Consider the following 144179-nt stretch of genomic DNA (forward strand, 5'->3'; position numbering starts at 1 on the left):
TCAGCCTGTCTTGGCATCATCTGATAACCAGATAGTCTTGCTACCACATGGTGGAGTCTAAATGGGAGGGTTTGTCCCTCTGCTGGCCCATAAGGCTAAACAGCACCTAAAGGTTTCAGAATTCCTCTTACTTGCCATGGTGAAGACTGCAGTCTTTGAGTCCCAAAGGTTCTGAATGAGTGTTTGGGCTCCAGGGATGGGGATTGTGGGCTGATGCAAGAAAATGTCAGCTGCACCCTTTTCCTTTAAAAACGAAAAAAAACCAAAATCTCTAAGTTCAATTTACACACTGTTTACACTGCAGAGCCTCCTGGATTCGGTGTGCCTGGGGTGCTGACTAGGATAGTGCTCCTAATTACAAAAACACTGTTGTCAATCTCTGACATTTGGGCTGCACTGAGTACAGCTCATTATCGAAAGGCATGTCTCTACAGTGAAACTGCTGCTGTCTTTCATTGCTAGCCGTCGTGGGCATTGGGCGTGTTTCCGGGAGGCTGGAGGGAGGGGCCGGCTTTGCAGCAGTAGGGGCCGTTTTTTTATTACTGGGAGCCGGTTGTGCATTGGTGCAGCGATAGCTCCCCCGGTACCAAAAGCACCAGTGCTTCACACTTGCACTCCACCCCATCCCCCAGGCTGGTCCTATCAAAGTTACCAGGGCTGCATTGGAGACCCACCCTGGCGTTGCACACCAAATTTTCCTTGAAGAGGTGGAAAACATCCCTCTGCAGGTGGGTCCAGTTTGTTACTGAACACACCTGCGGTGGACCCCTGAGGGTTCTCTGAGACCGCTGTGCCCCGTTCTTAAGGGACAGACATGGGGGCTGGCGGCTTTTTGTGAACAAACTTGATGCTCACACCCTCTGCACTCTTCAGGTTGTACAGAACACATGACCATGACATCCTCCACATTAAAGAGGTTAAAATATAACCATGGGTCCTATATGGAAACCTTATGCTTCGTGGACTAATGCATCCACTGTAGGGGCCTGTGTTTGACCTCATGGCCATGGGTTCAATCCCGACGGGTCCGCTCAATCTTTCATCTTTCTAAGGTCAATGAAATGAGTACCATTGAGTTGGGTAACAATAAACATCTGTTATTTAGTGCCAAGATGCCTAGGGGTGAACAAATGCATATGTTGTGTGTTGCAGTTTTCCATTAAATAAATACACTTCTAAATGTAATGTGAAACTGTCACACATTGGTTACCAGAGCAGACATTAGCACAGCACAGGCTGTCCTCTGTGTGCATGTTCCATTCAACTAAGATATTTGATAAGCAGACGTCACACCAAACGACCTGCTGTGTTGCTTTTCCCACCAGATTCTGGCACCTTGTGGGCTGATCAGTCCAGCCCTAACATGTGTACATGCATATGTGACTGTTGGTTTCCATTCTGAATTAGAAGCCTACAGAGTATTTGCCAAAGGCCGCTGTACCTTTTAATTTGTTCTGGCAAATTAATTTGTTCAAGACGCACCGATTAAAATCCAGCAGTGGCAAATGCAATAGGTCATACTTTTTGTCTTTGACAATACCTTTTGCAATGTAGATATTGCCCATAGTAGAGCTTTCGAGAATAGACAGAATGACCTATTAAATCAGGGGAAGAACAGTGCAGTACGCTAATGAATTTTGTAGGGCATGTGACATAAACAGAATCAAGTTTCAAGAAGAAAAACAGCTCAGGTATATCCTACAAAGTTTCCAGACTTCAGTTCAGAGAGTGTTTTGTGAGTTCTTTATGGGAGACTTTCACAGTACAGGTAAACAATTGCAGATTGAGACCAAATGTCAGCTTCCCTAATTAGTGGCTACAAAGCCTTTCTTATTCCCCTTTTATTTCTTTATAAGGCAATGAAACGTTTTTGGACTCCACAAGACACTATCCGACTTATAAACAAACTCCTGTAAAAAACTAAAACCTATGCTTGTTAAAGCAAACATGACAAATACATCATTTTGACTTTTTCTATCTACAAGTATTCTTACCAACCTTCAGTAATATACTTGAATGGTGTGATAAGCAACAATGCACGCTTCTCTAAGAACACAACAACTACAGCAAGTTAGCACTAGTACACACACACGCACGCACGCACACACGCACACAAACACACACCTTACATGTTTCCAGGGCTTTAAGTGGACCGGGTCTCACCAGGTCTGAGCACCAGCAGTTTTTTAAAGGGGGCCTCGAAACGGGTCTCTATCGGGCTCTGTTTTGTGCCCTGGCACAGGCGGCCCGTTTTTCTTTTCGGACTGCAGTGACAGCAGGCACATCGATGTGCGCGTGGTGAGCGTTGTAGGGGAAGGGAAATCCTTTAAAGAGAGTCATTTTCTCTCTGGATTTCCCTTCTCTTTTTGAATCTCAGGAGTAGCAACATTGTCGTGATGTCACCACCAGGGCATTAAGTGGAAGTTTTTTCAATGTTATATTATATACAAGCCATAGTTGCTGCCTATTTATCTTATGCAACTAGCAACCATTGACAAGGCCAAAAGTCCTGACTTGTTGTAGGTATGATGTTGCGTGTTGTATCATATATCTGGACGCAAACACAGGGGCATATTAACAAGGGCCAGCGATAACATAGCGGTAGAAATATTATCACCGGCTATCGCTGAAAATTATCGCCATGATAACGCTATATATTAACAATACATAGCGCTATGGCGATAATATTACAGCGATAGCGGTGTTTAGCATGGAACATCGCTGGTTTTCCAGCGATGTTCCATGGAAAACAACGATAACATTGCTGATATGACCCTGTGGTCGTATCAGCATAATCCACCTACCAATATTGGTATGCCTTAGTCTGGAATTTAACAGATGTAAATTCCAGCGTTAAGGCCGAGGTAGCGCGATTTTTTTCTATCGCTGCACCTCCTTGTTAATATCGCGAAGCTGCCTTCGCGATATTTTCATGTGTTGTTTTCACAGCCACGCCTTCTTTGCATCTCATTAGCGATGCGAGGCGAGGCTGTGAAAAAACGGGCACTACATTAAAGAAACACGCGCTAGCGTGTCCTTGATGATATTGCGATATAATTATCGCCGCTTATCGCCCGAAAACAGACGCTAAAGCGGCGAAAATTATATAGCCAGGCCTTGCTGATATGCCCCACAGATTTTTAGCTTACGTGTTTTTAAGCTACGTCCTTAAATACATTGGCCACGCTCCTTTGAGAGACCCCCCCCAGTTTTTTCATCCCACTTAAAGCCCTGCACATTTCCCTTACATACACAGAACAGACACGCCCCAAACACATGCAGCGCCAGTGCAAGCTTCTATTGTGCCTGAGCATATTTTAGTTCTGAAATGATATGACCTGCAAATGGATGAAATAAAGGAATAACACAGGGAATAGTTGCAAAATATGAAAGTCAGAGGAAATCAATTGCGATGCGAGCTATGTGAAGTTGATAAACACACAGGCTTGCAAAGGATTTTTTTAAATACCATCTTTACTAGATGTGAAACTGGCACAGCCAAAATAAAAGAGCCCTGCGCAACAGTTTGATTTTTTCTATTGCCGTGCAGTGGCAAGAGAAAAAGGCTTACCTTCTTTTAGCCGTATTAACACTATGCGCCTTTTGCATGTCTCCATCCCTTTGGACTTTGGAATCCCTCTGGGATGAGGGGATGAAGAAGTTGGCTCCTCTGTAATAACCCTTGCAGCTTCATGTCTAAGCTTGCTTGACAGAGAATTAGGCTGCAGAGAGCTGGCGATTTTTAACAACACATTCTGGAACTTTTGTGGGCATGATTAAAATTGTGTCCAGTTCTTGAGCCCTCCTTTGATGTATTGTGACAAGCGCTTGAATCGTGTCTGGATTATTAATGTGCTTTCTATGCCTCCCTTCGAGTATTGGTACTATTTAGAGGCAACCTCTGACTCCAGTTCTTGACACTTTCTCTCAAGCATGGTATGTACAAGGCCCAGGGTATCAGACCACTTTACATAGCAGGGATTCTAAATTGGAAGACGTCTCTGGCATATTACGTATAATACTGGCCTCGAGACACTTCTGGCATGGGGTGTCCACAGCTGTAAGTTACATTGAGAGTGTTGCCTAATTTTTTGTAGAAACCAGTTGCATGATTAGCTAGAGGTGTTTGGAGAAGGGGAGATGTTTTCAAACACATAAGATACTGGTGATACTAATATGATACCCCCTTTGATAGTGAACATACATTTAAGTATTTTTTACATTAATGTAAATGCTGAGCTTACTATTCTCCAATATACTAGTTGCCTTCCTCTTGAGACTCACGAGAAACAAGCATTGGCATAGCCAATATGTTGTATCTTACCACAAGTAGCTGAGATGAGTTTTGTAAGTTTCTTTATTGGCTTCTTGTTGCAGGATATTAGGTATGTACGAATGTCCATTAGTTTTAATTCACAGACACACTGGAGGAGCAGAAGCATATTCATAAAGATTGAAAAAACATTATGGAGTGAAACTAAGTGCTGTTTTCTTCGGTTTTGTTTCAGGATAATTTAATTTTGAAACGAGGAAAGAAAGAAAGATGGCTACATATAGGCTTCGTGCCTGATGTAAGTTGCTTTGTATTTGACAAGTTGCAGATAAAGAATGGTGACCTTTGTGGTTCTGCATTGTAACTAGATGGGTCTTTTTTTGCTGATTGCGTTCCTAGATTTCGGTAACGGAGAGTTACACAGAAAGGGAAGTATTGTGGGTGTGGTGTGATTTAGAGGAGGTTGAATTAATGTTGTAAATAGTATGTGTGCTAATAAGAGTGTGATTTTGTTATTTTTCAGCTCTTTTGTTCTAAGTCCCGAGAAGAACCCTTTAAGACACTTGGACGGATTCGAAATGCGTCAACAGTTTTTCCTTAGCCAAACAAGTGTTTTGTGCAAGCTATACCATTGTTGTTCATGTGTAATTAAATTCTAGAGACTCATAATTATTATTAAAACATCTTTTTTTAGCTCAGGAGGGACACTGTTTGGTGGTATGCCCTTGTAAGAAATATGTCAAATATTGTTTGGATGGTTTTCTACAAGGTTGATATAAATAACTTCTGTATCGAATAATCTTTATCTGTACAGAACAAAAGAGAAAAACAAAGATTTTATTTGTAATTTGTTGTCATTTTTGTAGTGTTCATTGGAAATGTGATTTGTTCAGTGTTGTATGTTTTGTAAGTGAGTTTGTCTCTGTGTATTGTAAGGTTATTGATTTTGATGAAATTTGCATAAATTGATGAGTATTGATGAAAATAATGTTTTACAAAATAATTTGAAAATTGAAAAATATTGCATGAATAAATTCAAAGGATCACAGTAATTTGAGTGTGTAATCTTTAAAATGAATGGTTGATCGAATGATTATCAGTATTGGCATTTGTTTTGTTGATTAATGTTTCCTTGGTTGGCGGGAGGTTAGTTGGGGTGCTCTACACACGGAGCAGGACAGGGACGGAGTGGTATACCCACTAAAGAACACACTTAAATCTTTGGGAGACCACTTTCAATATCTTGAGGTATATTTTTCTAGCCACCCAAGACAATGCCGGGAACTTAACAGCACCCCTTTGATGGCACGCACTCGGTGCAAAGTATCAAACTGGTATAAAAGTCCTTTGTCACTTATGGGCCATGGTGCACTTCCTAAAATAGTGGTCCTGCCTCACTTTTTATATATTACTCAAAACTTCCTCTACAAACTGCTCACCACTCTGCACGTATATGTCATAACTATCCTAATTATGGTCAGCAAACCAGCTTACATTCTTTTTTGCTAAATGTGTAGAGGCACCCTAAGACAGGAGTCTGGGGGTGACCAGAATCCATCAGTTTTACTGGGCATCACAGCTAGCAGTAATTCATGATTGGATATATAGAGAGCTTGGAATCAGCCTACAGGTGGGAGAGAGATCTTCTCCAAAAATGGAACCTAGAAGCAGTGCTATACGGTACTGCCATCCCAAAAGGCTGCCACAGCCAACCAGTGCCCTGAAGCATATCAAGTTGTATAAGACAATCAGTAGGGAGACACCTATATGGAAGGGCACATGAGGTGCACACTTTTTACCCCTCAATGGATTCAGAGTCTGGGAGTTGATAAGCACATCAAAGGTGGGGGATGTATTGGAGGAATCTTTTGAGCAAATGGCGAATGAATACAACTTGCACTGTACCCAGTTTTATACTATTTACAGGTCCAACCTTCTTTCTCCAGCCATGGTCACCAGTTGAGGGAATTTAATCCATTAAAGACTTGGGGGCAGATTTACAAGCCACTTGCGCCACTGGTGCGTCACTTTTTGTGACGTACCTGTTTCGCATATTACTGCTCCATATTTACAAGGACAGAAAAAGCCACCCTACGTGACTTTTTCTGTCCTTATAAATATGGCCCCTCTGCACGCAGCACTTTGCGTTAAAGGGGTGTTCTATGTGTATTTTTGTGGGTGTTCCCACACAACACCCATGGAACCATACACATTTCCAGATTTATCATGAATCGTAAATCTGGAAATGCGTGTGAATGCTACGCCTCCCCAAGGGAGGCTTAGGGAGGCGCAACAAGGAGAAATTTATTAATTTCTCCTCGTTTTTCTTTTCTCTTTCTATGCGTGCTGCATTCCGCAGCACACATAGAAAGAGGAAATCATTTCTAATGATTGTTTATGTACAGGAAGGGTTCTCTTCCTGCACATAAACAATCATTGGATCAATGAAGTTTTTCAACTTCTATGTGTGCAAATGCAGCACACATAGAGGTTGAAAAACGCAGTTTCAGATTGTTTTTGTGCAGGAAGGGAACCCTTCCTGAACAAAAACAATCTCCCCACAATGCAGGCATCCTTGCACCATGGTGCAGGGGTGCCTGCGCCGGGGCATGGCAGCAGTTTGCGCACCAGTGCAGGGGGAAGCACAGAGATGCGACATATTGTTGTAAATATGTCGCATCCCTGTGCTTTGAAAGTGACTCAGTGCGGATCAGCCAAAGTGCTTGCATTCTGCACTGAGTCACTTTCTTGTAAATCTGCCCCTAAGATTATCATGGAACCATTAATGAAGAAGAGCATCTCTTGCATTTGCAGTTTGCTGACTGTGAACTCCCCAGACCATTTTGTGCTCCTGGAGTCCAGATGGCAGAGAGACGTAGACATGTTGGAGAAGTGAAATGGCCGGAAGCCCAAATTGCAGCCAGAAGTTTCACTATATCAGTCAAACTCCGGATCATTGACTTCAAGATTTTTTATAGGGCCGACTGTGACCTGGTTAGGCTTTGGCACCTGGGTAGACTACAATCAAAAAGCGGACCTAAATATATAGCAGATTGTACGAACCTTTTTGATATGATCTGCTCCTAAATCAAGTACGACTGGGCTAAGGTACACCATAAACTGAGCTAGGTTGTTGGCTTTACTCTGACTACAGGTCCCAAAGGTTCAATCCTGGGTATTAAATGGGAGGGCCTGGACTCACTAGATGCCCAATGCCTAGTGACCACCAGCTTGATGGTGGCAAAGGAAGACATTGACAAACACTGGATTGCCACTTCCCCCCCATTCTGGCCGAGTGGACTCATGGCATGGACCTACGTGCAATAAAAGGTCAATAAAGAGCATGGCTGCCCACATAAACATCAAAACATTTGGGACAATTGGTGGGGTCAGATGAACTGATTGCACATTATGCTCTTGATTGTTAGGTGTTGGGATGTGTGAACAATGAACGTATTCTTGACATTTGTAACACCATGAAGAAGCAGTGTTTTCTTGCTATGTTTGAAAATGCAATAAAAAGATTGAACAAAAACAATTCAGATTTCAAAGAGGGGTCACCTGTGTAGATTACTCATTGTTTTCCAAAATAAACTAATCATGACTTTATAAAAGAATGAAAATAAGCACGAAAAAACATCACTTAGTGACACCATTTTCACCTGTAATTTGATGGCCCGACGGCTGATTTCCAAAAGTGCAACGCAAAAAAATGAAGGACGTAATGCTGAATAAATCATACAATCACCCCCAGTCAAGAGATCGGGGTTAAATCCATTGTTGTTTTGCTCACCATGCCACCCCAGTTTAGACCCAGCCATATGCAAATCAGTCTTGACCTTGTGCCCATGGAAACAGTCCAGACCGAACTGCCGAGCAGGGTCCTCCCTGGACGGGAAACAAGCATCCTGGGACTGGTTTCTGGGTACTACCCTTCATCAGCCAAACTAGCTTGAATCCAGTGGCACAGTGAGCAAGGGTCCCATGTCTGGGCATACCCATCCCACATAGGGTGAAAAGTGCTACACAAACAAATGATGGACGAATGCTGAATAAATCATACATTCAGCCCCAGTCAAGAGAGCTGGGTTAAATCCATCGTTCTTTTACTCACCATGCCATCCCAGTTTAGACCCAGCCATATGCAAATCAGTCTTGACCCTGTGCCTCATCAATTGTTTTTTTTGCATTTGATTTCCAAAAGAAACACACTAGTATGTCTGTCAGAGTCTTCTTGTCACTGGGATAGATAGTGTTTGTTGGTCCTCCCAAAAATCACACAATACCCAGCGCCAACAACTGAGCAGCAGCTTGTAATGATTTTTCATTGAGTAATGATCGTGCAGCAATTTATGTGGTAAAATCTAACAAATGTAAAATGGGTATGAAGGAAATCTATGTATTTTTTTAATGTATTTTTTTAATGAGCACAAGATAAAGAGTTTAGGAATAGTGAATATTTCTACACTTCTGAATTTTGGGTAACCCATACTAATATGTGATTCACAAGGCAATTTGTAAAATGGGGTCTTTCTTACACACAGGCTTACATTTCAAAGCTAATATTGGAGAGAAATTCAATTCATGATAACAAATGTTATACTATTTTGTGTGTCTACATTTCTCCTGATAAAAAAACGCTACCCCACTTGTGTGAAGGCCCCAAAACATAATGTGGAGACATCAGCACTTCCTGTTAAATAAATTACCTGTTTGGGCAATGGGCTGCAATATTTGGCCCCAGACTTGGAAGCAACCCAGGGAATCCTATCAAATTCAGACATTTTCAAACACTAGACATTGAGGTCAATACAGGGTGGTATGCGTTGCATGGATCCCACAGAGGGATACGAGGAAGGGGTGCCCTCGCTGGTCTCTCCCACAATGCTTTTCGAACTTCAAACTTTGGCAACACAAAAGCACATTTTCACCACATTTCTTACCGCCCTGCATTCCCCTACTTTGCCCAATACAAACAGTACCCACTGGTTTGTGTGGGTCTAGCACCTGCAACAGCAATGGCCCCAAAATGCAACATGAACAGGTCAATTGTATCCACTCCAACTCGCCCCTTTTTTGCAATGTGGATAGCTGTGGATTTTGGGCCTGGGCTTACCGAGAGAAACCTACTAAACCCAGACATTTCTGAAGACTAGATATCTAGGGAAGCTTAGAGTGATGTGTCTTGCAAGGATCGCATGACGTTTTCTTATCAACAATGCCCTGCAAATCTCAAACTTTGTAAACCTGTCCACCACACTGTATACCAAACCAATTTACCGTAACAGCTACCACGTGGGCAGTCTCAAATACCATATGAGCGGTTTCTCAGGATCCGTAGAAACTGTACTACTAAAAATGAACTCTTCACACAAGATAAGTTGAAAACTAAACTCATTGCACAAGGATAACCCAAGAAACTAGTGAGGAATGCCTGTAAATGAACATGTTTAACTTCATGTGAGACTCTACTTGAAAAGAGGGTGAAACCACATTACCAAAAACATGCCCTGTAACAAATTGGTTTGAGACAATCATCAATCAAAACTACCATGTTCCTGGTAATTACCACATTGATTACCTTGTCTGACTTTTGCAATTAAAAGGAGGAAGAACCAATGTCATAACAAAGGCCCCCGCAGCTCCCTCGGTGTGTGGAGGCCCCTGAGCTGCAGGGGCCCTCTCTGGCTCTGGCAGGCCTTTGCCTGAGAACTTCAGTCTGGGTCCGAGGCATGGGGAGCTCCTGCATGTACTTTGCAGGGGAGCCTCCTCAAGTTTCGTTACATCACTGGGAAGAACATCAGGGGGTCACCTAATCAGGTCTTACACAGAACCAATTCTTGGTGCCCAAAGACAAATTCAAGATGTTTAGAATGTTAGTCTTATTAAAGGTTATCATAAATATGGTGAATGCTCTGTTTGCTCCCAGACACTAGAAGACACAGAATGGAGCCATTATGGAAAGAAGATACTTCACTGAATCTTTTCTATTTGCAAAACATAAATTGTGCATACAGCTCTATCTGCCCATGTGATAAGATCTACATTGGCAAAACTCACCAAGAAATTTGCAAATAAATATGCCAACACAAATATCGTATCAGATGTGGAGTACTCAGCGCTCTTCTGATGCAACACTTCCAAGAATTTGCCCACAGCATGAATGAATTCAAGTTGACTTCCCAGGAATTTGTGAAACGAGACCAAAGAGAAGGAGATGTCAATTACTTTTTTATGAAAAAAGCTGTCCTTAAATTCAATACTATTGTTTCAGGCCTTAACAAAATGGATGATATGCAGAATTTGGAACAATCCTTCCCCGTGACTTCCCTATAGTAGCATCTGATCCAATGATTTTAATTTGAGTATTTTTTTTAAATAAAATCATTGTCTATAGAACTTTCTCCAACTGCATTATAACAGACAGTCCTCCCTACCTATATCATTTTCTACACACCATCAATAATCCAATATATTAATATGCACATTAAAACTTTACATGCATAAACTTCACTATGGGAAACTACAATACCCAGGCTCCTTACTCACAGAATTACAAAATGCATTAGAAGCGACTGGTCAAGCCCGCCCCTGTGGCAGTTCCAATGTCCAACACATTTTGCTTTGTTAAAAATCTGTTTTTAGAATCTATATATTAAGATTTGGGATGTTCCCCGCCTCTTTTAATTCAATTATATTTGCTCCCCTACCAGCCCTTATTACTTGCAGTTACTTATGATCTAACAGAAATACACTTCCCATCATCCCTTGTGAGAAGACTAGAATTTCCATGATGCTTTAGTCAGGGCTCACCTGTGATTGGTCAAGACTCTGCGACTCTGACAAGAATTAAAATCAGGACTAGAAGCACATGGTTTTCAGCACCCAACTTCTCTATATGACTCATCTGCCTACCACGGGGAAAAGAGAGCAAAGATAAACAGGCAGTCGGCAAACCTCAATTAAATATGGGACTCTTTGCCTCTTCTCAAACCCTCAAGGGTAAATCCTGACACACACACCTATTGGCTGCATAAGTGCTACTGTTTATCTCATGCAATTGGTATTGCATTAATCATATTATTTTTCTAAACACAGTGACCCTTTTTTGCAAGCTCATTCTCTCTAAATTTGATTTAGATACACAAGAGGTATGTCTCACAAGGTGCTCAACATGCTCTCACACTAGGCTAAGGGGCATATCAGCAAGGGCCTGCGATAATTATCCTCAGCACTCTTAGCGAGAGGATAATTATCGCAGGCTAACACTGGATTTTATCGCGGAGATAGCGTGCTATCAGCAACGCTTCTATCCAAAGCGATAGAAATCCATGCGTTAGCCACAAAACAGTGCGGTTATCGCTGGAAATCCAGCGGTAATCGCACTGCGACCGGAGATACCTTGCTGATAGGGCAGGGTGGATTTAGCCATGTAATCCACCTCCCATTGGATTACATGGCTAAATCAGAATAAAAGTAGGCGTAAGGAAAGTAGCGATAACCGCGGTTAGCGCTACTTTTCTTATCACTCTGCCTGTTAACGTACACCTTGATAATTGGAGAAATGTCAGTTAGCGACATTTCTCCAGTTATTTTGGGGAGGAACGCCCACTTTCCATCTCATTAGAGATGCAAAGCTGGGCGTTCAGGAAACAGGCGCTAAGGCATGGATTCATGCGTTAGCGTGTCCATGCTGATAGGGCGATAAAATTATTGCAGCTTTTCGTCCGAAAACGGACGCTAAAGCGGTGATAATTTTATCGCATCGCCTTGCTGATATGCCCCAAAGTTTGCCCAAGCTGGACCCTTTGTTTTTACTGATACAGGTCACAAGGAGGACTACCTATTCTCTGTAATACAGAACAATTAAATTAAGATAATTAGGTTATGTCACCCCGTGGAGCTCAGTGCCCATACTTTTGCCTCGACTAGAGCATTAAATATGGTTAATTTTATTTTGCATAAAGAATTACCATTCTTCATGGACCGAAGAACCAATTTGCACACGAAAACATGATGCCCAAAACCCTGTCTTGGGGAGACCCTGAACAACAGTGGAGTTGAAATGCGTTTTTATTTCCATACCAGTGTTCAAGCGATTTGATTTATCTCTAGACCTTGTTCGCATAATAGATCCTTTATTTCTGGACTCTAACTTAATACATTAATGAGATTGGGTTAAAAATGTGATGCAATCTGACTAATTATCCCCATCTGTGTACTTAAATTTTCGGCTTGCTTATTACAGCATTCATTTATGCTTCCTACTGACTATGAAATTGAAAAATCATTGTAATTATCTTATATGAACATGTTCTGTCCCAGGTTGATCAAAGGTTGATCAATGGGGATGGGTGCTTCTTTTTCTTCCTACTTTCTTTCTCAATCAGAGAATGCAAATGAATCAGTATAATGTGTATTTTATAATATTTTTGTGTTTGAGCACTGGCATTGATAAAGAATGTTATTTTTTAACATTATTGCTGTACTTTATTCACATTAAGTTCCATAGTTCATCATAGGTGATTATCTCAAACCCTTCACAGTACGTGTGTGTGTAAGACCTGTCAGCCTTAGGGATGGTCTTTCCCCAAACTTTTTACCTGTTTGCCTCACTGTTAGACTTGGCATCTTTTGGCGTGTTTCCCCTGAGTTATTGCTTTCTGACCTCCCAGTTTTGACTGTGTTTTTGCTGGCTTAGCTTTCTCACTGCTGATCAGTGTTAAGTGCATGTGCTCCTGTTGTAAACTGTGTTGGATTGGTGTTTCCGTGATTGGCATATTTGATTTACTTGTCAGTCCCAAGTAAAGTGCACTGAGTGTGCCAGGGCCTGTAAATCAAATGCTGTTAGTGGGCTAAGCACTGGATTGTGCCACCCACTCAAACAGCCTGTAAATTTAACTCTGGCCTGCCATTGCAGAGCCTGTGTGCAGTCTGAGACTGCCATGTCGACTTGGCAAGTGTACTCACTTGCCAGGCCCTAACCTTCCCTTTTCTTACATGTCAGTCACCCCTAAGGTTGGCCCAAGGTACCCCTGTGGGAAGGATGCAGTGTATGCGAAAGGTAGGACATGCCCTGATGTGTGTGGGATGTCCTGATAGCGAATTACTGCCAATTTCGTTTTTCACTATTGCAAGGCTACCTGTTCCCCATAGGACAGAATGGAGAGTTTGTTTATAACATCTTATAAACATAACTGGCCCTAGGAACTAGGTAGAAAATAAAGTTTAGTATGCCTGAACTCAGAATCTGAAGATGATTTTTACATTCTGTGTTTGAAAATACCACTTTTAGAAAGTTGGTATTTTCTTGTTCAGCCATCCAGTAGGCCTCTGCTGGGATTTTGGATTGACTGTCTGGGTTTCGGATGATAGGGGCTGGAGAGGAGCAGTGGCTCCAGATAGTCTATGTGGGTCACGAAAGGGCTCAATGTATCTGGGCTGCATTTAGAGTAGGGGAGGAGATTTCCTTTCACCTGAATGGTCTGCCTCTGACAATGCCGTTTCCACCTCCTGACAGGCAGCCACACCAGAGAAGGGCATAACTGGTTCTGGCTGGGCACAGACACTCTCTGCCTGAGAGATTTTGGGCTATAAAAAGTGGGGTCCAAACCCCTGAACTTTAGAACTGTTTTGTACCAAGAAGACTGCCAAGAAGAAGAGCTGGAGAAGCTGTGAGGAGGAACTACCACTTTTCTGAGTGCTTTTCTGTATTGGCCTGCAGTGGCTGCTTCTGTCTTGGGCAGTGAAAGGACTGGACGGAACTTTCTGCAATCTATTTTTGTGAGTTTCTCCAAGTGCTTGAGGTAGAGCTTGGCCCCTGTTCAAGAAGTCTCAGGAATAGCAAAGACTTCAAGTTCTTCTACCCTCAGCACTGGGGACTGTGTGTTTTGTGCTGCAACAGAAGAAAACGGAACCCAATGCCATCTATGACACCGCTGCCGACTCCGTGTCCTGAAGGCACAGCAGAGGGCAATGCTGCAATGCCACACCGCAACCCTGGTCTCACCGACGACGCCTGCTGATGCCACCACCAAGCCGCTGCTTGCACCGCGACCTGTGGGCATGGCACTCCGCATTTCCTCGCTTCACGATGTCGCCTTGGTATCCCAGACGCCGCCGCTCCATGCTGAAAATGACACTGCTGCTTGCACCGTGGTTCGAGGGCACTGCTCGTAAAGTTACACGACGCACCGTCCTCATCCCAACCGCAGCCTTGGCCTACCAACACTGGCGCCATCAACTCCAGTTTGTCAGCCGACGACAGCGCTTGAGCAAGGACAACGATGCTGCTTGCCCAGTGACCTGCCAGCACCGCGACGAGCACTGCATTACTTCGCACAGCATCCCTGGTCTCACCGACGACACCATCTGATGCCGCCACTGAGCCGCTGGACGCACTGCGACCTGAGGGCATTGCACGCCGCACCGCTGCACATCGCACCGCAGCACCCGATGCCAGCCCTCCTGACTTCAATCGTGAGGAGTTTGATCTTTAAAGCATGTGACTTCAAGAGCCCGATGACTCCAGCACCGTCCTCCGGAACCGATGCCTGCGGACGCCATGCTTCCGGGAGCTCAACGAGAGGTCGCCGACTCCCTGCATTTCTAAAGGTACTGTTTTGCGGGTCTTCCCTACACCGTAGCTGGCCCATGACGCCGCGGTCAGCTAGAACTGTTTGGATTTGTTTGTTCAGGACACCGTGATAGCCCCAGAGGCAGCTACCGACTTCAAGGAACTGTTTTTCAAGGTTATTGTGACAAACGAATATTTGTAAGTACTGTATTGTGGATTTTTATCATTTTTGGTCTTGTCTTAAGGAGATCAAAATATTGGATATTTTTCTAAACTGGTGTGGTGTCCTTTTGTAGTGCCTACACGGTGTTAATGTTGGTTATGTGCAAATGCTTTACACACTGCTTCTAAGACAAGCCTGACTGCTCATGCCAAGCTACCAAGGGGGTGAGCAGGGGTTATTTTAGGAGTGTAACTCGCTTATCCTGACTCGGAAGAAGGATCTCTACTTGCACAAAGGAGCAAACCCTTGCCAGCTAGAGACCCCCATTTCTAACACTCACTTTTTGCTGATCTGTTTTTTGTTGTCCCTAGGACTCTGGGTGCTTTACCACTGCTAGTCAGTCCTAAAGTGCATGTTCTCACTCCTCTAAAACATGGCAACATTGGCTTATTCAAATTGGCTTATTTATTTTACTTATAAGTCCCTAGAAACGTGCCCTATGTGTGACCAGGGCCTGTAATTTAAATGCTACTAGTGGGCCTAGGATGCTTGTTTCCTGTTCAGGGAGGACCTGGCCGTTCGGGCTGGACTGTTCCCATTGGGCGCAGGGTCAAGACTGATTTCCATATGGCTGGGTCCAAACTGGAATGGCATGGTGAGCAAAATAACGATGGATTTAGGCCCAGGTCTATGTACTGGGGTGAATGTATGACCTTGTTCTGCATTCTGCCCATCAATTGTTCTTTTTGCACTGGTGGGCTGCAGCACTGATTGTGCCCCCCACTCAAGTAGCCCTTTAACACATGTCCCAGGCCTGCCACTATAGAGCCTGTGTGTGCAGTTCACACAGCCACTGAGCCCGATTCACAGAACTAACTTAAGACAAAATCCTAAACTTACTACCATTTTGGTATTCACAGAAGGCACTTACTCATTTTGGTATTCACAGAAGGCACTTACTCATTTCGGTATTCACAGAAGTTAGGAGTCCTAACTTTAGGACTCCTAAATGCCTTCTGTGAATACCGAAAGTCTTAAAATTAGGATTTTTCTCAGTTTAGTAGTAGTATAGTTAGGACTCCTAACTTTAGGACTCCTAAATGCCTTCTGTGAATACCGAAAGTCTTAAAATTAGGATTTTTCTCAATTTAGTAGTCCTAAGTCTAAATTTAGGACTACTAACTTGAGAAAAATCCTAATTTTAAGACTTTCGGTATTCACAGAAGGCATTTAGGAGTCCTAAAGTTAGGAGTCCTAACTATACTACTACTAAACTGAGAAAAATCCTAATTTTAAGGCTTTCGGTATTCACAGAAGGCATTTAGGAGTCCTAAAGTTAGGAGTCCTAAACTTAGGACTACTAAATTGAGAAGAATCCTAATTTTAAGACTTTCGGTATTCACAGAAGGCATTTAGGAGTCCTAAAGTTAGGAGTCCTAACTATACTACTACTAAACTGAGAAAAATCCTAATTTTAAGACTTTCGGTATTCACAGAAGGCATTTAGGAGTCCTAAAGTTAGGACTCCTATCTTCTGTGAATACCGAAATGAGTAAGTGCCTTCTGTGAATACCAAAATGAGTAAGTGCCTTCTGTGAATACCAAAATGGTAGTAAGTTTAGGATTTTGTCTTAAGTTAGTTCTGTGAATCGGGCCCATGGCATTTAAAATCCTGTGCCAAGCCTTAAACTCCCCTTTGATTACATATGTCACCCCTAAGGTAGGTCCTAGGTAGCCACATGGCTGGGCGGTGTGTAATTAAAAGGCAGGACATACACTTTTAAGTTTTACATGTCCAAGGGGCATGGCCTGACAGACGACTAATGGCTGCGCGGAGCTGAAGGTCAATCAGAAACCCAGCACACCAGAGGAATGCTGTGCTTCATGGCTGTTCCCCAATAAGCGGAGTGAATTTCTGAATGTCCCAAGAACCCCTTCCCCCTGGCAATGGCAGAGATATGGGTGACAAAATAATATGAGAAAATCGACAGCAGGGAGCTGTACTGGGAACAGCATTGATTGGGAGAAGGGCGTGGCACAAAGCCTCAGCGCCGGCATGATAGATAAACAGAGCGCATCACAACCTGCAGGTATCGGAGGCTGCGCTCCTATAAAATTGGAGACATGGAGGCATGATGCACTGCTCTCCCTTCTCTCCCCCTCTCACTGATCCAACCACATCGTGCTATTATGAACTCTCCCACTCCTGAAAGGACATGCAAGACTCCACGAAGTGCCGAACACAACGGCCTACTGGAAGGCAAGACTGGACGCAGCAGGGGTGGCGAGAGTGACACCGGAGGAGACTGCAATTAGAACTGCTCTTTGCAGGGATGTAAGGATGCCCTGAGGAACTCCCTGGAGGCCCTGTGGTGACAGGGGCCACGGGTGAGCCTAGGGACTAGGCTAGCGGGCCGAGCCGGGCGGTCCCACTACCTGCTACGCCATGTGGTCCCACTGCCTGCTACACTTTGAGCTCTTCCCAACCACTCAGCGCTGCTGTGACTGTATTTCGCTAACTTCTGCACCTCCTCCCACCACACATTTAATAAAGACAGACGCCCAGGCCGACTGTACTACGGGCAAGAGACTGATGGAACTTGTCAATGGACAGTTGAGGGCCCAGCCACATTCTTTATGTCATCTTGTAAAAGGGTGAATTGGAGGAAGTGTGCTTTGTGCACACCCCCACCCCCTCTCACTGTAAGAGGACCGAGAGGTGACATTGGATGATGATTGGAAAAACGGGGGAGTACTGACACGCTTGGTGACCGATGGTAGCTGTGGCTGCTGGAAGCGTCTCCCCTAAAGGCCACTTGCCCAAAGTCTCCATCATCTAAATTTAGTTTTTACCGACTACTGAGCCCTAGTAACATGGCCTATGCCCGGTGGAGTTGCCTAGTCAGCTATAGAGGAGATTGGCTGTGGATCACCTCCTCGGCTGTCACCTACCAAGTCGGACATTGGGCATAGTTTCCTTGTCTCTCTGCTGTGTCTCCTTCCTCCCCCACCTTTACGACGAATTCTATGATGATCTGCTGATGGCAGAGCAAGATGATGACCTGGGTCCACCATCTTAGCGGCTTCGACCGATTCTCTTGCTGCTGGAGTGCTCCCTGCGTCGCCAGACTGTCTTTTACCTGTAGTCAACCCCCCTTTTGTCTCTTCCACCCCTCTCATATTTTACAGTCACTGTGACTCTGGATGTGGTGATTGTTGGTCCCCAGATGGTTTGTTTGACTCTCTTTGAATTTTTGGTTCCTCTAAAGTTCTTTCCCCCTTAACGGTCTGCCTGACCCGATCAGCATTTTAACCACTTTTTTACTTTTCCCCGTCTACCTTCTATTCCCCATAGGATGTGTATCTATTTTATGCTATGCTCTAGAAACTCATGATGTAATAATTGTAACTCGCTAATCCTCATGTAATGCGCTCTGGTACCTCCGGGTCTAGCCAGCACTATATAAAACTCTGCCAATAAAATTAATAAATAAATAAAATCTTAAGACCTATTTGTGAGACCTGCAAGAGCAGTAGAGACAAGCAAACACCGGGCCGAATTGGCCCGCAAAGACCCTAAGCAGTGCAAGTTACCATTCGACACAGTCAAGAATCCAGCACAACCTATAGATATGGCTGATGAAGCAATGCGGGGGGCAAAGGGAGGGAAACCACCATCAGACCCAGAAGTTCTGTTGACAGAATTACGCACAGGCTTTAAAGCACTAGACAGACGGTTCGATGCACTGGATAAAAGATTGGACATACTGGGGAGCGAATAGAATGGCATGATGCCTGATTGGACATGGTGGAGGGCTGTATATCAGATCTTAAGGATGGCGTAGTGCAAACAGTTAGGAAACTTGAACAAATGGAGAAAGTCATGAAAACAATGGCCATGAAAAACAAAGATTTTGAGGCGAGGAACAGGAGGAACTACGTGTGCATAGTGGAAGTGCCTGAATGCACAAATACTGGACGGATGGATCAGATTGTCGAATGGCTATTGACGGATATATTCGGAGGTGAACATTTCACATCCACGTTCAGTGTTGAACGAGCCAATAGGTCACTCAGACCACGCTCAAATGCAGGGTGCCCACCCAGGCCTATACTTGCTAGAATCTTGAATTTTTAGAGACCCCTATACTATTTTGAGACTGGCATGAGAAAATGGACCACTGTCTTGACAGGGCTCGTCACTATCTATTTTCCCAGATTTCAAGCTTCTGCTACAAAATACCAGGCATAAATTCACGGGGTAAAGGCTACACTTCAAAATCTGTGCCTCAGATACGGAATGCTATACCAGGCGCATCTTAAAGTCAATGTCAATGGCAAAACACGTGTTTTTGACAATCCTACAGATGTCCAGAACTTTTGCAGGCAGTACTCTGTGAAGCGAAACAACTCTGGGAGTGGATCTCCTGAAAGGTCACCACCTGACCTTCTCTCCAAGACAAGCATGGATCTTTTCCCATCCGGCTGAACTTGGGACTCCATTCGTACCACTCTCAGCCACTTTGCCAAATTTCACAACACAGACACTATACCTGTGTCCTGTTCGGTGTTGGAGAGTGGGGCATGTATATGTGAAGTAGCTAAGCGATAATTGCTTTTTATTTTCATAATCACAAAGTGCAGGGGACCGGCCTTGCATTGATATTTCCAACTGTACCTTGGTACAAGCCTCTGACTTAACGAAGTTTTGATGCTGGGAGATTGTTTATTGTGGGTGGTACCTGGCAGACAGCTGGCAAGCATGGGTGGGGGGGAGGGGTATGGCTAAGATAGGAAATGTTTTCAGGGTATTGTTCTTGGTGTCACTTATGCACGTTAACAAATTTGGGTGCTACTGGGCCAAACAATATATATGAAGGTACACCAAATTGAAACCTGCCACATATAGAATTCACATTTACGACTTGGATTGTGGGGGTACTAAACAACATGTGCAACTGTAGACAGGTTCTACCATACCACCAGTGACATAAAGTTGATTTTGTGTTCTTACAGGAAATGCACTTAGCGCCCACAAACCATTCCAAATTTACCTCTACTTGAGGACCACATCTTTTCTTCTCAAACCACAGCTCATATTCTCGTGGAGTATCAATATTAATTCACAAAAATCTGCCATTCAACCACACGTCCACACTTACTGACACCGAAGGTTTTTTTTTACTGGTCATGGGATGCCTAGTGGGCCACACTGTCCTTCTGGTTAATGTGTACTCCCCAAACATAGACAATCCCACCTTTTATCAGCGCCTACAGTCACAGATAAATCTCATAGACCCGGACCTCTGGGGGGGTGACCTTAACATTTTAATTGATTCCAACTTAGACAGTACCGCTAAAACCCCATTTAACAAACCCCAATCACATAAGCTTTAACGGACACTGTGCAAAACATATGCACTGTCGGACACTTGGAGACAATTACATGCCCAAGAAGCTGCATATACACACCACTCAACGCAAAACAAAATTTGGACACTGCTGGATTATTGGCTTTTGTCTAATCCCATGGGTTCAGACCACACAACACGTCCCCTGCATGCTTTCGGAACAGTCACCAATACTCATGATTTTACGTATGGCGGGAGAGGGAGGGCTTGAACGGCAATGGCACTTCCCCAGCATGGCACTGCAGGATGCCGTGTTCTGGGCAGAACTGGGTACGGCAATTATTGAGTATTTTGAACTAAACAAATGCTCAATATCATCACAGGCCACACTATGGGAGGCAGCTAAAGCATATATCAGAGGGATATATATCTCAAAACTAACAGGTATCCTAAAGACTTACAGCACACAATATCTCACTGAGAGCCTTTACTCCATTCAACCCGGAGGCAGCACCCCGGAATATTTACACAAGCGGGCTACACTATTCGCCGAATTTCAAGAAGTGGCAGAGAGAGTAGCCCATTTTGGGGGAAAATGCAAAAGCTAGAGGATATGGGGAGGGGGAGAGACCAGGACGCACACTAGTCTGACTGTTTAGACCAATGCTCTCTTATATTGTGGGGCTGCAAAACCCGACTAATGTACCGGTGACAGACACACCACGCATCACATGAGAACAATTGACATACTACACGGATCTATACACTTCAAAGTCGGTGGATGCCCAGGATGCCATATCCACCTACTTGGAGGACATAGCAATGGTATGGCTCACAAATGCACAACAACATTTTCTAAGCAAGCCCTTCACTACTGATGAAATAATAGAAGCTATTAATGCCATGGATGGATCGAAAGTAACTGGATTAGATGGTCTTATGGGTGCATTTTATAAGATGTACAAACATCTCCTAGAGCCACACCTCTTAGAGGTGTATGCTGAAGCATTGACAGTGGGAGTCCTCCCCTGCACATTCAGAGAAGCGGTCATAACCCTACTACTGAAGCCAGTTAAGGACCCACTACAATGTGGCTCTTAGAGATCATTGTCACTGTTGAATTTCGATACTAAAATATTAGCCAAAATGTGGGCCATATGACTGGCGCTACTTATGGAACAAATAATCTCACCTGCACAGGAAGGACTCTTAGGGCCCGATTCACAGAACTAACTTAAGACAAAATCCTAAACTTACTACCATTTTGGTATTCACAGAAGGCACTTACTCATTTTGGTACTCACAGAAGGCACTTACTCATTTCGGTATTCACAGAAGTTAGGAGTCCTAACTTTAGGACTCCTAAATGCCTTCTGTGAATACCGAAAGTCTTAAAATTAGGATTTTTCTCAATTTAGTAGTCCTAAGTTTAGGACTCCTAACTTTAGGACTCCTAAATGCCTTCTGTGAATACCGAAAGCCTTAAAATTAGGATTTTTCTCAGTTTAGCAGTAGTATAGTTCGGACTCCTAACTTTAGGACTCCTAAATGCCTTCTGTGAATACCGAAAGTCTTAAAATTAGGATTTTTCTCAATTTAGTAGTCCTAAGTTTAGATTTAGGACTACTAAATTGAGAAAAATCCTAATTTTAAGACTTTCGGTATTCACAGAAGGCATTTAGGAGTCCTAAAGTTAGGAGTCCTAACTATACTACTAAACTGAGAAAAATCCTAATTTTAAGACTTTCGGTATTCACAGAAGGCATTTAGGAGTCCTAAAGTTAGGACTCCTAACTTCTGTGAATACCGAAATGAGTAAGTGCCTTCTGTGAATACCAAAATGAGTAAGTGCCTTCTGTGAATACCAAAATGGTAGTAAGTTTAGGATTTTGTCTTAAGTTAGTTCTGTGAATCGCGCCCCATGTGCATAGATCCACAGCACTGAACCTATGAACTTTCTTTGCCACTCACCTCAGAATAGCTTGTACGGTCCCCGCAGTGGCGGTACTGTTGGATGCTGAAAAAGCATTAGATTATATAGAGTCCCATTTCTTCACACAGCAATGTGGAAACTGGGGATCCCAATTGGATTCTTGGCCCTAACGAAATTGCTGTACACACAACCTACTCTGGGGTTGCATGGTGAGCAAAAGAATGATGGATTTCTACCAGATCTATTGACTGGGGGTGAATGTTTTGATTTGTTCTGCATTCCGTCCACCAACTGTGTGTCTTTTGCTTTCTCACCCTAAGTGTGCCGGGTATGCCCAGACCTGGGTCCCGGGCTCACTGTGCCACTGGATTCATGCAATCCTGCCTGATGTGGGTAGAAACTCCCAAATCGGTCCTAGGATGCTTGTTTCTGGTCCAGGGAGGACCTGGCTTGGTAGTTCGGGCTGGACTGTTCCCATGAGGCACAGGGTCAAGACTGATTTGCATATGGCCAGGTCTAAACTGGGGTGGCATGGTGAGCAAAAGAATGATGGATTTATTCCAGATCTCTTGACTGAGGGTGAATGTTTTGATTTGCTCTGCATTCCGTCCATCAACCGTGTGTCTTTTGCTTTCTTGCCCTAAGTGTGCTGGGTATTCCCAGACGTGTGTCCCGGGCTTACTGTGCCACTGGATTCAAGCTATCCTGGCTGATGAGGGGTGAAACCCCGAAACCGGTCTTAGGATGCTTGTTTCCAGTCCAGGGAGGACCTGGCTTGGCAGTTCTGGCTGGACTGTTCTCATGAGGCACAGGGTCAAGACTGATTTGCATATGGCCAGATCTAAACTGTGGTGGCATGGTGAGCAAAAGAATGATGGATTTAACCCAGATCTCTTGACTGCGGGTGAATGTTTTGATTTTTTTGCATTCTTGTCTTTTGTACCCACAGCCTAACACGCGAATCCGCTTTAATGGTACAGTAACTGGGCCCTTTCCAATTTCTCGTGGCACCCGACAGGGATGCCCGCTTTCGCCGTTGCTGTTCATAATAGCAATGGACCCCTTAATGCAAATCTTTTAGAAAAACCACCTACATCGGAGTTTGCAGTTCAGCCCTGGTCCCTTGTTGATAACCCTCTATGCGGACGATATAGGGGCATAATCTCAAGGAACAATCGCTGAGTTATCAGCAGTTTAGCACAGCCAAAGCAGCGATAAATCTATCGTCCCATTCACAAGCCGGTGCAAACAGCCGATATCACCAGTTTTCCGCCGATAGCATCCTCAAAAACATTGCTACGGATGACCCCGGCAACTATCGCTAATGAGATGCAGAGTAGGCGTTCCTGAGCAAAAAGCCACGACAACACCACTCCGCAACATTCTCAACGACCAGCCAGATCAGCGATAAGATCCCAAAACAGGCAATAAGGCGCATTAGCAGCAGGAAACTAACACCTGCTCTGACTTGGTGTAACAACCGGCAGCAGCCAAGGGAGCACAGCCCATAGCCAAACATGAAGAACAACAGATGCCCCCGAGCAATGGAACATGCAGCCCGGAGCACCAATAGGGCAGCAACACTCAACACCACTAAGCCATGAACCAAACAAATCGCCAGAAGTCGCACAATCACAACACCTAACATACAGGTGTGGCCAGAAAAATAAAAATCATACATTCAAATCATATAATCCAAATAGAAACTTTATTACAGATTAACCAATAAACAACAATCGTGAAGAGGCATGGCGGATCTTCTCTGGGCATTCTGTAAGTCACAGCCTGCAAGACAGAAATACAGGTAAGAAGGTGTGTCATGCGCCCATCAAAGTACAGAGAGAGAGAGCGAAAGAGAGATAGAGGGAGAGAGAAAAAGAGGGAGAGAGAGAGGGAGAGAGAAAGAGAGGGAGAGAGAGAGAGAAAGAGAGAGAGAGAGAAAGAGAGAGAGAGAGAGTGGGAGAAACAGTGAAAAAGGGAGAGAAAGGGTGCGAAAGAGGGCTAGAGAAAGAGAGAGAAAGAGAGAATGAGAGGGAGAGAGAAAGAGAAAGAGAGGGAGAGAGAGAGAGAAAAAGAGAGAGAGAGGGAGAGAGAAAGAGAGGGAGAGAGAGAGAGAGAGAGAGAGAGAGAGAGAAAGAGAGAGAGAGAGGGAGAAAGAGAGAGAAAGAGAAGGAAAGAAAGGGAGAGAGAAAGAGAGTGAGAGAGAAAGAGAGGGATAGAGAGACCCAGGCCTCACTTCTCACCTGCAGCCACCGGTGTGTCTCCAACCACGTGCCGGTACACACTGCAGTCCCCCAGGTTCCTCATCTGAAACAGTTGCCAGAGACATGAATGGCAGAGTCCCTACAGTAGCACACGCCATCAGCGCTTGCCCGCCCCTGCGTACACAAGCTGCTGCACCCCAGCCCCTCCCGCCTCCCAGCCGAGATTGCCCGCCCCTGCGCAACCAGGCCTCCCTGCTCACCTTCTGCCACCGGCGTGTCTCTAAGAGGGCCCAGCACGTACCAGTGGGATCCCCAAGCCCGGGGCCCGCGACCATGGCACCCTCCACATCATGCAGCCCTGCACCACGGGCCACCAGGTCACACACTTGATTTCGCTATGGCAGAGAACATATCAGTGTACCCCGCCTCATCGCAGGCTGCACACCCACTCAGCCCTATAGGTGCCACTAATTCTGTGAACGGCGAGGCGATGCCATGTGGCGGTAGGCCCGCACTGCCTGCTGGCTCAGGCCTACTCTGCGGTCCAGCAGGGCTCACACTAATGCCACCATTCCGGACCACCTGGATGGCACATCATCGCAGGCTGCACACCCACACAGCACTTAAGGTGCCCCTACCTCAGTGCACCGAAAGACACCGTCCTGTGGCGGTGTGCCTGTGCCTGCCACAGTGTATCCGGTGCCACCAAGTCTGTGCACCACCATGGCCTCTTTATGATCGAGTCCCGTGGTGCGGACGCCATCATGTCACCCCCGGCGCTGGGCAATGTGCTGTGCCCGGGCCCTAGGCCCTAGGCAGAAATTATAACCACACGGAGACTCCCAGTTACAGAGTGGAAGTGGCGTCCAACACGTGCGCCAGGCCCTTTTAATCGGCAGGGTCACATGTCCTGTGACGCCTGTGCCGGATGGGTGTGGGTTGGGTGTATACCAGCCGTGAGGGAGTGGCAGTGGCATACTGACAACAAGACCTGTGAGCAGCAGATCCCTACAGGTAAGAGGACCTGGGACATGTAGTGTTGTCGTCCCCGCTGTGAGCGTAAGCAGAGTGGGCTGGCCTGGCGTATGCCAGACCAGCATAAGGGTGTGAACAATGACCCCGGGGTTATGGGCATGGTTCCATCCATGGCTGGACAAGGAAGTGACTAGTGCGTGTGTCTCCGTTCTAGTGTCGGCACCACCCGGCACGCAATCGGCAATATGTCACCCTTTGTCCCATGTCCCACAACATGAGCAACATGGACGTAAGGTGAAATCATTTGCCCTACATGCATCCACACTTGAAAGATCATAGACATGACACATCGGTGTGAAAATTAATGTTTAATGCACATTCTGTGGAGTGTTGCAGCTGGAGCACTACAGGGCCATGCAAACCCCACTTTATTGTTAGCCCATGGAGGGCCAGCCAGAGTCCTTCAGGGAATGACAAGTACATCAGTAGAGGAGGAGTTCAGTCCACAGTCTGATATCTGTGTCATTGGTGACCAAACAGAATATGGCAGTCCATGTCGAGGTCCAAGGTGAGTGTCGCTGAGTGCATCGGGGGACAGTGGAAGGTGATGATGCAGAGGGCAGAAGCAAGCAAAAACAGGTCATATGGAGATTCCTTCTGACCACAAGGGCAGATTCATCTGCATCTTCGACTTCTGCTGTTTCATGTGCCTCACATGTGGATGGTGGTGTTCTGTCTCCAGCACTGTGTGGCAGTGAAACCTCAGGGGCCAGAGGTGGAATGTCCATCGCACTGTGTGGCACTGACACATCAGGGGCTGGAGATGTGGATGGAGTGGTAGCAGCAGCATGCATCAGCGCCAGGACTTGTGGCAGCAATGCCATGAGGAGGGTCTTTATGGCATTGAGGGACCCAGCTACCTCTTGCTAGTGTGCAGCCATGGCAGCCGCTCTTTCCGCACTCGTCTGCTACATGTTCTCCATGAGCCTCCGCATGAGTTCCATCTCTGATTAGACAGTCGTTCTTGTCGCAGGGTCAGGACTCTGGCGATGTCAGCCATGGTTCATTTGAGGGCATGGAGCGGACTGTTGGTGTCTGTTAGGGACTGTGAGTGGTCCCTGATGGGACGTAGACACCCTCGTATGGCATCTAGTTTGTCTGCCATGCGGTCAAACCCCACCTACACCTGTTCAGCCAGCTTCTCCTGGCACCCCAACACACGGTATTGGAAGGCCATGTGTTCGTCCTGGGGGTCCTGGGAGACAGCCATGGTGGTGGGTGCTGCCTGCTGTGTGTTCTGTGCAGGGGGTGGGTTCTTCTCGTAGCAGCTGGGCTGCCCTGCTCCTGGAAGTGGGCTGTGGAGGCTGTCCACGAACTGTTGGAGGGCGTCGGAGTCGAACGTGTGGTGGTCCTCTTCTTCATCAGAGAAGAGAGGTTGGGACTGCTCTGCAGGAGCTGTTGAATTCTCCTCTGCAATGTGAAGGGGAGATGCAGTTTAACATTGTGTTCACATGTATGTCGACGCATTGTACATGTTTACATTCAGACTGAATGACAGTGTACATTGTGACTGTTTGTGGGGAGCTGCCTAAATGATGTGGGACAGTGGACATTTCGACAACATCACGGATGTGTGTTTGTACTTGAACATTGTCAACCATTTTCCATTTTTATTTCCTAATGACACAGTGGAGGTGACGAACAGTAGTTGATGGTGTTCTATCACCTCCGTTTTCAGGATCCTGTTTTCCTGCGGACTGAACTGCTTCTTCCTACTCTTCTTCTCCTTGCCCTTCCCTGACCCCGAGGTCCCAGGCTGGTCCTCCGGGGGGCTTGTGGGGTTCTGGTTGTCCTCTGTACTTGCTCCAGCTGACTCCATTGTGCTTCGCTGTTGTTTAGCTTTTGTATGTGATGTTTTCCCTACTTTTATCGTGCTTGTTCACGCATGTCGCATGTCGCATGGGGATTGCAGGCCTGTGGCTGGTTTTTGCTGATTTTCGCGTTTGTGTTTTGCATTTTTGCGGCATCTCGTTGTTTTTAACGCGTTGATTTGACACGTTGTGGTGGGTCTATCGCATGGTGCCGCTGTGTTGAGAATACCATGTTGACACTGTTATTTTCCCGCGATAGACTCCAATGTGAAAAGTTGCGTTAAGCAACTTTTGCAGTAGTTATCACATGTTATCGAGAATATCCCCCGTAGTATTATATGTGAGGCACCCAGCTGAAAATCTCTCTGTTATTGTCAGAGATCGAAAGATTTGGTGCACTTTCAGGATTGCATATCAACTGTAAGAAGTCGGAGATTTTCCAGTTGGCAGACATATTAGACTGGCGATGTGAGGGCTTTTCCGTGACTTGGTGCCAAGCGGAGGTGAAATACTTGGGTATATACCTACAGAGGGACAAAGACCAGATATTACGATTGAACTATGGCCTGATTGTTGAAAAGCTGGGAGCCAAAATAGACAGATAGATCTGACTCCCGCTATCCGTAGTAGGATGTATAGCCATCAATAAAATGGTGGTCCTGCCTCAACTGCTCTACCTCTTGCACAATATACCCACACCCCTAACAAATTCTTTCTTTGCTAATATCCATCACTTTTAACAAAACTCATGTGGGGGGGCAGACAGCCCCGAGTTGGCTGGAAGATCCTGGTACTTCCATGTGAACTAGGAGGATTTGTAGTCCCAGATATACACCTTTACTACTTAGCAGCATAATGCAGCTACTCATGGCATTGGTACCATCCGGATGCCTCCACCCCCATGCCAATCCGGAGAGGGACTTGACAGCCCCTACTCCCCTGCGATCAATGCTACCGAAGGGAATGCCGCAAGACCCTCATGACATTCAGATACTGTCCTCTACTTGCTGGGCATGGACATGGTTACTTCGGAAAGCGGGAAACAAAATGTTATATTCTCCAGCCCTTCCAATACTGGCCAACTGTGGCTCACCCCCCCCCTATGCTGCACCCATTGGTGCAGTGCACTCTTCAACAATATGGAATATACACGCTTGAGTATCCGTTCCCCGGAGGCCATCGTTTTTTACTGTACCGAGGACCCCCGTTTTTTCAATGCCCCTGATATGGATCACTGTATCCTGGCTCGTGCGTATTCAGCACTAAGGTACACAATGTCTATCTACCCACTAGAACTAACTGACCTTACACCACTAAAATTGCTAATCACAGATAATTAGGGGGACCATTTAAATGTCCAGGCTAAATTATGCGTTGCAGGCGATTACCCCAACACAAGACACCAAAGTGAGGGCGGCATGGGAAAAGGACCTAGGACACCCACTCACGGTTAAAGTCTGGAGAGACTGTTGACTACAAACAAAATTGGTGTCCTGTAATCATAGGCATAAATTACAACATTTTAAATTCCTACATAGGGCATATGCCACCCCAGCACTGATGTCCTGTGTGAATGCCAACCGGTTCTTACATTGCCCTAAATGCCACACGCATGCAACGAACTTTGCACATATGACAAGATAGCAAGATGTGACAAGATAGCTAATTATTGGAACGGAATATTCATGGAGCTGTGGCAGATGACCACCCTCACATTTCCAGTTGTCTTCACCTGTGCTGGGGCTTGCTACCCTTACCTGCATCTTCGACCTCGCCGGTTCTCGCACGCTGAGTGTCTCCCCTAGCTGCCGCTACTCTCCATCGCGCGGCCAGCGTAGGGGGAGACTACAGCTCCCAGGCTGCCCTGCGACTTGTGCCACACCTGAGGACCATCATCCCGCCCGGATGCGCTGAAAACACAGAGGCTCCCTCCGCATTGCGGGGCTCAGCCCGGGCAAAGGGCGGGCCCGCTGTGGCCCTCAGAGGCCCGAGGAGACTGGACTGGGCCACTCCCTATGCAGCTGCACCTTGATGCCAACCGCCCCTGGTTCGCTAACATTAACAGTAAGCTGACTTGATTACATGTCCCCGTAAGGCTGTCACGAATATTGTCAACTGTTAATTTATATGTGGTAGTTGTTGTTCACCATCTACTCCACACGCATTTGTTGCTTTGGGTAACGCACTAACTGTAACGTTCATCATGAGTTTGTCTGTCTCTAAAGAAAAACCTTTGGGGAGAGGATACGCTATCCGAGGGACATTGGACAATTTTGTTATTAGACCTACCACAGAAATAGATAAAGACATAGTTCTTGACGAGTTACGGGCTGAGAGACGACGCTCGGTGGAGCATGTAAAAAATAGCCGTTTATTCCTGCCCTCCTCGCAGGTAGTGATGTAATCACAACTTAGTATGTTTTATGGAAGCGGTGGGCATGATGCTTCCTTTGGTGACAGCACGCCTTTACTCCTCCGAGACATTACCCCTCCACCTGATCTTGATAACGAGCATATTGTTACCTTATCTCCTTTTCTGAATAATACAGTATCTGAAATGGATGTTTTGTTGGATGATCTACCATCCTCAGTGCAGATTGTCCAAAATACTACTAACACCTCGAAAAGTTCTCGATTACAAGGTTCCATATAAAAAAAAAGGAAGAAGAGGGGGACCTTAGTAAAAAAAGATGAGCCCAAAAATAACACCAAAACTGTTAATCCAAAGAACCTTATAACAAAAATTCCTACATCAGATACGTTGGCTACTCCTTTATATCGTGCTCCAACTGAAACACTAGATACCATTTTATTGGAGAATATTGAGAAATTGATTAGATCTTTTACGTTGCCATTAACAGAAAAGTTAAAAACAATAGCCCGACAATTGGGGAACCTAGAAAAGGCAATTGGGGAGATTAAGGAGGGAACTAAGGAGCTAGCAAAGTCTTTACCAGTCCCTCCGCCCATTGTATCGACTTTAAGCAATAATAATCAAGAGGGATTGACTGTTAGAGCCACCAGCCAGGTAAAATCAAAAACTCTGTACGTGATGTCCCCTCAAAAAACTTGTACAGATGTTCAACTTAAAGATAATGAGGCAGAGGCGGCTAGGAAACTAAATACTCAATCAAACTGTCAACAAATTACTATAACACGAACTGAGTGTGAAGATCCTGTAAGGACACCTGTTCCAAAAATTCTTAATGTAGACCTTCCTCCGGAAGCAGTTCCCCTTGTGGTGGTCCTCACTGGAGTTCCTCCCCTAGAGGACGGAAAAAGAGAAGACCACAGCCAACTAAAAAACAAAGTCATATTTTGGCTTAGGCAGAAACGTCCTCTTCCCCCAGAGATTAATGGAGAAATCCTTTGTGTTAGGCGTCTTTCCTGGTTAGGAAGTAGGACAAAAGACATCACGGGTGACATCATAATAATCAATTTTAGAGACAAAAGAGCAGTAAGACACATCCTAAATTGGTCTTCTCTCAATTCTTCCAATTCAATTGAGGTACGTGACCTGACCTATTTTTATCCCAGAGCACATTTCTCTGTTAAAAACAATCCGAATTTATTAATTCAAAACCAGGATGAGCGCAATAGACTTTTACCTCAATGTCAGGACATTTACCCTAGGTCCTCCTACAACCGTCAAACTGACCGTGCTACTCATATGTCACAACATCCGGAGGACTGTTTAAGGCCCCCCTTTTTAGGCTAGAGAGATTATTACAATTCTTTTTATCAACATAGGAACAACGCTGCAAGGCCTGCTATACAAAATCATAAACATCGTACTGCACCACTTTACCCTCAGCCCGATTGTTCCACTACTCCAATTCGCTACCAGTCTGGTCATTCAAGGTTTTCATTTCAACAACAGGAGCATCGTCCTTGTCCTTCGCTTTGTTATCAGGATGATTACTTCTTACCTCTTTATAATCGTTATGCAGAACTAACAGACTTAGAAGGAGTGGATTGACTGAACTCATATGGAGTAAAAAACAATGATACTGATAGATCTCAAAAGGTGCCCCCCATCAGTATGGAAGGTAATTTTAATTTTAACTCTGTCACATATACTTCTCAGGTCTCTAACCCAAAGTGTACTCAGAATCCTTTGTCATCTACGGATTTACCATCTAACCCCATAATCTTAAATCAATCCCAACACATTTTGCACATAGAACAGAACTCAAATTTTACTCCCATACTTAATTCCCAGACATGCTTAGGAGAGGAGATAAAATCTCAAGTTGCAGTATTATTTTGGAATATAGCAGGCCAACGCTCAAAGGTTACTAATGATATATGTAGGGATTTTAGTCCTAAATTTGATGTCTTAGCACTTCAAGAGACCTGGGCCGTTGAAGCGATTCATATGGAAGGCTTCAAAACTTATTTTTCTCCTACCCAACCTTCCATCTCAGGTAGAGCGAAAGGAGGTTTATCAATTTATATTTCCAACCTCCTCAACATAAAGAAAGTAGTCCCCACGAGCCTGGACCCAAACATCCAGATCCTCAGGCTGACTTTAAATAATAGGGACAGCTTCTTTATAGTGAATTTTTAAAATAACCTCCCTGAGGCTGAAACGATTACTGTGGTATCTCAGATGCGGTCTATATTAAAAACCAGAATTATGAAGACAATAAGCGAAGCGGTGATTATCTGGGGGGGGACTTCAACCTGGGTCCATGCCACTTTACTGATAATAAGAACACATGTGGCACTTTGGACGAACTTGATAATCCAATTCCACACTTCAGACATTCAACTCTAGGTAATTACCTAAATGAAACCTTATTTGATCTAGACTTGTTTCAGGCAAACACCAGGAACGAAAAGAAACACATTTTGGCTCCCACTTTTCATGGGAGAGGATATTCGACAACTATAGATTACATTTTGGTTTCAAATGTTGAGAGGACCAAAGACGTTGTTTTCACCAGACATTTAATCCCGCTTAGTGATCATTATCCCCTTAGTATTTCTCTCTCTCTGACCTATAAACCAAAGAGAGGCCTGGGAACCATTTTATCACAAAATAACCTAGTACTTAGCAGATTGAATGGCTACGCACTTAAATGGGGGAAAGTAGACCCTATGGAGGCAACTAAGCAAGTAATTACGAGGGCCAATTCATCCATCATGAAATGTCTCAACCCATATACAACCCACTCAGAGGTCATTGCAAGCTTTGAATTGATTGTTAGGGCAATCAACGAAGTATTGTGGGTGGAAATAAATCATACTTCAAAAAGGCAGAAAGGTTGGTTCAATCATGATTGCACGGTTGCATATTCTAATTTAAAAACGGCGTTGAGAAAAACGATTAGGGTCTCACATGAGATATTAACACTTAGGAAAGTTTACAATCTTGCATTAAGAACTAGGAAAAAAGAACTAAAAACCCAGCTCTGGGAGCAATTGCATGAAACTTGCTCCCAAAAAAACATGGCACTTTTCTGGCAAGTGGTAAAGTCTCCTTTCCTAACCGATAACACACATCATGCTAAGTTAGACCTATCAATTGAGGAAAAGGAATGGGTTCTTTACTTTTCCAAAATTTTCTCAGCTGATAGGGAGTCATCCGAACTGCAGGATTTAGAACATCTGAATCCTAACTCTTCGAATGAAGCACCCTCCATCTACCCTATCGACCTACAGTTTTCTCTGGAACAAACCGCCTCGGCCCTGAATGCAAGCAAGAACGGGAAGGCACCGGGCCCAGACGGTGTTCCCATCGATCTATTTAAAAACCAAGCGGACCTCTGGATCCCTATTTTAACCAGAGTCCTGAATGCATCTTGCAAAATAGGTTTATTACTATCTTGGTCAAAATCCGTACTAGTCCCCATCTTTAAGAAAGGTGATCGGGACTCAGTATCCTGCTATCGCCCAATCTCTCTTTTAGACTCCCTGGGCAAGATGGCAGGTAGAGTCATTTTAGAGCAATTACAAGATTGGGCAGACGATGGTAGGATTATTTCAGATCTACAGTACGGGTTTCGCCAGGGCCTGGGGACCATCGAGCAGGCCCTAAACCTTTCGCTTTTGATTGATAAGTATGTGCATGTTAAAAAAGGAGATCTGTATATGGTTTATGTGGATTTGTCAGCCGCGTTCGATTGTGTTTCCCACTCTAAACTTTGGGCTATACTGGCTGACATCGGGGCCCCCTTGAACTTGCTTACGCTTGTTAGGGGACTTTATGCTAATGCCACCGCAAGAGTCCGCTATGGGGTGGGGGGGGAGTTGACGGACGCTTTTCCAGTAGAAAAAGGGGTTAGGCAAGGATGTGTCCTAGCCCCTTTTCTTTTTACATTGTATACAAATGGCCTGAAAAAGAGATGCTGAAGGGATCCCAGGATCTCCAGATGATAAATAAGCGCCCAATACCTGCATTACTTTATGCAGACGACTCGGTCATATTGGCCCGTACCCCCCGTGAACTCCAAAAAAATTTGAATAGATACTCCACATTCATGGCAAGTCTTGACCTGAAGATAAATATAAGTAAAACTTTTGTCATGAGGTCAAGTTCTTGCCATAAAAACACAACTAAAATGAGGGGCATCTATCTGAATAAACAAAAAATAGCTACCACTCTTACATACTCTTATTTAGGCATAACAATGGATCACAAATTATCCTGGAAATCGGCAGTAGAAACTCGAAGACTTCTCTTCCTGAGAACAGTCACAGCCCTTCTCAACTTCACTAGGAAATTGGGAAACAGAGCTCCAACTGAAATCATCCAGATTTATAAAGCCAAATGTTTATCAGTGGCCTTATATGGGGCCGGCCTTTGGGGTTTTGTGAACACGGATACCATCCAGAAAGTTGAAAACTCATTTTTGAGGTTTCTCCTTTCAGTTCCGGGGAGTACGGGAACTTTTGCATGTCATCTAGAGCTGGGTCTCGCACATGTGGCGGACCTAGCAAAAGTGGAGCCACTTCTGTTATGGCGTAAAATATGGTCATCAGATAAAGCCACCCTCTCCCAGTCGCTCCTGTCTGACTGTTTAACCATGGATAGCGTTCATAGGTCTAAGAGGCTGCGGTACATTGCAACTTTTCTTCATGATTTGGGCTGGGACAAACACTTTCATAATCCTACATCAATATGTGAGGTCTCGAGAAAGATCCTAAAAATTAAAGCACTTGCCCATCTGGAGGAGATGAGACTATTGAGTGAAGTTAGTAAACCGTCTGTCACTCATAGTCTAATGATTCAATCGGTACCCACAATACAGCCCTATCTTACTTTCAATATAACAAGCTATGAGCGCTATCTTTTGGTAAGACTCAGGATGAATTTTTTCCATCGAATAGTCGCACTTCCAGTACAAAATAATTGGGCTAAAACTCTTCCTGTTTGTCCTTGTGATCTTATTTCCCCACAATCTACTCTCCATACCGTCCTCTTTTGTAAATTCTTCACGGAAACTAGGAAAAAATAGCTTATTCCGTTTTTGAGGCGCACTGGCCACAGACAATGTCGCCCAGCTTTACTCTTTCTACAGACGTTGGAGGGAGACCTGTTGGTATTTACAGTAGCTAGCTTTCTGAAATCTATTGTTCGTCATCGTAAGACCTTAGAACAAAGAGCTACTGAGTCCACTTAATGTTACTATTGCGATAACTCTAATGTTTTTGGCTGTGTTTATAGAAAATTTCCTTAAGACAGAGATTTTCTTCTTAACTTGTAAATAATCATGTTCTTTTTAAGATTTGCAATTTTATCGAATGTTTCTGTTTTTATTAATAATCATTCTTTTATTGTATGCTTTTTATGATTTATAACAGAAATCGAAATAAAGTAAGATTGAAGTGAAGTGACCACCCTGCAATTGGAGACATCCCCATTACTGGCGTTGCTTGGTCATGTCACTGGCGTTCCCAAATCCATGCGCAGATTTGTAGAAAAGGTGCTGCTTCTTGCAAAAAGATAAATAGCCTTGCTCTGGGGCAGTAAGAGGGAACTCACAGTAGAGTCCTAAGGGTATATGGCAGCCTCTGAAAGATTACTTAGAAATGTGTGAAACACAGGAAGCTAGCAAAGCACAAAAAACAGCAACACATACACAAACAACTAATCTATCCCCCAACGGTTTACACTTGAGGTAAGGCAAAATAATAGACATATACCTTCTCACTGCCGGACCGAACTTGGTTATTTTTGCATAATGTATATTGAAATGTGATGTTTACTATATGCAAGATCTCCCTAAATACATGGGACATATGTTTCTTAACAAATGTAATGTGGCAAGAATAAAATGTAGGACACTGTGACTTCAGAAAATAATGAAAAGTTGGTTTAAAAAACGTTTTCATGTCCTGGTAGGGAAAAACTCCAGAGTTAAATTTTCACTACTGTGAGGCCTACCCCTTCCATAAGTTACCATTGGTGATTTCTTGTTACATCTATTAAGTGTAATTCCCACGTGGAAGGAGGTAGAACTGTCAGGTTTAGTACATTTGAAATTGTAATGATAAATCCTCTTCATTGGTAAAATCAAATGTAACATTAACATTTTTAAAATGCCACTTTTAGAAAGCTGGAATTTTTCTGCATTAGCCCTGTGTGCCTGCTGACTGTCTTCATTACACATCTTGGGTGGGTGACAGCTGGGCCTTTTGCATTCCATCTAGAGAGCCACACACAAAGGAAGCTTAGGTGTGACTGATGGGCCATCCACATCCTTATGGGCCATCCTGGACAGGATGGGAGGGAGGAGTTGGGCACAGCCTCACACTTACACCTGAAACTGCTGTGTTCTGACCTCATGCACGTGACTTCTTAAACTCCTGTAGTGATTCTGGAGCCAGGGCAGGAAGGGAAGATCTCTGCACACTTCAAAGCCCCTCTTTGAAGTCTCCCCCACTTCAAAGGCACCACTGGGTATAAAAACTGGACTTCTGATCTAACCAGCTCAGTACACTTCTGGACCTGTGGATACTCTGCCAGGAAGAAGGACTGCTGTGCTGCTGTAGGACTGCCACTCTGCTGGACTTCTGCTCTGAAGGAATTGCTTTCTGCTGTCCTGACCTGCCCGCTGCCCACTTTGCCCGTGTGAGAAGGACTGGATCTATACCAATTGAACCCAGGGTGACTTTAAGGGTTTGTCTGCTTGCCTCCTGTTTGAGGTCTCAGAAACACAAAAGACTCCCAACCACTCCACAACCAGCACCTGGCCTCTGCCATCTGTGAGTCCTACCCTGCCAAGTGGTGCCAATCCAGGCCTGTGCCCATGGAAGTGGGTCTAAAGTAATGCATCTGCCAGAACTCACACATCAACGCCGGTATGCCCATCTGAACTGGTGCATCTCCCACAAAGCTGATGCCTCTGCGAGGATTCTGTACATCCCTTGCCGACTGTACGGCCCAGCACCTTCCTTTCTGACTCATCTCCGAGGATCCAGTACATTTCCTGCCAACTAAGCTCCTTTGCTGCTCGCATCTCGAATCCGTCGACAACGCAAGAAGGTACTTTGCGTCAAGACTGGTCCCTGTATTCGACTCACGCTCCATTGCGGTCAACCTAAACTTTTTATTTTGTCCCGGTCAAGCATGACCAGATACCTCCGGCTGGCGCTTTGTGTTTTTAAGCATAACTCCGGTTTTACTCATTTGATTTTTGCTATTTTCGTCTTGATTTCTTCATTAAATTAAGCAATAATTTTCTAATCAGGTGCTGCATCTTTTTGTGTGGTGTTTTCACTGTTTTGCTGTTTGACAAGCTACTAGAGGGAGACCACAGGTACATTTTTGGTGTGTATCTGACTTGCCCTGACTAGGATTGGGGTGCATGCTTGGACAGGCTGCATGCCTCTGCCAACCGGAAACCAAATTTCTAACTGTGTGGCTATTGTGTTTGTTTGTATATTTATTGGTAGTCCAGCAACTATATCACATTATAAGTGCCCAACATTGGACTGTGCAAAATGTTTGTTTTTGTATATTCATGCAGAATCTTGGCAAAATGATGCAAAATGACGCATAATTAGGTGAAAGGCAAATCTGTCATTTTGTGCTATATTTTGGAGCAAAATGCATTCTCTGGTCAATTTTTTACTTCTGGCACAATAAAATCAAAGCATCATGAACAGCCGTTCTCATTCTGTTTTCCCTTGAGTTCCTGGAAATTGAATAACGCATAGTTACGCAAAGTGACATAATATTGTGATTTCAGAAATTTCATGTAACAAATGTAATGGGAAATTCCTGGAATTATGCAAATTACTACCAGTCCTAGAACTAACCATTCTATGGCTGCATTATGTGGATCTTACAGCATTTTCTTAGCTGTGGGCATCCACTAATTTCCTTCCACCGATCATTCCTACACTTGTCCCAGCACAAACAGTACCCCACTGGTTTGGCTCTACTTGTGTAGTAGAATTAAGAGTTTTTATCAGTTCAGGTGTGGAAATCCTGGAAGTAGCAATTTTGGGATCCCTGCAAATTCTGGCAGTTTCCAACCCAGCAAACTGTGGAAAACATGTGATTTTAGGCAATGCTTTAGGTTTACGAAGCATTGTGGATAAGAAAATGTTGCAACATCCACATGAGGTGCATCTCCTTGAACTCCAATGGAAGTTACATTTTCAAAAATGTCTGGGTTTAGTAGGGGTTTCTGGATGGTGGCAAAGCCCAGACCCAAATACAGGCAGCTACCCCCCTATCAAACCAGGTCATTTGTTAAGTGGAAATTTTGAGGCCTCTACATTGTGTTTTGGGGCCTGTCACGGCACAGACGCTAGGCACAGCCAAAAGAATGGGGTCTCATTTTTATCAGGACATGTGTAGTAATACTGGGAGGTAGAATTGTGGTTCCTTGCAGATTCCAGCAGTTTTTGTCCAAGAATTGTGAGACAAATGTGTGATTATAGGAAAAGGTTTGAGGTTTGCAAGGCATTGTGGCTTAAAACATACTATGGGTTCCATGCAAGGCAAACCAGCCTGAACTCCTCTGGATATTACATTTCCAAAAACATCTGGGTTTGGTAGATTTCCCTGGGTAGTGACCTAGCCCGGACCAAAATATTCCATCTACCCCCATCACCAATGTCTTCACTATGTGATTTCAAGCCTTTAGTGTCATGGGCACTAGGTGGAGCCACAGACGTGGGCTAGCATTTTTATTGGAAGAAGTGTGGAAATGCTGGTTAGTAGGAGGTTTATGAAGCCCCACAGTTTCAGGAAGAGTCTGTCACAGATATGAGAGGAAAATGTGTGATTGTGGACATTTAGGTAAAGTTTGGGTTTTGCAGGACATTGAAGGTGAATGAATGGGACCCACACAAGTTACACCACCATGGACTCCTCTGGGTGTTCAGTTTTCCAAACATTCAGGGGCTCTAATTGTTCCTCCAGAGTCCATCCACTAGTCAGGTACAGACTGGTTGGTTTTTGGTATTACTAGCAGTAATTGGGTCAAAGAGTGAATGCTAACAGAGTATTGAACTGATAACTTAAGTTAAGGTTCTTGGGAGGGTAACATTAAATAGATTGATGGCCTACTCATATGCTAATGATACTCTCAAGGATGTCCAATATGGCTTTAGGCTAGAGAGGTCCACATCCGAACAATGATTGAACCTTTATTTAATTATAAATAAGTACACTGTAGCCCACCCTGAATCCCTCCATCTGGCTTTTATGGACCTTACATCCACATTCAATAGGTTAAATTGTGCCACGTTGTGAGCTTTGTTGCTTGAGTTAGGGGTGTAGACTATCTTGGTGGCCTTACTGGCAAATTTGCATTCACACAACTCTGCATCCGTGTGAAACTCGCATGGCGCTACATCAACCCTGTCCTTTCCAACCAGCAGGGGTGCATCCTTGCACCATTTTTGTTCACCATATACGTCAATAAGCTTGGGGAGGCCCTTCTCTCAGCTCAGGCTTGAGGTAGCTTCCAGTATTTTTGTATGGTGACAATGTGGTCCTAATGGTCCACATGGCTAGAGGGTTGCACTCTCTTCTTGATAAATGTGTTGCCTTTATGGATAGTCTTTACCTGGATGTGATCTTTACAAATTCTCATGGTATGGTCATAGGTCCACAGGCTACCAGTTCTAAGACCTTCAAAGTAGGCCAGCACACCCTGGCCAAAGTCTCATCATTTCCATATCTAGTGGTGCTATTTGATGTCAGGAATAACTGGCAGGCCCTGCTGGAAAGCAAACAAATCAGAGCTTATTACAACCACAGGGGTTGTGGCTTGTTTTGCTCATAGGTTAGGCTCCTGGTCCCCACAAGTACTATTGGAAATTTATAATGCTAAGCGTGTGTCCAAGGCACGATATGGCAGTGATATTTTGGGGGTATGTGAAGAATGATATTATACAAATGGCAGAAAACAAATTCTTAAGATGACTGGTTCAGGTCCCACAATCTACCCCTGCCTGGCCAGTACACGCTGAACTCGGAATTAGCTTTCTTGCAAATTACTGGCCCTCATTCCCTTGCTCTGCTAGGTAAAAGTCTGGACAAGGGTGGATTTTAAACTGAATTGATTGATCCTCTTGGATTGCCTATCTCTACGAGGCGCACATAGATTTCATTGGTTAGCTTATGTTGAGACTGCTTTTAGGGCACTAGGAAGAGCAGATGCTTATTTGACACCTCTTATTTACTTCCCCGAGACGTACAATGCATAAAAAAATTGTACCTTGAGCAGGCATTATTAGCTAGAAAAGGGGACGAGCTTATGAAACCCCTAGTGACGGAACATACACTCTTAAATTCTGCTCAGGGAATGGAGCATTAATTAGTGCAAGTTCCTAACAGGTGAGGCTGGTTTCTTCTGACCAGGTTCCGATTTAATCAATTACACCACTTTCTGGCCACTTCCTGTGGGTGGGCCATCCTGGGAAACAGGCCACCCTGCAGCTGCGACAATAAGTCTCCACAGGACACTTTACATTTTGTGATGTTCTGTGGGTATTTTAGTTGGCCCTGAAATACGTTCCAACTACCATTGTTGAGGACACTGAATTTCACGCAAGTACGCCCTGCACTTATGTATTTACAGCGGCTCCTCAATGTACATGTTTTATTTGTTGTTGTGAGCTTTCAATGTAAAATCCTGGCATCTAGGAGCTCTAGACTCGACTGAACTTTATTTATATGTATGTAGTGCTCTATCTTTTATCCTGTTTTTATCACAGTTTTATGGAGCTTTTAATGTATAGGTGTTTTATTCACACAAATTTATATGTATTTTGCTCCTTTATGGTTGCTGTGTACAACCGAATAAAGATAATATGATGATGATGAACTCATAACTTTGTTGTCGTAGCTGTAAAGCCTTGTCAAGGCACCAAGCACTTTACAGTTCTTTCACATTCCTTTCATGCCACAACACAAACCCATTCACACCGCGAGCCACGGGACCGACTCGTGCAACACTCAGATCAACAAACCACAGCCATTCGAGTGGTCATCATATTTATATGCCAACTGGACTGAAACACCAATCTCATTGTGAGCAAACAATACAAACATACTGCCAGAAAAACTGCCATACATACTGCTAGCCAATTGTCACACATACCGCCAGCTAAAAGCAATACATACCGCCAGCCAGCAGAAACACATATTCCAATCAAGAGTCACACATCCACACAATCATCATTACACAAAATACCCTAGCAACTGATAGGGGTAAATGCCTTTACCTGAGTTTCACTTCTACCTTGACCAAATGCCTTCTACCTACACAAGATCTTTATGAAAACAAACCTAGGTTAAGCTTTGATCAACTGTGCCAGATACACCTTTACTAACGCCTTCCTGTGGCTGCCTATTTAGGCTCATAAAGACTTGTCCTTCCTGTGTCTTCAGGAGACTCTCAGCACTAAATCACTGTGATAAATCCAACCCTTTTCAGTGTTTGGAAGTAAGGGTGTGTGTCTTATTCCTTGGACAGTTTGAACATACCCAGCTTTGAAAACTGGGGTAAATATGCTGGAAATACATTCCTAGGTTCTGTAAAAATGATGTCCAGGAAGACTGTGAGCCTCAGGGTTTAGCAGACAGAGTACTCTTTCAAAATATAGAACATGTCCTGTCCACCATTATGTGCAGTGCATTTACTGTAATGCATTAGTTAAATGGCAGGGGGAATATCAGCTACGTTCTGACAGAGGATGAAGGCAGCAAATAAGCCACAAGTATGACATATATGACTAGTGGTGGGTACAGTGATTTATGTGTCACTCCTACCTTCAACATCTGCCTTATACCTCCACAAGATCCCTATGAAAACAAACATAGGCTAAACATTGACTATCTGGGCATGTCTGTGTGACCCTGCGTCCTAATACTGTATGGGTGTAATGTGCACCTTTACTAAAACCTCCCCATGGCAGCCTACTTAGGCTTAGTATGACTTGTCTTCCATGCACCTTCAGTGCACACATTACACTACATCCAACTCCTACCAGTGTGTGGAAGAAATCTAGATGCATCTGAGGATGCAATTGTGGCACTTTCCTCAGAGTGTGAGCAAATCTATCTTTGAAAACATGCTACGGCAGACTAAATTACCAAGTTCACTAAAGAGAAATTCTAGAAAGGCCAAGGGCTTTAGGGTTTGGTGACAGGGTATGTAGTGAAAACATTGCACATCATGTCCACTATTATGTACTGTGCATTGTCTGTAATGCCCTTGTATTATGGGGATCAGACCATCCACTACGTTTTGAGTATGAAGGTGGAAAGCAGCAACACGCAAGACCTCTTTAGTAGAGCAATTAAAGACACAGTGGTTCAAATCTAATTTAGGAAGAAAAAGCCTTGGATTTCAGTCCTTCAATCCTAATGAGATGGAAGAATTAAAAAAGTTACAGAGCTAAGCAGAGGGACTTATGTATCCATGAACAGCGATGTAGGGCTTATACTAACTCTTAATCTGTGTGCTCCACTTCTGAAACATCACTTTTGAGTTTTACAAGGTGAAGCAAGTTGTAAAACACAGGCTAGACGGAGGTGAACACTGGGGACAGTAATATCTACTTTCCTGCCTCTTTCTTTGCCGAGCACACACTAGGCATCGGTGATTTCACTGACTATTTTGCTTTGTTTCAGGAATATGGTCTGCAAAGTGCCAATCCTGTGGCCTTGCTTTGTCCTCTACAGTAGATTAAGTAGAGACTACTGCTTCTATTGTACTAAGGCTTTCAATGAAAGTCAAGGAAAGTCATAACCCGTATCTTGATGGCCTGCTGATAGACAATATATCAGGAAAAGTGTGGGACCGCTGGGTGGTAGGACTTTTGTGTCCCCCTACAGAATACAAAAGTTTCCATCACAGAATTGCAAGGAAAATGTGTTATATTAGTCAAACTTTCAGGTTTGCTGGTCATTCTGGATAGGAAAATGCATTTGGATCCATTCAAGTCACACCATTCTGGACTGCCCAGAGTGTTTAGTTTTCAGAAATGTCAGGGTTTAGTCTGATTCCCTGGATGCCGGATGACCCAATCCTGAGAAGTTCATCCATTCAGCATAGCAAGTTAGAGGAAGTTTGAGTTACCCTGCCTCTGACCATCTGTACGTCAAAGCTATGACCAAAACAATCAAAGTTTCCTCTTGCTTGCCAGGGGATGCGGATGTTGTAGGCCTCAGTCAGGCATAAAGACTTGAGGGTTTATGGGTTGGAGATAGGCCATATACCTGGGCGGCTCACCAGCATCCTCTATTTTCTTCCTAAAAAAAGAAATATATATACCTGGTGTCTAGTCTAGTAGGCTTTGAGCTCCCCTGAGGACAGATTCGTGGAAAAAAAACAATTTGCATTCTAGGGTGGCAGAAAGTCAGTTGGGTCTATCTGCAGTGGGGGCATGGCCCGATGCCTTCGTGGACTGGCACACTCATTTTCGGCACCTAAACAAATACTGATATCTACTAGTGGGCTTGAAACCCAATCTCTCCCCCCAGGAGGGGTAGAAATAATGCTTTGCTCTGGGTGGGGTTGGGGCAGAAGTGTCCCTTGCCCACAAGGGTGCTCCCACCCCAGGAAAAAATAAATCCCTTGTGTCTAGTGAGCTTTCTATACCCTCCAGAGTCCAGATTAGGACAAACCCCCTCCCATCTGTCCCTGGGGGGCAAAATATGGTATGCCCTTTCTGGAGTGGGAGCATTTTCAATGGGCTGCTTTCACTCCTTTTATTTTCCACCATTCAGAAATCCCTGATGTCTTTTTAATTTTCTACTGTCACCTAGGGGGCATATTGAGTGCAAACATCCAATCTGCCACCCCCTGGGGTCAGAAACACTTTATTACCTGTGGTTGGGGCTTGGATCCTGGCCCTTACAGAATGGACTGCCCCCTACAAGAAAAGAGAAATCCCTTGTGTCTAGTGGGCCTTTTATCTCTCCTGTGGGGCTGATTGGGAGCACACTCACCCTCTGTCACAAGGGGACACAGAAAGATTGTATGTCCCTTCTAGGACAGGGGTGTGCTCTGATGCCCGCATGGGCTGCCTCATACCTCTTTTTATCTCTTCCTATGTGGAAATCTCTACAATCTTGTGGGCTTTCTACCCTACTGGGGGGGGGTGATTGTGGGCCCTTAATGGGGGTGTCACTAGCCCTTGTCCAAAGGCCCACTCCGTCTGATGAAAAAAATAAAACCTGGATGTCTAGTGACTTTTTACTCCTAAGGTAGCAGATTGTGGGACAAAACCCCTATCTTGCTCAAGGAGGCAGAAATACTCTAAGCTCTATACTCTATGGTCCTTTAGGGTGGTCCATTGCCAATATGGACTGCCCCAAAGATGTATTTTTCCGCCATGCAGAAAACCCTGCTGTCTAGTTGTCTTTTGAGCCTCCCCTCCTGAGGGGATATTGGGACAAACCCAAAATCTGCCAACTATTGCTGCAGATAGGCTGTATTACACTTGGAGAGAGGGGACAATGACCCTTGCCAAGCAGGCAGCTCTCCTCCCCAAAAAGAAATCCCTGTTGTCTAGTGGGCTTTCAATCCTCCCTGGTTGGAGGTAAACAACTATCTATGTCCTGCGGAACAGAAATACTGTATGCCCCGTATGAGATGGGTGCAAAAAGAACAATTGATGGACAGAATGTAGAACAATGTCATACATTCACCCCAGTACAGAGATCTGGGCCTACATCCATAGTTTGTTTGCTCCCATGCCATTCCAGTTTGAACCCAGCCATATGCAAATCAGTCTTGGCCCTGCGCCAAATAGGAACAATCCAGCCCGAACTGCCAGGCCAGGTTGTCACTGGACTGGAAACAAGCATCCTAGGACCGGTTTCGGGGTTTCACCCCTCATCAGCCAGGATAGCTGGACTCCAGTGGCATGGAGAGCACAGGACCCACATCTGGGCATACCCGTCCCACTCAGGGTGACAAATGGAAAAAGAACAATTTATTTTATTTATTTATTTTGAAAGTCTTATATAGCGCGAACAAGATCCTTGCGGATATCAGAGCGCTTTACATAGAAACAACTGACAGGTGGAACCGACAATCGTGTGCAGGTGACAGTCATATAAGAACAACATTTGGAACAAGAGATCGTAGGAGGGTTAGTCAAGTATTGCATTTTAAACAGGCTCTAAAGAGCTAGGGGCATGGATGGCAGGTGTTCATGTAAGTTTTGCCATGAGCAAAGCTTTAACTTCTTTTTTGAACGATGTGGAAGAGGCATTCAGTCTGGTTTCAGGGGGAAGAGAGTTCCATATTTTTGGCGCCATCCCTGAGAAAGATCGATTATAGGTTTTCTTCTTGTTGAACCTTTGTGGTTTCAGTAGAAGTTTTCCCGCATTTCTGGAGGACCTTAGACCACCAGAGATAGTCAGTTTCTTCGCGAGATAGCTGGGAGTGTTGTGATGTAGGGCTTTATGAGTCATGCACGCAATTTTTAGCTGGATTCTAGCTTCAAATGGTAGCCAGTTCAGGGCTTTAAGGTCAGGGGAAATGTGAGCACTTCTTTTCGAGCCAGTGATGAGTCTAGCTGCCGCGTTGATAGTTGCTCGTAGTGGGGCTGTAGCAACTTTTGGGAGGCCACATAAGGAGACACTTCCGTACTCGACATGAGGGATAACTAGAGCTTGCACTGCCACTTTGAAGTCCTCAGAAGGCAGGAAGGGTTTCAGCTTCCTTAAAGTATTTATCTGGAAATTAGCTCCCTTTGTAGCGTTGCTGATGTGTTTTTGCATCATAAGGTTGCTGTCAAGGGTAATACCCAAGGATTTTGCTGAATCCACGATGGTTGGTTGAACGTTGAAGGCGGTAAGATGTTTGATCAGGTCGTGCATTAAAGGGACTTTGACCGGAGGTGCTATGAGGAGGAATTCTGTTTTTAGCGCGTTCAGTTTGAGATGATTATCTGAAAGCCAGGACAGAGTGGTCCTGAGAGTGGAGTTAAGCAAATGAATGTCTTCTAGGGAGTTGATCTTGAGATATAGTTGTGTGTCGTCTGCGTACATATGGAATTGTACATTGGATGCATGCAGAATTTCAGTGAGAGGTTCCATGAACAGGTTGAATAAGGTCGGCGAGAGTGAGGACCCTTGCGGAACCCCAAGTGTTACCGGAGAGGAATTGGAGAGCGTGTTGTTGACCTTGAATTTTTGAGTGCGGTTATGGAGGAAGGAGGTAAACCAGTTTAACACTGTGCCTGACATACCCATTCTGTGCTCCAGAAGCTCAATTAGTTTCTGGTGTTTGACCGTGTCGAAGGCTGAGGAAAGGTCTAGCAGGATGAGTAGGCATGAACCGTTCTGGTCAAGGATTTGTAGCGCATCATCAATAATATGTGTCATGGCTGATTCAGTGCTGTGACCTGCTCTAAAACCTGATTGATGTGTATTTAGGAGATCAAAGTGATCTATGTGATTAGTTAGTTGTCGGTGAACACATTTTTCCAGTAGTTTGGCGAGGGTGGGGATATTGGATATGGGACGATAGTTGTTAAGGTCCGTAGGGTCAGCAGTGGGTTTCTTTAGAATAGCTGAGACTTGACCTACTTTGAGGGAGTCCGGGATGCAGCCTTGTTGAAGAGAGCTGTTAATGATTTTGGTCCAAAGTGCAAGAAGCCAAGGGGCGAGATCTTTGACTGCATTGGCAGGGAGGGGGTCAATGTGGTGGTTGGCCGGTTTCAGGGAATTTAGGATATTGCCTAGGGCGAGTTCAGTGTACAAATCGAAGGAGGACCATGCTGCCTCGTTTTTAGGGCCAGACTTAGGGTGGGGTTGGCCAGACATGGTAGAAAAAGAGGTGGAGATTTCTGTGTTAGGAGCAGGGTGTGGTGGTTGGTTATTGAGGCGATCCTTCGAGATGTTGTCGGTCTTCAGATTAAAGAAAGTAGAGAATTCTTCACAGTTAGGTTGAGGGCGAGCTAGGTCTTGTAGCCATTGGGGTGCATCCTTGGATTGATTTTTGATTAATTCGAAAAGTTTTTTGGGGCGTTTTTTTGCTTGGTTTAGTTGATGGCTGAAGAAATTAGCTTTAGTGCGCTTAATGTTTTTGTAGTAAGCATTTCTCTTTTTCCTTAGCAGTTTAAGGTGGATAGCTGAAGGGACTGATCTCCAGTTGCGTTCAAAGGATCTGAGGGCCCGTCTATCATCATTAAGCAGCATACATTCACCCCATTACAGAGATATGGGTCTAAATCCATCGTTTTGTGGCTTCCATGCCGTTCCAGTTTGAACCCAGCCATATGCAAATCAGTCTTGACCCTGCGTCCAATGGGAACAGTCCAGCCCGAATTGCCAGGCCAGGTCCTCCCTGGACTGGAAACAAGCATCCTGGGACCGGATTTGGGGTTTCGCCACTCATCAGCCAGGATAGCTCAACTCCAGTGGCAAGGGGGACATGGGATCCATGTCTGGGCATACCCGTCCCACTCGGGGGGACAACTGCAAAAAGAACAATTGATGGACAGAATGCAGAACAATGTCATACATTCACCCCAGTACAGAGATCTGGGCCTAAATCCATTGCTTTTTTACTCCCCATGCCATTCCAGTTGGGATGGGGCCATAGCCCGAAGCCAGCATGGGCCACACCCCAGTGGCGTAACAAAACTTGAGGACCCTATAAAGTACACGGAGGTCCCCCTCTCCCCAGACCCAGTCAGGAGCTCTCAGACCAGGGCCCTGCTGCCTGTGCACAGTTCCAGAGGGGGCCCATGGTGTTCAGCCCCCAGCAAGACAGGGGCTATGGGGGCTAATGTTACTCCAAAGCCAAGCCCCCCCTACCACATTTTCTGCCTTACGAAAATCCCTGGTGTCTAGATGGTTTTCAACCCCCCGAGGTGGGATAAAATGGAGAAAACCCCACAAATTGTCCCCCTGGGTGCAGAAAGACTGTATTGCCAATGTTGGGGGCAATGGGCCTTGCCTAAGGGGTAACTTCCCCCACGGTGAACTACTCCCTGTTGTCTACCAGAATTATGTCCCCAAGCACCGATCAAAAGTGAGAGCAGACTGCACCATTTAAGCAGAGTCTACTTTCGCATTGTTTTGCTGTGACTTCAGCACAGTGTGTGAACTGGCATTACAGCAAAACAAATAAAAGTCAAACTCTGGATGAGAGAGATGCTTCTTCCTTGGGTCCTGACTTTGATGATTTTCTGTCAAAAATGCTTCTGTTGTCTTAACCAGTAGCATTTTCTTTCCATGTACTGTAAAGGAAGTGAGGCAATTGCGAAGAGTCAACCGCCACAGTAAGGGGGTTGAGCGGCAGCGCTCTAGTGAAGAAAATGGTCCCATTTGAACTTTCTCCCGAAATGTATTAATTATAATTTGTGGGCCCAATGTTCTTCTGCTAATATGTCATAAGAGTCAGTCTAGTAAGTCCAGCAAGTCATTGAAATTGCTGGTTCACTATCACCTTCAATCTGCATTCAAACTTTATAAAATACATTTGGTTAATTTAGACACCCAACAGGCATTTTTATTTGTACACAGTTATTAGTCTGCTCCACCAATCAGATGCGATTTGAGTTTCTGGTGGGCTATTGTTATTTCCACCACACTGTCAAACATTACCACAGCCCATGATCCATTAAACTCTCTTTCTATAAGGCATCTTGTTTTCTTCCTGCAGCTACTCTTTTCTTCTGAAAAGGTTGCTTTGAGGGTCCTAACCACCACCTGTCTCTTTTTCACTGCTGATAGGCTTTTCCATTATTTGCTCATGCAGAAGAACAAGCACGATTGTATGATTCTACTTTTGTATCTCTAAGAACCTGTGAAGAATAGGAACAGTGCTCTTCAGAAGATGTATCTCTCTCTCTGGACCTCTTTTTTTCTCTTTTAGCTCTAAGATTATATCCTCCCTGTTTTTTGCCTTTACGATAAAATTGTGCTTTCTTCCTAACTCCACTTTGAAACTTCATATTCTTCACTGGGAATCTCTGTGGTTCTGGATTCTTTTTTTTTGCAAAGATTTTCTTTCTCCACTCTAGTTTTCAATTGGTGTGCCTGTGGTCTTACCCCTAAGGTATCTCTTCCTATGGAGACATAGCCTTCAGATATTATTTTTGGTAACTCAGCTTCTTTCTGATCTTGTGCAGAAGCTGCATATCTTGGGAAATAACAAATATTGCTTCTTTGCTTTTGATACTACCCGCAATTATCTCAGCTACTGTGTCTATGTTACCTATAAACTTCATCCCCAAATCTGCTTTAATTGAAGCTTCATATTCTTCCTGTATTTGTTTCAATACTTCTAGTAATATTGCATTTGAAGGCTTGCCTGGTGCAGTCATATTAGCAAATACACTTTCCAATAACTGGCAATATTGTATGTTCAGTACCATATCCATCTGTTAACACATGTTTTATATGTGGTGCTCATCCTGTGGAGTAGAATTGCGGAAACACTGCTGCTAATTTATAGGTTTTCCTTGCGAACTAAAATGGTATTTTATTCTGTTTGGTGGAACAATGCCACAGTATAGTATTTATAATCTGAAGATTAATAGGTGTATCTAAGCACCTCAGTGTTGTAGTATGTATGGTCATAACTGTTATTATGCTTAAGATCTCTGTGTGAATCTCTTATTGAGATCTTAAGGGGAAGTGGACTTGTTCTGGATGTGGTGTATATGTAACACTGGTAAAAGCTACTCTATCATTGACAGTAGACCTAAATGCACCCTTTGGTAACATGTGGGAGCTTTCCCTGAAACACCACTAGGTGTTCAATGTAAGTCAAAGATACCTCAATATATACAAATGGATCAGTTTGCAATGTAAGCTCAATCTTGACATACTTTGTGAATAGCTCTGCTGCATCACCAGCATCTAGTTCATTCCAGAACTTGAATACCTCTGTAGAGTATACAGGGTCTGTTCAACCCACTAGTACAGCTTCACCACCATTTAAAAGAAATCCCCTACCACCAAATGTGCAGTAAGGGGTCTCCAGCATCTCTACATCCCCCAACTCAACGACCTCTGATTCTCCAGCCAATGCTCACAACATCTCAAAGATGGTAGTCGCAATAAGGCTACTCATTTGAATCTTTCAAGCACTTTATAACCCCAGTGCTAGTCAGGGACACCTCTCATATTTCTGAGGAGCATCATAAAATACTTCTAAATGTCTCAGTTTAAATTGTGTGTGTAGGCTATTTCAGAGTCTCAGGCCCTCAAGGGCCCCTAAAGTTCAGGTCAGGTGTTCGGGTGACATGTTATGAACCTCCCAATCTTGGACGGGGAGGAGGGGGGGGAACCCAAGTAGATATCTTTAGCTCCCAGTGGATAATGCATGTTACAACCATTTTTGGAGAAGAGACGAACAGGGAGGTCTCTCGCACTCATCTCTGTGATTGGTTAAGCTAATCTAAATCCAGTGTTATGAGTCAGGCAACACTGCCAGAGAAACTCTTATCTGCAAGTAGTAATATTTAATGCCATAACCTCCATCCGGGCCCCTAAAAGAGGTAAACACTCACATAGTTGTTGTTTTTTTTACAAGCCAAGTTTATTCGTTATGTATAATCAGCACATAGACCTTATGTATCAAAATGATGGAAATAATTATTATAATCTCTGCAGTAATTTTATCAATCAAAATGGACCTTAGGGAAATCCAAATAATTTTACGATTACATAAAGATTTTAACATGCAGTGAAAAAACAAAGGTTAAAGTGGAGTTAAATGTGGGTTTTCCTACAGTAGATTTCAAATGTCATCAGGGATATATTATTTGAGGTCATCATAAGCAGTGCATCGTAGCGGTGCATGTTATACATATGGGAAATATGTATAACAGGTGAACTTCAGTGGGATTTTTGGTTTTCAAATAGTAGTTTTTTTATTATTAGATGATCTGCATTTAACTTCACTTTAACTTTTGGTTTCTCTAGTGCATTTCTAAGGTTTTTATTAACAGAAGGTAAAATCTTACTATCTTATTTACGAATAAATGCATTCTAATGTTTGTTTTGTCAGTGAATCCACCCCCCACCCTTTGCAGACAGCCAACCCCCCATTACGTACAGCCATGTGCATCTTATAGTTGGTCTCAGGTAGGCCAGGACGTGTCCCAGCTCCCGGCTTGCAGAAAACACCTTCGGGAGCAGCCAACAGGCACAAGACCCCTCCACAATTTCCTTCCAGTGGTGTCAGCACACAAAAACATAATATATCAACTCTAACGTAAGTGTGCAGTTATAGTTTGCTTAATTTTACTAATGGTTGTATTTGAAAACTGCAGCCATAGGTTTAGGGTGAATGCTCAACTCACTGTTATTGAATCAAGGTCTGTGATTAGCAGTTGCAACTGCCTTGGTTTGAGAGACATTTGCCAAAAGATTTGAGACCCGCCACTGCTAGCAAATGTAAATCAAGAGAAAACAAGAGTCTACTTAGCTAATGTTTATTCTTACCCACCTGATGACCAAAGCACAGTGGGCATCATTTATGAGGCCCCTTGCACCGCTGGAACGTCACTTTTTGTAACGTTCCGTGGCACAGGAGCCTGCTCCATATTTACGAGACAGCACTAAGCCTTTTTTTTTTCGCTTAATGCTGCCTCGTAATTATTGTTCCCTTTAACGCACTTTTATGCTATAAAGGTGAGTGCACTGTGTATTGCTGGAGCATTCCCAGCAACATTCATGGCTTTCTGACACTGCCCCAGATTTACAAGAAATCGTCAATATGAAGCATCGCTAAAAACGTACGCCTCCCAGGGGAGGTGTAAGGCAGGCACAATGAGGAGAAAAATCTTCATTTCTCCTTGTTTTCCCATTTTTAATGTGTGCTGCATTCTGCACCATCATAGGGTAAAAGGACAGGAAGGTGCCGATCTCATAGATATGGCGCATTCCTGCCCTTTTTTTTGCCATAGGGCAACCCAGTAGGAAGGACCGCGGCACTGCCCTACAGCAAAAACTCATAAACGAGACTCAGTATTTTTTGTTTCAAATTCTAACACTCTCGTTTTATGTATTTCTCTATGTACACAGTAACTTAGATTGCACAAAAATCAATATCATTATTATTTATAGTAGTAGTAGTAATAGTAGAGGTAGCAGTATGTATGTTTGTGGTATTTATTAGGCCTGGGCGAAAATTTTGTTCCGTTCGCGGAAATTGCGATAATTTTACATTTTCGCGTTCCGCGGAGAGCGCGAAAATGTCAAAATTTCCGGTTTCCGCAGGTTGGCGATAATTTGTTTCTTGCTCGCGCTGTAAAATAATACATTCTCGCGCGCGCGCGATCGCCTTACCTGAATCCCTGCGTTCGCCGACAAGTTTTCTTGATCCGGTCGCGTTCTCCATGAGATGTTGTATTGTTTTTAGCCATTTGCGCTGTCTCGCGACAGTTCGCTCCCGCGTGACGTCATGCGTCGCGCGATCACGTCTTTCTTCTCGCGATCATGCACCGCGAGACAGCTCAAAACAAGATGGCTGCGCCCGCAAGCAACCACATGGGTAAGTTGGCGACCCGCAACCATGCAGAAAATCTCACGAACATGCGGGTAAAAAACTTCCGCATCTTTGCGATATTTCCGCTTGTTTGCGATAATTTTAAACATTTTCGCGATAATTTGCGAAAGTTAATTTCGCAAATTCCGCCCACCCCTAGTATTTATATGACACAAAGCTAACCAAACAGCAGTGAAGCTCTGCACAGGGTCAAAGACGAACATAAAGTCAACAACTGATAGAGGGGTAGTTGGTTAGGAGTAGTAGTAGTAAGTGTTAGTAGAAGTAATCATAGTAGTAGCATTAACAATACCGTAGTAGTAATTAGTAGTAGTAGTAACAATAACCACAATAATATTGACAATATTTCCAAACTTGAGTGCAGAGATACACTTTAGATGGTACCGATAATTGCACTCCCGATGGGTACTTCAACCATTTATTCTGCTTAGCAACGTTTGCATTTTTGCTCTTTTGCTTTAAATAATTATGCGGTTTTTCGTTAAGAATTGCCTGTTCAACTGATATAGTAATTAACTGCAAATTAATTAAATTCAAATTCAACTAATAAATTATGTTTAGTCAAACTCGACCCTAAGCGCTTAATGAGGCATGAGCTGAAGATGATTTATTCAACAATAAAATGCACGGCGTGGATTCGCTGCAGACTATTTTCATAGAGCTATAAATTGAGTGCTAATTATTCTATTATTCCAATTTAGTTCTAGAAGGAAAATTTTGTTTTTTCGTGATGGTGTCAAGTTGCTCATTTATTCAGACACTTTCTTAAGCGATGTTTCCATCTGTCTCCTTAGGGGCCTCTACTGTTGAAATTTACACAAAGATGCCCTGTAAAAGAATGCTAACACAACACCCCCCTCCTATTCCTTGAAATCTCTCTGCAAATGGGGATTCGCCATAGCCAGCCAATCAACTAACGCATATGCATTTTATGGCAGACTCCTGTTGTTGGCCACGGCCAATTTGAAAGAAGAGTTTAAATTCAAGGCTCAGATATTATGCAACGGGGAGTGCAGCCTCATGAAGTTAAATTTTACCACATACTTTCTCTGCTCCAGAACGAGAAGGATATAGTTTAACGCCATTCTGTAGTTGCTATCCTGTTATAGAAATGGAGCATGTAAAAAGAGTTTGTTAACTGTGAAAACTGTTTTCCGTTATGAAATTCTATTCCCAAAAGTTCGACAGTTGTCAGAGTGCGATTGGTTCATTGCCCGAAAACATAAATAGTTGCTTTTTGGGATGTTATACTCTTTTGAATCACAGTGGTAACGAGAGATGTTCTACCTTCTGATAATATCCCCAATTCAAATAATGGGGAAGCGAATGCCATGTACAGCACATGACTATATAACCCTCATGCAGCACACACTCTATGGTTATCAACAATGTCAACGGTTTGGACCTGAGGGTGGGTTTTAGACAAGTATGATAATAGGCACATTTTAGATCCAGTTAGTTGAAATATTTTGTTTTGCCTGAACGAATATATATGGGATTAGGAACCCCCAGCTGTAATTTAGAAAGATAGTTCAAGTCACTGAGGAGTCCCATTATAAGATCATGGAGTTCCTCGGTGACTTGCAATAACCCTTTAATGAATGTAGAAGGTATTTTATTCCTTATAATAAAGGCCACTGGAATTATACAGTATTAGAGGCCTAAATTATGTGTCCCGGTTGACGAAATTATGCGGCAAGAAAAGGAAAATGATGTAATCTAATGCTGTTCATTTTGTGATAGTATTACTTCAGAATGTTGTCATTTTTCAAAGGTTAACAGTGGCTCGGTAAACCTGTTAGCTCATTATTATCACTTTAACATCCAAAAACAGTTATTAGCAACTGAAAGATGAACAGTCAACCTTTGCATACAGCCTTTTACTGCGGGGCAGCATGGGTCTTTGTAATTTTAGTACGAATACATAATTCTAGTGTGCCTGCTTAGAATCATGGTCACAAGGCCACCACTCAAACAACTGGTTAAATACTTGGGGGAATATTTACAAAGAAGTGGCGAAGTGAGGCGTTAGCCATCATGGCTTAACGCCTCAATCCACCACTTCAGAAACGCAAGGCTGCAGCATATTTATACGAATATGGTGCAGCCTTCCGTTTCCCCCTGCGCTGGCGCTACACTTAGCAGCATAGCGCCAACACAGGCACCATTGCACTATGATGCAAGGGTGTCAAGGGTGTCTGCGTGCAGGGGAAGATTATGTACAAGGAGGTCCCCCTTTCCTGCACATAAACAATCTTGAAATGCCATTTTGTCACTTCTATGTGTGCTGCTGAATGCAGCACACATGGAGGTTACAAAAGGTCATTTTTTTTGTTTATGTGCAGGGAGGGTCACCTTCCTGAACATAAACAATCCAAGGCATTTTGCTTTTTCCATGTGTGCTGCACAAGCCAGCACACAAGAAAAAAGCAAAAACAAGGAGAAATAAAGCATTTCACCATGTTTCACCAAGTTCAGACCAGGTTTTCCCTGGTCTTAATTTTGGCACAGCCTCCTATTTACACTGCCCTTGCAAATAGGGGGCAGCCTCAAAATCAATAGGTGTTGTGATGGAACGCCCACCCTAACACCCACTGCCCACCACTTTCACGCTAAGCGTAGCGTGAAAGGGAGTCTTATTTAAGTGGCTTAACGCTACCTTGTAAATACGTGTCTTGCTCTTTCCTATGAGACAGTGTTGTTGCAGACCTGTCTAAAGTTTCAAACTGGACATAATTGTTTTCTGCAAGAGTGTTCTCAGTCAGTAATTTTGTTTATTTTAGATATTTATTTTTTTTAACCTCTTCAGCGCGGCGCGGATTTCGGCGCCACGCTGAAGATTCCGTGCGCGGGCGGGGCCATGACGGAACGGTTCCGTCATGCGCACAGCGCAACCGACGTGCATGACGGAACCGTTCCGTCATGCGCGTCGAAGGGGTTAAAAAGCATATTAATAAAGACTGTTATAAAGACTGTTATTCTTAGGGTGATCTTCCCCCAAACATTTTGCTAACCTCTTTTTGCTATATCTTTTTGTTGGCCTTAGGACTCTGAGCACTCTCACACTGCTAACCAGTGCTAAAGTGTATGTGCTTCTTCCCGAAACATGGTGACATTGGTGTATAACCAATTGGCATATTTTGTTTTCCGATAAGTCCCTTGTAAAGTGGAATACCGTATACCCAGGGCCTGTAACCTAAATGCTACTAGTGGGCTTGCAGCACTGGTTACACCACCCACACAAGTAGCCTTTCACACCTGTCTCAGGTCTGCCATTGCAGGGCCTGTGCATGCAGTTTACTCACACTTCGACATGGCATTTAAAACCACTTACCAAGCCTTAAACTCTCCTTTAATTACACATGTCATCTCTAAGGTAGGCCCTAGGTAGCCCTAAGGGCAGGCTGCTGTGAAAGTAAAATGTAGGACATGTACTATTAAGTTTTGCGTGTCCGAATAATGGGAAAAAAACAAATTTGTTTTCTCACTGCTGTGAGTCTTACTCCTCTCATAGGCTAGCATTGGAAATTCCTTAAAACACTGTTGAGCTGAAATTCCTGATCGGAAAGGAGTAGCTGCATCATGTTTTATATCTTTGGAATGGTAATAGTAAATCCTTTTTAAAGGTAAATTTGTATTTAGTATTACTAGAACATTAGAAATGGCACTTTTAGAAAGTGGACATTTCTCTACTCTTACTGCTCTGTGTTCCTGCACTTTCTCAATACACGTCTGGGATGAGTGACAGCTACTCTTTATGAATTCCCTCTAGACTGCCTCAAAACACAGGAAGGGTAGGTGTGACAGAGAACTCATCTGAATTCATTTGCATTCTGATAGCTCTTCCTGTGCAGGAAGAGAGAGGGGAAGCTGACACACCTGAATAGTCAATGTTCTGTTTCCCACACAAAGAGCTGATTACCCCCTTTTTATAGTCTGTAGCCAGGGCTTGCAAGAAATGGCCTGTGTGCACCTCAAAGACCCTCTTTTGAAATCACCCCCACTTCAAAGGCGCAATTGGGTATACGTACTGGGTCTCTAACCCTACCAAGATAGTACACTACTGGGCCTGCAAAGAACCCGGCAGGGTGAGTAAAGACTGCTTTACTCCAAGCTGCCACACTGCTTGACTGCTACTCTGGAAGACCTGCTTTTCTGCTTTGCTCTCTCTGCCCTGATGAGGATAAGGTCTGGACTCATCTCACTTGAACCCAGAGTGACTCCAAGAGCTTGCTTGCTTACCTCCTGTTCTGAAGTCTCAGGACCAACAAAGACTTCCTTCAACCCTACAACAGCACCTGGACACTGCAATCTGCGAGTCCTTCCTTGCCAAGGGGTGCCAATCCAGTTCTGGGCCCTTGAAAGGTGACTTCTACTGTACAGAACCATCAAAATCAACGCAGTGATGACTTTGTGCTGATCGGAACAGATGCATTGCCCTACAATGCCAACGCAGGAGCTGATCGACGACATCGCATTGACGGACTGCACAATGCCAATGGACAGTGTGGCTCAATGATGATGCTGTGCCTGCATTGTAAAGGGGTTCGTCGATGAAACCTTCTTGCCAGTGCGGAGTATTTTTGTGATGTTTTCATTGTGTTTCTGTGTGTGTGTGTGTGTTGCACAAATACTTTGCATGTTGCCTCTTTAGATAAGCCTGACTGCTGTGTGTCAAGCTACCAGCGGGTGAGTACAGGTTATCTTCTAGTGTGTATCTAGCTTACCCTGACTACAGTGATGGTTCCAGCTTGTACAGGGTGCATACTCTGACAACCAGAAAGCTCAGTTCTAACAAAGACAAATATACAGAATATCACACAAAGGATCAACATACATCTTAATACCCATTACATGAATTCATTTTAAATTCACTTTGCATGTGCTGTACAAATCAATGATAATCTTAAAACACAGAGTAAAAGCATGTGGAATTATTATATCAAGTCTAGTTTCTAGGTTGAAGGTTCATCCATGAAATTTCATAAAGAAGAGCACAAATGCATCAATTCCTTTTCCATCCACGTCCATAGTGAAGGATTCAAGTTTTTGAAAAGAGCAATCAACAATTACCAACAATTATGTACTATATACTTTCCATTGTAATCAAACAAAAAAATTTTACGCTGCTTTTTGTACTGTGGGCAAAGACATGGGAGAGCATATTTACAAGCCCCTATCACCACAGGAACGTCAGTTTTTGCAATGTTCCTTTGGCGATAATCTCTTCACCTTATTTACAGGGAGGCGTTAAACCACTTAACGTGGCTTAATGCTGCATTTTAAATAAGGCACGCTTCCACGCTAAATGCTGCATGAAAAGGTTGGGCAATGGGTGTAGTGGTGGGCAATCCACTGCAACACCCATTGATTTTGACGCTGCCCCCATTTACAAGTGTGACGTAAATAGGAGGCAGTGCCAAAATTAAGACCATGGAAAACCTGGTCTTAACTTGGTGAAACAAGGAGAAATGCCCTCAACATCTCAGTCCATCACGGGAAATGTACGCCATGTCAACCAGGTATTCACAACACGGCGGTACCATTCGATAGTCACCAGATAACGCGTCAACTGACCGTGTTAAAATCAATGCCACGCCGCCAAAATGCGAAACACAAACACCAAAAAAGCTGCGATGAGGCCAATCGCGATACAAAAAGCAGTGAAAACCAGTGGCAGGCCTGCAAATCCCACGCGTCTGGCGGGAAAATGCACTATAAAACCAACAAAAACAACACACCAGAAAGAAGCTAAAGTGCGTAGCAAAATGGATACAACCTGGCCCAGCGCAGAGGCCAACGCAAACCCCACAAGCCCCACAGACCACCAGCAAGGAACAGCAGGGTCTGGGAAGGCCAAGGAGAAGAGGGAGAGGAAGACAGGGTGCAGTTCGCAGGACAACAAGACCAGTGTCACGGAGGTGACAGAACACAACCAGCCACTGACCCACAATCAGACTACCTTGAATGCAGCCAGAATGTCGAGGTGGCCAATGGAGGAGGCCAAGAGGCGCTTGCATGATGTGAAAATCTAAACCAGGCACAAAGCCGGTGCCAACAGGAAGGCAGCAATGGTGACAGAAGGTGGGAGTCCAGTGCCACAGGAGGAACTGGAGGAAACGGAGGCCACAGTCAACATGTCAGATGCAAACACCGCAGCATGCAACCTCCACCGATGGATCACGAACTGCGCCAACACACTCACCGCCCCAAGAATCCAGACGCTACTGCAGATGACTTGAAAAGACATGGAGAATAACAAAACCCCGGAAACACGCACCACCCACAAAGTAGCCACCACTGCACACCACCAACTCATCAAATCCACCAGGAAGAAATCCCTTAAAGACAGAGGGCTGATTCACAGAACTAACTTAAGACAAAATCCTAAACTTACTACCATTTTGGTATTCACAGAAGGCACTTACTCATTTTGGTATTCACAGAAGACACTTACTCACTTCGGTATTCACAGAAGTTAGGAGTCCTAACTTTAGGACTCCTAAATGTCTTCTGTGAATACCGAAAGTCTTAAAATTAGGATTTTTCTCAGTTTAGGAGTCCTAAGGTTAGGACTCCTAACTTTACAACTACTAAACTGAGAAAAATCCTAATTTTAAGGCTTTCGGTATTCACAGAAGGCATTTAGGAGTCCTAAAGTTAGAAGTCCTAACTATACTACTACTAAACTGAGAAAAATCCTAATTTTAAGGCTTTCGGTATTCACAGAAGGCATTTAGGAGTCCTAAAGTTAGGAGTCCTAAATTTAGGACTACTAAATTGAGAAAAATCCTAATTTTAAGACTTTCGGTATTCACAGAAGGCATTTAGGAGTCCTAAAGTTAGGAGTCCTAACTATACTACTACTAAACTGAGAAAAATCCTAATTTTAAGGCTTTCGGTATTCACAGAAGGCATTTAGGAGTCCTAAAGTTAGGAGTCCTAAATTTAGGACTACTAAATTGAAAAAAATCCTAATTTTAAGACTTTCGGTATTCACAGAAGGCATTTAGGAGTCCTAAAGTTAGGAGTCCTAACTATACTACTACTAAACTGAGAAAAATCCTAATTTTAAGACTTTCGGTATTCACAGAAGGCATTTAGGAGTCCTAAAGTTAGGACTCCTAACTTCTGTGAATACCGAAATGAGTAAGTGCCTTCTGTGAATACCAAAATGAGTAAGTGCCTTCTGTGAATACCAAAATGGTAGTAAGTTTAGGATTTTGTCTTAAGTTAGTTCTGTGAATCGGGCCCAGAATCCTCACCAATGCATACAACACCAAAGAGCACTTCTTCATCATCAAGGAATTTGCCAAACCCTGCAGCAAAACAACAGAAGTCCCACCATCACAAGATCTCTGTAACAGACTCAGCACCGTCTTCCACCATAAGATTATGATGATCTACGACAACTTTGAAAAAATAAAAGACCACCTCACGCTCCCGCTGACCCATCATGCAACGCCATCCAACAAGCCCTGCTCAAATGGATCCTACTCATGACAGAAGACACCTTGAAGACCATGAAAAGCATCCATTTCGGAGCACCCTCAGACCCCTGCCTACACCACATCTCCCACAGAGCACCTGCCATTGCACCCAAACTATATCGCACGATCAACTTCTCCTGTGAGACTGCCTACTTCCCACACACCTGGAAACATGTCGAAGTCAACCCCCTCCAAAGGAAACCCTCCGCAGACCCAACGGACCTCAAGAACTTCAGGCCCATCTTCCTGCTTACATTCGCAGCTATGGTCATTGAAAAGGCTGTGGACACCAAGCTAGCAAACTTCATCGAAGCTAACAATGTCCTGGACATCACCCAATCCGGATTCCGAAGCAACTACAGCACCGAGACCACCCTACTCGCCGCCACCGACGACATCCGCTCCTTCCTCATGGCGTTCAGAATTCTTAGTGAGAGGGATACAGCGTGAGAAGAAGTCGACTTAGAGACCATTTGCCTATGAATATTCACCGCGAACGTGCAAGTTTTGATTTAGCCCAGATTGACCGCCCGACAACTTTGCCTCTTTTTCTTAGATGTGGATTAAATATTCTACCATAATTTAGCTCGGCCGAGGTTGGAGTTGCCTTTGCAGACGCCGAGACAGGCTCTCCGGCAAGGTTTCCTTTGGCCCACAGTCCTGATGAGGCCCAAATTAAACGGGCTGAAACGCGTCAACCAGACATAAAAAGAAGCCCTTTTCCATCTAAACTCATGTGTGAAAAGAAATAATTGTAACACCTGTCCATAGTATAATACGGTGGAATGACAGAAGTCCTCATCCTTGGAAACAACCTTTACATCGTGGTCATTAGACCGTGATGCCTTTACAACGCCGTTGTTACAATGACCACGTTGTTGCAACACAATGCCATTACTACGCAAGTCATTACATCGGCTTGCAGTAGATGGCGCTCTAACATCAGGAATAGTATAATTTACTATTCCAATACCTTACCTACTGTTGCGTAGGCTGGAGTTGGAATAGTAAATTAAACATTCCTAATGTTACGGCACCACCTACTGCAAGTCGATGTAATGACTTGCGTAGTGATGGCATCACGTGAAAACGCGGTCGTTGTAACAACCGTGTTGTGAAATACCACGTAGTAAAAGCACGAGTTGTAACATGCTATATTCCTCATCCTGGGCTCCACCCCCTCCGCATGGGACGAACCCTGCTGGCCCTCCGCCCTGGGAAATCCCCCCACCCCGACAGACCACGCACAAAACCTGGGTATCATACTAGACTTATCCCTCACAATTAACCGCCAGATCAATGCTATATCCTGCTTCAACACCCTATGCATGCTTCAAAAGACTTTTAGATGGATCTCAACCGAATCCAGAAAAACTTTCACGCACATACTCATCAGCAGCAGACTGGACTACGGCAACACTCTCTATGCCGGAATCAACAAAAAACTCCTTAGCAAACTCCAGGCTGTTCAGAACGCCACAGCCAAACTGATCCTCGACATCCCGTCGCGGTCACATCTCCCAACACCTACGCGATCTCCACTGGCTTCCAGTTTAAAGAAGAACAGACAGGACCTCAAGACCTGGCTCTTCGGATGACCCCAGCACTAAACTGAGCTGCCTTTCCCCTCCTCCCCCCACCAGCGCCTTGAGACCCTCACGGGTGAGTAGATGCGCTTTATCAACCCTGATTAATTGATTGATTGATTGATTCTTTTGAATACGGCACATCCCTGCATTTTCAAAATGGCAAAGCGTGGCGTTAGCAATTTTTGCTTAACACCACGCTTTGCCATTCTGTTATAAATATGGCCGAAGTGTGCTCCTGATTCCACATTGTCTGGGTAAAAGAAAGAAGACAATAAAACAAAGGATTAGTTCTTTTTGCCCAATTCTTAAACCCACAATAAGGTGAAAACTACTATGCACAGTGCTGGGCTGATTGTGACGACAGTGTAAATTGTGATAAACAAGGTGCAAAATACTTTATTCATACATGAAGTGAAAACTTGAAACAATAGGCCGCATAGTAATCATATAGTGTTATATATAGTTTCTCTATCGAGGTTATAGAAGGTGACTTTTTTTCCATGTTGTAAAAGGAGAAATTGTCGATGTTTCCAGCCCAGAGGTTTAATTTTACTGGGTACGTCATAAGAACGTTTGTCAATAGACATTTAAAAGAAAGCGACGTAGGAAAAAACAGAAAAAGGCAGAGACTGGTCACCTTTTGACAAAAAAAAATATTTAATTATTGGTAAGAGTTTGTACAGGTGTTTTTCAATTTGTTCATTCTATCCTTGTGGGCTTACTTGTTACAAACTAATTATTTTTGTATCTGTTAAATTTAACAAGATTGTGCTGCCTTTGAATTTTATTTCTCCTATCGTGTTATGTTATGTTAATAATTTTGTAAAGAGTGCAAATACCAATAGGCGTCTTGGAGTTGGTGTTACCATTCCCCCCCCCCTCCCAAGTAAACCATTGTTTCTTGATATAGTAGTGATTACCTTTGGTCTTAGGGTTACAGGGCCTGCCCCGTTCATTGTTACGAGTGTGTAGTGATAGATCGTGTCCCGCCTTTCTTGCTGTCAATGCTTCCACCCACTTGCTATGGTTTTGTTCCCTTTTTCGAAGACCAGAATACAAATTGGGAATGAAATTTTACCGAACTATTATCGATCTAGTGCAGCAGGATTAAACTGACCTAATAGGTTTCTTTTCTATTTTTGCAGTTTTATATAGTGCAATCTCGACCCAAAGGTATTGGAGTGCTTTGTATAGGCACCAGTTACATCACACAAGGTGGCATCCATTTTTTAGGCACAGGGAGATTAAGGGGCATATCAACAACAACCGGCGATAATTATCGCTCAGCGCTCTTAGCGTGAGGATAATTATCGCCGGCTAGCGTGAATTTTTATCGCTGAGATAGCGTGCTATTAGCAACGCTTATCTCAATAGCGATAAAAATCTACACGCTAACAGGCTAACGTGAGATTATCGCTGGAAACCCAGCGATATTCACACGTTACCTTGTTGATAGGGACAGGCAAATTTAGCCATGATATCCTCCTTCCATAGGATATCATGGCTAAGTCTGAAAATTAGCAGACGTAAAAAAGCAGCGTTAACCGCGGTTAGCGCTGCTTTTTTTGTCTCTAACAGGGTTAGCGACATTCTTGATAATAGGAGAAATGTCGCTTAGCGACATTTCTCCTATAATTTTACTCTGGAACGCCCCCTTTGCATCTCATTAGAGATGCAAGGGGAAGCGTAGAGTAAAAGGGTGCTAACATGCAAATTTGCGTGTTAGCACCCTGTTGTTGATAGGGCGCTAGTTTTATCTCTGCTTTTTTGGCTTTTAAAGCCAAAAAAGCAGAGATAAAGCCCTTGTTGATATGCCCCTAAGTGATTTTCCCAGAATCACAGGATGCTAGGCCAACGCCGATACTCAAAGCTGGTTTCCCACTTCCAAAGCCGGCAACTCTGACTGTAAGGTCACATTCTCTTTCAGTTTTGTTAACACTGTTATATAACAAACCTTTATCTATTTTTTAGGTTGCTATGACATAATATAACTGGCTTAAATGTACAATCATTCACCAAATCACATCATACCCATTTATGTAACTGCTGTGATTTGAGTCTATGTCATCTGTGAGTTGTACCTATATAAGGGGACGTGACCCGAACCAGGGGTCAGATGTAGAGAGCATTTTTTCACTCGCAAATGCTCAGATTTGGAGTTTGAGACTGCAAAACTAGTTGTAACACTGCACTAAACACATTTTAGGAGTGAGTAGATTTATACTGACTCTTAAAACGGCTTGAGAAAAGGATATGGAAATGTTATTTAGAAGGGCCATGTTAAAGGAGTCCTTTTCAAATAGCAATTCCTATCCATATGTCTCAATAATGTAGGATCAAAATAGCTGTCCTAAAGCTTTAAAAAGTGACCAGCCTCAAAGTTGGGGTATTAACCCATTTGCATAAGGGAAGGGGTGCCTTGAGGACCCTCCCCCTTGTATGAATGTTAACAGAAAATATTTTGAAATAAGCAATGGTCCACAGAACCACTGCAAACTCTCAAACAAACAAAATAAAGTGCACTTGCTTATTAAACTAAGGCATTTCCTATAAGGTAAAGGGTCAGAATTATTTTTTAAAAGTTGACTTTATGGAAATACAATTACAGATGTAGTGTTCTGCTGACACCAGCTGGTCACAATCCCAGTGACCATAGTGAGGCAAAATGTGTGACCCATTTGTTGGACCTGCTCTGTGTGTAGGGTCATCCCCAAACCTTTTGCCTTCACCCTCCTGTATTCTGAAATGTGTTTCTGTTAGCGTTTAGGACTCTGTGCACTTTACCACTGCTAACCAGTGTTAAGTGCTTTGGCTCTCTCCTTCAAACATGGTAAAATTAGCTTACACATTTAATTTTTCTTGTAGGTCCCTTGGCAAGTGGTATTACATATGCACACAGCCTGTAAATTAAAATGCTTCTAGTGGGCCTGCAGCACTAATTGTGCCACCCACTTAAGTACCTTTAGAACAAGTCTGTGGCCTGCCATGGCAGCCTATGTGTGCAGTTTTAACCTGCCATTTTGGCTTGGCATAGCAAACCTTTTGCCTGGCCAAAACCTTCTATTTTAATCCATTTACGTCAACCATAGGATTGGCCCTAAATTAGCCCTAGCACAGGGTGCATTTTATATATATAATGTTAGACATGTACTTTTAAGTTTTACATGTCCTTGTAGTAAAAAACTAGCAAATTAGTGTTTCACTACTACAAGGCCTACCTCTCTCATAGAATAACATTGTGCTAGCTTATTACATTTAATAAGTGATAACTTCCAATTGTAATCTAGAACTCTCTTTAATGAGTCAAAATTCTGAAAATGCCACTTTTAGAAAGTTGGCATTTTTTGTCACAACCATTTGGTGCCTGCACGCTGCATCCTTGGTCACATGGCTAGGTGGGGTGGTAGTTGGTCTTTGTGTATTACTTACAGACAGTGATACAAAGGGGGAATAGGGGTTGTGAGGATGGACCATTTCTGTCAGGATAATGCTGCCTTGTACATAAGGCGCAGACCCTTTCGCCACCACAACGTCACTATAGGTGACATTGTGGTGACGATAGGGGCTCTTACATATACCCCCATAAGGTTCTAAACCTGTGCTTTACAGTATGCACACATCTTATTGATGGTGGTTCATAGTTCACTGTGCTATATTAGAAGGATGCTAATTTAGGATTTGAAAGAAACAAAAGAATCTTTGTGACAAAATAATCCACTAATCCACTGAGCTGCCTACATAAAATACAAATCTGTGAGCTGTGTGTTACACAATGTGCTTTGCAGAATGCACTTTAAACTTTAATGAGTCAAAACTGTGACTAGAACAAACACAGATCTCTCCAGAAAGTGCATTAAACACCAGAGGGACTTTACCATTATTATTATCTCCTGAAAATTGCTGGGCATACAAAGATTTCTGCAGCAGATACCTTAACTTCTAAGCATTTTTTAGGGTTAACCTCTATTTGTGCACAACTGAATAGTTTTACTTTCAAATGTGTCCTTGTTGCCAGTTTTTCAGAAGAGCTTTAAAAATTAAATGTAGAACTTGACTCTGCTTATTTTAACTCCACCCCTTTATGCTGTGTTCTATATTGTGTGAATTGCTTTAAGTACACCTTCTTTACTTTTCATCCTGCCTTGACAGACCTTGGCCTTAAGATTCTGGCTCTAGAGTGTTGAAGTTCAGTTGGCAGTTGTGCTGCCTTGACTGCGGGCGAGTACTGTTCTGCGTCCCAATAAATTCATCTTGACGCTTGAAGCAACACACTCATCCAGATCTCTGTTTATAGAATGAGCATGCCCTTCATTTATACCTTCACACTGGGCCACCCTTCTGACAGTCCAAACTTTGCCATCATGGGTAACCACACTGTTCATGTTGACCTTGGCCACTCTCACAGCCTTGCCAAATCTCAAACCACTATGGGCCAACATCCCCGGTTTACGCCTCCTGACCCAATCACCCAGTTCAAAACTAGGCTTCTTGACCATCCACTTGGCATCAAATGCCCTCTTAATCTTCTCCTGTTTCTCTTCTACTCTAATGGTCACTTCTTTGCAATCCATCTTCTCCTCCTTGAGTTTCCTTTTATACCACCATGGCCACAACTTAGACACAGGATTTCTCCCTCTCAGAAGCTTAGATGACTTCTGTGGGGGGTATGTGGGATGATACGATACATCCACAACTTCTCCCTCAGTTAATCTTTCTGTTCCACTCCATACCACACGCCCACACAATACTCTCCTTCAATACATGGTTAAACCTCCCCACCCGGTCATCACCTTGAGATTCGTATAAAGCAGTAGTAACATGACGGATATCGCAAAATCTGAGAAAACTCCCCATTTCATGAGACTTAAACTATACCCCATTGTTAGGTAAGAAGACATCAGGGTAACCCTCCCTGGCAAACAACTCCTTAAAGAACTCAATGACCACACCTGTGGTAACTTAAGGAACAAATTTCACCACAGGCCACTTCAAGTGGTAATCCACTAAAACCATGGCAAACCAAAACTCCTCCAGCAAAGAACTAAATGGCCCGGAAATATTAAACTCTATCCTCTGCTATGGAAATTCCAACCACTCCACTGAACACAAAGGTGCCGGTACCACTTTCAGCATTTTTTCACGATTAGGACAAACATCACACTCCCGTACCACTCTATCCAACACTCTGTCCAACCCTGGTCACTAAAATGTTGTTCTACCAATCTTTTCATAAAGGACATATGCAAATGTCCTTCATGAGTCAAGGACAATATGTGACAGTCTGCTGTGACATTACTTTTATTAGGAATATGTTCAATATGTATTCCTGGAGTCTAGACATCAACCTCACAATGCGTGCCGTAGCATTCCCTCCTCTTCCTGGGGACAAAATCCCCACTAGCAGCTTGTGGTCTATTCTCAAAGTAAACCGCAAATCCCAAATATAATTTCTAAAATGTTCAACAGCCCACACACATCCCAATAGCTCCTTCTCTATTACTGCATATCTTCTTTAAGTGTCATTAAGAGTGCGCGAAGCAAATGCCACATTCCATTCCTCTTTACCACTCCTTTGCGACCGAACACTTTCCCATTCCATACAAACTCGCACCTACCATTATAATACATTCTTTATTCACCCAAAAATGTTTTAAGTCGGTGTTTCTACAATTTCAGATTTTATCAGATCAAAAGTTTATTGCTCTCTTTCAGACCACATGAAATTAAAATTTTCTCTGGTTAATTATCTCAAAGGTTCCATCTCAGTGGCGAAATCTCTGATGAATTTGCTATAATACTCACACATACCTGCGAATGATAGTAACTTCTCTTCGTTGTCCGGTGCAGGAGCCTTAACAATAGCCTCCACCAAACACTTCTTGGGACCCGCACCTTCTCTGGACAACATGTGTCCAACATACTCTACAGAGTCCTGGAACAGATTGCGATTGCTCTCCTTCAACATAAGGCCATGTCTTCCCAACACCTTACAGACTTCTTTCAAATACTCCAAGTGTTGATGCACGTCCTTGGAGAAAATCAAAATATCATCCTGGAAGCACTTCACAAAACCTTCCATGTTCCTGAAAATATGAAATATTGCCCTTTAAAAAACAGACGCCACTGATGCGAGGCCAAAGGGCATCCGCTTGAACTATAACAACCATTGAGGAGTGATAAATGCAGTCAAGTTTTAAGAATCCTCAGAAAACTGGATTTGGTGATAAGCTAACCGTAGGTCAGGGGTGGAAAACACCTTTGCACCCTCCAACATGCTTGCAACTTTATTAATATTTGGTAACAGGTGACAATCAACTATTATATTTGCATTATGTGTTCTCAAATGTTTTATCTACCTTGCCTGCTAAAACTATGGGTGACACCCATTCTGAAGACTCACCCTCCTCAATGACACCACACTCAAAAACTAATTGATCATGCCTTTCAGTTCATCCCTCACATTTATGGGTACCATTCTTAAATTCTTTTTCACAGGACGTGCCCCCTGTTTGAGTCTGATGTGATGAGTGTGGACCTTCAAATTTCGCAACTTCTCAGTAAACACCTCTAGAAACTGACTAACTCAGCATTACTAAGATCATTCATAACTGACACAGGTTCTGTGCTATGCGGGTTAAAAATAATACCCAATTTCCACTGGTCTCTCACCCCAAAACATTTACTCCTTTGACCGCTACATTCAATATGATCCAGACTTCCCTACCTTTAAACATTATGTCTACTTCTGTGAAACCCACAACATCAATGGCAGATCCATCAAAACTTTGAGCCACTATGTCCGACTCTTTAAAATCACCTTGAGCCAAAACTCCTCCAAACTTCTCTTCAAAATACTGCACAGTAATTATCGTCCATGGGGATCCTGAATCCGCCATGAACTCCAATTCTTTATCAAGTACCAGGACTTTGCACTTGGGGGGACCTTTTCACCACTTCTTCCTCCCTTTCCCTTCACATGCTTTGACAGATAACACTTCCTTGTCTTGCTGAGTATCACTACCACATGCACCCCTCACAGACTCCACCACTTTCCCACTGACGGCTCAACCCTTGGGTAGATTGAAAAATGATTTGCCATCTTTACAAACATATGCAAAATGCCCCATACATCCACACTTACTGCACTCCCTGTCAATTGCAGGGCACTGGGAAAATGAAGCTACATGACTGGGACTACCACACCAATAGCGACTTATGGCTTTTTTAAACTTCCTCACCGCTGGCATACCCTTGCGAGTGGAATTATCCCCAAAAGCACACACACCATCTGTCACACACACACACACTTTTAGCACTACTGTCATGTATGGATTTCATCAATTTCTCAGATTGTTCAAAAGCTTTGGCTGTAGAAATGGCATCTTCATTTTTGGATCACCCATGACCCATAATTGCTCTTGTATTTTTTACTAATAACATTCACAATAATTTGGTCTCCTATCATCTCATCTGTAATATTTCCAAAGTTGCACTTCATAGATAGCACCCTCAAGGCTGTCAGAAAATCATCAAACGACTCTCTCTCACATTGAGATCTGGTGTAAAACTTAAAACTATTCAAGACTATGCTGGAAGTATGCCTAAACCTGTGCTCCATGTGCAACAAAGCCTCCTCAAACCCATTTAAATGACCTTCACCTTGAGAAGCAACTTGAGGTAATGTCCTGAAGGTTACTTACCCATCCGAGCCTAAGCAGTGAAGTAAAATATTATTCTTTCCTATTCTATCCACTAACAAGTAAGCAGTTAGTGTGCTCAGCGAGAGCTGCACTTGCTATCTTTGCACCTCCCTCTACCCTTTACCTTGCTACTGTGTTTTTATGCATTGTGTGTTTTTATCCCTTAGTGTTTTTGAACAGCGTTTATTGGCGTCTTTTTACTAAACTCAGGGATCTTTGAAAACTGCTCTTTTCACTTACCATTCTTCGCGCATTATCTTACCTCTCTCCTCGCTCTCCGGTCCACTGCAGCAGATACTCTGCTGATTGTGTGGAGGGAGTTTCTTTTCCTGGTTGGAGGGCTTCCTGACTATTACTCACTTCCAGTGTGCCAGTACTTGCCGCCATCTTGGAGGTGAGATGCTTTAGTGTCCCTGCATCGAGTCTGGTTCCTAACTATTTACAGGGCTAATGGCGCTGACGCTCAGCGGACACGCACAGCGGGCACGCCAAAGGCAATGCCGTCTGCCCCCATCTGCGCGCATCCGGACCGCGGCCAGGGCCAGTTATGCTGCCCAAAATGCTGCTGCCTGCATGCGTGACTGGGACAGAGATGAGCTCCTAGCATTTAGACCCTCCACTTGCCCGGGCAAGACACTAGCGTTACTTAGAGATGTAGATGGGCCTTTTCATTGCCCCTACTGCGCTTCTCGGGTGGTTAAGGAGTCATGTCCAACCCCTCCAAAGTCCTCTAAGCCCCCTGGCTTAAAAGCCTGCCTCATTAATTGTAAGTCGCTGCCCAAACACGCCCTTGACATACACCAATACCTAGTGGACAATAACTGAGACCTTATGTTCCTGACGAAGACTTGGCTGCGTGAAGACTCCAACCCGGCAGTAGCCTTAGCCATTCCCCAGGGCTATAGCATAGTCTGTGCTAATAGGCGAGACAACAGTCCTGGGTGTGGTCTGGCGATTATCCATAAAGATACCTAGGAGATGTCAACTACCAATTTTGGGCAGATGGGCAGCATTGAAGGACTCCTCTTCTGCATTAAACTTTCCTCCCCTGCCTCCTTTGCGGGGCTCCTTCTCTGCAGGCCCCCGGGCTGCCGCCATAGTTCCTCACCCATTCTGGCAGACTATATTGCCCAGGCTAGCACTCGCTATTCGAACTTTACGGTCCTAGGTGACCTTAACCTACTTGTCAATGATCTCTCTTGTTCCCATAGTGCGGATTTTAATTTGTCGCTTGCTGGTTTTAACCTGATGCAACTGGTCTCTTCTCCTATGCACAAAGAAGGCAACACACTGGACCTTATTTGTTCTAATCTACAGGAGGATATAGTGAACACTCCCACCCTGGTGATTTGGTCGAACCATTTCCTGGTCCCTTTCCAGATACACCTGAAGGTTAGGGCCAGGGTCACCTCACTCCTTAAGGAACCGAGGAGGAACTGGAAAAGGGTCTCCCCAGAGTCCTTAACCCCTCTTCATAAGGACTCTGAGTCCCCCCTTTCAAATAATCTTGATGACAGCATTGTAAACTTGAATGCTTGGTTCGTGGAGGCCCAGGATAAAATTGCGCCGCAGAGGCTCCTTAGCTCTTCTAGAACAACCCCCTCCACTCCTTGGTTCACAGAGGATATCAGAGCTAAAAAAAGCGACTGCAAAAGATTGGAGAGTAAGTGGAGAAAATCATATGCCACGGATGATAAAATTGGTTATAGAGCTGCTTTAAAATAATACGGCAAACTTCTCATTATTAAGAGAAGAGATTTCCTGGCCGATCGCATTGCCAGTGCTAGGAATTCCTCTAGGGAAGTTTTTAAGATCGTGAAATCTTTCACCACCCCTTGGCACTTATGCACCCTGCTGTTCCTTCATTGGAGCTGTGCAACAGCCTTTTGAACTTCTTTGAGGACAAAATCTCTCAGATCTATGCCGCCTTCCCTGCGGCTCCCCACCCTAATGGGGAGGACATCTCTCGTGGCTACAGCCAGAACCAGCCAGTGTTTTCTGAGTTCACTATGATTCCAATTGATGCTTCTCTGGCTGAACTTCAGAAATGCAAATCCGGGTCACCTGGAGATCCTGGGCCAGCTAGACAATACAGCCTATTGGCAGAGTGGCTGAATCCACCCCTTAATGCCATCTGGAACTCCTCACTTAGGCTAGGGATTTTTCCATCTGCCTGGAAACATGCATTCCTTCTCCCCATACTAACGAAACCCAACGCTGACCCTGAAGTCGCCACTAATTTCAGGTCCATTTCTCTTCTTGCAGCCCCTGCTAAAATCCTAGAGAAATTAGCACATCAGCAGCTGGCTGCCTTCATTGAATCCTTGCATGACTCCCAGTCTGGTTTTCGTCCTGGCTACAGCACTGAATCGGCACTGATTGAGATGGATGATTCTATTCGCAGGGCAGTGGATCGGGGCTCTGCAACCAAGCTGGTACTCCTTGACCTGTGTGCAGCGTTTGACACGGTGTCTCACTCCATCTTGCTTGATCATCTTAAGCAAATTGGCATCCATGGGACAGGGCTGGGCTGGATCACTTCTTACTTTCATGGCGTAGACCAACAAGTCTTTCTCCACCCTTTACCCTCTGCTGCAAAACCACTAAGATGGGGGGGCCTCAAGGCTCAGCCCTAAGCCCACTACTCTTTAATATCTATCTGGCACCACTGACGGAGCTCATTGCTAATATGGGGATCAAGGTGATATCCTATGCAGATGACACCCAACTGATGTTCTCCTTCAGTGAGGTGCCGTCATCAGTCTTTGACTCCTTCAGAGACTGTCTAAAAAGCATTTCCGGCTGGATGAGCATCAGTTTTTTAAAGCTCAATGCCGATAAGACGGAGGTTCAGTTTTTTAATCAACCAGTCCCACTCCCGGCTGCCCTGTGGTGGCCGGCAGAACTGGGAATTGCTCCTGTACCTAAGGACTCGTTCAAGAACCTTAGAGTCAGATGAGATAATGACTTATCCCTTTTTGCCCATGTGACGCACTTATCTGCGGCCTCCTTTGGCAAGATGAAAACTATTAGAAAATCCATCGACTTCTTGCCAGAGATAGCCCGTAAAACTGTAGTGCATGCGTTAGTCACCTCGCATGTTGACTACGCCAACGCACTCTATCTGGGTCTGCCTAGCGGCTTGATCCATAGGCTGCAGATGGTGCAAAACACGGCCGCTAGACTGGTCTTCAAGGTTCCTCTCCGTCAGCATATTTCCCCCCACCGCAGACAACTCCATTGGCTCCCGGTTGCCAAGAGAGTTGAATTCAAGGCCCTTACGTTCGCTTTCCTGGCCTACCAGGGCAGAGGCTCAAACTATCTGAGGAATAGACTTCGCCCTTACCAGCAGGGCAGATTGCTGAGGTCCAATCATAAACACTACCTCACCCTCTCCCGCTTTGCTAAAGCGATAATGGGGGGTAGAACGTTCGAGGTGGGAACCTCCAAATGCTGGACGACTTGCCTCTTCAACTATGTATGATGCACTCTGGACAGGAGTTTAGAAAGTCCTTGAAGACCTGGCTGTTTAGGCATAGAGACTAGATCCTCGCCGGCACTGCGCTGTTGTTATCTGCTTTAGCGCCAGGACACCTCAGTCGAGGTAGCTGTGAGCTCTACAAATCTTTTGATTATTATTATTATTATAATCATTATTATTATTATCCTTATCTGTAGGTCAGAATTCTTCTTTCCACCTGGTCCATGGAATGGGGGGATCATGTTTACTTTGCAAACATTTAAGAAGGGGGATCAAACTGCATGGTGACAATCCCACAACAATATAGTTATGAAACCACTGTAAGACACACCCTTGATACCGGGTTTCAGTTGTCCCTCTGTAAAATACACAGCATACAGCATGCAGAATTACACTTCTCCCTCCCGGTGTAACCATCAACCTTTAGTCTTAGGCCCCATGAACTCAAAGCTTTGCCGTGCGCATCGGCATATATGCACAATAATGCACATGGATGATGGTGCTACACTGGTTCCAAGTTGCTAGCCACTTTCAAAAGAAAAGGAATGCGAATGTTGCCATGTGCATCGCTGCAAACACTATGCATGCACACAATCCATTGTGAAATGGTTATAGAATTTGCGGTGGAAACTTCACACTACTGCCGTGAGCATCAGCGCAAACACAAGAGTGCCCAAGGCACAAGAAGAATGTTGCCATGTAGAGGAAGTCACGTTGCGTGCGGTTACTACGAAACTCTCCACACAGAAAACGCACGTTGCACCACCCTCCAGGCAGCAGCACATAGAATGAGTGCAGTTACCAAGCAACACTTTAAACAGAAGACACACATCGCACCGCCTCCTGACAGCATATCTACAATACAGTGCGAGTGTGTGTGCGTTCCACTCCAGCACAGAATGACGTCCAGAGATGGTGAAGATTCCGCAGCAGATGTGAGGCAGCAATGCGTCACAAGGAGAATACTCCACCATCCCGCTGAGCAAAAGGCTCGAGCCGCATGCGTTTAACTTGCACTCAGAGCAACGGTAAGCTTTAATCCTTTGAAAAGGGAAAAAACAGCACCACAAATAGTCAAAAGTACCTGATACTGCCCGTGGCCAAAGACAGTAAATAATTCCAAATGGTTCAGGAACCTGCAACCATTTACTCCAAAAACTGCCAAAGCAGATTGGGTATCCAACATGTAGAAAGTAATTCAAGAAGAGGATATTACTCCTGTGCTGTGGTGAAGGTAGAAAGCACCTCTTCTGCTCGTCGCCACTGTTGTAATCAAGGCACACAGAGTCCAAGAGTAGAGTTGATTAATTTATTGGGACACAACACAATACTTGCCTGCAGTCCAGGCAGCACAACTCCCAATTGAACCCTAACACTCTAGAGCCAGAAATCCTAAAGCCAAGGTCTGGCAAGACAGGATCAAAATTTAATAGGATGCACCTAAAGCAACCCACAAAATATATAACACGCTGTCACTCCAATATATGTGTTACTGTGGTAAATATTTCCCACTACATGCACTAAGAACCAGATGTACAACCATTTTTTCATGCGCAAACGGGTTTGCGAACCCTTTTTCACATGCAAAAACAGCATGGGGAATGTACGAACCCTATTTTGCGACTCACAATTTTTTGCGACTCGCAAAATAGGGTTTTGAGACTGGCTATTAGGAAGGGGCCTTTCCTTCCTAATAGCGAGCGCAACCCTATGTAAGAATGTTTTGAGTCCCAAATTACAACTCTCTTCAAGAGGGTGGTAATGCATTAGCAAAAGGGAAGAGGTCCCCAGGGGACCCCTTCCCCTTTGCAAATGCAGGGGAAAATATGTTTTAAGGACAGGCAGTGGTCCCAGGGACCACTGCCTCCCCTTAAAAAATGAAACGAAAAATTTTCAAATTTTATTTTTTAAATGCATCACGTTTCCCATTAAAGAAAACAGGCTGAATTAAAAAAAAACCTGCTTTATTTAAAAACAGTCCCAGACATGGTGGTCTGCTGAGCCCAGCAGGCCACCATACCTGGGAGGGCCTGCCATTCCCAATGGGGTCGCAAATTGCAAGAGGCTCATTAATATTCATGAGCCTCTCAATTTGCGTCCCCATTGGGAATCGCTAACAGTGTGAAATACACTGTTGTACTTTGGAAATAGAGCCTCGCAAATTGCGAGTCGCAATAAACTCGCAATTTGCGTGGCGCTATTTCCACGGTCGTACATCTGGCCCTTAGTGTAAATTGTTCATGCAGAAATACTATCAAAACAAAAACATCATGCAGAAGCCCTTAGGCAGTCCAGTGATCAAATAATACTCATGCAGCCTGGCCTGACAATACCATGCAGCTTGCTTGCTTCCCTCCGACATAGAGCCCGATTCTGATCCCATTAAGAAGCCCTCCAGATGGGTTCCGGAATGAGCAAATCCGATTTGGAGCCTATGTTTCCGACCAAACCACCCCCCATTCTGAAAGACCAAGTACGATGCAAAGATCTCGTCCACGCCGACCAAATCGTCTCTGAACCTGATCCTGGCAGTCCAAGTCATTTGCAGCCGAATCGTTCTGCGCAATGGAGCTCTCTTCCAAACGAGCGAGTACGATGCACAATTCTGACAGCCGTCTTGACTCAGTTTTGCAGAGACGGCTGTGGGACTCAGACTTTTGGGGATTTAAGCAGGCACCCCTTCACCCGGGCCATCTGAATTGGTCCCGTGGAGGTACCCATGGGTCCCCCCTTTCCATGCATGCAAAGTGTGGCGGGCACCATTGGGTGCCCACCACAGAGCGCACGCTTTTCCCCACCAACCCCTTTTTGCAATGGGAGCCTGTGTATGCATTTGGTACACAGGCTCCCATAGAGTGCAATGGGAGTCCGAGCGAACCGAGTCCGTCACAATATGGATGCATCGGAATCGATTGCACGGACCCCCGGAGCGCGATTCACTGGAAAAGCTCTCTGGAACCGAGTCGGAGGGCTTTCATAACGGGATTGGAATCGAGTGACCAAATATCCCATATTTGCCAGGTAATTAACTGTTTCTCTACAGCTGTCCGGGTAGATTTTACCAAAGTTAGCTAATGTCCTGGTTTTTATAGAGGGTCGACTGAAAACAGTGGGAGGCATGTTTTAAGTGTTCCAAAAAAGGACTAGTTGGCAGCCCTTGTCACAAAGGAATTTAATTAAGAGGTTCCCTAACAATCACTTACCTGCTTATCTACTTTGCCACCACCGCCACTGGAGTCACTGGGGCTGTGTTCCTGACGACCGGAGGAGTCAAGGGACTACCGCTCCCAGCGCCACAAGCGGCGCTTGACGCAACGTCACCATCCTGCACCCGGAGGCGCATATAAGCGGCACGGGACTCCCGCAGCGCAGGACATGCACGGGCACACCCGGGCTATCCCCGGGTGAAGCCCGGGCAAGGGTGGGCCTGTCCGTGCCCGTCAGTGACAGGAGGAGGCAGGGGAGGACCCCCCCAAAGAAAACTGGTAGCGCGGACAGGACTGAGGATCTTACATTGCCAGGTACTATAGTGTTGCTATACCCTTGACATAGATTTATGCTGTCTCTGTACATGGGGGGCTGTTCCTGTCAAGCGGATCAAGCGGATCACTGTTGCTCACCTGTGTGGCCTCGTGTGTTTATTTGGACCACTCGCTCCTTCGTGTCTGGCCTCACGACTCCCCCCCGCCGTCGCCTGACATCGCGACCGCTGTGTGGGGGGAGTTCTCCACGGGGACTACATTACCCAGGCCCCTCAGCGACCCGGAAGTAGAAACCACGCACTTTGCGCGCCCGGAGGCGCTACTTAACTGAGCCCGCCCCCGGCAGAGCGGGGGCTGTTCCTGTCAAGCGGATCACTGTTGCTCACCTGTGTGGCCTCGTGTGTTTATTTGGACCACTCGCTCCTTCGTGTCTGGCCTCACGACTCCCCCCCGCCGTCGCCTGACATCGCGACCGCTGTGTGGGGGGAGTTCTCCACGGGGACTACATTACCCAGGCCCCTCAGCGACCCGGAAGTAGAAACCACGCACTTTGCGCGCCCGGAGGCGCTACTTAACTGAGCCCGCCCCCGGCAGAGCGGGGGCTGTTCCTGTCAAGCGGATCACTGTTGCTCACCTGTGTGGCCTCGTGTGTTTATTTGGACCACTCGCTCCTTCGTGTCTGGCCTCACGACTCCCCCCCGCCGTCGCCTGACATCGCGACCGCTGTGTGGGGGGAGTTCTCCACGGGGACTACATTACCCAGGCCCCTCAGCGACCCGGAAGTAGAAACCACGCACTTTGCGCGCCCGGAGGCGCTACTTAACTGAGCCCGCCCCCCGCGTCGCGGGATCGCGCGCGGGTCGGCGCCGGGCTAAGCCCGGGCAAAGGGCGGGCCGTTGTGAGGCCGTTAGGAGGTCGTAGGCGGTCGGGTTGGGCCACCCCCCTTGATTGCGTAGTGGACACGCTCCTGCAAGTATTCTTCTTTAACGGATTCAGTCAGACATGAGCTTCTCCTGATTGTGTTAGAGTCGTGCATTCTTAGGTTATACATTCAAGTGTATTACTATTGGTTACTGCTCTGCCTCCTAAAATTCCTAACTTGTTGGTGTAAAAGTTTTTAATTTACTGCTATAGAGTACTAGTACTATCCTGTTTCTTTGGGATTATTTGTGATATCAACTACACTGTAATTGTTTATGACCTAATCAGCGCTTATGATGGCAAAGGCTAAAGTAACGATGGACAATTACTTGGTCAAAAGGGTCAGCATGATAAATAGTGAAAGACGGAAGTCCCTTGGGAAGGTGACTCTGGAAGATAATCCAGAGTTATGTATAGATGATGGTGCCCACGGGTTACCTATAGGGAACTCTTTAACCGAAGCAACTTTAGTGGGGAACTCACCAGATTGCATTGTGGACAATGGGGTTAATATTGTAAGCCAAGATATATCGGAGTCCCAGAGCGAGCTTGAAGTCCCTCCTTCTCCTCCGAAAATAGCAGTTAGAAAATGTAGAAAGTCTCAATTTAAGAAGGGTAGTGTACATCATAAATCATTGTTAGATCTACCTCGGAGGCCCGTTGTGGCTCATGTTAAAACACAGACCCGTAATGAAGCTGAGAGTTTTACTCTCGCTGAGACCATAGCCAAAATTTTGGAGGAAAAATTGGTGCTTATGATTAAACCTTTTGTAGACAAAATTGAAACCCTGTCATTAGAGGTATCAAGGCTGGGTGGTCTTGTAGAGGGATTGAAACAGCATATTATACCGCCTATCATACCGCCTAAGGTACCACTGAAACCTGTTCATGCTGCCCCGGATCCCCCTCTAGAGGAGGGAAATTTCACTTTAACTGGCTGCATGACAACATTACAACCAGCTGGTGGTGGTATTCGAACCAACACAGATCCATCTAGTAACAAGGGTCCTATAGCTATAGCACAAAAACCAATATGTGCCAACCTCCCACCAGCTTGTGAACCATATGTGGTTATTTTGTCTAATGTCCCCCCACTTGTCCCTGGTCCTCTTAAAGCCTCGGTTGAATCTCATGATTCACTTAAGAGGAAATCAGTTGCTTGGCTAAACAAAAACTGTGGTTTCCCCACGAACCTCTCAAACCAAATATTGTCCACTAGAAGAGTTGCCTGGTTAGGTAATGCAAGGAAAACATGTAAGGGGGATTGTGTTATAATAAACTTCAGACATCCCCAGCATGTGGCAACTACACTCCTAAGGGCAGCTTCCCTTGCTTTAGGAGGAAATGCTGTACGTGTACACCCTTTGGGTTATTTTTACAGACACCCAGATAGATTATTCCAAAGAACAATTGAGGATAGTCCTATCCGTATTGATAATAAACCATTACAATTTGAAATCCCTATGGCAAATAGATATGCAGTGTTGAGGGACCTAGACGAAAATGATTGACTCCCAGAGGCTGATATAATTAAGAGCCTAGTCTCATTGCTGGCCACTCACCCTTTAGAGACTTTTAATGGTTGTGGAATCCTTGGCTTTAAAAACACGGTGGCACTGGGGGTCCCTTCTAACCCACTGGATGAACAGTCAGAGACAGATGGGCCCTTTGGAATTAAGCGGGGAGTGCAAGTAGAAGCTGGGTTTGATATTGTTCCAAAGATAACTACAGTACAGGCAAAGACATTAGGCAATGAAATTGCCATTGATAAATATACAATGGTACCAGATAACTTGCCAGCGTACAATAATACTAGTGATGACATTGGATTAAGGGGAATTTCCCCAAAGACAATTGAGGATTTTAATGTCAGCCTATTGTCTTGGAACATTGCTGGCCTCTTTAGGAACCTGATGGATGTGGCAGTATGCTCTTTCTTTGGAAAACATGATATAATTGCCCTTCAGGAAACCTGGATGGTAGAACCCCCTCATAGAGTAGGATATAAAACTTTTTGCTCTAAAGCGATGCCATCGAATAGGGGAAGGGCATCCGGGGGGCTGGTTATCTGGGTTAAAGTTTCCCTAGAAATAGAGGTTAGCCAGCTGTCTATTCCCTGCCCGGACTTGTTAGGACTAAAAATTGTGACCAGTAACAAAAGTGTTATTTACTTATTAAACATATACAATAGACCTTATCCATCAAACAGAGAATCTAAGTTGATAGACACCTTGGACTCCACCCTAGATGGATTGGGAGTTAATGCTCGTGTTTTAATCTGTGGAGATTTTAACTGTAAATACGAACCTATCCAGGTTCTTGATAGCCTGTTTGTTGAACAAGATACTGCTAGTGGTATCATGCCCCTGGAGGCCATAAGTTATGCAAAAAGTACAATAGCCTCCATACAGATCCTACAGATGACTGTATCACACGATCTAAGATCATGTAATGGTCGTTTTCCTTCAGACATTCCGTCAGCTCCCACTTATTTCAAGGGAAGTATCAGATCACATATTGACTTCGTAATGGCCTCTCGAAATTTATGGAGATCATTAATTGATTTTAAGGTTGACTCCAGAATAGAGAGTGATCACTTTCCCCTCCAATTATGGTTAGACCCTGCCCTTTTCCTTCTAAGATTACCTGCAGAAGGCCCATTGAATCTCCAAATTGGAGATATACAGATTTCTAATAATAGACGTGCCATAAAATGGTCTTACATTGCGGGTAAAAAAGAAGCGCTGGCCAACATTTATAATAAATTCAGTGAAATTATAGGGACTCCCCAAATACCATCCTTAGGCACCCGGGGAGTTCTTGACTTACACTTGAAGTTGGTCGACGCATTATCTCCCCTTCTGAGTAAGGTTTATAAAAAAGAAGGGAATAAAACTATGGATCAGGTTGAACCAGGAAACCAATGGTATAACCAAGATTGTAGGGTTGCTAAATCACAATTGATTCATGTAGTAAAAAATGGGAGCCAATGTGATATAAAAAATGCAAGACTACTCTATAAAAATACCCTGAGTAAAGCTAAAAAAGCATGGGATGCTAATCTTTGGGATGACTTACTGAGTGCAGCTAAATTACATGACCAAAGTACGTTCTGGAATTTAATTGCTAAGGGAAATAAAAAGGGTAGATCACCCAAGGATATTTTTCTGGATGAACTGACCTGGTGTGATCACTTTTCTAAACTTTACACGATTAGTAAGGATGATTTGTCCCTAGTTAATGTAGATGTTAATCCAGCTAGTAGTACTGTACCATTACATTTTACCTTAGAAGAAACAGTTCAGGCATTATTAGCTGTAAAAGTAGGTAAGGCCCCTGGCCCTGACAAAATTCCTGGTGACTTGTTGAAACACGATGTCAATGTGTGGGGGCCGTACATTAACTTTTTAAGTAACTCAATTGTGGCCGGTACACCTATTCCAGAATCATGGAAAGGGGCAGAAATTATAACAATTTTTAAAAAAGGTGATCGCCATGATCCTAGCAACTACCGCCCCATTAGTTTAATTGATGTTTTACAAAAGATTTTTGCCAGACATATTTTAAATAGGATTTTAATTTGGATTGAGGAGACGAAATTACTGTCAAAATACCAAGCTGGCTTTAGATCTAAAGTAAGCACAGTCGACCAGGTGTTCAGATTTATGTGTATTTGTTGGAAATACTTAAAGATCAGACAGGGTAGTCTTTATGTTGCATTCATAGATTTAAGGGCTGCTTTTGATCTCGTTCCCCGGAAGTTGCTGTGGTCTACACTAAAGAAGTTAGACATCCCTGGCGAGTTACTTAATGAACTCATCAAACTCCATACAGGGAACTATGCAAAAATTAGATGGGGAAAAGCAGGAGAACTATCTAAAGCGATTCCTGTAGATAGAGGGGTGCGCCAAGGATGCGTGTTAGCACCCACATTGTTCTCACTGTACGTTAATGATATTCCAACATACCTGAGGAACTGTGCTCATGACTCCCCAAAATTAGTCGGTGAATCAATTACCTCCTTACTTTTTGCCGACGATACTATCCTTATCTCTCAGACCCCGAGAGGTTTGCAAAATTTGGTTAATACTTTCCATAATTATTGCGTGGAAAAGGGGCTAGAAATTAACCCAATGAAAACAAAATACATGGCCATAAACCCAACTAAAACGTTTAGGAAAAACTTGCTCTTAGAGAATCGCACATTGGAAAAGGTAGAAAGTTTTAACTATTTGGGGTTGATATTAGACAACAAGCTGTCCTGGCAAGGCCAGCTAAATAAAAGCTTACTGTCTCTCAAACAGAACTCTTTCCCTATCCTAAAGGTGCACGGAGCAAGTAGCTCCAAAGCCATTACTCCAGCACTGGAGGTCTTTAAAGCCAAGGCTCAATCAGCAGCCCTTTATGGTGCCGAGATATGGGGATACAGTAATTCTTCCAAATTTGGGATGATAGAAAATACATTTGTGCGTAGTCTACTTAAAATACCGACTCGTACTCCAGTTGTCCCCCTGTTTTTAGACGTCGATCTCAAAAGAACAGAGCACTTGGCTTCTATAAGACCATTACTGTACTGGATTAGGATATGGTCGACCCCTGAGCTGATAGACTATAAGGATGGGTTGATCGAACTTATTAAATTGGACGTTCATTTGAAAACCCCATGGCTGAAATATATTTGTACATCGTTTAAGAGATTGGGGCTTTTTACTTTTTGGGAGGAGCCCCATAATTTGACCCAGTTTTCCAAAAAACTCCTCAAGGCAACCTTTTGGTCCCACGTTAATAGTGAACTAACCCTGGGTTCTCGTATTGGTACTTTGACCCAGAATTTTTTAAACGCAAAAGATTCACCTAATTTTGAGGAATTTATGGATGAGATTGCTCCTCCCTTAGCAAAATCTCTCTATCTACAATTTAGGTATGGGGTTCTATTGTTAAACTCCTACACATGCAAGTGGGCTGGAGAAAATGGATTGGATTTGTGCACTATGTGTCCCCTTGGGGCTAGGGAAGACATTCCCCACATACTCTTTTTCTGTCCGGCCTACAAGAAACCAAGGACCTCTTGGATTAAACCCCTCTGTAGGAATATGGGGACTGAGTCATATAAAGTAGCTGAGCGCATATTAAAATTCAACTCCTCCCAAGTAATGGTATACGGTATAAGTAGATATTTATTTAATGTATACCTTATTAGGAAACGATGTGGTCATAAATTGTAATTATAGAAAGAGGAACCATGGATTACTCTAGTTACCAGATTATCCTCAAGTCTACCTCGTTTTTAATATTGCTTATTATAAGAACTCTGGCTTTTAGCTAATTTAATGTAATATTTATATTTTATCTGGTATTGCTTAATCATGGATAAATATTCACCATCATAAATTGTATGTAATTTGTTCATCATGGACTTATGAATTGTGTATTTGCATTATGGATTCATGTATTGTGTTTTATGTGTTGACTTTTATGGCTATTGTTAGCCGAAATAAAGTATTGACTGACTGACTGACATGACGAGGTGGGACTGATCCTTCCTTCTACAATGAGCAAAAGCAAGGGGTGTGTGGGGGTTACAGGGACACTGTATGCATTTATTAGAAGGGCAGAATCACTGCTCAATCATGAAATTGAACTTACAGAGACGAGGTTATCTCTAGATCCCTCTTCCCTACAGAGACGCTCCTCATTAGGTATTGCTGCTCCAATCACCCCTCAAGCCTGTTTGACAGCTACCCTGCAGGGGACGCCACAGGCCTCTCAAACCCACGAATCGAAGATCTCCACAGTGGACATTTATAACGAGCCTAGTATAGCCTTAAGGACTCGGACCGCTAAACTCCAGAGTGATCATATGAAAAGAGACTTTACAGCGAAGGGTAAACGGGACAAAGGCAAGGACATACATAAGCTTAAAGTAGAAAAGGACCCCCTGTATATTTACCCTGCTCTGACCGAAACAAACACCATAAGTACCCAGACTGATGATCTCCTGCCCACAAAATCGGGTATCTCTCCAAAGAATGTGAATGCTGAGGCCGGCAAGTTAGCTCTGGATAATGTTTTAACCCTGCTTACAGATCAGATTGACATTAAATTTGCCATAATGAATGAACGCCTCGAACATATAGACACAGTGCTGAATAACTTGAAGCTGAATGATCTAAGCGCACTTCAAAGTGTGTCTTCTAATATTGATGCTACTAAAGGGGAGGGTTCGAGTTTTGATAACTTACTTTCGTCAATTAAAGCTCCAATAGAGAAAATACTGTTTAGGGTTTCTACTATTGAGGATGTATTGAGTAGAGCCCAAGGGCTACGTTTTGCTAATAATCCAAACAACTTTGTAATACCCACTGCTAACCTGGACAACAATAGGACAGTTCACGCCCCCCATGAAGATATCCCCCAAACCACAGCTGGGGTCTCTGTAGGCCATGAGAGTAATATAAACAGGAAACACACTGAAGTCACAACAAATAATAACCCTAGTTGCTCTCAACCTCTCAACCACTGCCTATGCCTTACGCATCCCCCATGAATGTGGAGAATAAGGAAGGGGCAAGACTGCATCTGCCGCCAGAAGCCACACCATACATAATTATACTGGCAAATGTACCGCCCCTTACCCCCCCCGGCTAATGAAACCTGGAAGGCACTAAGGAATAAGGCGCTCTGCTGGCTCGGAACCAAGACCAGGCTAGCAGAAGCTCTGTTTACCGAATTTAAAATGGTAAGAAGGGTAGGCTGGGTAGGGACAAGGGAGAAAACACTACCCAGCGACTGTATAGTTCTCACATTTAGATCGCCCGGCCTAATAAGGGAGATCCTGCGAAGATTTGGTGTTGTTTACGCGACAACCAGAAGTATAAATGTAGTTCCCCTGGGGTATTTTTATCCTCCAAAAAATCATGTCCAGCATCAGGTACCACAGCAGAGACCTATACCATCAAAGACCCATTTTCAATCAAGTGTTCCACTTTACAATAGATTTGACATATTCTCTTCCCTGGAAGAGATAGATTGACTTAACCAGCCACTTAGACATGTAGTGCAGAGTAAGCTCATTGTAAGCCACCTATATGAATCAATTCTAACTTCGACCCTTGCACATCCCAAGCAGATAGATGACCAAAAAATGTGTGATGCTATAGTAGATGACAGAAATTTCTGTAGAATGGGGCTATTGGCAGATATCACTAGATGTCGGAGGGTAGGTGACAGTAATGACAGTAATGAACTATGTAACAAAGAACCCAGCTTATCCCAGTTAAATATAATGATTCATTGTTTACCTTTATCCACACAAAACAATAATAGCCCACTTCTCAATTCTTTTTCTCTCTGTAATTATTCTGATGCCTCCAGCGGCAACTGTGTTGACCAGGGTGTCCATAGGTGTAGTCCAGAGAAAATTATTTCCGGCATTTTGGGTTATAATACTATTGACCCATGTACTTCAACCGCAAATACTATTGTTGATACCGATGACGACAATATGACTCGGATAACATCACCAGGGAACAGTATTAGTATCCTAAGCTGGAATGTGGCGGTTACGAAGTAAATGTAGTAATCCGGAATGGTTGGAGTATATGACAGCCTTTGATATCTCGATGGTGCAAGAAACTTGGGCCAACGACCCTATACATCTTCATGGGTTTAAGACCTTTCACTCCAAAGCAACTCTATCCAGTCACGGAAGATCAAAGGGTGGCCTCTGTGTTTACTTATCCAACAAATTGGCCTCTACTAGTGCTATTATTCATCCATCCAACCTGTTTTATCAAATCGTCTAGGTTGTGTGTACGTCTTCTATTTCCTTGATATTAGTTAATTTTTACAATAACGCTCGTAAATTGGATATAATAGATTCTCTCTGTCAACTTGATAATGATTTGGAAACTATTTTGGACAAGGGCCCTAATGATAAAATCCTGCTTTGGGGGGGGGAGGGTAATTTCAACATTCAACCCTGCCAATTGGTGGCTAATAAAGTATGTGGTATGACCTTTGGAAAGGGGGGACAATGTCACCCATTTTTCTCAATGAGGGTGCCTGGAGAAACTCAATGAGCTGCTTTTTAAATATGATCTAGGCTTTGGTAATGAATTTGGAGGCAGCCCAGCTGTAGTACCCTGCACATTTGATGGCAGTCGAGGTAGGAGTGTTATTGACTTTCTCTTATTTTCTAATCGCTATTCAGCACTAGTTTTTAACTTTACTCTACATAACATTGCATTAAGTGATCATTTTCCACAGAGTTTTTCATTGGATATCAGTCTTCAAGGTGAGCCTGGCATAGGGCAACCCATCCTTGCCGCGGATAATATAGCACTCTCCCGTCTAAATGGCTTTGCACTGCGCTGGTCCATGGTTGACGCACCTTGATTTTTACAGAAAAAATTCAGAAATCAGAGTAGGGCCTTCGAGGTCTGTCTGGACGAGACTGCCGACGCCAACGCGGTTGTGAAGGCCTTTAGACATATTAGGGAGGAAATTAGTGCAGGGTTGACCACTAACCAGATTAGAGGGGCCACGAAAAAGCATGGGTGGTTTGACCATGCGTGCACTCTTGCTCATAAGAAGTTAAAGTGGGCTTTGAAGGAGGTACCCAGGAACAACTCAGTAGTACAGAACTGTAGGCGGGCTTACAAGCAAGCTTTAAATCACCGTAAAAAGATTCTGAAAGAGGAGGCCTGGGATCACTTGCAAGAGGCCAGCCAGAATAAAGATTCTAAGTTGTTCTGGCGTGTAGTAAATTCACCATTTTGCTGTGATAACGATAAACCTAGCATAGAGGTAGCAATCACAGAACAGGAATGGATGGGCCACTTTGCGAAATTATATATGGGCCCGACTGAAGAAGGACAAGACAACTCTGTGACAGGGGCGATAGCTGTCCCTACTGGGCTTACCTTCTCAAGGCAATATTTTGATCTTAACTTCACACTGGAGGAGGTGATACGAGCAAGGGAGGAAAAGCACCTGGCCCTGACGGGATTCCAATTGATATGTTTAAGGACAATATCGACCTCTGGGGTCCTCTTGTGACCCTGGTTTTTAAGTCCTTTCAGGAAGTTGGCTTCCCAGTGTCATGGTCGGAATCACATATTGTACCAATATTTAAAAAGGGAGATCGAAATTGCCCTGCACACTACAGACCCATCTCCCTGCTGGATTCCTTGGTTTAGGTGGTGGGCCGTATTGTGTTAGACAGACTACAGGAGTGGGCAGATTGTAATAATATTTTGACCAACTTCCAATATGGCTTCCGCAAGGGTGTTGGGACCATAGAGCAGGACATTAACCTGAATTTGATAGTGAGCAAGTATACACAAATAAAAGGGGGTAATTTGTGTTTGGCGTTTGTGGACTTGTCCTCCGCATTCGATTGTGTGGTCCATGATAAACTTTGGTCTATCATGACCGCCATGGGTGTTGACTGTGCCATTGTCAATTTTCTTAGATATCTGTATTCAACGAGTTCTGCCAAGATTCGATATGGTATGAACGGCGAATGCACTAGCTCAGTTGACATCAAAAAGGGGGTCAGCCAGGGGTGTGTGCTTGCACCTTTTTTTATTTAATTTGTATATTAATGGTCTGGGTGTTACCCTTGTGGACTCCTGTAAGGACCTGCCCCAAATTAGCAATAGGCCAGTACCAGTATTATTGTACGCAGATGATGCAGTGCTTCTGGCCCGCACCCCTAATGCCCTTCAATATCTCTTAGATAAATTTGTAAATTTTATGGAGAATCTGGGTCTTTTAATTAATATAGGCAAAACGTATGTAATGAAAGCCGGCCGTAAATCAGCTAAGGGACGCAACATTTCAATAGGAAACAAGACTTTACCTCAAACGCTAACTTTTTCATATTTAGGAATAATGTTTGATAGCATCGGTAACTGGAAAAGCACAGTTAAATCAAGAAGAATGCAGTTTCTCAGATCAATTACGGGTCTGAGTAACTTCTCTGGGAAACCGGGACATAAACTCCCTAGGGACATGCTGAGCATTTATAACGCAAAATGCCGGTCAATAGCTACGTATGTTTCTGAATTGTGGGGTCATGTAGATGTTGATTCATTACAGCTGGTAGAAAATGGGTTTCTGAAAAAACTGTTAGCTGTTCTAATTTTATCTGTCATGCAGAACTGCGTATAACCTATCTGGAGGACTTGATAAGGGTGCAGCCAGTCCTCTTATGGCACAAGATATGGACATCGGATTATACGAGTTTTAACAGAGCCATTCTGCAGGACTGCTGCGGGGCTGATCATGCAATGAAGATAGCATGGTTGAAACATGTAAAAAATGTCATGCATGATATTTGTCATTCTGAATACTATGCAAAGCCCGAATCCTTACAGCAAATATCTAGAGAATCACTAAATAGAGTATGTTTGAACAATTTGGAGGAAAAAAGAATAACACTGGAACTTGTGAAGCCCACCGCTCAACATAATCAAATGATATTGACCTGTTACACGATGCAACCGTATTTAATCGGTGTTTTAAATGCCCAAAATAGGTTTGTCTTGACACGCTTCAGACTGGATATTTTCCATCGCTCGACCAGTTTCCCTAACAGAAATAATTGGTCTCGTTGACTAATATGTTGTCCTTGTGACCAGATCTCCAAACAATCTACTATCCATGTACTGTTTTTTTGTAAATTTTATATTGACCTAAGGACTACTTTTATCAAGCCTTTAATGAAATCCTTAAATTTTACACAATGTAGACCGGCTTATCTGTTCTTACAACTGCTCCTGGATCTGTTTACATGCGTAGTAGTGGCAAAGTTTTTGAGGTCCGTTATTGCCAGAAGGAAGTTTTTAACTGATGCATTTTAAATGTTTATACAAATTTTATTCAATCTTTTCTTAATTGACTTGAATAATTTTTTCTTTTTAAATCTGTATTGAACTGCAAACTTTTATGGTTCTTTCTATGAATAGAATAAAGTTAAATTGATTAAGAGGCATGGTACTGGGTTTACAAGTTGTATTTAATTTAATTTCCTTAGTACCTCATTTTCTTTGTTTCTATGTTGATGAGCACTGTCATTCTGTGCCCCTCTGCTGATGTAAAATTGTAGTCCTTATTCTATTTTTGCAAAAGTGGCCTGGTTTTTTATTTTCAAAATCTAGGTCCCCATTTATGGGAATTTGGCATAGGGCAGCGCAGGTAGGTGACTTGCTGCGCTGCCATACATCAATGTGAAAGGATAGGAATTAACCATGTTTATCCAATACTGTGCCTTCCTGTCCTTTCCCCATGTGCTGGTGCTGTTTCAGTGGCCCCTTCTTGCACAATAACGATCCTGAGAGGCGTTTTCCTCTTTCTATGTGTGCCGCAGAATGCGGCACACATAGGAGGAAAAAACAAGGTGAAATTGAGATATTTCTCCTCGTTACACCTCACTGGCAGGCATAACATTTTGATGCATTCCCAGGTTTACAAGTACTTGTAAATATGGAAATGTGTAAAAAAAAAAAAAGGGAATTGTATGGGAACACCCACCCCAATGCCCATGGAATGCCTCCCTTTGCTGAGAGTAAGGCAACCCAGCAATTTGAGCTGAGCTGCCTTCCTCAAGTTTTATGAGGCCTCTCAAAGCAATGCAAGATGTCTTTGCATGGCTTCATAAATCTGACTCAGTCTTGCATCACACATGTACCACTTTGTGTGGTGCAAATGTGATGCAAGGCTCACATACATATACCCTCTAGATACCCTACACCGGCACCCACCTGTCTATTTTCATGTACTAGCGGTGAATGGGGGAACCTGGAATTGGCTCGAGGTTTTAAACCACTCATACTTTCACCAGAGTCCTTCTGAGGGGAAACATCACCTTTGTAGCAGCAACCCACAGAGGTTAAAATAGCATCTAGGGTGGGAATGGGAATGCCAAGGGATCCCTTTTCGTGGATCCAATTCCCTACATGAAGCGCATCTATTGGTGCCCCGCTGCGATTCATGGAGGGGGATGCTTGCCTTTCTCCCCACGTAGGAAGTTTAGCACAAACAGAAACAGCTAGAGTGGCTAAATTTGAAGCTGGGGAAGCAGGTTCAAGTCTGGCAGGAGGCTCAAACATCCTGTAACTCGGGGCAAATCAATTAATCTCCCCGTGCCTAAAAATGAATGTGTCCATCTGTAATGCAACTCGTGCCCATGTAAAGTGCTCTGATACCTTCGGGTGAAATTCACGCTATATAAAACTGCAAAAAATTAAATATATATATATATATATTTATATATATATATATTTATATATATATATATATTTTAAACTGTATTGGGAGAATGGCGCCACGACCTACTAAAGGAGTATATTGGACTAAAACTTCAAGTACCATGCTGCACTATGCAGACACGCCCTGTAGGCGGGACTTTACTACAATGATTTAAACTCACTTGAAATGCCGCTTCTCCATGATGCCATTGCCGTGATCAAGGGCGGACAGCACGCCAGAAACGCGTAGGGGAACTTTTGGCCGAATCTTCTTTGCCCATGAAGTTGTTTTCTGTGCTGCCTGGCGGAATAAAGAATTGTGTACGCTGTGCGTGGGTCTCCAACTGTGGGTCTCTTCTTTTGGAATTTGTAGCGGCCGTACCCGGGTCGCGGAGTCCCCCCCTTGTGGATGAGCAGGTTCAGCGCCGGCACTTTTCCGACGCATTGGAAACAGCGTACAATTCCCCCAGGATGAGAAGTAAAGCATGGCAGCAATGTAAATGGGACAGAGAAACCCACTGGGAATTTTAAACTGTATTAGGAGAATCGCGCCCCAACCTACTAAATGAGTATATCGGACTAAAACTTCAAGTACCATGCTGCACTATGCAGACACGCCCTGTAGGCGGGACTTTACTACAGTGATTTAAACTCACCTGAAATGCCGCTTCTCCATGATGCAAAAACAACAATTGATGGACAGAATGCAGAACAATGGTTCTGATGCTCCGTCCATCACCACCCCCTTTTGTACCGCTTCTCCATGATGCCATTCCCGTGATGAAGGGCGGACAGCACGCCAGAAACGCGTAGGGGAACTTTTGGCCGAATCTTCAACTACATTTAAACTAGTGCTCACAACATTCTATGTTGTGAGCACTAGTTTAAATGTAGTTGTCACAAGAGTTTGCTTCAAGCGTGACCAAGGCGAAAGCTGAAACGCGTTGCGTTTTTGCAGTCAATAAATCTACATTACTGCAACTTTCCAAGGCGTCCGTGCGCTACTTTTCAATTCAATTCGAAGAGTGTGGTGCGATATATATATATATATATATATATATATATATATATATATATATCAAGCTCAGAATTGCCCACTCGTAGGAAGCACTCAGACGGCTGTTAGAGATAACACTCTTTTTATTGATATGGGCAGTGTCCATGCAGATCGACCCTCTGCCTGATGCGTTTCGGATATTATTCCTTCTTCTGAGGTGATGGGTTCAGTGCAAGTGCAGCAGGTCCTCCATTTAACATGCGTAATGGCACGCCCTGAATGGGCAGTCCGAATGTCACAGTGCAGAGCATGCTGGGAACCATAGTTGCTTCATTAGCATTTCAATGATTGCACTCTGTGAATGAATAAAAAAAAAACTCCAATGAGTCTCAGCACGGAAAACTGTCCTCAATTCAAAACATGAAAACACTGAAAAAATCATAGGTTTAAGGGACGTTATAGTTAGATGGACATTTCACTCGTACAAAACCAGAGAAATTCCGCCTTTATAGTTAGATCAACTAACTATAACTCACGCCCCCGCAATGCACTGCTGATGACGTCACATATTACATCATTCATGACATGGTCAGTGACATCACTGATGACATCACTGATGACATCTCAAATGACATCACTGATGACATCACTGATGACATCATCCACATGAAATTCTGATGCACCTCCTCACACTCTGCCGTGGGGGATAGCACCATCCTCACAATGGAGGGAGGCTGCGAGGTCGGAACGGAGTCCAGATCTGTGAAGCAGCATGGCAGATAAGTTAATTTGAACTTGCGGACAATCCTGGGGCCCACTGAGGGTTTTTATAAATAATTCTCAAATGACAATGTGCGCAAATCCTACTGAAGGAGTAAAAGCTGTTTTGCATGCAACTACAATTCCCAGCATGCATGTCACGCACTAAGCGGAACTCACTAGAGTCAGTATTTAAACGAACTGGTATACAGCTTCCTGCGACACTTGCAAATGAAGAGAGACCTTTGAGAAAGAGAGAGAATCTCGAAACGCGTCAGGTCTTTGAACATTTACCAATGGATGACGATGCAAGTTCCTGAATGTAAAATAAAGCCCTCTGGTTTTTATCTGCCACGTGTGCATCCCTGCAGCTTTCGGGTGTTTGGTGAAACAAAATTTGACACGGCGGCCCTGCCGTGGGGGATAGCACCATCCTCACAATGGAGGGAGGCTGCGAGGTCGGAACGGAGTCCAGATCTGTGAAGCAGCATGGCAGATAAGTTAATTTGAACTTGCGGACAATCCTGGGGCCCACTGAGGGTTTTTATAAATAATTCTCAAATGACAATGTGCGCAAATCCTACTGAAGGAGTAAAAGCTGTTTTGCATGCAACTACAATTCCCAGCATGCATGTCACACACTAAGCAGAACTCACTAGAGTCAGTATTTAAACGAACTGGTATACAGCTTCCTGCGACACTTGCAAATGAAGAGAGACCTTTGAGAAAGAGAGAGAATCTCGAAACGCGTCAGGTCTTTGAACATTTACCAATGAATGACGATGCAAGTTCCTGAATGTAAAATAAAGCCCTCTGGTTTTTATCTGCCACGTGTACATCCCTGCAGCTTTCGGGTGTTTGGTGAAACAATATATATATATATATATATATATTTATATATATATATATATTTTAAACTGTATTGGGAGAATGGCGCCACAACCTACTAAAGGAGTATATTGGACTAAAACTTCAAGTACCATGCTGCACTATGCAGACACGCCCTGTAGGCGGGACTTTACTACAATGATTTAAACTCACTTGAAATGCCGCTTCTCCATGATGCCATTGCCGTGATCAAGGGCGGACAGCACGCCAGAAACGCGTAGGGGAACTTTTGGCCGAATCTTCAACTACATTTAATCTAGTGCTCACAACATTCTATGTTGTGAGCACTAGTTTAAATGTAGTTGTCACAAGAGTTTGCTTCAAGCGTGACCAAGGTGAAAGCTGAAACGCGTTGCGTTTTTGCAGTCAATAAATCTACATTACTGCAACTTTCCAAGGCGTCCGTGCGTTACTTTTCAATTCAATTCGAAGAGTGTGGTGCGATATATATATATATATATATATATATATATATATATATATTACCTACTGGCGGTCGCCAGTAGGTAGTTATAGTTAGGACCCCTTTTCCATAGGAAATCCGCAACATTCTATTTTGAATAACTTTGGCGCCGGTCGATGAATCCTCGCGAATTTCTCAAAATAGGTGGGGCGCTACGCTCCGCTCCTACCCTGAAAGTCTCGGGGGGATTCGTCAAGCGGGGGCTGAGATAAAAGGGGGGTCCCAAAACGCGTTTTTCCCATGCATTTTTCCATAGGACCTTTAGAACGAGCTACAGCCCGAACGGCTGAACAGAATTACTAGAAATTTGGCAGAGAGGTAGCCATAAGGTCAAGGAAGTGCCTTTTGCAGGTCTGGTGTAAATCTGTTCAGTATTTCCTGAGTAAATAGCATTTAAAAGCATATATATATGTGGGCGGAGCCTAACCACACATCTCATCCTGAGATCTGATTGGCTGTCAGCACTTCATCCAAGAAGTGTTGGCAGCCATCTTGGGACAAATATACATGATAGCACCTCATTAAAAAGCATTGCAGTTAATAGAAGGTTTTAAGACTTTAGTTACATTATAAATCATGTGTTGATGGTACCATACTCATTTTAGGAATTGTGGTATGTTCTAAGGTGATTTCACCATGTGAAAAAGCCTTCTGCTGGGATATCATGATTGAGAGAAAAATATTTTCTCATGCTTTTACCACAGAGGTTTGGAAGGTGATCTATAGGCTAAACTGAGAGCTTATTTTCTGTAAATTCACATTATCTTTCTCAGTCATGTGAGAATGAAGTCTGATATTCTCAGTAAAACATGTACATCCAACAAGGGCAGAGACTGTCAGTTGATTCCTTTGTGTTCTACTGCAGCTTCCCAGAGTGTTCCAAAGAACTACTAGAGCGCTAACAGTCCTACTTATGATAAACGTATGGCACACCTGAAGCCATCTTGCTTGGATTAAAGTGGTAACTCTTAAAACATTTAATTTAAAAAGGAACAAAATGAGGGGGTTCATTTTTCCATAAAAAGTATGATTAGTGCTGCAGAAAGAAAAATTAGGGCACATTTTGAGTGACTTCTCAAATCCTCTTCTATTTCATTAAAAAATTCTGACATGCAGACTGAAACATGCCCTTTCAATACCAGCAGCAGTTTTCCCTGGTGAGCAGTAGCTTTACTACAGTGATCTAATGAGCAAAAAGAGTGCTAACATTCTGAATTTATGGCAAATGTGTGACACATCTGAATGCCTTCTTGATGGAATCAAAGTAAAAAACTGAAAGTATTTCCTACTGAGGAGACTGCAGTAAATGAGGAAATTAGGAAACTTCATAACAAATAAGTCTCCCAAGATGGCCACCAGAGACAAAAGAGCCCAAATGTAGCCCAAATATCACCCAGATGTAGCCCAAGTATAGCCCAATGACAGAATGTCCCAGAATGTTCTTAAAACAACTAGAGCGCTTACTGTCTTCATTATGACAAAAGTATGGCACACCTGAAGCCATCTTGATTGGAATAAACTGGTAACACTTAAAACATTTAATTTAAAAAGGAACACAATGAGGAGGTTCATTTTGCCATAGAAATTATGATTAATACTGAAGAAAGAAAATGAGGGCACATTTTGAGTGACTTCTCAAATCCTCTTCTATTTCATTAAAAAATTCTGACATGCAGACTGAAACATGCACTTTTAATACCAGGAGCAGACTTCCATGGTGGAGTAGTTTTACTACAGTGATCTAATGAGCAACTAGAGTGCTAACATTCAGAATTTATGGCAAATGTGTGACATATCTGAATACCTTCATGATGGAATCAAAGTAAAAAACTGAAAGCATTTCCTACTGAGGAGACTGCAGTACATGAGGAAATTAGGAAACTTCATAACAAATAAATCTCCCAAGATGGCCACCGGAGACAAAAGAGCCCAAATGTAGCCCAAAATCAACCAGATGTAGCCCAAATATAGCCCAATGACAGAAGTGTGCAAAACACTTATTATTTTGTGTTTTTGCAGTGTTATATAGTGCAGACTTGTCAGGTATTGGAGTGCTTTACATGAGCATTGGTTACATCACACAAGAACAAATTCATTTTGGTTGTAGACATGGGGAGACTAAGTGATTTGACCAGAATCACAGAATGTCGAGCTGAAGCAGAAACTTCAACCTGGTTCCCCAGTTGCAAAGTCTGCAGTTCTGGAAGTAACACCACATCCTCTCCCCTAAGTGCAACATTTAATCAAGTGGTCAACTGGATAAAAAAACATAAAGATAACAAATAATTTAAAAGTGCTTTGTCGCTATTTGAAAACTCAGAAAATATGTCCTTATTTTAGTCTTTTAGAGCACTAACCATAATTTTGATGCCAATAAGACCCTCTCATATATGTAATTTCTAAAGGAAATGCTCTAGGTATTACAGTTTTGATTACATCAAGATGATGTCAGGCGTTCCACACTTTTGTAATAAATATAGAATGTTAGCAATCTAGTTGTTCATTAGGATACTGTTGAGAGGCAGAGGCCAGGGGCACGGACTCTGAAAATTGAAGGCAGGTAGGAGGGTGCAAAGGCAACAATTTAACCACACTGAGCAGGCAGGAAGGGCCGTGGAAGCACAACAGACTATGGAGGGCAGTGGAAAGGGGGGCAGGGGCAACAAACCAACAATACAGGACTTGCAAGAGAGGCTGTTGGAGGGAAGATCTATTACGGGTCAAGGAAGCTAGGGGCGGTCCCCAGATCCCCGGGAGCCACCACAGAACTGAGCAGGAGAGTGAGTCAGGGACAAAAGGGGCACCTTAATTTGAGCCGGGGTGCCTAGGAACGCTTGCTCCAAAAATGAAGAAAACAGACATATGAGACATGGAATTGGAGGCAGAATACAATGGCAGTTTAATGAGAAGATGCAACTTCAAAGAAACCGCAGAATAGAGACATAAAGTACAAAAAACAGAATCCAGATAATCATACAGCTGTCATAATATTCTCTGTATCTCAATTAATGTACTGACAGAGAGAGAGAGAAAACACATCTATAAATGCATCATGAGAAACAAGTTACACCAAGGAAAATGTTACCTAGGAACACTCACGTTTACTCTTAGAGCAAGCATTCCTGCAATTACAATACAAAATCTTTTAAATGCAAAAGTAAAGAGAACAATGGTTAAACATAACATGACATTTCATATAGGTAAAATAGAATAAGATACTTCAAGCAAAGCAGAGCAAGACATTTTAAGCAAAGGAAGACAAGAGCTCCCAGCTCTTGGGGAAAACCTGCACTGCCTGTTAACCTACATACAGACGGCGAGGTAGTCCGTCGATATCTGTGGGTGCTCCCTTTTTATATCATTTTGTGGGCTCCATTGCACGCTACATCTACCTACGTATGCTACCCAAAAGCTTCGACTGCAGATTTTACCAGACATTTCGTCATTTACCCACTTAATGCTGACAATGGACTGGGTGAAAAGGTCAGTCTCTCAGGCCAATCGCTTATCGTAAGTTCCATAGAGCAAGCAGAAAATAATGGGTATTGTACGGGAATTCAATATATTCATGTATAAAATCTCCTCAGTTCTCCTAACTTGACGCTCTGCGGTTGCCACTTCCTTAAAAGCGGGAAACCTGCCCAGGAAGCAAGTACCAGTCCAGGATGCAGCCTACTGTATGTCGACAGCTTCAGGGGGATGTTGAACTTTGATACCGAGCACGGAGCACTCGGGTAGGGTGGGGGCTACTAGTTTGGATCAGAAGGCCTCGCAGACCTGCCTTCAGACTGCTATACACTAAAATTGCAGAGCTATGGTCAATTTAACAAAGAGGCCTACATATTGAACAGAAGGGCCTACACAGGGGTTTTATGCTGGCTGAGTGGTAAGGATGTCTCAGGATAATTATATAGCAATACAGGACCCGCTGGTCAATTTAATACGGCCTACAAATGCAGCTGGCAGGGCAAGGACAAGGGTCTCATACTTCAGGTGTGGACAGAACGGGCCAGGGGCCCCCTGTGATACAAAATCTACCCTCCTTCAAGGCTGTGGCAATGTAATAGACCATTGTGGGCAGAAGGAAGAGGCAATGGTAGTACAACCATACATGCCAACAGACCCGATTCAGCCAGGAAACGTCCAATGTTTTTAAGCTCAAATGGGCTTTATTTGATCTGTCTCCTGTCTACAATATCCTCTTTTTCAATGTAACTCAAAGGGGAAAATCAATACCCCAGTTTTTTTTCAAAATCTCCCTCTTACCAAGTTCAAAATGTTCGCAAGTATGGTACATTGGATCATGGAAGGAAATGGGATAGGGACATGGACTTGGATAACAGAGGACAGGAGGGACATGGAGAGGTGCACCAAACTGACCCTGCAGGGCAGGCATCAGGGTTTGCAGCAGCACAATACACCACACAGGGCATGCAGGACGGGAGTGCAGCACAACAATCCATAGAAAGCAAGAGGGAGGGGACAGGACCATGCACATGGACAACAGAGAACAGAGGGGCAAGAGGCAATGGTAGCTAGCTGACCATAATGGACAGACAGGAGAGAAAGCTGCAGCATAACAGACCATAAAGGGCAGGAGGGACGGATCAGGGGCATTACAATGGAACAGACAAGCCAGGAGGGAGGGAGTAGGGCTGGGGGCAAGGGGGCAGGGCAGGAGCAGCAAGATAGCCATGGAGGTCAGGCAGGATGGGCACTAGAAGCAAGACACACCATGAAGAGCAACAGTGAGACTGTGATGGCATACACACAGACCATGGAGGGAAGGTGGGAGGGGGTCAGGGGCAGCTAACTGACCACACAGGGAAGGTGGGAGGGGCCATGGCAGCACAGAAGACCATGCATGGCAAGTGGGAGGGTTAGTGGCAGCACAATGGCTATGATGGGCAAGAAGGAGGGTGGAGGGGCATGCACAAAGGACAATGGAGGATAGAAGGGAGGGTCAGGACCTGTGCACAGACAAGAAAGTTCAGGGGAAGGGACCTCACAACAGACCACACGGGGCAGGCAGGAGGAGCAGTTGCAGCACAACAGACCAGGGAGGGCAGAAGGGTGTGGCAGTACAATGGACCATGTAGGACAGGAGGAAGAGGATAGGGGCATGGCATGTGGACAGGCAGGGTGGAGGTGGCAGGGACAGGTTACAGTCATCTGACAATGCTAGGCAGGTGGGAGGGGAGTGGCAGCTCAACAGAACACTCAGAGTAGATAGGAGTGGCAGGTCCATGGGACATGGTGGGCAAAAAGGATGGAGCAGGGGCATGCACAAAGACATCGGAGGGCAGGGGGAAGGAGAATAGGGGCAGCAAGCTAAGCACAGAGTTTAAGCAGGAGGTCAATGATGGGGCATAGAATTGGGCAATGGAGGGCAGGAGGACTGGACTGGTACATCATACTAAATTGAGGGCAGTGGCAGCACATCAGACCATGCATGGCAGGAGGGAGGAGGCTAGTCCATGGATTCACACAACAGAGGATAGGGAGGAAGGGGATGGGGCAGCAAGCTAACTGTTCAGAGAAGGCGGGTATTAGGAACTTTATTGTTTTTAAAACATTGTGTCTGTGCGAACTACTTAAAATATGAACAAGTATGCAGCATAATCTCACTTTTATTCAGGAAGAAGAGGACGTTTGTGACTGTGACTCCGGGCTCACTTGGCAGAAACACCCCCTGACCCTCCACCCCCTATCGCAAAATGTAATGCCCGTGAAAAGGGTAGGTGAACACAGTGTTATATAGAACATAGTCCTGAGAGCACGATTGAAAATGAAAACTAGATATAGTGTATGGTATAAACTATGCACCAAAAAGTGTGATATAAGATGAACCGGGCGTGAAATATAATTTGCAATACATTGTGCGCAATGACAGATTCATTGGAAAGCGCGAGATAGCACAGGCACTAGCGCGTGCTATGCGATATGCGCCTTGGAGTGTAATATGCACAGGGCAGTGTTGTGTAACCTAACTAGTCTCTAAAGTTGTAATATAAAATATGTGCTGGGGAGTGTAACGTTGCATATGCACTGTGACAAATATATGGATCCCAGATTGTAATATGTATGGCATAGCACTGTGCGTTATAACATAGGCATCGAGAAAGGCACGTTAGATGGGGCAATATAACCCGTGCGAAGACAAGTGTGGCATGACATATTCACGGGGTGGTGTTACAGTGCACATGGGCTAGAGAGTGTCATAGCATATGCACTAGCTAGTGGAATACAACACAGAGGTGTGTGGCACTCGGCAGGCAATGGTGGGTGAAACACAGCATTGGGCTCTGTCAGGAGCACGCTGTGACTCTCAAGTGATGTTCGTCCCCTTTCCAGAGAGTAAAATAAAAAGTATTACACATCCGGCAGTGGATGTGTGTTTTATTAACCGTGAGGGGGGTTTCTTGCATAGTTTTGGTCGAATTTTTGTCGAATCCCCTTTGAATGGCTTGGTGTGCATGTGTATTAAATGTGCCCGTCAATAGCTACCCATGTTTGTATAAATAAACGACAAGGGTGTCTACCAGGATTAGGCACGGTAGGGCATCAGACATGTCAGAGCTTCACTAGTGGTGTAAATACATTCCACGTGGATTCATTGCATGCATAGTCGCCTTTTAATGAATATCACGCAAATCGTCATGGTGATAGGTACGTACGGTTTGTCCAGCATGTCCTAGGTGTGTCTATAAATATATATTTTTTTAAAATAATAAAAAACAGTGGCCGGCCCTGGGGATTGGGGTCAAAAAAATATAATTAGGAGACTGGCCCTGGGGGATGGGGTCATCAGGGCCAATAAATTAGAATAAGAAGGGGAACCAAACAGCCCCCCTTCTTAAAAAACTAAAATAAATAAAAGACTGGCATCGTGCCGGAGGCCATGCCCCCTCCGTGCAGCACTCTGCAAACGCGCCCCCAACAGGCATCTCCAGTATGCGCCAGGGAGTTGCGCTGCAGCCAGGTGTTCTGAGGCCAAGCCCCTTTTTACACCTCTCTGCAACGCAGCTCTGTGGCGCTTACTGGAGGTACCTAGTGGTCTAGTTTGACCCTAGGGACCCTTAGGATTCAGGGGGACTCTCAACTTAGAACAGCCACAGGGCGCGTTTACACAGTGGTGAAGGGAGGGGACGGGGCCTGAGGTGACGTGTGCAAACACGCACTATGGCATGTTTTAAATTGGGGATATAATTTCCCTTCAATACTGAGGGCCCCTGGGGGCTAACTAGCCCACCAAGTGCTTCCAGTAAGCGCCACTGAGCTGCATTGCAGAGAGGTGGTCCAGGCCGTGCCACTTTTTACACCTCTCTGCAACGCAGCTCTGTGGCACTTACTGGAGGTACCTAGTGGGCTAGTTGGACCCTAGGGACCCTCAGGATTCAAATGAACTTAATCTCCCAACTAAAAATGGACACAGGGCGTGTTTACACAGTGGTGAAGGGAGGGGACGGGGCCTGAGTTAATCTGTGCAAAAACGCCCTGTGGCCTGTTTTAAGAGGTAGTTTTAATCCCCATGCCCTATTATACACTAGGGGCTTACAGAGGAGGTCATGCTAATCACAGGGGGACCCCAACGCATAATGTTCCCTAGTGTATGTAGGTGTTTTCACTGTATTCTAAGTGTCTTTTAACATAGCACTGGCTCTAGGACTGGTTAGTCAGACTCAGTTACCACCAGTATCCGTCTGAAAAAGTTGAGGGTACAGGATGATTTTGCAACAAGGCTTCTTTCTGCTCTTCTTTTTGTTCTTTCTGCACGTTATCCTTCTTCCTGCACTTATCTTCGTATTTGAGGACTTCTGTTGCTTCTTTCTGCACTTCTTTTGTTTCTTTCTGTGCATTTTTTCTTCTTTCTTCACATGTCCTATCTCTGTAGGCATAGTTAGAAATTAGCATTTAAAAAACCTTTGAAATTCACTGAAAAAACCATGGGTTTCACACACGTTATAGTTAGGAATTAGCATTTAAAAAACCTTAGAAATTCAATGAAAAAACCAAAGGTTTCACACATGTTATAGTTAGCTGGACATTTCACTCGTAAAAAACCATTGAAATTCCCCCGTTATAGTTAGTTCAGCTAACTATAACTCGCGCGCCCGCAATGCACTACTGATGACGTCACATATTACATCACTCATGACATGGTCACTGACATCACTCATGACATCACTGATGACATCTCAAATGACATCACTGATGACATCACTGATGACATCATCCAGTGATTGTGTGTTTTTATGAAAATTATATATTTTTTATATTTATGTATATCTCAAGGTCAAAGGAAGAATAAATGGGTATATAAGTGTCTAAATGGATACTTTTTTTTGGAATTTTTTTGTGTAACTGACTGTTTAAGTGTATCATAGTGAATACATGGCTTACTGAGTAATCTTTAAATATTTAAATATCTGTATCAGTTTCTTACTTTGTGTATAAGTGGCTGCATGGCTACATGAGTGTCTATATAGGTTATTAGTTGGTTTTTTATCACTATGAGTGTCTGAGTTTCTGTATGGTTCGGTGGGGGGTTTTACTTAGTGCATAGGTGCATGAATGAGTGACTCACTGTTTGTATGTGTTGAATACAGCATGTGTGCAGGACTGTATGGGTGGATGAGTGTGTGCATGGGTGTGTTAGTGAGTGAATGACTGTCTCAATAGTGTCTTTATGAGTAACTACATATGTTTTAAACTAGTATATGTGACTATTGGTGTATATAAGTGAGTATATGTGAGAGTGAGAGATTGGAAGAGTTCCTGTATGAATAAGTATGTGTTTCTATAAGTGATTGTTTAAAAGAGTAAGTATATGTAAGTTTCTGTAGAAGTAAGTGTGGTGGTGTGTGTATAACTGTATATGCAAGTAAATGGATGATTGATTCTTTATTAGCATGAGTGACTATGTGTGTGAGTTACTCTATGGATGAGTGGCATTGTGTAACGGGATGTACAGGTGTATGAGTACATATGATGAGTGAGTACATGTATGAGTGACTGTAGAGGACTGTTGGTGAATTACTGTATGTGTATGTGGTTCTTAGAATTACTGAATAGGTTGTTGTAACTGATATTGATATGTTCATTATTTTGAACATTTTAGTTTCTATTTTTGAATGTGTGTTTCAATGGTTATATTAGGGGGAGAGGAGGTCTGCCACTCTATCACAAGGATGATGTCATCAGTGATGTCATCAGTGATGTCATGAGTGATGTCAGTGACCATGTCATGAGTGATGTAATATGTGACGTCATCAGTAGTGCATTGCGGGCGCGCGAGTTATAGTTAGCTGAACTAACTATAACGGGGGAATTTCAATGGTTTTTTACGAGTGAAATGTCCAGCTAACTATAACATGTGTGAAACCTTTGGTTTTTTCATTGAATATATATATATATCAAGCTCAGAGTTGCCCACTCGTAGGAAGCACTCAGACGGCTGTTAGAGATAACACTCTTTTTATTGATATGGGCAGTGTCCATGCTGATCGACCCTCTGCCTGATGCGTTTCGGATATTATTCCTTCTTCTGAGGTGATGGGTTCAGTGCAAGTGCAGCAGGTCCTCCATTTAACATGCGTAATGGCACGCCCTGAATGGGCAGTCCGAATGTCACAGTGCAGAGCATGCTGGGAACCATAGTTGCTTCATTAGCATTTCAATGATTGCACTCTGTGAATGAATAAAAAAAAAAACTCCAATGAGTCTCAGCACGGAAAACTGTCCTCAATTCAAAACATGAAAACACTGAAAAAACCATAGGTTTAAGGGACGTTATAGTTAGATGGACATTTCACTCGTACAAAACCAGAGAAATTCCGCCTTTATAGTTAGATCAACTAACTATAACTCACGCCCCCGCAATGCACTGCTGATGACGTCACATATTACATCATTCATGACATGGTCAGTGACATCACTGATGACATCACTGATGACATCTCGAATGGCATTACTGATGACATCACTGATGACATCATCCACATGAAATTCTGATGCACCTCCTCACACTCTAATATAACCTTTGATACACCCACTCTAAAATACAGTCTAAAATTTTTGAAACCATAGACACACCAATACCAGTTACTACATACGCACTCACTGACCGTGGGGGGAGCCCCAATGCCCCTACGGTCCTGCAGGCTTCCTGCCTCCTGCGGGAGCCGGCATTGCTTTTCCACAAGGGGAGCTGCTAACATACAGCTCCCCTTGTGGAAAAGCAATCTGCTTTGGATTTTGTAAGCGACAGGAGGAAACCTGGTCTCGATTCCAAAATCCAAACCAGGGTTTGCTATGTTAGGGCGAGAGCCGTGCGCTCCCGCCCTGTAATAGCAAACAGCAGTGTCCCGGGGGTGGGCACCCGGGACACTGCAGGAACTGGCCCTGGGGGGTGGCTGTCCCCAGGGCCATCAAGGGCTCCAGGAGGGGGGCTGGTCGGCCCTCCTCCCAATGTGTGCAAAGCCCCGGGGAGGTGGTGGTCCCCGGGGCTCGGGGGTCCATAACGGACCCCCACATTTGCGTACTAGTGCCCTGGGAGGTGGTGGGCCCTGGGGTGTGTGGGGGGTTCGAGCCCCCCCACACAGGTTATTTTTTTTTTTAAGTAGAGCCCTGGGGAGGAGGCGGTCCCTCGTGCTGCGGGGGGCTGCATGGCTCCCCGCAAAACATAAATGAAGCACCAGGGAGGTGGCGGTGCCCAGGGCTGTGGGGGCCGCCACTATACATTTTCTGCATGCTCCCGGGACCTGGCCCACCCGGGGGCTTAAAAATAAGGACGCACTGGAGCCCGCGCTTTGTTTTTTAAAGTTTTTTAGTCCGGATTCGTGCACCCAGCGTGAATTTGACAGATTTTCTTTTTTTTAAATGCTTTCTTTGGCTCCGGGGGTCCCCAGGCCTAGGGGGTCAGGGTGTCTGTACCCTGCCCCCTTTTCTTGTTTTTCATCCTTATTTTTCTGTTTTCTTGTGAGTCAGTATCCGAGTCACAAGATGGCTGCCAACACTTCCTGGTTTGGAGTGTTGGCAGTCAGTCACAGTGAAGCTCGTGCTCGGGAGGGTACGCAAACCCACCGCTGCTCTAGATATTCATATTTTTTCTTTTTCTAATTTCTGAGGAACTACTGAACAGATTTACACCATTTAACAAAAAGGACTCTTTCTGAACCAAGGACTACCTTTTTGCCAAATTTGGTGTAATTCCGTCCAGCAGTTCGGGCTGTAGCTTTTGTCTAAAGATTCCTATTGAAAATAACATGGGGGAAAATGCGTTTTGGGACCCCCCTTTTTCTCGGCCCCCGCTTAGCGAATCACCCTGAAACCTTCAAGACAGGAGTTGACCAGAGCTGACCACTAGTTTTGAAAACTTTGCCAAGATTCATCAACCGGCGCCAAAGTTATTGGGAGAACAAAAAACACTTTTCCTATGGAAGCTAGATCCTAACTATAACTACCTACTGGAGACCGCCAGTAGGTAATACATATATATATATATCCAGATTTCTCGCCACAAAACACTCCTAGAAGGAAAACGAGTGTGGACCACAGTTCCATGCAGATAATGTTTATTTAGTTAATGAACTCCATCTGCCATAACGTGTTTCGACTGTTGCAGGTCTTGATCACATGACAACAGATATACATATCACGCTACCACATTCTTCATTTACCCTGATAGTGGTGGGTGACGCAAAGGAGAAATGCACCCTTATACAAGCAAGAAAATGGCAGCCACACACCCTAATTTTGGGTTTAAAAAAATACATATAATTGGGGTGCAATGAGTCCGTCAGACCCCCAGGCCCCAGTGCCACTACACCTGCCTCACAATCGAAAGCCACATCCTCGAATGATGTATTTATTCCTGTATGTTCATTTTGTCTTTGAGGGCAAAATAGTGAGTGCAACAGTTTGCATTTTAGCAAAATGACAAAGACCATTAATTCCTGTTTTTGCAGGCAGCATTATAAAGCAAGTTGAGCTCTAAGGCGAATTATACTTTCTGTAAACCTGCAGTGCTGCAGGTAGGAAAGTAGTAGGTGTACAATTTGTAGTGTCATTTGAACAGTTCCGTTTCATCATACTTAAACTGTAAATTAAGGGTTGGGTAATGCAAAAAACAACCAGACATTCAGGTCACGTACAATACAAGAGGTGAGCAAACATTATCAGGTGTTGTTAGTTTTGGGGAAACAATATGACAAAAATTCAAAGACCTCCCACTTGTTCTAAGCATAAAGACAGCCCACTCTAAGCGCCAATTCCTTCACACTAACAGGATGAGAGGGCATTCATGCAGCTGAGGGAGGAGCTGTGAGTGATGAACAAAGGACCTCTTTTCATGAAAATGTATAATCAATTAAATGAATCGTCATTTACCAGGGTTACTCTCGGAACCAGGGTATTTTCGATTCTAAAATGGAGGCTAAGTGCGAAGGCTGTGTGGGCTGCTTTCACGTACATATCCTTCAGTCAACAACTTGTTTGTCATCTTTTAATTAAGCTGAAATTATCCAATTCTTCATGGAACAATGTCGAATCCTGACATTTATGAAGTACTGTGAAATTCTAATTGTGGTGTTTACTACAGCGATGCACTTTATTTCCATTTAATTTTACCGTGGTAATCCTGCACATTACTTCATTGTGTCCTAACATCAGTTCTTTGCTAAAATATATTTATTTAGCATGTGAAAAGTTTATGATATGATTTCCAGTTTTATTCTCTAAACAAGTTTAATTATTATGTAGGAGACTAATGCACAAAAACCTTTGTGTGATTATATTCACAAATATAACATAGGGCCCGATTACAATGGCGGAGGGATTGCCACCGCCAGCCTAGCTGTGGCGGTCCCTCCGCCATCTGCATGCCATTTTCCCCCTGCCAAATCAGGATGGCAGGGGGAAACGTTCCGCAAGCGTGGCGGGCGCGAAGACCGCTTGCCATGCTTCCACCGCAGGCAATCGTAGCGATTGCCTGGCGGTGCAGATATGGCCGTGGTTATTGCGGGGCAGTGTCTTGAAGGCACCACCAGCCTGATCACGATGCTGGCATCAGCCAGCTCTTCCATGGCAGTGGAACTACCATGGAAAAGCTGGCGGAGGCCATCTTCGGAGGGCCCGTTACGGGCCTCCTCGGGTGGGGGGGCACTTGTGCACTGCATTTCCATCCACAAGGTGGCAGGCACCGTGCTGTGCCTGCCAAGTTGTGCATGGAATGCACAACATGGCCATTGGACATTGCGGCGGGTGCTGCAGCCAGCTGCACCCACTGCAATGTTGAATTGCCAGATGCGACTGCCGCAGTGGCGTTCGCATCATTATCAGGGGCACGGGACCGCCGCATGGCAGGAGGGCGGTCCCGTTATCACTAGGGTGACGGGCAGACTTCCTAATTACCCCCTTAGTGCTGCACTGTCTGCAGTCTCATGCAATTGAGGTGTGTCCTACGCGGCGGCAGTGATACTGCAAATGACCACATTATGCTGTCTGATGAGTCCACTTATGTACCATTGCAACAGGACCCAACAGTAGAGTTTCAAGACATTTTGATCACTATCCTTAAGCATGCTAAAGACATGGAGTGGATTAATTCTAAAACATACGATTTTCTGTATAATAAACATCCACGCAGACCACTCATTTATGCATTACCTAAGATACACAAACGCCTTTCCAATCCACCATTTCGCCCAATAGTATCAGGGTGTGACTCCATTCATGACCCTATTGGTCAATATTTAGACTACTTTTTGCAACCGTTTGTTCAGGCAGGTTCAACGTACGTACAAGACACCACACATTTTTTGAAAATACTCAACAATCTTAATCTTCAGAGTTACGATGATATATGGTTACTGACAGTTGATGTTGTTGCCTTATACACTTCAATCCCACACTCTGAAGGTATCGAAGCAATCGAGTGGGCACTGCTTCAAATGGATACCATCCCAGCCAACAAAATTTTTCTTTTAGAACTTTTGCATTTTTGTTTATTCCATAGTTATTTCAAATGGAAAGACAGATTTTTCTTACAAACTCACGGAACATCTATGGGTTTTGCGGGAGCTCCCAGCTACGCAAATATCTATATGATGAAATTTGAACAGGAGAACATCCTTAATGACAGGGAATGGACAGACAACCTCATCATATATCGTCGATACATCGACGATATTTTCATTATGTGGCAAGGCAACAGACAGATTTTGGAATCGAAACTTTCAGCGCTTAATGATTTCAATCCCAGAATTCAGTTTACATATACATTGGACAAATACTCCATCTCGTACCTTGATGTACATATTGAACTATTGTCCAACAACATCGTTACTTCTTTGTTCAAAAAATCTACAGACCGCAACAACATGCTTCTTTATGATAGCTTCCATCCACAATCCCTGAAAAGTCATCTTCCTTATTCTCAATTCTTGAGAATCAAGCGCATCACTTCTGACACTTCACAATTGCATACCACCCTTGAGGATACTAAAACTCAGTTCTTGGCACGTGGCTACCCCAAAAAACTAATTGAATCTTCGGTTGAACGCTTGAATCAGGTATCTAGGTCAACACTACTTGATAAACATATAAAACCAGCTCAAACAAGGGAAGTCTATGTATCTAAGTTCTCGACCCTCTCTCCTGCCATCAAAAAAACCATCCTTAACAGATGGGATATACTACAGACTGAACCAGATTTTGGGAATCTGTTTAAAAACCCACCGATTTTTGCGTACAAACGCTCTAATAACTTGAAGGAACTTCTCAAGAGACAAGAACCCACTACTGATTTGGCACCCAAAGGTATGACTAAATGCTACAATTGTTCTCACTGTAATAACATTATTACAGGTGTTTCTATGGCTCACCCCTGGTCGGGTAAGCCGGTTAAATTTCATTTTACTGCCAATTGTAACACTTCAAATGTCATATACATTATCCGATGCCCCTGTGGCCTATATTATGTAGGCAAAACTGAGATATCTTTACGTACCCGCATCACGGAACATAAAAGTCGCATTCGCACTAGATCTACATCTTCACCACTTGCTAGTCATTGGTGTGATTCACACCATACGATTGCTCAACTCAAATTTAGTGTGATTGAAGTTATCAAATCTCATAATGATCGTGACATGAGCAAATTCATTGTTCAAAGGGAATCCTTTTGGATTCGGCATCTTAATACCTTAAGTCCCAAGGGCCTCAACGACAAAATTGAATTTGCATGTTTCTTGTGATTCCCACTCTTCTCCTTCACATAGAATAGAAGGGGGACAGGGTCGTCCTAATATGCACCAGAGCTTTAATCTTGATTTATGCCCGATTTCAGTTCATTACTTCATTATATTATTTTATTGTCAAACATTATAATTTTCAACAGCCTTGTGTCTCATGTCACTTATAGCACACAACATGATAGATGGGTCTCATCACGCATCACCTCCCACCTCAATTCATTAGCATTTACACTCACATTGTGGTAACTGTCAGGACAACACTTCTCCATTAAGTTCAAAGAGATCAGGTTCTAGTAGTAGTTTTGCCCATATTATCGCTGTCAATTGCTAGTAGTCATATTTTTCTTCGTCCATCTATGTATTTATATCAGTAGCGTGTCTCATTTGTGTGATGCTCCTACTGTTAAAGACATATTGTTAGAACGTCAATTCAACAAAGATTGTAAATAGGCAGGATGTTACTTGGGGACTATTATCATTTACTAGAATGTAAATAGGCAGAACATTGTTCATTTCACATTGACGACATAAAGTTTTGTATTCAGCTTTTTTGTATACTGACATTCCCTAATACAGGTGTGTTTCACTTTTTGAGCACTTTCGTTGTTTAGGCCGTATAAGCTTGTCCTTTCACGCTTTCTCACAATTGTCTTTGTGCACTTTCCGACTTGCTCATTCTATCTGATAGAGTACATTTCCCAACACAAGATGGCCATCCCTGGTTACACCTAACACTCATCATTAGTCCTTCTTTCATTTCCTTATATTGCGACTTCCTCACGTGAACACGGCCCGGACTCCGCCGATATTTGCGGGCGGGATTCAGCAGCTCACACAACTTATGGACCCAGAGCGCGGAGACAGAGAGGATTTTCTCAGGTACCCTGTTCTACATGTTCTAATCTACAGGTCTTTCCGTACGCACCATACATTTTCTAACTCCCCGCATTCACTCATTTCTCGCAGGTTTTCACCTTCTCACCACACCGCTTTGCCCTTCCGGTTGTCTACTACACAGCCAACGGTTGTTTTCCAGTAAAGTGTCCCTTAGCGTTCCTCGAACGCTCGGTGAGTTCTTTTTAACATGTTTTTCCTTGCACGTTCGATTATTGTCGGAGCACTTAAATTGCTTCACAGAGCCGTCTTCAACATCTTACGGGACACGTACCCCTTTTTGTATTTCTGCAGATACCTTATTTTATCGTTTTTATTCTCAAGTAGAAACCAGCCTTGTTAGCTTTTTCAGGTACTATAGTCTTTATTATTCGGATATGTCCTGGGTCTAATCTTTCGCGCACGATAATTTTTGATTTTCTGCACACGGTGACTTTTTCCTTCCTTTTTTTGCTCTCATGCTCTGGACCACCCTTCTCCCCCTCACATGCTCAACAGATCTCTCTCAGACTTCTTGGTGACGTGCTTTCACGTTTCTATTGTTCAATTCAGTGGCCTTAATCTTTGATCTTGTCTGAATGTCCGTGTGACGCCGTAATAGCCTTCCACTCTTCTACTTTGTTATCAGTTTAATACCATTGAATGTAATTGTTTGATGTTTCACTCTTAGAAAGCCCCTGAAGAAGGGCGAACATTACGCCCGAAATGCATTGGGAAGATCAAGCTACGTTTCATTTGTTATAGTACTTTGCAACATGCACTTTTTCATCATGATAGGAGTGTGAATAAATAACACTTCAACAAGAAGAAGCTATGATTCGTCTTTCATATTCATAAATGTCTCATGATGGTTCGATGATGATTACAATTTTCTGTTATGTCAAACAGATAAATCTTGTTTAATTTGTTTTATACTCATTATTGAGTCTCCAGTGGTAGTGCAGTCCCTGTCTAGAGCGTCTCGCTCCAGTCTCTCACGCAATTTTGAATTAAGGTGGCAGGGTGGAACCACCTCAGGGTCAGCACACCAAGCCTAATACAATTATTGGAATACGTTACCTATTTGATTTTACTGTTTAAACCTGAGTGCACGCCAGCTGTTTGTCTCTCCCCCACCTTATTACTTCCCCATTTCCGGTGTTACCTTATGAGGTGTGCCCACATTGTTGAGAAAAGTGCCCTGCTGCTTGTGTAAAAAAAATGAAACTCTTCCCAGTACAGGTGTGCCTAAAAAGCCATACCTGTCTCCAGAAACCTCCTGTTATGTCTGTGGTCTGGTTTCTACTAGGATTGTGGGAACAGAAGCCATCCTGCTGGGCTGGTTCCATGACACAATATCGATGAACACAATACTGTTATACAAAGATATCTGAAACTAAATATTGTTAACAAATCACATTCATATACTTAACTAATAAAACCATAAATATCGAGAATACAAATATTGCTGTAACAAGTTTTGTTTTTAACTAATATTGAAAACAAAAACATTGGAAACAAAAATATTCTTACTAGTCATAAAAATCGCCACACACAATATCGACTATAATAATATAGCCAAACTAATTGCATTATCATTAATAAACATATAAATAACTAGTTTCTACATTAAACAAAACATTTAAATAAACATTGAACAACATATACACGTGTTAACAATAAAGAAAATATACTACATCACCAAAATACATGAGATTTACTTTAAATAAAAAACTAAACACATAACATGGGTTAAAAAATATTTATATAAACTACAAAAACATTTATAGAACAATCTAAATATTAATAAAATATATATATAAAATATATAGATACAATAAAATTCAAAAGCATTTAACTACATATTAAACATTAAATATAAAACAAACAACTACTATCAATAAAAAAATAATAGACTTTGAGAAGCAATGATTCAAACATTTTAAAAGTTTACCCAGACACCCACAGCTTTTAGTACCATTGCAGTCAAAGCACATGGAGACAACTCCAACAATCCTGATTACGATGGAGGTGGGAGCCCACCGTCAGGCCATCGGTGGTGGTCCCCCCATCTGTCCCTGCAGGTCCGTCTGCTGCATTACCATGGTGAGCGGATGGTGGGCTGGCGGAGAGACCGTCTGCCATGCATTCGACGGGCTCAAGGAGTCTGTCAGACCGTTGGAGTTTGTCTGACCGTTGGAGGGATTGCAATCCCTACAAGAGTGGTGGTGCCTGCTTAGGCAACACTGTAGGGATTACAGTGTCCCTTTCTGCTGGCCGCTTTATGGCAGTTCACCAGCCATGAAAAGGCAGGTGGAAAATGACATTGGGGCCCCTAGTGGGGCCCCCTTAAACCCTGGCCCTCCTCTATGGGCCCTGGGGGTACCCATAGTGGCCCCCTAAACATCCCTGCACTATGTGGCAGGCACAGCATGGTGCCTGCCACATAGTGCAGGGATGTTTTAAATGTGTTTTTTATTTGTAATGCAGCGTGTGCTGCAGCCCTCAGCACACCCTGCAATACACAATATATTCAATTGTGACTGCCGTGAGGGCGGTCGCATCGTAATGCGGCCAGCGAGACCTCCGACTCCTAGTCATACAATCCTGCCTCCGTGTCGGTGTCAGCCCAATATCGTAATCAGGCCCTACGTTTACAATATGCTGCAAACAGTCAGTGCCCTTGAAATAAAAAAAAATTATAGCACTGTCCTGAGGTAAACAACTACTACAATTTACTAATAGAAAGGTATTTCTGGCAGCAAAACAAACACAAACTAAGCCTCCCAATAAATTATTTTGAAGACAATGGGATTGGCCGACTACACCGCTACGGACACATATGCCAACCCATAATCCAATTAATATGGTGGAATGTCTATGACAGCACCTTGGCACAGGAAGCCAAAACAAACAATTGAGTGGAATGATTCAACAATGCCTTCCAGCGCACACTAGGAAGAACCCAACCTACACTCTATACATTTATAGAAACCCTATAAACAGAGCAAAGCTGCAAACAACTACAAATGGAGCAATCTGTAACCCAAATGGAACCTAAAATTAGCAAACAAACTAAAATAATGTATGGCATGGTAAAACTCTTCATAAACAAAGGAGTAGATTACTTAGAAATAATGGCCAAAAGCATATTATAAAATAAATATTAACCTACAAAACTCCCCAAAAATATAGCATAATCTTTAACCAAGATTACAAAATTTGTTTTATATGAATGATAAACCTAATATTTTATTACATTAGTTAAAACATTAAATAAAAATCCAATTTTAAGTAAGACTAAGAAAATAAATAAAATGTATACCATTTACATAAAAGACCTAAACCTCACCAACCAGAAACCTCAAACAACAAATTCAATCCATTGTAAAAAATAATTATAACACAAAACATACAAACATATATAATACCCAATAACAATCACTCAACACTTACATAAATGATAAAATGTAATATGTACCACCTAAAGTAAAGTGAAATAAAGTAAAGTAAAATGCACCAAAAACTGGAAATATTATTTCCAAAAAGTCCCAAAAAATAGCATTTAAGAGGTTACATTAACTAGTCCTACTAAAATGTAAACCATTTTAGGTAAGGTGTTGGACACTATGGGGCTCATTACGATGTAGGGTGGACTTAGGTCAGCAGTTCCGACCTCAGTAATAGGATGCGACTACCCATAGGGCAGTTGGAAACATCCATTTTGCTATGGCAGCTTGTGCGGTTGGCGGAAAAGGCCTGCAGCACAGGCTGCCATAGTAAATGGATGTTTGGAAACACCCCTGCACCGTGTGGCAGGCGGAAGGTTTAGGGTGTGATAACAATAAACGTATAAAATAAAAAATGTGTAATAAAAGTAAATTCAGAAAAAAATTATATGATTCAATTTACATTTTTAAAAACTTTTGACCAAAGTGTCAATAATTAAAATTATTGTTTTAATACTTACAGTACAATACCAATGTTTCTATAAATTTCAATACATCAAAATGAATTAATAAATATGTTTACATAAACAAATGTCTTAATTTTACAATATTAATTTTCATATCATTAAAAAATAAACATTTCATTTAAATTAAAATATTCACATATTCATAATCTCCCCATGCTTATTCCTTGAAAACGAAACATCCGTTACTAAAGTAAATTTAACTATATATTAAGTTTACATAGTAATACTACTGGAATACAATTTTGTTTCTTTTTCACAATTAATAAATTATTGTGCTAAACACACAAATTAAGAAAAGAAACTAAACACATAAAAGCAAACCCACTGCAATACACTACACATAAATTAACACTTATAAACTTCATTGTATACATCATTATTTTCTAAAATTATATTTTTCATGACTTTGAAAACAACACTTAAAATGATATTTATTAACTTCGATATTCCTGTCCAAGATTTTTTTGACCTCCAAATATTCTTGACACAATAGTTTGGTATGATGATATTTTTTATTCGCTAGTTTGTCCAAACAATGCTGGACTTGTTAGAGTTGTTAGATACTGGTTCCAGTGTCTGGATTTCCCTTCTATGCTCCTCTGTTGTGCTCTGGGATGAGGTTGTGGTTTCTCTTTTGAATGATGGATGTGGAACCTCTCCACCAAACCCATGCTGGCAGGTTTAGGTGTGGCCCCTTTGTCCTGTGCTTCCTGCAGTCTTAGTGCTTGAGTTTAGCTGTTTGCTGTGCAGTGCTGGAGTCCAAATCCATGGAGGACAGGTGTGTCTCCACCTTTTCATTTCTGAGGTGCTGGCTGGGTTTAGACAACCTAATATATTCCCTGCTGGGTTTTGGCCTTCTCGTGTATTTCCCTGTTTTCCTGCATCATTTGCTCTTGTTGGTTATTGTGTGCCCCAGTCTTCCAGTTTGGCTTGTCAGGTACTGTGTTGAGTTCCAGTGATGTATGACCTGAGCTGCATTTTCTTATTTCTGGGCTTGGAGACAATGTTGAATTCGCTTTGCCTGAAGATAAGGTTGACTGCTGCAATGGATGTGGACTCTCCCATATGCTCTGCATCTTGGATGTTGGTCCTCTCTCATGTGTTCCCTTCCAGGCTTGGGGCAGGAATCTTCTTGCCCTTTCTACAGCACTGGGGTCCCTTTACTGGCACACAGGTGAGTGTCCCTATTCTTTATTTTGTGGTGTTGACTGCTCGTAGACTTCCCTTGGTGCTCTCTCCTGCATTTGGGGCTTGTGGTAATGTGAACTTTATCTCTCCGGCTCATGTCTGTGTGTGTACCTGCCTCCTTCAGTGGGGCTGTTCTGGTTCTAAAGTTTGGCCTGCTCTTCTTTCCCCCCATTGATCAGTGCTACAGTGTATCTTTATAGAATGGGGCACTGAAGTCGTTTGCTGGTGGAAAGGTGAGTGACATCTCTTTGTTTATATTAAGGGCAGACGTTTATCTTATACCCCTTGCAGGGCTTAGGGATTGCGAGATATCTGCTCTCTATTTGCGTGCCACATCTGCTTCTATACTCCTGTCACCTTGCCAGGCTTCTTAGGCTATGTGATGCTGGTTCAGTTGTTTGGCCTGTCCTACTCTACCTCACTTATGGTCTAAGGGCTGAGTTGGGGTTTTCACTCCTAGGGCACTAATTATGAATGTTCGGTCTTCGGTTATGCAGGACTCTTCCAATCAGAGTCACAGTGCTTGGTCTCTATCCCCAAAATACTACTGTAAAATTGGTTTCACCCACAAAACTCTCCAGTTAGGTCATTGTAAGTTGGTGCAGAAATTGCACCAATAGCATGGAAGTTAATTATACAAAAATATATGAAAATGACAGGAGCACCACTGTGAACTGGCTGAGCTAGTTTAAAACCACTGCAGTGACACAGAGCACGAAACAATGCCAGACAGAAGAGCGTATGTATCATCACCCTTTTATTTTGCTGATGTGGTACAGCATTGCAGTAATGTCTTGTTTTTGCTGATGCTGAACAGCACCGACAAAAAAGCATTGGCAAAGCCAATATGTCTTTATTGGTAAGGCTAAAAGGTGAGTTCGGTTTTGTCAGTGCTTATTAATTGGAGTGATAACCAGGTTTCTTAAATGGGGTACATTTTCACTAGAGTGTAATTAACATAGGTTGGATATATCATTAAATTTGCCACCAGTAACTCTGGGAAAGTTGTTTGTAAGTGAAAGCATTTGCCAGACCCCTTCCCAGAGTTGAAGGAACTTTGATCTGTGGGAAAATTCTTTCTGAAAATGGTTCAGCAATTGTTCCTCACAGATGCTTCAATTCCTCTTTGAGAGGCCTACAATGCTGGGAATGATGCTACTGATGAGCATAAACTCTTTTATGACACCCTGCATACTTGTTATACTCATGATGAGACCTTCCAAGGCACTTCAATTTCACGAAACCCTCACAGCTTCTCAGTTATGCCAAGATCCCTCATTCTCCAAACCCTTTGCCAAGGTTTTTATCACTGGTTGCCAAAGTATACCCATGTTTGACCTTGTAGAACCCTGATTTTACTTGATAGGGTCCCTTCCCCACATATTGTGGGACGTAACCATTGGTGGTGTGTCTCCCCTTTGGAGAAGTTGGCCTTCAACGCTCTCTTCATAGAGTATTCTCACTCTTCCATCCAAGGTAAGGTCTGTGTCACCTCTGAAGTTGATCCTATCCTTCATGCAGTGCTCCCATTGAGACACAAGCATAGGCATTAAAACGCTGCCAGGACTGGGTTCTGGATATCAGCTGTAATTCAGAGATAGTGTCAAAGACTGGACACTATGAAACATCTGTCAAGTGTCCTTACAGATTGCCAGAAGAAAGTGTAAGTACTCTGTCACTTGGTATATAAAATGCTTCACAATAAGTGTTTTTTTTAGCACTGTTGCACATTTTTAATCTGTACTTAGGATTCACAGTATGAGGTCAGTTCTAGCAGTTCCAATCAATAAATATATCTTTTCTTCTTCTTTTCTCCAGGCCATTCTTGCTTCGGCCCACCGGTGCACTCGAAAAAGAAGAAACCGCAGCTAAGTTATAGAACCTTGGATCACCTTTTTCTCTCTCTGCCACCTATATAGTTAAATCTTCCCCTACCCCCTGTCGTTCATCCTGACTCTGTATATAGTAGCCTCTTACAGCTCCAATGTGGGGTTCCTTAGTTTCCCCCCCCCCAAACAAAATACTATCTTGCGGGTAAGGGAAAATTAAATGGATTCTCTTTCTGAACCTGAAAACTAAAAGAATTAATCAAACCAAATGAAAGTTTAAAGCAAAGAAAGTTTTTCCCCCTCTTTAAATGATTAAACCCATGCCAGGACCACTAAGAATAGTCCAGCCCAAACTGTCAAACGCAGACTCTGGGATGGGATTCTGGGACAGAACTCAATGATTAACCTACCAATGTAAGCACGGTTGAGAGCTGTGTGATAGTCAGACCACCACGCTTGCCAAGAGGACAGACACAGGCATTCAATCCAAACTGGGGAGCTATAAACAACATAACCTTACAATGACCTGAAATACGGATGGCATATGATAACCACACTTCTCGTCAACACAAAGTTACCTTAGCTACTCTGCAACTGAAGACAAGTAAGCTACAGGACACGAGACTCCAACCACAATCCCCCACCAGACTTCACAGGCTTAGTAAACTCCCAACACAATAAAGAGACCACCAGAGCTTTTCATAGCTGTAAGGCTAACAATTTAGGCATGTGCGTCTTTCACACTGGATCATCCATCACATACATTACAGGGGAACACTTCCCAGATCAGCTCAAAGCGAACAACCCTGCCATACCCACATACGCGCGTTGTAGTGTGATACAGGCATTGTGAAAGGCTACAGCGCCCCACATGCTATGAAATAAAACTAGACCAGGGTCAGAACAAGCTTTGTACATAAACACAAAAGACTAGTACACTTGGGAGGACAACATGACAACGGTTTAGACGTAATGTGACAACATAAAGGGTGGTTTAAGAAGTTGTACCCCTGCAAGCAGTCATAGATATGCCCAACTGTCAATATGATAATTTAAATACTGGCCCAATTAAAATTCCTCACAAAATTGCACTCCATTAATAGCTAGGAGTGTCACGGCTAGGGTACGGTCTCTTACCTTGGCTGTCGTAGGCGCTCACGTAGGAGATGCACACGGCCACGCACATAGCTGCCAAGGTTTCAGATTGCTATGTGTGACATTTTCATAATTTTAGAGTAATAATGAGTGACATTTTAATGACTATGAGTGACACTTTTGCACAAGCTGAATGAAGCAATGAAGACAAGGTAAATATATGAATATCAAAAACGACACCCATTTTTAATCAATGAGAATCTCTAAAAATGTAACTGCTGTAAAGCACCAGAAAAATATGGAGCCAGGAAGCAAGCATTTTGTGAAATTCAAAAAAACAAACTGCTACTTTGATTCTTTATTATATTTGCCGGGCGACAGCACAAGTGTTTACTTAAGATTAATATAGGGGCTCAGTAACACTCTCATTCAGGCATTTATTTCTTTGGTTGAAGTTCTCGTGGCAACAGGTGGGCCCTTCATGGCCAGCCCACAGCAACTTGTACTCCAGTGGGGTAACCAACGCCATCGGCCTGGTACGGGTGAGTCTGGCTCAAGACTGCAAGTCAGCCACCACCGGCAGTGGTAGGACCGGGATCAAGTCCAATTCAATATAAACCAGCACTGCCGCAGTGGTTTGAGCGACCCACTGAGCTGCGCTGCTATTACGCAGAGCATATGTTGCAGCGTGGTGTCAGCTCTTGTCTGCTCACGTCCTACTTACTTCAGCACGGGAGCTGATCACTCGTTCCGACGCCTCTCCTTCCATGTTGCAAACTATAGAGAGTCTCCGGGGCACCTGAGAGTTCTTGCAGTCCTGCCCGGAGCATGTCTACACTCCTCCACCCGGCACACTCACCAGGCAAGACCTATCAAGGCCACAGCCTGTGGGGATTCTCTTTCCTCTACCTTGTGGGCCTCATGACACCGCGGAGAGAAACAGTGTAAAGATTTCTCGCTGAGGTCAACTGAGGAATTTGCGGCTGCCAGTAGGTTTTTAAAGGATATTTCCCAGGACAGGCTAATGATAAATTTTCCGGCCAAGGAACAGCTATTGCAAAGTTCTGCAGCAGGCTGATTACTTGTAAATGCCGCCCACTCCGCTCGCTCGGCAGCGCATACAATGCACATATTAAAATGAGTATAACAACTGTAAGACACTCACGCTGTCTCCACAATAGCTAGTGACTCCTGACGTCACAGTTATCATGCCGCTCAGTAGTGCAAGGTTGTGTTACATTTTAGCAGTTACCAACACAAGCACAGGCAAGCCCAGCCAGGCCCATAACTTACCAGGAGCATCACACATGCTCTTAGCTTTCAGCTTGGTGCATACATTATAGATGCTCCCCTCGATGGTACTTGGTAGGGCTGCACACACCACAACACCAAGCTTGCCATGTCCGGGAAACTCTGCTCCTCTTCGCCCACCAAAAGCCCCACGTGAAGCGGCAGCTTCTCTGGCAGCTTGTGTCCGTTATCGAAACCTAGCACCTTGTACCCCCATCTCCTGCTGGGCAGAGCCCTGCCGCCAACCCCATGAAGGGGCCGAAATCCCAGCGCACCCGGCACAAGCAGCGCAGTCGCCACCCGCACGAGTCCTCACACCCAGTCCTGGCTGCAGGGCGTGTGCCAAGCCAGCAGTAGCATGTGCAGCAGCTGCCCGCCCAGACCGAGGAGAGCCAACAGCGCCGCCATGGCAAGAGCGTAAGCATCCTTTAGGGCAGCATTGCCCAAGACCGCCCACACTCCTTGCATGGGCTCCCAGGTCACGAAGGAAGCGCCAGCTGATCAATGCCAAGGCTGCAGTCTGTCTGCTGCCATCTTGGATGTAACCTTTCAACTCTCACCCCTTGCTCTAGTACATGGAGCCGGCTCATTGGAGGGCAAAAAAGGGGCTGATATTTACTCACGGACTGCGGGAGGGGGGACAGAAGAAAGTAGCCCATGCAGTAAAGGGGCCAATAGCCATGGAAGGACACAAATGACAACATGGTCGTCAGGAGGACGGACTAACAAGCCTACAACCAATCAGATGGGAGCATTTAAGACACAAGCCAATCAAAAAGATGGGTGGAGAGTGGGCGGAGCTTCCACGAAGCTTCCACACTATACTGAATACTGCTTGCCTCCAAACCGAGCAACGCATGCGCTGCAACGCTAGGCGAGACCTAAAAAGCAACTGCCACTGGCTCAGCACTGCTTTGTGATGTTGTATTCTAATCTCACTTGGGCAGGAGATGATTTTTTTGGAAGGGGCAGGGTGGTTTTGTAAATTCTTGTGAATAGTTTGTCAACAGGCCCAACTTCCTTCCCTAGGGTGACTTTTCTTCCATATTTTAGAGTAGGGGTGATTTTGCCTTCATTACCTTGAGGAAGTTATGTGTTTTATGCCAAAGCTGAAAAGTAGAATAGAGTCCCTTAAAGCGTGAATGAAATTTTGTAATAAAGCCCCTCTTTTAGTTGGTTAATCTAGCTTATCTGCTATGGAGTGATTCATCTAGCGCTCTTATGAGATAATAGCATGATAATCTAGAAGAAGTATTCCTGTTGGTCACTCCAAAAAAAGAATTCCATGTTTTCAAGTAATTACTGAAAGGTATCACCACAGCACATCTCTGTATATATTATTTGTTGATTACATGAGCTCAGGCAGTTAGCTAAAGCTATGTGTAGCTAGATCTAAAATTTTCAGAGGAGTGCTCAGAATTATGGGAGGCCTGTAGTATTCCTACAAAATATCATTTATTTGAATACAATTAAATAAAATCCTTCATAGGCCTGCATGCCGACCATGGCCTTGCTCAGAAAGGGACTTTCTTTAAGCATCTGCAATTAGGACACTTTCAGAAGATAATAGAGTGTACCATTGATGTGGAGACTGGGAAAAAGCTATTTTGAGATCTGTTGATCTGCATGGGTGTCAGGTAATGATGAAGATATGAAGGCCATATGAGCAAATAAGACCAATATAATATTCGTGGATCTGAGGGGCATAAATTCAGGGGCATATTCACTAGAGAAGGTGGGAAGTGTGGTGTTAGCGTCTTTGGCTTAACGCCACACTCCGCCACTTCTGTAACACAGGGCTGCACCATATTTACAAAAATATAGTGCAACCCTGCGTTCCCCCCTGCGCTGTTGCTAAATTTAGCAGCCAAGCGCCAACACAGGCACCCTTGCACCATAGTGCAAGGGTGTCTGCATTGGGGGGAATATTGTTTGTGTGCAGGATGGTGTCCCTTCCTGCAAAAAATGACCCTTAAATGGCGTTTTGAAACTTCAATGTGTGCTGATTAATGCAACATACATAGAAGTTGCAAAATGTCATTTTTTTATTGATTGTTTATGTGAAGGAAGGGACAGCTTTCTGCACATAAGCAATCAAATGCCTTTTGCTGTTTTTATGTGTGCTGCACAAGGCAGCACACGTGGAAACAGCAAAAACTAGGACAAATTAAACATTTCTCCTCGTTGTGCCTGTTTAAGACCAGGTTTACCCTGGTCTTAATTTTGGCGATGCCCCATTTTTACGCCGCCTTTGTAAATATGGGGCAGCGTCAAAGTCAATGCTGTTACAGTGGAACGCCCACCGTAGCACCCATTGTTCACCCCTTTCACGCTAAGTATAGTGTGAAAGGGGGCCTTCTTTACAAGCCAGGGTTAAGCCACGTTAAGTGGCTTAATGCTGCCTTGTAAATAAGGTGAAGCACATATCGCCACAGGAACATCACTAAAAGCGACGTTGCTGTGGATATAGGAGCTTGTAAATATGCCCCTCAGTTTCACCGATCACTATCTTCTGAGATGTGCACATCTGCAAAGGATGCATCGCTTCTGTGCAGTGTCATCTTAAGCATTTTGGAGTAGAACATATTGTGGTGGCTCCTATGCAACATACATTTTTATATCCCTTTCAAGCCCACAAGATGCCAGACAATAGTAAAGTATATGTAAGATATGAACAAAGTCAAACAAAAGCAGTTGAACTATGTCTTGCCCGGCTCCCCAAAATTCCTTAAGATGACACTGGTTTTGAGAGACAGAGATAGAGGTATCAGTAGGCTTAGACAGAGAGAGGTTTAGATAGAGAAATAGACTAGACAGAAGTCAAATAAAGAGAAAGGTTCTGTTTCCAAGGGGGCCCTTAGACAGTGGGGCCCTGTGCATTTACTCACTTTGTCCATGCCTTAAAACGTCTCTGCTTCTGTGTGCAGCATATGTATTCCACTCAGACAGGTTAAATAAGATGCACCAGTGAGTAGTTGAAATATGTTCTTCTTGCAAACAAACATTTGGAAACATGTTCTGGATGTGGTCTGCATAACCTTGTCTGGAAAGGAGCGTTTCTTGGGCGCACTCACAATTGCATCTGAGCATCAGAGTTAGTTCTCAGCCTTATTCTGTGTGGGGAAATGTACACCTCTGAATTCTACCTCTAGGAAAGGTGAGAGAATATGCAGTGCTACCAGCTTACTCCATATTCCTCATGCGAATGAGGAATATGGATGTCAATCTGCACAAGGAAATAAAAACACTCTACATATTCCCTGTGCACTTTTACCACTCTCAGATAACGTGGCACTTTTAAACCAGGCCTAAAATCTGAGAATGTTAAATTAATACACTCAGTAATGGAAAACAGTACAATTGAAACTGGATATCCTTATTACTATTAGTGTTACTATTATTATTATTAGAAGTAGTAGTAGTAGCCGCATTTGAATTATTTCTGTTGTTGTTATTTCAGTCTACTATCGGACCTAGCTGAATTTCAGTCTCAGACAAGGAGCTACTACAACGATCACATGTAGTGAAGTCATAGAGGGGACACAACAGTGCATACAGTGATGAGCACCACCATAGAGGTGGCAGGTCTCAGCTGGATGAAGGACGCAGTGCTGCTGCATCCCTAGGATCTGGAACCTTCCACTGTGCTGCATCTGATTAGCAAGGAAGGGGAAGTGATATCAGGTGGCCACGTGCAGAATTCCAAATCATATCCAAGACCTTCCGATGGTGTACATCTGGTGAGATGGCTTCCCTGTTTCTGATTATCCCAGCACATACAAACATAAATTACAAGTTGACAAACAATAAAAGAATCACTCCCATGGAACATAAAAAAGCATTAGGACCTAAAATACTTGGAACCTACAGACATGATGAACTAGTAAAGTATGTCCATTTGGTGCTTTATTTCTGAGAAAAAGCAAGGTTTTAAGCCTGGGTCATAAAAATCCCAAATTAATTGCAGTGCCAATGCCGATTATGATAAATCACCTGATTACAAGTTTGGCAGTCACAATACCATCGTCAAAACTGCATCTGAATAACCACTGCATCATTGGCGGTCCACCCACCCTATTACAATGCATGCAGTCACACAGACAAAAGACCACCCTGGTCCCAATGCCTCTGACAGGAAATCTTGACATTGGCAGGATAGGCCAATGTGTCTATCGGAGGGTGGACCATCAGTATTGCTGCCGGCCCAATTACAATGCGCCTTCCTGCCGACGTTACTGTGGCGGTCCAACCACCACATCTGAGCTGGAGGAAAAGGAGGGATATAAGGTTGAAACTTACCTGTACGCAGCTTCACATGTCCGGTGCTGCCATGGAGCCTATCATACACGTCCTGCCACTGGTGCTCCAGCTTGATGACATCCAAAACTGATACCGTTGTGGACGCAACTGATGGTAAGCCATACTCATACCCATTTCCCATGACTCCTCTGCAAGTAGATACTCCGCCATGGACCTGGCAAGGGTTTAGGGTCCTTGGGCCAAACATATTTTGTAGGCCCCCGAATGGAATAGTTCTGAATCTGTGAGCCAATTGCAGCTCTATGATGCCCTCTTTGACCAGGTCATTGACACTGTACAGGGACACTCTGCCAAAGTCGAAATAAGTTAAAATCTCATAAACAGGGATGGTGATGTGTGCATTAAATTGTGTCACACAACAGCATCTCTTCATCAATATCACACCTATTAATCTCTGTGACACCCTCACATTGCTCACATGCTCAGTACTATTAGGATATCAAAGAAGCATCTGTATGGATGTGTCATGAAACTGAAACACACCTTCTCTGCTAAATCTCTTTAATAGACTTTCACACATCACCCACATTCAAAGGTAATGTCAGGTAAATGATTTCCAAATAATTGGTGTGATAAGCTTTCAATGGTCACAATGTAAATACTCTCTGCAGAATAGGTATGCCTCTCTTAGGGGGACCCCTGAAAGGCTCAGGCCCTGGGCCACAGTCCACTTAGCACATTCCTCAAAACCTCTATGTGCACATGACCCGTGGCTTGAACTATATCAGGGACAACCAATAGCATAACAAAGTGCCATGCATATGTGGAAAATGTGTAGGTGCAAGTCATGAAAGCAAACACTGCAGTAACAGCATTTGTCACACATTAAGATAAAGTAGGTGCAAGCTACACACACGAAAAAGGACACATGACCATAAAATGTTTACAAAAATATGACAATTTAACAACCTCCATGTGTGGATGAACAAATATGTAACTTGCACACAACAAACGCAAGTCCAACCAACATTATAGGGAGAAGTGCAAGCTAAATGATAATGACATTGGTCAATCTCAGCGGAAATACTTATCACATGAAATACAACCCAATGTAATATCAGCCCCAAATGTCCTGTATGACTCCAGTACTGGTTCTAAGGTCAGATCATACTAATCCCATCAAATAGATCATCACTCGGGGTGAAATAAACACAACTTTAGTCACACATCTCAAGTATCCAACAACATCAAATAGTTGGATGAGTAATGGCAGGACTAATGTGTTCTAAACAAAGCAAATGTAGAATTTTACAAAAACAATTAGATGTAGTGATCCAAAGGCCAATGGCCAGTCCATTTTCACATTGTTTGGTCCAGCACACTGCTGTGCCACTAAACCTGCCCTTCATGACACTGCCAGGGAAACCTCCCCAGGAAAGGGCATCTAGTGGATAGTCTAGGCACCTCAATGATGTCACTTCGGCGGAGTGGGTTTGATTTTTTGAGGGGTAGCCCTGACATTGGGATGGGTGTCTTTGGTTCTGTTAGGGTTTGGTCTTCTTAGGGGTATGCCTTGGTTTAGTGGTAGGGGAGTCAGGTTTCTCATGGGTGGATTGGGATGTGGAAGGGATGAGTTGGGTGTAGAAGAGGTTATTTTGGCTCGGGTGGTCAGATTTGTCAGGGGTAATAGCAAAGGCTAATTATACGATTTCTAGGGGGAAAATAGGCAGGATGTTTGGGAGGGAGTAGGGGTAGGGGTTAGGAGGTGGAGGGAGTGGAATTGTCAGGTCTGGGTGGGTGTGTTGGTGCGTGTGTCTGATATAGCTTGTTTGTGTTTTGTAGGTGTCTGTTGTATGCTTGAGTGTGGGTGTTTGCATTTTTTGGTGGTGTGTGCTGTGGACGTTGGGAATGCTGAGGGTGGTGATTAGGTCTGTGGGTGTGGGTGTGGTGTCTGGGGTAATGCTGGAGTGGTAGCTAAGTCTGTGGATGCAGTGTGGTGTCTGGGGGAATGCTCGGTATTGGGGTTGTGTATGTGGGTGTGGGTGTGGGTGTGATGTCTGGGGAAATGCTGAGTGTGGTGGATGGGTTTGTCAGTATTGATGTGGTGTTTGGTGGAATTCTGGGTGTTGAAGATTGGTCTGTGGGTGCAGGTGTGGTGTCTGGGGGAACGCTAGATGTTGGGATTGGTTCTTTGGGTACGGATGTGTTGTCTGAGGGAATGATGGAGGTTGGGATGGGTCTGTGGGTGCGGGTTTGGTATCTGGGGTATGGTGGGGGTGGTGGTGAGGGGGTGAGTGTCATGTGAGTGGCTGTGTGCATGTATGTTTTCTGATGTTTCTGTTTGGGTGTGCTGTTTTGGGCTGTTAAAGTGTGTGATTGCATATGTGTGAGTGTGCTTGGGACACATATGGGAATAGGAAATTTAAATGGGTAAGAGGCAGGAGGTAGGGTGGAAGTTTGGGATGGGTGGAAGGCTGCCATGAGTGAGGAGGCCAGAGACTGAAAAGCTCTCTGTAAGACAGACGTAGCACTGTGGATGCCTTCCAGGTAGGCAACCATCTGCTGCAGATGACTGCTTTTCCCCTGGAAGGAATGCAGTAGTGCTGCCTGACCCACAGATATCTTTCTTATGAGGTCAATAGCCTACTCACTCATGCAGCGGGGGTAACAGGTGCAGGGGATGAGGTGCCTGGAGTGAATGAGACGGCTCCCGTCTTAGGGGAGCGGGCCCAGTTAACTGAGTGGGGAGCAACAGGGAGGGTGGAGATGGAAAGTGGGGTGGTGGACAAGGATGGTGTGGGTACAGGTCCTGTGTGTTCTGCCACCACTAGGGAGTGTCCACTGGAAGTTGACACTGAAGATGATGACATTGAGTCTGCATACTCCATGGCCCTCCCCTCATCCTCTGGGCCACTGGCTCCCTCGGTGTCTGGTGTGTCATGATCAAAGCCACTGTTGCAGGCTTCATCCCCAACGATGTTGGCCCTGTCTCCTCCGCTTGCCTGGGAGGATGCTGAAATTACATTTAAAATAAGTTTATTGCATGTGCCAGAACACACTTGATGACAGCTTTGATCACAGAAAATTAATAAAGTGTACTGAAGACTCCAGCTACAAGGTCCACTATAGTGTTTTCAACATATGTCCACTGTCAGAATATTCTCATGAAAGCTGTACTTAAGTAGCTACGCTTTGTATCACATGTAACACAGAAAGGTATACTGTCGACAATCTGGCCCAAATATCTAGGAGATTTTTCTACACATATCCACCTCAAAATTAATCAGCTAGGCCTAGGGAAATCCCTAGTCCAGATTTGTACCAGTGAGAATATCATTCTTACATTGCATCCCTAAAACCGAAAAAAACATTCAATGTTGTTGAGGCTCAGGGAATCTCCATTACACGAAGAGGTGGTTTAACCAGTGCCCTAATGGGAAGGCACAAAACAGTACCTTTTTGTCTCACAAACACAAATTGCATTGTATTACTGAGGGTGGACATTCACATATAATCCCTACATTTCTACATGTCACTCCCTGATGCATGTCACCAGTCAGTGAATGAATCTTGACAAATCCACATGTGTGATTTATATAACTGAAATACTCCCACATCAATGACATGAATATTCACATTGTGAGAAATTACTGTAAATCTACCTGTCATGTCTTTCATTGCTTTATCAATTGGACCTGACCAATGACATTGAGTAATGGCTTAGGGTTTGCGTGACCCACCCACCAATGACTACACACTCCTGTCTGTGGTAACACATGAACTGTATACTACACACTCCTGTCTGTAGTGACACATGAACTGTATACCTATCCCAAATAACTATTTTCAAATGAAGATTGGTTTACACACACATTTGTGATGGAATCACACTTCAACCTATGAAGTCACGTAGATCATGTATGAAACAGTAGTGCAGATGATACTACAACAGGGAAAGGTACACATGCCAACATTTAGGCACTAATACTAATGAAGCCAGTAATCTTTGCTATCTCATGTTACTGTACATTCTTCACTTACCAAGGGGAAGTACTGCTCAGGGTCTGCCTCCAGGGTATGCTATGTCACATGTAAGAGGGTCACCATCACATGAGACATAGTAGTGAGGGAGCATCACTCCTGACACACTGAATACAAGTGCCCTGTTTGGTACAATTGTCACCCACAACATCAAACAACATGAGCTGATTATTCACTTTACTCAGCCATGCGTGTCACGATTCACTCGCTGTGCTCTTGTTCCCACCACCAGGGGGCCGAATTGTGGGGCTTTCCTATATTCTAATATGCTTCCAGAGATCCCCTGTATGCATAACCTGACTTCCAGGCATTTGGACATCATTTAGTAATTGACATCCATTCTCAATCCATGCCGGGTTTCGGGGAAGCCAGTCTGCTCATGCTGGAAACTCCATTGCATACAATCCCCTGCTCACTGCTTTGTCTCCACCCCTGTAGGCCAAGAATGGGTGGAGGAATTCAGCTCACCTGTGGCTGGCTGCTGCTAGCCTGCTCACATGTGATGCGCATGAGTACTGTGAGCTCTTTTAAGCCCCAGCTCCCTTCAGCCCAGTGTTGGTCATTGTAGCTGTTTTCCGGTGAGACCGATCCTTGTTTCCTGAGCTTCTGATATTCCTTGATTGCTGAACTATAGTTAATCCTTGATTCCTGAGCTATAGTTATTCCTTGTACCTGAATTTGCTACCTTGTTTCCTGATTTCCTGAGCTATAGCTATTCCTTGTACCTGAATTAGCACTGCCTGCAGTGATACCTTGTTTCCTGAGTTCCTGAGCTATAGTTATTCTTTGCTCCTGTTCCTGGGCTTCAGCTATTTCTTGTTCCTGATTTGCACTGTTTGCAGTGCTATCTTGACCCCATGTTTCCTGAGATGTAGTAATTCCATGTTCCTGAACTAGCACTGCCTGCAGTGCTACATTGACTCCTGAAGCTTTAGTAATTCTCTCTTCCTGAACTAGCACTGCCTGCAGTGCCACCTTGAGTCCTGAGCCTTAGCTCAATTCTTGTTCCTGCCCCAGCACTGCCTTCTATGCTTCTTTGTTTTCTTGATTCCTGAACCTGCACTATTCTAGTATATCTTTGTAGCCTCCCCTTCTGTATATCCTTTTCTAGTACCTGCCTTTCTTCTCATTTCCTTGCTTCCAGTTCCTAGTTTGCTGTCTTTCTATTCTGCTGCCTTGCTTCCGTTGCCTTGTACGTTTGTTACCTGCTTTTTTCCAAGTGTGCCCTGTGACTTCCTTCCTTTCCTGTTAAGCACTCCTCCTTGCTAGCTCCTTGTCTATTGTGCTTGTGTTTAGTTCTACTCCCTTGCTGTTACTGCCTTGCCTGTTCCTGTTTGATCACCAGGATCCGTGGGCACAGCTGACTGACTACCTAGGTGGTGTTTCTTGTTTGCTGTAAGTATCGTCTTTGAGCTACATTTATAACTTCACCATAGGTATAAGCTCCGCAGACCCTGCCTTTGCCTGCATATCCTATATGTGGGAATTTGCAGTCAGTATCTGTAACAGCAATTGTGGGTGAGAAACGTACTGAGCTTCAGTCTTGCTGTGTGGCGCTCCTTAGTGTTTTACCCCACACTCCCCTTTATTGTTAATGTTGTTTCATATATATTTATTGCACATTCGTCCTGGGTGTAGTTATTCTCAATGCTAAATTGCCTTGTGAGTGCCCTTACTTTTCTGAGTCTCACCCATCTTGTTCACTTGTACAGGCTTCCCCTTTGGATCACTTTTTCTCCTCTGACTCCCTGTGTGATCCTGGGCAGCACTGTACTACTGTTTCTGTGCACTGTACGTTTTCTACCTAGTTCCTAGTCCTTGCCCAAGTCACTGACTGTGTTCCTGACATAGCCCCGGACAGTCCCTGACAATGTGCCTGCTCAAGATACTAAATTGGTAGTGGACTGGACTCTCCTGTGTTCCTGGTCAGAAAGACAAAAGGCAAAGCTCATCAGCATGCACCTACTACTATAGCTAGACAACCAGTAACTGTTCATGTGTGTCGCACATGGGCCACCCCCAACATTTATGAGGAAATGCCTGCATGTAACACACAAAGTTGGCAATGTAACATGTATGACTCTGGCCAGGACTCACCCCCTTGTAGCTGCTGTTGTGACCTCAACTGCTGATCAAACTCCTGGTAGGCCACCACCAGTATGACGAGCCATTAGGGGGGTCAGGATCTGGCAAATGCGCCATCCAAGTTTGACATTCGTGGTTTTCTGGGTCCAGCACCTCAGATCCTCCCACCTTTTCCTGCACTTGAGGATACACCAGTGTTAGACCCCCAGGGTCTGCACCTTCTGATGATGTCTTTCCAAATCACTTGCTTCTGATGGGTTTTGACCTGTATGGATGCAATAGATGAAGAAAAAGATTTTAACTGCAAATTTTAGGATATCTGTTTGGTTGACACACATTTTGTATACACCTAGCAGAAGCATTATTCAATAGTTAATCTACATGTGTAATTCTCACATGCTAAGCACTACAAAACATGAATACACACTTTTGTAGTCATCTGCTGACTACCCTCAACCCTGGTAATGACCTACACTGACTAAGCCAGCCCCCTAACATAAAGTAGTCCAGAGCCATCCTTGAGGTACTGTGATGTGAGGTATTATGAAATATAGTACAACAATGTGACCTTCGGAAGGGTAAACTACATGTGCATGACTGTATAGACACCTTTATAGCCAGGCCCATTGACTTGATGCCAAGGGTCCTTATAGGCTGGTACCATAGTATAGACTACATCCTAAGACTTAGGTCACAATGAAAGGGCTGGCATGTGTGTCAATGAGAGCTTCCTCTCTGGGGATATATGGACATGTCAACTACTTAATTGAATAGCAGAAAACGTCTGATTGAGTTTGTGCGATATTTAATAGTAGGGGGCCTGTCATTAGTAAATGTCACACATTGACAATGTGAGGCAATAGAATGAAGTATCAGGTCCAGGCATTATCTCAGTCACCATTTCAGCAATCAGGGCTACTATTGGTTCAGAAGACTCATTTTGGGAGCATCCATGAATCTGAAGGTCTACAGGGAGATTACTTTGTGCATCAGTTGTATTGCCACAATAATTCTGCCCCATGGACCAGACTGGGGACAACTCATTGTCAATCCTTGATCTCTGCAGGCTGCAGGCTGTGCATACTGATCCCATATGAACATGATATTTCAACCAATTCAATGCACAAAAGTACCTTTTGTGGCTATCCAATATAAGACCCCAAGGTTATGTGGCACTCTGAAGGGGTCTGTGAGGTATAGCTGGCTCCCAGACAACACTTTGGTGAGCCCTGATGTGGGCTGATTGATATGTGAGACTGTACACATGGCTAACATCATCCTCAATTGCTTCTTATAGTAAACACACACAGCTCATGCTGTAAAGCCTGTACATTTCTTTGTACATTTACCATGACCTGCTTAGCAAATTTATCATATGTACCATGAAATGTATACATGCATAGATACGTGCATGTAGTACAAGTAGAATATAGAGCTTACCACATATAACAGTGGTGATGTTAAGTACACAAAGTACACTGCACCACAATACATGACATGATTGTCCCATGTAGGGACCACAAAATGTTACAACAGCAATCCGAATTCACTCTGGGAATCAGCAGCACATTGTAGCCTGTGGGAATGGAAAGGATAGGGTTGAACAGAGTAAAATAAATATGTGAGATAGTTAACTGTTCCTCTGGTGAGCCTCAGAGTTGGCCATACAGGGAAAGGAGCTCTTCGACCAGTTTCTCCAGCTTCTTTGGAGAGAAGACAGGGCCCTCTCTATTCTGCTTGGCATGGCATGATTGCTCCAAGAGGTGGCAACCAGCAGCTAAAGTGGAGGAGGTGTTGATAACAGCAGTGTTTGAACGCAAATGGGTTATTTTTCCAACCGTCCCAATCACCGTTAGCCTATAGCTGTGTCCAGCGTGGATAAAACTGCCCACCACGCGGTCAACTTCCACTGGTGGCGGTAAATTCCGATTTTCCTATATGCGAGGTCAGGCATCCGCCATTTTAGTGGTTGGAACTACAGTATGGGTGACTGATAAGTGCGTCACCACCACTAAAAAACTGTTGTAACATGTTTTCAGATGTATTTCCATCACCCAAAAATCAGTGTAGTGCATTACTGTGCATAAATGATATATTACATCGGTGCACTGTACACCACTGGTAAGGGTATTTTGTGCGAGCAATGCAAACTTGACAATATGAAGGTGCTCATGATACATTTTTGGATGTATAATGTGCACATTTCTGTCGCAGATACATGTGAAGACCTCAATAGGGATTATAGGTGGATGTTGAACAGTAGACAATTATGATGTGAATTATCTGTAACGCTTTCTGAAGCAGTTATGTTTTTTCAAATTACTTTTGGCTTACTCTTCATATAATGAACTGTGGACACTGTGACTGATGTTCAAAATTGTTTTCATTCCACACATAGGTATCCTGGGAGAGAGAGGAGATAACAGCCTCCAGTGTACCGCCCATTTCAAGACTTTCAGACCTTGGAAGAAAGGGATGTCATCAAGAAGTTTAATTTGAATAGGCAAACAATACAGGATTTATGTCATCAGCTGGAGCCTGATCTCCTACCTGAAACAACTAATCGCACATGTATCCCAGCTATTGTGAGACATATGTCAGTAGTGCATTTTCTGGGGACAGGTTCCTTTCAATACACTGTGGCTATATCTGGTGGTATGTCACAGCCAATATTCAGTGATGTACTACAGGATGTGCTTACTGTAATGATGAGACACATTGACAGCTACGTCCAGTTCCCCAGACGTGAGGATTTAGCCAATGTCAAGGTTGACTTCTGTGGATTTGTTCACATCCCACATGTGGTTGGAGCCATTGATGGCACCCATATTGCCTTAGTGACACCACAAGCCAGGGCACAAGTTTACCGTAACAGGAAGCACTTACATTCTATCAACATGCAAGTTGTCTGCTTACCAGATTTTTACATAAATGTCTATGCCCGGTTCCCAGGATCAGCCCTCATGGTTCCTTCACACTGCGGAACAGCATCATACCCCAGCTGATGCCACAACTGCTATCGAAGAGGGCCTGGCTTATTGGTAAGTTTGATCTGTCCTAACTTTGTGTGGGTGATGTCAGGTAGTATGATCAGAAACTGTGTTACTTATTGTTGCACTTATGTCTGTCATCCATCTAGGAGACTCAGCGTATACCAACCATCCATGGTTGTTGGCACTGCTGACGAATCTAAAAACGGCTGGCGAAGTCTGCTTCAATGAGGCCCATGGAAAATCATGGCAGTGAGTTGCGCTGGCTTTTGGGCTCCTGCAGGTCAGTTTCAGATGTCTGGACAAGACAAGGGGGAACCCTCCTCTACTCACACGAGAAGGTGTGTCAAATCACGGTAGCCTGCTGCATGCTCCACAACATCACCCTGTGACGGAACATCCCTTAAATCACAGAGGATGGAGACCATGAAGTGCCACCGGGTGAAATGCCAAATGATGATGATAGTTCTGAAGAGGAAGGAGCTTACTTGCATCAAGATATCATCGACAACTTCTTCTCATGAATGTATGTATGTTGTGAGATGTCATGACTTCGACTATTAAAGCAACTCTTGTTGTGATGATGTGAGGAGTGTGTTTAGGGAAAATATTAAGAAGCTAAAGCTCTGGCAAATTCTGGTAACAGTTGTTTACGGAGGAAGGTTTTGACACATTATTTTGCTAGTGTTGCTTTGTTTTAGTTTAGATTTTTGTCATGGACTGTGTTCTCCAGCAGGTGACTATGTAAAATGTGTCATATGTATGGTTTCATAGCTAATCTCTTTGTTGTGTTCCGTTTTAGGTAACTTCACCATGACATCTTCATTTGGACATGTTAGAGTTGTGACATTAGCAGTTATATGATGCTGTTTGGATGTACGAAGTGGACATGGTTTGTTCCTGGGAATGTCTGTCTCAGACTTTGGGTTCACAAAACCTGTACCAAGACAGCTTGCACAGCGATATGATAGAAGTTAAGAGGAATCCATTGGACTTGTTCATTATCAAGGGGTGGTCCTAATGTAATGTGTGTGCCATCATGTGCACCAACAAAATGTTGTTGCGGGCCCAAATCATGGAAGTCACCCTTCACAGTGGCTAAATCCTCATTGAGAATAAACCAATAAACCGTATATGGCTTTTGATGTGTCGCCTCATGTAGGCCAAAGTGCTTGTGGCACATCACTGACATTTGTTCATGTCATTCCATCAGATGCAGCAACACTGGATTGGAATGACCCTGTGTTCAGAAACTGTTGTCCTGCCATGTATCTGTTTATTGGTTTAAATGGTATGGGATTCCTTTTATGAGGAAGGCGATATGGCTCCAGCTGGTGACATAGACCAATTGTATTTTGCCTATTCTATAGAAAATTGTCTGATGTATCCCCTCCTTCCATTTTGTTTAGGACTGCACCTGAATATGTGATCACTGACACTGAATATTTGAGCCATGTATGATTTGCTGTGTTTCTGACATCATGCCAGCCTTTGGTTGGAACAATGGAATAAACATGTTAAAAGACAAGACTCTTGCATGTATGTTTTGAGGTGCCATGGCTGTGATCCTGAGCTAAAAAGTGTGTACATGCAACATATCCATGCCTACACAAGTAGCTTGAATTAGCATTGTAAAATTCACATGGGAGTGCATATATACATTTCTAGATGGGAGTTTTACTACAGCAGACAATTCGTTTGTGACGTGTGTATTTAATAAAGTGGTCAAGGTGAAGCGAATCATTGTGCAACAACAAACATAAACAAACGTGAAGTAGTCATTCATGGTGAATAAAACCATGGTTGTAGATGCCAAATTATCTGCAGTCTAAAATACTACTCCCATCAGAAAGGGAAAAGTGTCCAGAAATAGTTCACATAGTGAATGCGTTACACACACTGGAGGAAATTAAGGGGCATATTTACAAATAAATGTCAGGGCACAGAGCTGCACCAAATTTAGCAGCACCGCACTCCAACATTTTGAAAATGTAGGGAAGCACTGTATTCACACCCCTGTGTTTCCCATAGTGCTGGCATACAAAAAAGCTTCCTAGTGCTGAAGAGGTAGATAGTGGTGTAAAAGTCCTGAACAGGGTTGTATTGATGTCCTGCAGCACCCCAATGAGCAGGCCCATTTTGGTGTTGTGGGTGGCCAGCTCCTGGTTTAAGTCCCTCTGCAGCTGCTTCATCTCCTGGATTTCCATCAATACCTGTCCCATTACATCTTGGAGGCATGATAGACTCCCAAGACTTGGTCAATGGTGGACTGGGTGTGAGTGGTCCCAGTGGACTCACTCAGTGGGCCAAAAGTACCCCTCCCACAACCCCTACCCCCACCGGGTCCTGGTCCCTCTGTGACTGGGCTGGTTATTCTAATATCAGAATTCAGGACTGGGGGGCACAAGATGGTAGTTACTGTGCTAGGTACACAGGTTGGGGGACTGTGGTTAGCAGGGGTGTTACAGCTGGGGTGGGAGGTTTTGGTGTGGGCACAGTGAGACTGACTGTTTCTGTCTGCCAAGGCTGACCAGTTGTGCCAGGACTGTCATGCACGTCCACATGTCTAGTAGTGTTGCCATCGCTGAGGGCTTCATCTGGGGGTGGATTAGGAAGTCTATTCAGTGGCCAAGCTCTGCCCAGGTGCTGTGCCAGATTGATCTGTTGTGAAATAGAGAACATTGTTATTGGTGGAAGCGTGGCATCTAGATCCAAATGTTTTGTGTCACAGTAAGCAGAGTCCTAGGAAAAACAAAATAGGTGGAGGTTACTATTGTGAGATATTTCCGTGGTATTGAACTTGATAACAAGACATTTGGAGACTTTCAAAACATGTACTAGAATTGAACAGCTCATTAGATGTACGGATATATTCCATTTTTGATTAAGGAATTAACATGGCATATCACGAACATTTAAGGTAACACAATGAAGAAGTAACGTGAATTTGACCTTTCCAAAGTCTAGTTGTGAGCAATACAGGCAAACACACAAGTTGGTTGTCTATTTAGCATTAGTCATCATGTGAGCAGTGCAGAGTCAAGGGGTCACTTGCCACCTCTAATAGCGGACTTTATGCCTAACAAATATTTGAGATACACAATTGGTATGGTGTCACTCATGTCATCAATAGTTTCAGTTGAGGAGACTAGGAGAACATCAAGCTAAGTAGACAGAAATGTCTCTCAGTAGAGCATTGTATGTAGATTGTTCAGTACAGGAGACATGAACATCAGTTGTAACATGTCAGAAAAGTGAAAATGGCGAATTCACTATTGAATCTTATTTTCCGTTACAGAAACAGGGCCTCGTGGTAGTTGTAGTTATTTCAATAACTACTTCCCAACACTTGGCAAATGATTAACTCTGTGAGAAGTGAACATTAGTTGTAACAAGTCAGACAAGTGAAAATGAGAAAATTCATTGTTGCATCTTGTTTTCTTTTACAGAAACAGGGCCTTTTGGTATATGTAGCCATTTCAATATCTATTTCCCAACACTTGACAAATGGTTAGCTCCATGAGATGTGAACATTAGTTGTAAAATGTCAGACAAGTGAAAATTGACAAATTTACTATTGCATCTTGTTTTCTGTTGCAGAAATAGGGTCTCCTGGTAGTTGTAGTTATTTCATTATCTACTTCCCAACACTTGATAAATGATTACTGTTACATACCTGTTGTCAAAATGCAGTTGGATTGGACCATACATTCACATATTGACACATATCATGGGTCCTGGGATGATGATTTAATAGTAATACACTTATAGAGAGCATTGCAACATGTGGCATGTTATGTTATGTTATGTCATTCAGTATTTGTTATAGCGCACGTCTCGTCCCCGCATGGGACATGTCAGCGCTTGAGATAGCAGAGTGTCAGGAGCTGCTAATTATATAATGGAGATTGATACATGTGATCTTATATGCAACAACACACATTGGCACTGACAATCAAACATATTTGATACTTTGATACTTTGAGCATTGCATGAAAATAGATAAACAAGACAATAGAAAAAGCTGAGATGAGACCATACAGGACGTTAAAGTGTTGTGACAGTTAATGAGGTCTAATTTGCCAGACTCCCCTCCCTGCGAAAGTTTATGTTCCATGTAGGTACCCCAATATAGGCTCAGGTAGTCACCTAACCTTTCACCTATAACCTCCCATACCATTTCACTACATAACAGCTCTTAGTACTGACCTTTTACCTAGTTTTGGTAATGCCTAAAGAAGACATGGGGTTTTCTCAGAAAAGCTTAAGCCTCATTCATTGTGCATGAGGATTCTTGGAATCACAACAGGACAGCAGGCCTACCATCTCCTGCATAATAACTATGTATAAGGGTCATTCTTTCCGTCATCCTAGTCTGACATGACATAGCAAGGAATATCCCCAGGGGGTACCACTTTGGGTATACATACAACATATCTTGCTGAGGTAGTCAGAGGAGAAAAGGACTTCCATGCCGACACACTGACGCGAGACACAGCGGCTCCTGCAGGCAGACACTCCAGCTCACAGTGTCTCATTTCAAGTAATGGGGTTGACTTTATCCTAGGAGTACGCATTCTACTGTGATGCATTTTATACACTTGCCTGTATTCATTGTTTTAGCACAATGGTGGAAATCTGCCATCCTTTTACTCTGTTAGTACTTATTATCATTTATATCTGTTACTGTCTAAGTGTTGTCTCAGCACACCTGTTTTACACTAGAATGATGCTGGTTCAATAAATGCTTATTAAAAAACTTTCCCACCGTTTATTCTGTGTATCTCTCTGAGACAAAGTGATAACGAGTGACTGAGGGAAAAGTATTGCACTGTTTCCACGATCCCTGATGGGACAGAGTTGTCATGTTAGATAGTTGCCAAGAACTATTATCTCCTTGGTAAGAGGGGTTTCTAGTGGCACTGTGAACTAGCTGGTATACAGACTAACATACCTGGTAGGGGTGTCTAGAATTAGTCTGACACCAATCCTATAGTGTATGTTGTCTAAACGTGCAGATCCTATATAGGTTTATAGGAACTACACGACAGCAATTCCTGCCAAGCCCTAAAAATGCAGGAAGGCCAAGACCTTCTCCTTCCAGAGACAGAGTTGTAATCGGGTGCTGGGAGGACCACCTCTTATTTCTGGGCTGCCAGGTGTTGCTTGGAGGCCAGGGAATGTACCTTCCCTCTCAGGTCATTCCACGTCTTCATTATTTCCTCCTTTGTACACAGAGTGGTACCAACAGCATTCAATCTATCGACTATCCTGTCCAACATTTCCCTTTTACTACTGAAAGGAGAATGTTGGACTTGGGCTCCGAACAATTGTGACTCTACTCTCATGATTTCATCCACTATTTCTGCCAACTCAGCCTCTGAAAAATTTGGATTTTTTTTATATAACTTAACTCTAAATTAAAAAGAGTTCCAATAACTAAGTAAAAACACCAAGGAATAATATTAAAAAATGGCAAAAGTGTGCAGGGAGTGTTAAATTGAATAGGAAAAAATTGACTGCCTTAATCAACAAAAATGTGTGAGGTTCAATAACAAAATATTGAAGTATAAAATATAGATGTTAAAAATATTGAAAAAAGACGTAGAATGCTAAAATATCGACTCCCTATACTTAAACAGGTAAGTACAAAATATCGATTTTTATATATATAAAATACAATAATAAATATTAAATGTGTTAAATAATAAAATTAATTTAAAGAACATAAAGTAGATTTAATATACATTTTAACAAATATAACAAATAAACCTAATTAAAAAAAGTTAAACACACATACATAATTATTTGAATATACATATATATATTTACTTTAAAACAATTAATAAACTATTATTATTCACACACCTATATATATTTATATATATATATTCATATATATATTCACTGAAAAAACCACAGGCTTCAGGGACATTATAGTTAGTTGGACATTTCACTCGTACAAAACCAGAGAAATTCGGCTGTTATAGTTAGTTCAGCTAACTATAACTTGCGCCCCCGCAATGCACTGCTGATGATGTCACATGTCACATATTACATCACTCATGACATGGTCAGTGACATCACTGATGACATCACTGATGACATCTCAAATGACATCACTGATGACATCATCCCCTGACTGTGTGTTTCTGTAAAGTTTAAATATGTTTTATATTTATATAGGCCGAGGTGTATCGAAGAATGAGTGGGTGTATAAGTGTGTGAATGGATGGTTTAGTAGGTGCGTGACTGACTGTATAAGTGAGTGATTAAAAGTGTCTTACTGAATGCATGGGTTAGTGACTGATGCAGACATTCACACAGTTTAGTTTGTCAGTTGGTGTGTAAGCGGTTGCATGGGTTGGTGAGTAGCTAAATGAGGGTCTATCTGGGTTATTGATTGGTTGTCTGAGTATCTGTATGGGTGCCTGAGAGTCTGTGTGGGTGGGTGGGGGGTGTGACTCTGTGCATAGATGTGTGAGTGGGTGAATCAATAGGTGTATGGGTTCAAGAGTGCATTTGTGAAGGACTGTATGGGTGAGTGAGTGTGTGTATGGGTGGGTTGGTGAGTGAATGGATGCCTCAGTGCTACATGTGTGAGTAACTGCATATGTGAAAGGCAGTATATGTGAGTGTTAGAGTATATAAATGACTATATGTGAGAGTGAGTGATTGTGAGAGAGGCTGTATGGATGAGTATGTGCTTGTATTAGGTATTGCATAAGAGTGTAAGTATGTGTTAGTATATGTTTGAATAAGTGAGGTGGAGTGTGTATAACTGTATAGCTGAGTAAATGGGAGTGTGATTGATTCTTTGCATGACTGACTAGGTTTGTGAGTAACTGTATGGATGAGTGGCGGTGTGTGAGTGTCGATAGATAAGTGAGTGCATATGATAGTGCCGTATTGATGGTTGACTGTATGTATGAGTGACTGTCGGGGTGAATGAGTGGATGTGTGTGTAGAATTAGGAATTAGTGAGTGGGTATGTACTAACTGGTATTGGTGTGTCTATGGTTTCTAAAATGGTATTCTGTATTTTAGAGTGGGTGTATCAAAGGTTATATTAGGGTATGAGGAGGTGCATCAGATTATCACATGGATGATGTCATCAGTGATGTTATCAGTGATGTCATTTGAGATGTCATCAGTGATGTCACTGATCATGTCATGAATGATGTAATATGTGACGTCATCAGCAGTGCATTGCGGGGGCGCGAGTTCTAGTTAGCTGAACTAACTATAACAGCTGAATTTCTCTGGTTTTGTACGAGTGAAATGTCCAATTTGAATGTCTAAGGTTTTTTAAATGCTAATTTCTAACTATAACGTCCCTGAAACCTATGGTTTTTTCAGGAAATTTCAAAGGTTTTTTAAATGCTAATTTCTAACTATAACGTCCCTGAAACCTGTCTTTTTTTTTTTTATTTCAAAGGTTTTTTAAATACTAATTTCTAACTATGCCTACAAAGGTAGGACATGTGCAGAAAGAGGAAGAAATCAAAGAAAGAAGCAAGAGGAAATGCAGAGAAAGAAGCAAGAGAAATGCAGAAAGAGGCAACAGAAGTCCAGAAAGACAAAGAAAGGTGTAGAAAGAAGCAAGAGATGTGCACAAAGAACCAACAGAGGAGCAGAAAAAGGCCTTGTTGCAAAGACATCCTGTGCCCCCAACTTTTTGCTGACCGGTACTGGTGGTAACTGACTCTGACTAACAAGGCCTGGAGCCAGTACTATGCTGAAAGACACTTAGAATACAGTGAAAACACCTACATACACTAGGGTAAACTATAGGTTGGGGTACCCCTGTGATTGGCATGACCTTCCCTGTATGGCCTCCCCTGTATGGCCCTAGTACATAATAGAGAAGGGGGATTAAAACTACCTCTAACAAAGAGGTGCAGAAGGAGGCAAGAGAAGTGCAGAAGGAAGCAACACAGGTGCCGAAAGAGGCAAGGGAGGTGCAGAAAAAAGCAATAGCAGTGCAGAAAGAACCAACAGAGGTGCAAAAAGAGGCAAAAGGGGTAGGAGAGATGCAGAAAGAGGCAGGAGGGGTGCAGAAAGAAGGAAGAGAAGTGCAGAAAGAGGCAAGAAAATTGCTGAAAGAAGTAACAGAGGGGTAGAAAGAAGCAAGAGAAGTGCAAGAAGAGGCAAGTAAGGTGCAGATAGAAGGAAGAGCAGTGCAGAAAGAACCAACAGAGGTGTAGAAAGAGGGAAGAGGGGTGGAGAGAGAGGCAAGAGGGGTACAGAAAAAGGTAGGATGGGTGCACAAAGAGGCAAGAGAAGTGCAGAAAAAGCCAAGAAAAGTACAGAAAGAGGCAAAAGAGGTACAGAAAGAGACAACAGGGGTGCAGAAAGAAGCAAGAAAGGTACAGAAAGAAGCATGGAAAGTGCAGAATGAAGCAACAGGGGTGTAGAAAGAGGCAAGAGAATTGCAGAAACAGGCAAGGGAAGTGCATAAAGAGGCAAGAGAATTGCTGAAAGAAGCGCAGAAAGAGGCAAGAGAGGAGCAAAAACAAGCAGGAAAGGTACAGAAAGAGGGAAGACGAGTGCAGAAAGAGACAACAGGGGTGCAGAAAGAAGCAAATGAGGTGCAGAAAGAGGCAACAGACGTGCAGAAAGAGGGAAGAGAGGTGCAGTTGAAAAAAGAGCATGACATTAGTTAAGTTTAGAAATGTGGGCGTAGGATTCACTGCAGTACCAGAAAATAAGCACACATTGAAAGAGCTGAAAACGCATAACGTGGCACTGGGCGAGGCTCGCAGCCGAGGTTTTGTATCTGTGCTCTGACTCAGAGAGAGAGGGAGGTCTGCTAAGCAGTTATTGTGAAAGTAGCCCATTGTGCACATATTTTACATTATTATTGGGCATGTACGCAAATAATAACACGTGGATGTGGTTATTAAATAAAAAGCGAGTGGTCTTTTTTGGTTTACTTTGCCTTGTGTTACATGGCGCCTTGATGCTGCAATAGGACCGCTCCAGTACATGATTGCATGTTGTTGAGCTTGAAATATTCCCCGTGTCGCGCTCTTGATGCAACCTCAAGGTGCGAAAATCACTCATACCACAATTTAAAATTGTGCATTTTTTTGTGATATAATTAGGTCCTAATTTGAGCCGTGGTAAATGTAATAGACATAATGCAGCCGGCAATAGAACAATAAAGTACATGTCCTAGTACATGTCCTAGTGCGTGTACTGAATATGTGCATTTCCACTGAGATTGCAAATTAATGATCACGTCATGTGTGCGTTTGGCTCTTGGCTTCTTGAAGTGATTGGCACCTGCTCTGGTTGTAGTTTGTTCATGTTGATCTTGATTAAATCAGTGAGTTGGTTTGTGTTCATGATACTCAGTCAGGTCTCGCTCTGCATGCGCCGTGAAGCAGGCAAGCGTTTGGTTCTGGAGTGTCACTAGTGCATCAGGAGGGTGAAATGCAGGTGTGCGTGGGTGTAGGGGCTTTTTCCACACACCTCCACAGTAGCTCTGAAAAGTATGAAAAGACATGGAGCCTCCTACTTTCTTAGCTCCACAAAAAGCTGTAGGCCTGGCTAATCGAGTAGTCTCACTAGGCCCTGGAGTGCCTAGACTCCCACCTACTCAGTGCCAGGATTCCCTTGGCTGGTAGGGCACAACAAGTTTGCATGGCATATTGTTACAGACAGTCCCTCTCGTGCCTCACAGGCTCTCTCCTGACACATGGCCACAGTCCCTCTTGGGCTTCCAGAGGCTTTCTCCAGACACAGGTCATAGTTCCTCTTGGTTCTTAGAGGCTCTCTCCTGACAAAGGGCGACAGTCCCTCTGGGGGGTGGGGGGAAAGAGTCTCTCTACAGACAAAGGGCCAGAGGCCCTTTTGGCTCTCAGAGTCTCTCTCCAGACACAGGTCAAGTCCCTCTGGGGCTCCCAGGGGCTCTCTTTAGACACGGCCAGAGTCTCTCACGTGTCTCACAGGCTGTGTCCTGACACAGGGCCGCAGTCCCTCTCGGGCTTCCAGTGGCTCTCTCTAGACACAGGTCACAGTCCTTCTAGTTTCTCCTGACACAGGGCCATGGGCCCTGTTGGGGTCTCAGAGGTTCTTTCCAGACACAGGGCCACAGTCTTTCTCGGGCTCTTAGAGTGTCTCTCCTGACATAGGGCCACAGTCCCTCTCTGGCTATCAGAGACTCTCTTTAGACACAGGGCCACGGTCCCAGTCGGGCTCTCAGATGCCAGGTCTCTCCAGACACAGGGTCACAGCCCCTTTTGGGTTCCCAGAGCCTCTCTGTAGACATAGGGCCACAGTCCCTCTTGGGCTCTGAGAGACTCTCTTCAGACACAGGGCCACATTACCTTTCAGGCTCTCAGAGGCTCTCTTCTGACAGAGGGCCACAGTCCCTCCCTGGCTACCCATCGGCTCTCTTCTGTCCCTTTCGGGGTCTCCGGGGGCCTCTCCTGACACAGGGCAATTGAGTGCTGCTACTTCTCAGCTAAAGAGAGGCAGGTGTGCGTTGGTGCAGCCGCTTGAGGGCTCCATCAATCCAGGGGCGTAACACAGGCCCCGCAGCCCCAGCATTGCGGGGGGGGCCCAAGCTTTAGGGGGCCCCCTTGGCACACAGTACATTCACTGACAGTAGGGTCCGTCTGGGAATAGTTTTAAAGCTACGCTTGCTGCTTTGCCACATAAATTAAATGGTGCTTATGTGCTGCTTATAGGCAGAGTGGAGATGCAGGGGCTCTAAGAAGGGGTGAAAACACTAAGCCTGGACGGTAAATTCCGTTCCACTCGCGGAATTTGGGTCATTTTGCGCTTCGCAGAGAACGCAGAATTGCCCAAAATTCTGCGTTCCGCGGCTTCGCGGACTTTTTTGCTTGTTGCCGTTCTCAAAATGCGTTCGCGAGATATTTGCCCCCGAGCACGGAAACAGCATTCGCGAACAGGAAAAAAGCATCGCGAACAAGCAATTCCGCGTGTTCATGGAGTTTCTGCGTGCTCGTGAAGATTTTTTACCTTTTCGCGCAGCGCGACTACGCAAATTCCGCCCACCCCTAGAAAACACAACAAAGCCTCATTAACAATTAAATGGTCTTTTAAAGACCTGTGAAGTACTCGGTGCGGCTGTGTGTGCGCCCGGGAAGCTGGGTATCCGGAGGCTGGCAGTGTGTTTAAGAAGGAAGGAGGGATTGCCATCTGTCTAAGGAAAGAAGGGGCAGTGGCTGTCGAATGTTTAAGGGACACACAGGGCATAGTCTCCTTTTGAGACTCTAGCGGTCAGTTACTGTGCCAAGCGGTCAGTTACTATGCAAAGGTAGCATGCGGTAGGGACCGCCTGTTGGCAACTGAGGAGTGCGGTTGAATAAAAGCCAGAGGGACTGACATTGCTGATCCCTGGACCCTCCCTCAGGAGGTAACTCAGAGTCACAGGAAAAGGATGTGAACTGTGGGCCTAGGAGAGAGAAGCAGCAGTGAGGAATAAAGTGAGACAAAAGGCAGGAAGCCGCAATATTTTGAATAAAGAAGGGTGGGTGAGGGAAGGGAAGACGAAGCAAGCTGAATGAAGAGGAAATGTGCTTAAGACTAGGCAAGCTGGAGCAGGCAGTAGCACCTCAACGGCAAGGCCAGCTGAGTATGTTAGAAACGTAGAGGGCGGAGCTGAAAAAAGAGGGCAGGAAGGGGTGCTGACAGAACTACCACAGCAAGGCTGGCAGCTGCAAAGATGCAGTCTGTCAGAGGTCACTGGGCAAGAGGCCTGGAGGATTAAAGGCCTTGAAAGCCATCTCTTCAAGAGACCAGGGGCAGTGTGTGTGTCTTCCAGCCTTTGGGCAATAGCAGCAGCTTTGTGAGTGCTGTGCCCCAGACCAGCTAGGGTGCTGAAAGCCATCTCTTCAAGAGACCAGGGGCAGTGTGTGTGTCTTCCAGCCTTTGGGCAATAGCAGCAGTTTTGTGAGTGCTGTGCCCCAGACCAGCTAGGGTGCTAGCACAGCTATGCCAAAATAGAGCCTTGGACTGGGAAGCAGGGCCTTCTAGGCTGTAGGATTATGATTTGTGAAGCCAAACCTGGCACTTGCTGTTTTAGCATATTTATCTCCTTTATTCTGGGTACTGCAGTTTTTGGGAACAAGAATAGAAAATGTGATCCGTATATGCAGGTAGAAACAGTAGATACAGAGATAGTTGGATGGCCGCTTATGGTGAACTTTGTCTGCAGAAGGATTTAGAAACATGAAATGAACGTTTATAGTTACTTGTTAATCCTGGGGGAAATTAAATAAGGACTCCTTCCTTGTGTTGAAAATGTATTGTATCACTGTTTATGCACATTTCTGTTTACCCCACATGCGATGTTCTCAAAGCTGCAGTTATTTTACTAACACTGTTCTCAAAGCTGCTTCCCAGAGAGAGTTTACGGTTGAGTCAAATGCAAAACACAGTGCATCTTGTTTTAAGGACCCATACATTGAACCTTAAATGCTGTTTGAATGAGACATGTGAAACATAAATATGAATTGAATAGAGTTACTTTTGATGTCTTGCCTTAATATAAAGTATTTGTCCTAAAGCACAACTTTTAAAAGTAGCGTGTACACGGAGGCCTGTTTGTTTTGCATGTAACCCTGACTTTAGATACACGAAGTATCTTACCCTAGGAGGTAGAAGAAACAGTGTTAATAAAATAGTGTTCCTGGTGTCCGTTAGATAAGCTATACACACAGTAAAACATAGGCAAAAAAAAATAATGTAACAGTAATTCGGCGAAGGGAGGGGGAGGAAGGAGACACAGCGGGGAGACGGGGAGAACTGTGCCCAATGTCCGGCTGGGTAGGTGACGGCCGAGGGGGAAAACCAGGGCAGATCTACTCTATAGCTGTCTAGCAGCTCCACCGGGCATCAGCCATGTTGCTCAGGTCTCAGCGGTCAGGGATAACAAGAAAAACTGTTTTTCATGGTTACATTAGTTACAGTTACATAGTCAAGCACAAAGCA

General features: G+C 43.8%; 1 pseudogene; it reads right to left on the minus strand.

The window, feature by feature from the left end:
- Nucleotides 1-72169: 72169 nt before the first annotated feature.
- On the minus strand, nucleotides 72170-118427 carry LOC146817993 (uncharacterized; annotated as a pseudogene).
- Nucleotides 118428-144179: the final 25752 nt, after the last annotated feature.

The sequence above is a fragment of the Triturus cristatus genome, chromosome 6 (assembly GCF_964204655.1).
Source record: "Triturus cristatus chromosome 6, aTriCri1.1, whole genome shotgun sequence".
NCBI classification, from domain to species: domain Eukaryota; kingdom Metazoa; phylum Chordata; class Amphibia; order Caudata; family Salamandridae; genus Triturus; species Triturus cristatus.